The 137,175-nt window shown below is 32.2% G+C and overlaps 25 protein-coding genes and 1 non-coding gene across 29 annotated transcripts in view; 16 read left to right on the top strand and 10 right to left on the bottom strand.

Annotated features, from left to right (window-relative positions):
• The window catches only part of LOC115704634 (uncharacterized), a 6,882-nt gene extending 909 nt beyond the window's left edge, over positions 1 to 5,973 (top strand). Inside the window, exons 2-4 of the transcript XR_009688613.1 lie at positions 1 to 1,737; positions 2,098 to 2,132; positions 3,711 to 5,973. The exon at positions 1 to 1,737 is cut by the window's left edge and continues 285 nt beyond it. This is a non-coding gene — a transcript (uncharacterized LOC115704634). The remainder of the gene's footprint in view (positions 1,738 to 2,097; positions 2,133 to 3,710) is intronic.
• Positions 5,974 to 6,394: 421 nt separating this feature from the next.
• LOC115707872 (uncharacterized) lies at positions 6,395 to 7,828 on the top strand. The gene has a single exon (XM_030635959.2). It carries the CDS (start codon positions 6,610 to 6,612, stop codon positions 7,567 to 7,569), a length of 960 nt encoding a protein of 319 aa, XP_030491819.2. The 5' UTR covers positions 6,395 to 6,609; the 3' UTR covers positions 7,570 to 7,828.
• A 151-nt stretch (positions 7,829 to 7,979) lies between these two features.
• On the bottom strand, positions 7,980 to 10,656 carry LOC115707869 (putative pentatricopeptide repeat-containing protein At3g15930). Its single transcript, XM_030635956.2, has one exon. It carries the CDS (start codon positions 10,259 to 10,261, stop codon positions 8,075 to 8,077), a length of 2,187 nt encoding a protein of 728 aa, XP_030491816.2. The 5' UTR covers positions 10,262 to 10,656; the 3' UTR covers positions 7,980 to 8,074.
• Positions 10,657 to 11,372: 716 nt separating this feature from the next.
• Positions 11,373 to 15,202, bottom strand: LOC115707871 (zinc finger BED domain-containing protein DAYSLEEPER). Its single transcript, XM_030635958.2, has 2 exons — positions 14,898 to 15,202; positions 11,373 to 13,697 (listed from the first exon to the last, which is right to left on the bottom strand). The coding sequence occupies exon 2, from the start codon at positions 13,695 to 13,697 to the stop codon at positions 11,652 to 11,654; it is 2,046 nt and encodes a 681-aa protein (XP_030491818.2). The 5' UTR covers positions 14,898 to 15,202; the 3' UTR covers positions 11,373 to 11,651.
• Positions 15,203 to 16,921: 1,719 nt separating this feature from the next.
• Positions 16,922 to 20,780, top strand: LOC115707870 (PX domain-containing protein EREX). The gene is made up of 10 exons (XM_030635957.2): positions 16,922 to 17,340; positions 17,735 to 17,845; positions 18,038 to 18,136; positions 18,300 to 18,386; positions 18,545 to 18,653; positions 18,806 to 19,347; positions 19,425 to 19,589; positions 19,670 to 19,912; positions 20,054 to 20,272; positions 20,366 to 20,780. The coding sequence occupies exons 1-10, from the start codon at positions 17,077 to 17,079 to the stop codon at positions 20,621 to 20,623; spliced, it is 2,097 nt and encodes a 698-aa protein (XP_030491817.2). The 5' UTR covers positions 16,922 to 17,076; the 3' UTR covers positions 20,624 to 20,780.
• Positions 20,781 to 21,472: 692 nt separating this feature from the next.
• On the bottom strand, positions 21,473 to 24,877 carry LOC115707868 (signal recognition particle subunit SRP54 2). Its single transcript, XM_030635955.2, has 9 exons — positions 24,369 to 24,877; positions 24,064 to 24,163; positions 23,534 to 23,687; positions 23,063 to 23,213; positions 22,800 to 22,948; positions 22,598 to 22,698; positions 22,344 to 22,501; positions 22,147 to 22,261; positions 21,473 to 22,050 (listed from the first exon to the last, which is right to left on the bottom strand). The coding sequence occupies exons 1-9, from the start codon at positions 24,597 to 24,599 to the stop codon at positions 21,719 to 21,721; spliced, it is 1,491 nt and encodes a 496-aa protein (XP_030491815.1). The 5' UTR covers positions 24,600 to 24,877; the 3' UTR covers positions 21,473 to 21,718.
• A 2,259-nt stretch (positions 24,878 to 27,136) lies between these two features.
• Positions 27,137 to 27,941, top strand: LOC115707867 (uncharacterized). Its single transcript, XM_030635954.2, has 2 exons — positions 27,137 to 27,430; positions 27,563 to 27,941. The coding sequence occupies exons 1-2, from the start codon at positions 27,233 to 27,235 to the stop codon at positions 27,755 to 27,757; spliced, it is 393 nt and encodes a 130-aa protein (XP_030491814.2). The 5' UTR covers positions 27,137 to 27,232; the 3' UTR covers positions 27,758 to 27,941.
• On the bottom strand, positions 27,818 to 32,543 carry LOC115707866 (uncharacterized). 2 transcript variants are annotated; one of them, XM_030635951.2, is made up of 11 exons: positions 32,031 to 32,543; positions 31,130 to 31,198; positions 30,868 to 30,960; positions 30,389 to 30,510; positions 29,884 to 30,079; positions 29,491 to 29,666; positions 29,032 to 29,161; positions 28,745 to 28,905; positions 28,368 to 28,462; positions 28,199 to 28,295; positions 27,818 to 28,098 (listed from the first exon to the last, which is right to left on the bottom strand). In XM_030635951.2, exons 1-11 carry the CDS (start codon positions 32,337 to 32,339, stop codon positions 28,053 to 28,055), a joined length of 1,494 nt encoding a protein of 497 aa, XP_030491811.2. In that variant the 5' UTR covers positions 32,340 to 32,543; the 3' UTR covers positions 27,818 to 28,052. The 2 variants fall into 2 exon arrangements, with proteins under 2 accessions (XP_030491811.2, XP_030491813.2); XM_030635953.2 differs by having other exon boundaries at positions 28,080 to 28,098; positions 28,199 to 28,290; positions 32,031 to 32,530.
• A 1,771-nt stretch (positions 32,544 to 34,314) lies between these two features.
• On the top strand, positions 34,315 to 35,257 carry LOC133034821 (uncharacterized). Its single transcript, XM_061110236.1, has 2 exons — positions 34,315 to 34,808; positions 34,876 to 35,257. Exons 1-2 carry the CDS (start codon positions 34,315 to 34,317, stop codon positions 35,255 to 35,257), a joined length of 876 nt encoding a protein of 291 aa, XP_060966219.1.
• A 1,581-nt stretch (positions 35,258 to 36,838) lies between these two features.
• LOC133034817 (uncharacterized) lies at positions 36,839 to 38,276 on the top strand. The gene is made up of 4 exons (XM_061110232.1): positions 36,839 to 37,368; positions 37,456 to 37,699; positions 37,785 to 37,947; positions 38,035 to 38,276. Exons 1-4 carry the CDS (start codon positions 36,839 to 36,841, stop codon positions 38,274 to 38,276), a joined length of 1,179 nt encoding a protein of 392 aa, XP_060966215.1.
• Positions 38,277 to 40,031: 1,755 nt separating this feature from the next.
• On the bottom strand, positions 40,032 to 42,812 carry LOC115707865 (uncharacterized). The gene is made up of 5 exons (XM_030635950.2): positions 42,376 to 42,812; positions 41,625 to 41,754; positions 41,297 to 41,505; positions 40,865 to 41,038; positions 40,032 to 40,559 (listed from the first exon to the last, which is right to left on the bottom strand). The coding sequence occupies exons 1-5, from the start codon at positions 42,541 to 42,543 to the stop codon at positions 40,473 to 40,475; spliced, it is 768 nt and encodes a 255-aa protein (XP_030491810.2). The 5' UTR covers positions 42,544 to 42,812; the 3' UTR covers positions 40,032 to 40,472.
• A 385-nt stretch (positions 42,813 to 43,197) lies between these two features.
• Positions 43,198 to 45,145, bottom strand: LOC115704899 (protein DOG1-like 3). Its single transcript, XM_030632112.2, has 4 exons — positions 44,926 to 45,145; positions 44,582 to 44,727; positions 43,679 to 44,252; positions 43,198 to 43,586 (listed from the first exon to the last, which is right to left on the bottom strand). Coding segments are annotated over exons 1-4 (861 nt in total). The 5' UTR covers positions 44,928 to 45,145; the 3' UTR covers positions 43,198 to 43,447.
• Positions 45,146 to 46,594: 1,449 nt separating this feature from the next.
• LOC115704632 (AAA-ATPase At3g50940-like) lies at positions 46,595 to 49,209 on the bottom strand. The gene is made up of 2 exons (XM_030631834.2): positions 48,136 to 49,209; positions 46,595 to 47,660 (listed from the first exon to the last, which is right to left on the bottom strand). The coding sequence occupies exons 1-2, from the start codon at positions 49,189 to 49,191 to the stop codon at positions 47,286 to 47,288; spliced, it is 1,431 nt and encodes a 476-aa protein (XP_030487694.2). The 5' UTR covers positions 49,192 to 49,209; the 3' UTR covers positions 46,595 to 47,285.
• Positions 49,210 to 54,511: 5,302 nt separating this feature from the next.
• Positions 54,512 to 57,206, top strand: LOC115705057 (protein TOO MANY MOUTHS). Its single transcript, XM_030632297.2, has one exon. It carries the CDS (start codon positions 55,604 to 55,606, stop codon positions 57,089 to 57,091), a length of 1,488 nt encoding a protein of 495 aa, XP_030488157.2. The 5' UTR covers positions 54,512 to 55,603; the 3' UTR covers positions 57,092 to 57,206.
• Positions 57,207 to 60,482: 3,276 nt separating this feature from the next.
• On the bottom strand, positions 60,483 to 65,141 carry LOC115705255 (G-type lectin S-receptor-like serine/threonine-protein kinase CES101). Its single transcript, XM_030632536.2, has 6 exons — positions 63,646 to 65,141; positions 62,709 to 62,992; positions 62,423 to 62,633; positions 62,105 to 62,342; positions 61,860 to 62,010; positions 60,483 to 60,842 (listed from the first exon to the last, which is right to left on the bottom strand). Exons 1-6 carry the CDS (start codon positions 64,865 to 64,867, stop codon positions 60,534 to 60,536), a joined length of 2,415 nt encoding a protein of 804 aa, XP_030488396.2. The 5' UTR covers positions 64,868 to 65,141; the 3' UTR covers positions 60,483 to 60,533.
• A 1,423-nt stretch (positions 65,142 to 66,564) lies between these two features.
• On the top strand, positions 66,565 to 72,214 carry LOC133034815 (uncharacterized). Its single transcript, XM_061110224.1, has 6 exons — positions 66,565 to 66,679; positions 67,598 to 67,660; positions 69,568 to 69,649; positions 69,760 to 71,193; positions 71,284 to 71,371; positions 71,459 to 72,214. Exons 1-6 carry the CDS (start codon positions 66,565 to 66,567, stop codon positions 72,212 to 72,214), a joined length of 2,538 nt encoding a protein of 845 aa, XP_060966207.1.
• On the top strand, positions 71,976 to 73,950 carry LOC115713600 (uncharacterized). Its single transcript, XM_061118143.1, has 5 exons — positions 71,976 to 72,586; positions 72,672 to 72,890; positions 72,981 to 73,073; positions 73,153 to 73,254; positions 73,348 to 73,950. The coding sequence occupies exons 1-5, from the start codon at positions 72,302 to 72,304 to the stop codon at positions 73,852 to 73,854; spliced, it is 1,206 nt and encodes a 401-aa protein (XP_060974126.1). The 5' UTR covers positions 71,976 to 72,301; the 3' UTR covers positions 73,855 to 73,950.
• A 4,557-nt stretch (positions 73,951 to 78,507) lies between these two features.
• LOC115705301 (PTI1-like tyrosine-protein kinase At3g15890) lies at positions 78,508 to 81,887 on the top strand. Its single transcript, XM_030632605.2, has 4 exons — positions 78,508 to 79,060; positions 79,633 to 79,780; positions 80,626 to 80,888; positions 80,969 to 81,887. The coding sequence occupies exons 1-4, from the start codon at positions 79,017 to 79,019 to the stop codon at positions 81,633 to 81,635; spliced, it is 1,122 nt and encodes a 373-aa protein (XP_030488465.2). The 5' UTR covers positions 78,508 to 79,016; the 3' UTR covers positions 81,636 to 81,887.
• An 850-nt stretch (positions 81,888 to 82,737) lies between these two features.
• Positions 82,738 to 94,089, bottom strand: LOC115705238 (pre-mRNA-processing-splicing factor 8A). The gene is made up of 26 exons (XM_030632516.2): positions 93,702 to 94,089; positions 93,205 to 93,328; positions 93,020 to 93,112; positions 92,500 to 92,890; positions 91,913 to 92,393; positions 91,017 to 91,807; positions 90,812 to 90,897; positions 89,943 to 90,125; positions 89,498 to 89,812; positions 89,092 to 89,396; positions 88,553 to 89,007; positions 88,345 to 88,471; positions 87,902 to 88,143; positions 87,649 to 87,772; positions 87,375 to 87,564; positions 87,184 to 87,291; positions 86,825 to 87,078; positions 85,793 to 86,409; positions 85,609 to 85,715; positions 85,261 to 85,515; positions 84,706 to 85,179; positions 84,335 to 84,496; positions 84,015 to 84,212; positions 83,642 to 83,920; positions 83,305 to 83,547; positions 82,738 to 83,184 (listed from the first exon to the last, which is right to left on the bottom strand). The coding sequence occupies exons 1-26, from the start codon at positions 93,941 to 93,943 to the stop codon at positions 82,993 to 82,995; spliced, it is 7,038 nt and encodes a 2,345-aa protein (XP_030488376.1). The 5' UTR covers positions 93,944 to 94,089; the 3' UTR covers positions 82,738 to 82,992.
• Positions 94,090 to 98,793: 4,704 nt separating this feature from the next.
• On the top strand, positions 98,794 to 101,500 carry LOC115705326 (uncharacterized). The gene is made up of 5 exons (XM_030632637.2): positions 98,794 to 99,705; positions 99,847 to 99,946; positions 100,065 to 100,164; positions 100,818 to 100,909; positions 101,044 to 101,500. Exons 1-5 carry the CDS (start codon positions 99,450 to 99,452, stop codon positions 101,318 to 101,320), a joined length of 825 nt encoding a protein of 274 aa, XP_030488497.2. The 5' UTR covers positions 98,794 to 99,449; the 3' UTR covers positions 101,321 to 101,500.
• A 400-nt stretch (positions 101,501 to 101,900) lies between these two features.
• On the top strand, positions 101,901 to 105,570 carry LOC115705271 (protein KINASE OF THE OUTER CHLOROPLAST MEMBRANE 1). Of its 3 annotated transcripts, none has more exons than XM_030632559.2 (5): positions 101,901 to 102,085; positions 103,089 to 103,453; positions 103,557 to 103,648; positions 103,725 to 104,198; positions 104,279 to 105,570. In XM_030632559.2, exons 2-5 carry the CDS (start codon positions 103,094 to 103,096, stop codon positions 105,240 to 105,242), a joined length of 1,890 nt encoding a protein of 629 aa, XP_030488419.2. In that variant the 5' UTR covers positions 101,901 to 102,085; positions 103,089 to 103,093; the 3' UTR covers positions 105,243 to 105,570. The 3 variants fall into 3 exon arrangements, with proteins under 3 accessions (XP_030488419.2, XP_060974105.1, XP_030488421.2); XM_061118122.1 differs by having other exon boundaries at positions 102,024 to 102,100; XM_030632561.2 differs by lacking the exon at positions 101,901 to 102,085 and adding an exon at positions 102,185 to 102,443.
• A 3,390-nt stretch (positions 105,571 to 108,960) lies between these two features.
• LOC115705293 (SNF1-related protein kinase regulatory subunit gamma-like PV42a) lies at positions 108,961 to 111,253 on the top strand. The gene is made up of 3 exons (XM_030632596.2): positions 108,961 to 109,504; positions 110,301 to 110,652; positions 110,736 to 111,253. Exons 1-3 carry the CDS (start codon positions 109,008 to 109,010, stop codon positions 111,063 to 111,065), a joined length of 1,179 nt encoding a protein of 392 aa, XP_030488456.2. The 5' UTR covers positions 108,961 to 109,007; the 3' UTR covers positions 111,066 to 111,253.
• Positions 111,254 to 112,617: 1,364 nt separating this feature from the next.
• LOC115705324 (phosphatidylcholine:diacylglycerol cholinephosphotransferase 1) lies at positions 112,618 to 114,009 on the top strand. Its single transcript, XM_030632633.2, has 3 exons — positions 112,618 to 113,051; positions 113,228 to 113,365; positions 113,449 to 114,009. The coding sequence occupies exons 1-3, from the start codon at positions 112,689 to 112,691 to the stop codon at positions 113,776 to 113,778; spliced, it is 831 nt and encodes a 276-aa protein (XP_030488493.1). The 5' UTR covers positions 112,618 to 112,688; the 3' UTR covers positions 113,779 to 114,009.
• Positions 114,010 to 114,319: 310 nt separating this feature from the next.
• On the bottom strand, positions 114,320 to 116,364 carry LOC115705323 (protein POST-ILLUMINATION CHLOROPHYLL FLUORESCENCE INCREASE, chloroplastic). The gene is made up of 8 exons (XM_030632632.2): positions 116,073 to 116,364; positions 115,713 to 115,842; positions 115,536 to 115,620; positions 115,366 to 115,444; positions 115,172 to 115,285; positions 114,981 to 115,093; positions 114,734 to 114,844; positions 114,320 to 114,645 (listed from the first exon to the last, which is right to left on the bottom strand). The coding sequence occupies exons 1-8, from the start codon at positions 116,176 to 116,178 to the stop codon at positions 114,532 to 114,534; spliced, it is 852 nt and encodes a 283-aa protein (XP_030488492.2). The 5' UTR covers positions 116,179 to 116,364; the 3' UTR covers positions 114,320 to 114,531.
• Positions 116,365 to 116,496: 132 nt separating this feature from the next.
• LOC115705298 (palmitoyl-monogalactosyldiacylglycerol delta-7 desaturase, chloroplastic) lies at positions 116,497 to 118,348 on the top strand. The gene is made up of 5 exons (XM_030632600.2): positions 116,497 to 117,200; positions 117,286 to 117,426; positions 117,529 to 117,669; positions 117,746 to 117,852; positions 117,944 to 118,348. The coding sequence occupies exons 1-5, from the start codon at positions 116,652 to 116,654 to the stop codon at positions 118,140 to 118,142; spliced, it is 1,137 nt and encodes a 378-aa protein (XP_030488460.2). The 5' UTR covers positions 116,497 to 116,651; the 3' UTR covers positions 118,143 to 118,348.
• Positions 118,349 to 131,436: 13,088 nt separating this feature from the next.
• LOC115705317 (palmitoyl-monogalactosyldiacylglycerol delta-7 desaturase, chloroplastic) lies at positions 131,437 to 133,147 on the top strand. The gene is made up of 5 exons (XM_030632627.2): positions 131,437 to 131,960; positions 132,065 to 132,205; positions 132,285 to 132,425; positions 132,542 to 132,648; positions 132,743 to 133,147. The coding sequence occupies exons 1-5, from the start codon at positions 131,604 to 131,606 to the stop codon at positions 132,945 to 132,947; spliced, it is 951 nt and encodes a 316-aa protein (XP_030488487.2). The 5' UTR covers positions 131,437 to 131,603; the 3' UTR covers positions 132,948 to 133,147.
• Positions 133,148 to 137,175: the final 4,028 nt, after the last annotated feature.

The following is a 137,175-nucleotide window of genomic DNA, read 5'->3' as shown; positions in this document are numbered from 1 at the left end:
TGCAGCAGCCAGGGTTTCAAGAGAATTAAAGATGTAAATCGACTGAGAAAGGAAACGAGAACGGGCTGTCCGGCTATGATAAGGATGCGTTTAGTGGATACCAAAAGGTGGAGGATACTTGAGGTTACTCTTGAACACAACCACTTATTAGGTAGTAAGGTCTACAAGTCAATTAAGAAGATGGGTAATGGAGTTAAGAGGAATTGCCAACCGAGTAATGATGCAGATGTAAGAACAATCAAGTTGTACAAAGCACTTGTGATAGATTCCGGGGGTAATGGAACTTCTAATCCAATAGCAAGAGACCCCACCGGCATGTTTCCTGATCATCCCAATCAGTTGAACATTAGAAGAGGCGACACACAGGCCCTTTACAACTATCTCTGTCGTATGCAATTGACTAATCCAAACTTCTTCTACTTGATGGATCTCAATGAGGAAGGGCGTTTAAGGAATGTCTTCTGGATTGATGCAAGGTCTAGAGCTGCATGTGGTTATTTTAGTGATGTTATTTACTTGGACAACACATACATGTCTAGCAAATTTGAGATTCCACTCGTGGCTTTTGTTGGAATAAATCACCATGGCCAGTCAGTTTTGCTAGGCTGTGGCTTGCTAGCAGGTGAGACTACAGAGTCATATATTTGGTTGTTTAAGGCGTGGCTTACTTGTACATTAGGACATTCTCCCCAAACCATTATTACTGATAGGTGTAAAATTTTGTCAAGTGTGATTGCCGAGGTGTTTCCAAGATGTCAACACCGATTTAGTTTATCGCTGATCATGAAAAAGGTTCCAGAAAAATTGGGAGGCTTGTGCAATTATGATGCTATTAGAAAGGCATTAGTGAAAGCAGTGTATGAATCTATGAAGGTAATTGAATTTGAAGCAGCATGGGGATTTATGGTCCAGCGTTTTGGAATTGGTGATCACGAGTGGCTTCGCTCTTTATATGAAGACAGAGTTCAATGGGCTCTGGTTTATCTGAAGGATACATCGTTTGCTGGAATGGCAGCTGCACGCCCAAATGAGGCACTCAATCCATTTTTCGATAAATATGTGCACAAACAGACACCCTTAAAAGAGTTTCTTGATAAGTATGAATTGGCTCTGCAAAAAAGACACAAGGAAGAAGCCCTTGCAGATATAGAATCAAGAAGCTCAAACCCCATATTGAAAACAAGATGTTCTTTTGAGTTGCAGCTTTCAAAAGCTTACACAAGAGAAGTTTTTAAGAAGTTCCAATACGAAGTGGAAGAGATGTATTCTTGTTTCAGCACGACACAGCTGCATGTAGACGGCCCAATTGTTATATTCTTAGTGAAAGAGCGTGTTATGAGCGAGGGAAACAGAAGAGAGATAAAGGATTATGAAGTTCTGTACAACAGAACAGCAGGCGAGGTTCGATGCATCTGCAGTTGTTTCAACTTTTATGGTTATCTTTGCCGGCATTCCCTATGTGTGCTTAATTTTAATGGTGTAGAGGAGATTCCTTCTAAATACATCCTCTCAAGATGGAAAAAGGATTACAAGCGTCTCCACATTCTAGATCATGGTTCGAGTAACATCGATGTTTCTGATCGTGTTCAATGGTTTAACCAGATGTACAAGAGCGCCTTACAAATTGTAGAAGAGGGTGCAATCTCTCTTGACCATTACAAGGTTGCATTACAATCATTTGAAGAGTCATTGAAAAGGGTTCATAATGTAGATGTGAGACTTGAATAAGTGGGGTAGGTTTGAAGTTCTTTGTAGCTGAAGAATTATAGTTCATAATTTTTAATTGAGGAGTGGTTTGCTCCAATTCTCTGTGAATAAGTTTTAACTGTTCCATATGTAAGTAAACTGTGGAAGCTTTTTAGCTTTTTCCTATGAAAATAATTTGATTAGAAAATAATGATAGATGCTTTTTGGGCTAATTTGTATGTAGTAGTGTTTGTCGTTGAGGTGAGTGTGAAAAGTGAACACCATTGGTTGAAAACTTAAAAAGAAACATTGATCATTGTTGGTTGTGTTTTGACTTTTATTTTTTTGATGATATTGTTATAATTGCATTGGATAATAATAATATTTTTTGTCATTTCCAAAATAAAGTAGGAAATTCCTCTTTATGAGGTTGCTGGAGTAATGTCGTTTTGTAAAATATTGTTTCTCAAATGTCGTTTTTCTAAATGGATGTCGTTTTCTTGGTTGGTGTCGTTTTGTAAAATATTGTTTATCAAATGTCGTAATGTATGTTGTTTTCTTAATTGGTGTCGTTTTGTAAAATATTGTTTCTCAAATGTCGTTTTTTCAAAATGATGTCGTTTTTGGGATTAGTTTCTTTTTTATATATAAAAAAAAGTTCTCTTTTTATTTACCTAATAAAATAAGAAATAGACTACGATCTCAAAGTCAACACTCTTATTTGACTAAAGAAAATTAAAGAAAATTTCCCTTTGCGAAAAAAAAAAAGGAAAATAAAAGGTAAATTTTTATTGCTATTTTTATTTTCAGCAAAACAAAATAATAAAATAATTTTTTTTATTAGTGCATTTTATTGAAGTTGGAACCAAAATTTATTCAAAAATAACATTTGCTATCAACAAATTTTGATTACAATCGAAATTTTTTCACCACCAAATAATACTACTAGTACTACTTGTTGTCAAAATAAATTTGGCTATAACATAAGTAATAATACCATTACATGATCTCTTATAATTACCGTCAAAACTAATAATTTTAAACTTATTACATTTGTAATTTTTAAAATAATATAAAATAAATAGATGAAAAAAATATAAAACCAAATGAGATTTGGGAAATCAAAAGAACATAGACAGTTTCTTTTCTTTATAAAAGAGGAAAAGAAAAAAGTTTCAAGAGAAACGGCGTCGTAAGGGTGAATATGATATGTGACTGTGAGTCCATTACCTAAGCTTCTCTTTTGTGAGTCTATAATGTAAAATCTGTTGACTCTTAAATTTTGAAACACATCAAAATCAAAACTTTTTTTTTTTAATAGAAAATCAGAACTTTTTTTTTTGGATAGAAAATCAAAACTTTTTGGTATGAGAAATCTATACTTCAAATTTTATTACATTACTATCCCAACCCAACAGTCCAAGTTTAAGATTTTATTTATGCTTTCAAAGTGATCATTTGATGAGGATATATTAGGGAGTAATCTAATAAAGCCCTCGTTTCTCTGCTCACACGGCGCGTGCGCTTCACGCTTCTCCGGCACGGTCTCTTCTGAGGTAATTGCACAGACCCATCAAAAATGCTGACACCAATTTCCGGTTATGAATTTCTTTTACTTGCTAGAAAATTTGAAGAACAATAACCTTTTTCTGGCTTTTGCTCTCTTTTGCTCACTTCCTTATTTATCAATTAAGCTCAAGGAAAAGTAGATCATCTAACATTAGTACATGGGTAGTTTTCAAGTTATTGCTTTTCCCCATCATTTTGGGAAATAAGGATTAAGGAATTAGAAAATGATTAATGTTGAGGTATTGTCAAATTTTTTTGATTGCATTGAATATGTATATAATTAATGCTGGAAAAGTTGGGAAACTGGTGAAAATGATAAAAGCTTATTAGAATCATAGCTATGAATGCATCTTCAATTGCAAACATAGAATTTTTGTCTTTGAATTGGGATGTAGGTGGTAATTGAGATATGCTTATTTATGATTAGTGAATACCATAGAAATGAGATTAAGTAGGTGCAATGTTATGTCCTGTGTTGGAAATCTTAATGGATTGTTTCTTAGTTTTTCACTTTTTGTTGTTGTTGGCTTATTAGTTTTTCAGTTTCTCTGTTTATAAATGGAAGAAGTTTCTCTCAACACTGAGCCAGTTGGCGATGATGATGGCGATGAGTTGGAGACCGAGGCAGATTGTGCAATGACTGAATATGTCAGTCAAGGTGGCATACTCCAAGGGGGGAATCCCTTGCCTCCTTCGGTTGGAATGGAGTTCGATTCTTATGATGATGTATATTACTTTTATAATTGTTATGCCAAAGATCAAGGATTTGGTGTTAGAGTAAGTAATACATGGTATAGAAAGAGTAAAGAAAGATACAGAGGAAAACTTAGCTGCAGCAGTGCAGGTTTCAAAAAGAAAAGTGACGCTAACCGCCCAAGACCAGAAACAAGAACTGGTTGCCCAGCAATGATAAAATTCAGACTAATGGACACTAAAAGATGGAGAATTATTGAAGTGGAACTAGAGCATAACCACCTGATTAGCCCTGCTAGTGGGAAATTCTACAAATCCCACAAGAACATAGGCGTTGGAACCAAAAGAGCGTTGCAATTAGATGGCCCCGATGAAACTCAGAAAGTCAAGCTATTCAGAACTGTGATAGTTGATGCTGAGGTGAATGGGAACACAGAAGTCGAGGAAGAAGAATCTGGTAGGAGTATTGATTACTCCAATCAGTTGAAACTTGAGGCAGGAGATTCCCAAGCAGTTCAAAATTTCTTTTCTCGTTCACAGTTGGTAGATCCACATTTCTTTTATGTTGTGGATCTCAATGAGAAAGGATGCTTGAGGAACTTGTTTTGGGCTAATGCAAGGACTAGGGTCACTTACAATTATTTTGGAGATGTAGTGTGTATTGACACTACATGTTTGACAGACAAATATGAAGTACCTCTGGTTTCGTTTGTTGGAGTAAATCACCATGGACAATCTGTTTTGTTAGGTTGTGGTTTACTTGCAGGTGAAACAATTGAATCATACACATGGTTGTTCAGGGCGTGGCTTACATGTATGTCTGGACGCCCTCCACAAGTCATAATTTCCGATCAAAATGACACATTGCAAACTGTTGTTGCTGATGTTTTCCCAAGAGCCACTCAATGTCTTTGCTTATCGAGAATAATGCAAATGGTACCAGAAAAATTGGGAAGCTTGTTTGAGTACAATGCGATTAATGCAGCATTGAATAAAGCAGTATACTACTCTCAGAAGCCTGAAGAATTCGAGGCAGCGTGGGAGGACATGGTACAGCGTCATGGAATTAGAGATCAGAAATGGCTTCAATCATTATATGAAGACAGGAAACGCTGGGTTCCTGTATTTTTGAAAGATGTATTTTTGGCAGGTATGTTTCCACTACAACCAAATGAGGTTGTCTTATCATTTTTCGAAGAATATCTGAACAGAAATACTCCAATAAAAGAGTTCTTAGATAAGTATGATCTAGCTCTGCAGAAACACTATCAGCTTGAATCATTGGCAGATTTGGATTCAAAGAATCCAAACTCAAAAACAAGATGTTATTTCGAGTTGCAGCTCTCAAGATTGTACACGAACAACATACTGCGAAGGTTCGAAAGGGAAGTGGAAGGAATGTATTCATGTTTTTGCTCGAAACAGTCAAACTCTGATGGGCCAATCATGACATATATAGTAAAAGAGCAAACTGAAGTAAATGGAAATGTGAGGGAGGCTAGAGATTACGAGGTTCTATTCAATCCCCCGGAGATGGAGGTCATATGCGTCTGTGGCATGTTTAACTTAAGAGGGTATCTGTGCAGGCACGCCCTTTCAGTCCTCAGCCAAAATGGCATGGAGGAGATTCCAGCGCAGTACATACTTTCGCGGTGGAGAAAAGATCTGAAGCGAAAGTATGTTGTTAGTAACATCAGTTTCAGCAGTGACATTGGCATTGATGTTAATAACCCAGTTCACAGATATGATCATCTGTACAAATGCATTGTTCAAGTTGTGGATGAAGGCAGAAAATCACAAGACCGGTACAAAGTTTCGGTTCAGGCATTGGAAGAGATTTTGAACAAGCTTCGTCTTGCAGAACAAGATCATCTGGTGTAACTTATTTTTATGTATAAAAATTGGATCTTTTCATCTTTTTGTAGCTTAGAATTAGAATACATGATTTTTCTTGTACCATTTTTGTCTTTCTATAACAAAAATAAATCTTGCAACTTTCATACTCATTCAAGATTATTTCCTTTTCCATTTTCTTCCAATTCTATGAATGAGTAATGCTAAAAAATCATATTACAATCAATGATTATGGAAGCATTTCTGTATAACTATAAAATGATTGATTTCCATTTTTATTGTTTTTGTGGCAGAATTTGTAAAATTATGACCTTTTTTTTCAAAATATTTTATGAGAATAATTCAAAAAAAAAAAAAAAAAAACTATAAAATATAAGAAAACTAATATAAGGTAACCAGTTTTGTTTTTCTCATATTTTTTTTTTTAAAAAAAATCCCATAAAACAAAAAAAATAAATTTGCGCACGGTATAAAAACTAATAATAATTTGTAATTTTCACATTATAATACTAACTCTAAATTTACAGAGCCGATTGGGCTTGGGCTGGGTTCATAATTGGGCTAGCATAATAGGCCCAAACTAGTTTTATTGCAAATATACCCTTACATTCTTAATTTATTTACAATAGGACCTCTCCAAACCGCGAATTGAGCTTTGGCGCCAGTTCCTTTGATGTAGTTACGAATTGGCGCCGACCCACTTCGCACTGGTAATATTCAAATCCCTAAGCCCACTGTTTGTTTCCCGAGAAAATTTCAGTAGAAAAGAAAATATCGCTAATCCTAGAAGATAGATAGAGTAGAGAGATGAAGTTCAAGGCGTTTTTGACTGAGAATGGTGTTTGCCTACTGGAAAAGAGGTTTTTACCAGCTCTTGACAAGATGGGGAAGATTTTCCATCTCTACCTCACCAGAGACCACGCTATATTCCTCCATAATCTTCTCAATGGCGACGGAATTCAATCCATCGCTCAATTCCGTAAAGAAGCTCTCTTCGACGATTACCGTATCTCCAGCCAGAACGAGGACAGAATCGCCTTCTCCATTGACGTTTCGCTCCTCCACCGAGCTCTTCGTAGTAGTGTCAGCATCTGTACAGAGTTCGGAACTGGTCCAACGGCGAATCGCCTCCAGATTAAACTCGTAAAGAAACTACCAGTGAATTCGACCCAGCCGATGCCATTCCTCACATTTGAAACCAAGGGATTCAAATCGGCGGTGATTCAAGATGTTCCGATCTCGAAACCTTTGTCTAGAGCTCAACTTCTCGAGCTTCAAACGGCTCTCGACATGGCACAGGATTTGCCTCAGACTCTTGTTCAGGTACCTGATATGAATCAGTTGCAGAGTTTCGTGGATCGAATGAAGCACTTAGGGGAATTGCTTAATGTCTCCATCACCAAATATGGGGATTTACATGTACAGATTTCAAGGACACTAATCACGCTGGGAGCTGAGTTTCGGAAATTGTTTGTTATAGGAGCTCAGGCAGAGGCTCCAGCTGAGGATCGAAATCTGAGTGCTCAAACTCGATCCTCTAGAGCTATTGAAAGAGGAGACGGTCAATCAGTTCAAGTTAGTGTGAAACATTTTGCTAAAAGCCTTTGCTACCACTTGGCCAAACCAGATTGTGCTTTCTATGGTATTGCTCCTCAAGGTGCTTGCTTGACAGTGATCTTCCAGTTCTTCATTCCTGGTTCACGTCAAATGGACAAGTCAATCAGCTTGCATTGCAGACTTCCTGTGCTTGACCCAGGTACCACTTGATGCTTCTTCGGATTTTGGACCATTTGTGGTTAACCATCAGTGTAAGACAACTACTACTGCTATTAGATATTATAATTGTCAGTATATATATTGGCTCTGTTCTTGTGATGTATTAGATTTCTAGTATTACCCTTATAAATGTAATATTTACCGAAAAAAAAAACCCTTATAAATATAATTGCTTTCTTGATTAGTGGTTTGTGTAACAAGAATGCTCTAATGAGTTATATAATCTGATTATGGTAGAATTTTGTTTATGCTTTCTTTCTAAAGCTAAGCTCTATGCCTAGCCTTACAATATTTGAGGACTATAAAACTGTAGTAATTTACTATATGTTGAGTTCCTAGTCTTGGGTTTTGTTTATGCATGTTTGAAGCTGTAGAAAGATTTAGTAAAAGCATATCAGATATTTTTATAATCATGCTCGAAACCATGAATTGTTATTGCATTTTCTAGAATATACAGTCAGTCAAGAATCCTTGGTAGTGCAGTTTTATTATACTTCTACCAATAATCTTTACACGAACATGACCCATGCCTGAAATGGTGGAACCGGGTTCGGTCTCTAACAACTACTTCTCTATTATACACCTTAGATACCAACTTTGCCATTCCATGACAATCCACACACATTCTTAGGTTCTTCACAACTCTTATTGTCACCCCTGGCTTAGAACTAATAAGGCCAAATGCAATAGCCAACTTCTCACTATGGCGGTACACTGCACTCTCTTTCTCCTCTTCTCCCATATCCAGAAATACCTCTGATGTATCAGGTGAATACCCAACAGATTTTAAATCTGTTGTAATTTTCTCCAAGTGTGAATATATTTCTTCAGATTGAGGATGTGACAGGTCTCCAGCTACAAATTCATGAACCGTACCATTCATCTCTATCAAACTGCATCCCGGGGTCTTCTTGATTCCCCTACTACTCATCATCTCTCTTGTCTCACGCAAACGCTCCCATTTATTACAAGTTGCGTAAATATTGCACAAGAGATTGTAAACAGCACTGTTTTCAGGCTCCAATTCGAGAATCTTTTTAGCTGCAATTTCAGCTAGTTTTGCGTCTTTATGAACTCTACAAGCACCAAGAAGAGCTCCCCAGACAATCGAATTTGGCTTCACCGGCATGTTAAGTATGGTCTCATATGCTTCTTTTAGATGCCCTGCTCGGCCAAGAAGATCCACCATACATCCATAATGTGACACATTTGGTTGAATTCCATGTTGACTGATCATACTAGCAAAAAACTTTCTTCCTTTATCCACCATGCCGGTATGAGTACAGGCGCAGAGAACACCAATGCAGGTCACCTCATCTGGTGTAATTGAAGCTTTCAGCATCTGAGAGAACATATCGAGAGCTTCCTCACCATGTCCATTAACAGCAAGGCCAACAATCACAGCAGTCCAGGTAAATTTGTCTCTTTGAGGCAATTCATTAAAAACCATTAGTGCCTTTTCCACATTGCCACACTTAAAGTACATATCTATTAGTGCATTTCCAACAAAGGTATCTTTCTTGATCTTGTTCTTGTCTATATAAGTTTTAATCCATTCTCCTAATTCAAAAGCACCTAGATGAGCACAAGCCGTTAGGATGCTAACTACGGTGAACTCGTCCGGTCTTATCTTTGAAGTCTGCATCTCACGAAAAAGCTCCAACGCCTCTTTAAACCGGTTCACTCGTAAGTATCCATCAATTATGGCTGTCCAAGAGACATAATCTCTTTCAGACATGCCATCAAAGTACTTCCGAGCTAAATCAATTTGCCCCGAGTTCGCAAACCCTTTGACAATTGTAGTCCAAGAAATCACATCTCTAGTCTTCATGCTCTCAAAAATCTCAAGTGAGGTACTCATTTCTCCACAAGCTGCATACATATCCATCAAAGCATTTTCCAAAACTAAATTAGGTACAATTCCACTCTCTTTAAGATATCTATGAACCTGTTTTCCATTATCCAAATCTTTCAATTTGGAGCAAGCTGAAAGCACCAAAGAAAAGGTAACAGAAGTGGGCAACACTCCTTTTCCCATCATTTCCTCAAAAAGCTTCATTGATTCATCAAATCTTCTCACTCTATTATACCCAGATATCATTGCATTCCAAGTAACAGCATCCATCTCATAACACATGTCAAAAACCCCACGAGCCATATCAACCAGACCACTCGAAGAGTACATATTCACCAAAGCATTTTGAACATAAAGATTCGAATCAAGCCCAAATTTAAGCACATGACCATGCAACTCTTTCCCACAAGCCAATGCAATATCACGAGTAAATCCCTTAAACAAAAAGGGAAAAGTATAATGGTCAGGCTTGCAATTCCTTTCCAACATAGCTACATACATGTACACTCCATCTCTAGGACAATGCATCCTCATCCTAGCATTGGAATAGCCTTTGATCATGGTGTTCCAAAAGAAGACACTTGGTTCAGGAATTACATCGAACACTTGACGTGCATATACCATGTTGTCGTTTTGTTGAGCACAAGAGGTGGCAATGATTTTATTCTGTACAAAGGGAAGTGATGTAATGCCCAGTTTGATTGTTTGGGCGTGGATTTGTCTGAGTTGTTCAATGGATTTGCAATTCTCGAATAGGTTTATAACTGGTACTGGTAGATTCTCTAAAGAAGGTAAGTGGGTTAAAGCTTGGGATGCCATGGAAATCATTATACTGATTCCCAAAAAGAGTGGTGTTTTTTTTACTTATTTACTTTCTTCAGAATGAGACGTTGAGAATAAGGTTATGCAAATAGCATTAAACGACTTATTTATCCCAACATATATTAAAACGACATGTTGTTCGGTTAAACGACTTGTAGTTTATGTTAACAAACGGCAACAAATATTTGAATGAAATCGAATAATCCAAAAATCTTTTTAACTTGCTTTTTATCTCCATAGTCTCGAAAATTCACCGAAAAAATATACTTTGCTAATTTATGAGTATATATTTGCAAATTTATCAAGTATGAGAGAGAAATTATTAGACATCAGACAAATAATTACAATTAACATACAGTAGAACTCAGAAACAAATTTGTGAAAACTGCAATCCTTTCAATATGAATTAGTTTCTATGTAACATACTATAAAGCCATTAAAACTGCAAGGTAGAAACTTTACTTTTATTATCTCAATTCCTTTTTAATTTTAAATTATAAATATTTAATTTTTAACCGTAATAATACTTATAATTTAAAAACTTCTATAAGTACTAATGTGTCAAGTTAACCACATAACAATTCCTAATCACTTTAAATTATTAAATTATTATTTTTTTAAAAAAATCATTTAAATATGAGAATAAGTAAATGAAACGTAAATAAATATAATTTAGATGTTAATTATTAAAAATTAAATTTAATTATTATAATCACAAATTACTCTTATTATTATTTGAAACTAAGTGAAATAAGTAAGAATACAAGCTAAAAATGTCATTTACAAAATAAATTCATTATACTCTAATAATTGAGGTTAATCCTAAAATACTTCTTTATATGTGAATCACAAATTACCCACAAAACACAGAAAAAATTCAACCATTTATATAAATTTAGGCCTAACTTGTCAAAAGTCATTTACCATTAAATTATTTGTCAGATTTATGTATAATCATTACAGATAAAAATAAGATGCACTTGTTATTCATCTCGAACAAATAAAAACAATGGTTAACTATTTTCCTTCTATTTCTATTTTTTTTTCCTCTAACACAATGTTTTATTATTAGTGTCCACAAAATCCAAATTTTTAACAGTAAAGAGTAAGGAGACACTTTATGAAGTAAATAATTTGTATAAGCCAACCAAGCCAGAATATGGAAAAATTAGCCAGGGCAAGAAGTCCCAAAGTTCAAAGAATCCAAGAATAGGACAATTTCCCTATTGCAAGCATCAAAAAACTATGAACATTCTATAATAGATGAAAATTAAGACAGCATAAAAAGCAATGACTTGAACCACTTATTGGTCCATTTAAGAAAGAAAAAAAAAATCCAATGAGGGTATCATTATCTACCATACCTACAGGGAGAAAATGAAACCTAAATCTAAACCTAAAATTCCATTTTCACAATTGCATTAGTAACCTCAAAAGTTGGTGAGGGTGTTTGTGTTGATGACCCGAATTGGAGCCAATCCTTGGCACAAATAAGGGCCTCAACTGTCACTGGATGCAACGTACTCCGGTACTTGTCCATTCTCTTTATTTGGGTGTCAAAAACACATTCAGGAGCAACACTAGATACTGGTATTGACAAAATATCAGAAGCCATCCTAGATAGAGTAGGGTATTTTAATCTGTTCTGATTCCACCAACTCAGAACATCGAACTCTTGTACCCGAGGTAGAAGAGACTCTTCTAGATACTGATCTAATTCTGACTTCATTTGATGGCTACTTGTAATCTCAGAGATGTAGATTTCAAAATCCGAAAGCCCATCCCCAGTAGAAATATAAGGACCTTCATGATCATGACAAATATCATGAGGTGGCTCTGATTTGATCATGCTATCATCTACTTCTTCCATCATCACTTCTGGTAAAGCTAACATTTGTGTCATATATTCGATAAAGAGTTCATGGATGCCATCATCGACAATTCTAATCCATGTCTCAGCATTCTCACCGTAAATCTTGGAGAATGTAAACTCCACAAGTTTCATTTTGAACCTTGGATCCATAACCACAGCAACTGCTAAAACCAGGCAACAATTACTCCAATATTTATCAAACTTCTCATGTAAAGGTCTGGTCAAGTAGCTGATAAAAGGATCATCACACATGGAAGCTTGAAATAAATCCATCTGAATTTTTGAGGCTTCAGGAAAAAAGACATTTGCAGTAGGGTATGTTGGGGCAGTTAAAATATTAGCCGCGTCATACAAATATTTCAGGTACATGCAGAGAATTTCTACCTGTCTCCATTCATCTATTGAAGGAGTTATCTTGTAGTCAGGGTCCGAGGTATCTAAGCAAGCAAATACTTCTTGTAATTCACAAGCTGCCACCAGCATATGATATGTAGTGTTCCATTTAGTTTGGTCATCGATTACAAGGTCCTTCATGCTAGGAACTTGGAGTTGTTGCTTCAGCTCTAAAAACTTGTCTTCGTGAGTTTCCGAAGTTTTGACGTACTTTACATTTTCACGTATTTTACAAATAACTTCTCTCATGATCCCCAAAGCATCTTGGGCGATGTTACTAAGAACACGAGCAAAGCAATTTCCAACCAATAATTGACCATTGAGCAGGATATGGTTCTTGACAGAAAGAAAGCCTCTTAGATTATCAAATGCAGTTTCATTCACAAAGGATTGGTCAAGAGTCAAGGTAAACAACCGACCTTCTAAATGCCAATCTGACAGGCAAGACACGACAGCTTGACTAAAAGACTCCGGAGAATCAGGAGATGGTACCATTATAACATTTAGAATGCGGCGGTGTAAATTCCAGTCACCATCAATGAAGTGGCCTGTCACGAAAACATACCCCAGGTCTTGATTTGAAACCCATAAATCCAAGGCAAGGCTGACTCTTCCAGGGATTCTATTCACAAGATTCAAAAGGCTTTGCTTCTCTTTCAGGTACATATCCACACAATCACCTTGAACAGTATTGAAGCTTGGCATTTTGAACTGGGGTTGAAGAGTCCGAATGAATTCAATAAAAGCAGGTTGTTCTACCATATGGAGTGGATATTCATGCAGAACTATCATCTTGGCAATCTCATGACAACAGCGGTCTTGGTCAAAAATGAAGGTTGGGAAAACAGGGCTTGTCCTATAACGTCTCTTTGGGGGTTCAGTAACAACAGATCTTGGGCCAGGTGTACCAGTCATTAGTTGATTTTTCTGACGAGTTACTGGACAGATCCCCAAGGCAATATGACGTTTAAGATGGCTGGTTCCTGCCAGCTTCGAGCCAGTAATGTAAGCAAAAGACTTTTCGCACTGTTTACAATAGGCCCTAATGTGTTCAGCATCAACTTTTTTGACCACAAAGTGCTCCCAAACAATAGATTTCTTCCTTCTACGCTTATTAGGCAATATATCAGAGCCTAGAAGCTCATTGTTATCAGTGGGTACTAAAAGGGCATCCATCTACATTGAGAAAAATATTATATTTAGTGACAGAACAGAACGAACATAATACACTAAATGAAACAGAATATGGCAAATGCTTAGACAAATGATGAAATACAACACAGGTCAGTTGCAGCACCGAATATTCAATACAATGTAGACATTAAAATCTATACCTGCAAACCACCCCTCACACCCCCGCTAAAAAACAGCAATCAGGTAGCTAAGATGGTTAAGTTGCTCAATATGAGTGCCTCCAACTTAATTGCAAAGCAATCATATGATAGAGCACAATCTATGACTCTAGCAGAAGGTCCACAAAATGTCACATACAACAAGAAAACTCTTTGTAGAGAAACACTTCTCTTATTCCAATACTATCTGATGGCATTAAAATAAAAATAGAAGCAAGACAAACTTCTAGAGTTCTTCAATATGTATTACATAAACTAGAGGGAAAGCAAATCAATTGAAGCTTTCGTGTTTAACAAATAACTAAACAAAATGCTAATCAACAGTAACTACCTTGAGATACGAAAGAAAATAAAGGAAACAAAAGCAAAAAAATTATCAACCACGAAAGAAAATCTTTCAAAGTGGCAGTTCGATTAGACAAAAATCATAACTGGAATAAGATATGTGGAGTAAACAGAAGCTTGCAAAAAGACACACTCCATTCAAATTTAGCTTCACTGTTAACTTTAGCTACAATTTGCAACATATGTAATGTATAATTTGCATATCATGATGGCCCCACTTGTACGCATAATTATATCTCAGCAGAGCCCTTTAGATAGGATTTAAACATTAAGTCTCGACCCAAAACTGTTCTATCCAAGAAACCCAAACAACTAAACATTACTTGCACCTTAAGCTACATTTGAATACTGTATAAATAATGCCTGATATAATTCTGAGACAAACAAACTAAAACCCCCAACTTAAAAATAAATTAATTAAACTTCTAATCCATGTCTTCACGAGATATGACCCCTAATCCCAATATGTGTTTATAACCTAAATTTCTTTTTCAATAAGAACAGTGTACGGAAAGTGAGTGCGCCCAGCTTATATATACAATCATACATACATACACATATATATTTACAGGAAAAAATCTACGACAGAGAAGAAAACAAATCGAGCATACATATGAAAGGCTAAAACTAAAATAAATAATAAAAAATAAAATCGAAAAATAAAATAAAGAACTTTCACCTGTATCGAAGTGGTGGAGATCAGGAAACGCGCAAAAAGCAAAAAAGGAGGGCTTTTAATTTTATATTGAAGCTATTCAAAAATTTGAATGTACAGAGAGAGAGGTTGAAGACGAAGTTGATGGGCTTCTTCAGCGCCCAAGGTTTAGAGCTTTGGAGGCAAAAACCCTAATGGACCAAAAATTAGGGCTCTGAGATTTTTAGGCCTTTTTGGAGGGAATAAGAATAAAACAATAATAAAAAATAAAAAAAAAATGGAATTGTAATATATTAGTCGTTTTGACTTTTATATACGAAATTTCTTGACGGTCAAGAATCAAGTACACCGACATCCATGGGTATAGACGTAATCACCTCTTACTTCAATCATTCTCCACCGTTGATCATCTTTTGTTTCGCGCAAAACAAATTTATAATAATGGAAATAATTAAAAATATATACTTTCCTTAAGTATAACTTTCAAAAATTCTTCAAAATAAAGAGTGAATTAAAAAGTATAGATTTTATAGTCGATTTGGTTTTCAAAAGTTTATTATGATTTTATTTAAAAAAAAAGTTCATTATTAAATTTTTAGGTACATTTACTAATTGGAATAAAAATAAATAAAAGAAATAAATGAATTTATTAAAAGAAAAATTTTATTTACACTCCAAAAATTTCTAAAAACACTTTATTTTAATAATTTTTATTTTATGTAATTTTTTTTTTTTTTGAGGAAAATGTAAAATTTATATCTTTAATTGTTAAGTTTTTTTTTTTTTTTTTTTTAATTTTTTTCTTCTAATTCATATTCTTAAAAAAATATACCTATCAAATAAATAAATTACATTTTAAATATTATGACAAAAAAATTAAAATAAAAAATTATATGAAATTTTCTTAAAGTAAATATAGACATGAGTTAAAAAAGACATATATGAAAATAAAATTAAAATAAATATTGAAATTAATATAAAATAATGTGAAAAAAATTTTAAAAAAACATTAAGAGTAATTTTTAAAAATTATTTAAGTTTATATATATATTTTTTTTAATAATGAGGTATATTTATAATTTTATGAGTTACAAATATAACTCTCCTATTAAAATATAAAATAATTAGAATTAATATTTTATTATTATTTATTAAACTAATTGAAAATATTGTTAAAAAAAAATACTTGTAGAAATCAAAATTATATTTATTGAATAATAATTAATATGTAATATTTTAATTTTTATGTTGTAATAATTTTGTATATTAAAATTTTTATTGTAAATTTTATTTTTCTATTAGGGGATTCTCCGCCCGTCCTCTCCTCCATTAGGGGATTCTTCACCCATGCTCGATAGGGAATAAACGGGGATGACGATTAAAATTCTTAACGGGGATGGGGACGGGAAGTACTCCCTGCCAATTCTCCACTCCGTGTGCATCCTTATTTTACTGGCGTATAAAATAAAATAGTCATGCGTGCAATACACTGTTTGAACATAATTTTCGGCGTGTTAAACTTTCTCGAATTTCTTAAAATTTTAGAGCATGTCTTAAATAATTATATTTTTTTTTTGACAAAGTGATTTAAATCACTCATGAATTTACGACGCCCACGTCCGCCACCGGCGCTGGAATCTCCTCGAACCAGGATAGCTCATCGTCTAACCGCAAAGCATGCTTTGCCAACCATGGGCCGCTAAAATCTTAGAGCGAGCCCCATGGGACAAAACTGCCCCCGGAAAATTAGACAATAAAACTATAACATCTTCAAACAACGCTCCTAACTCAATAAATACTGAAGTTCCACCTGAAAAAAATATCAAAAAACAGCATAAAACTTTACTTAGAAAACTATTCAAATTGAAGAGAATCAACCAACCACTAAGATTAAGCAACTAGATATCCCTATTAAATAATTATAATTTAAATGACCATAAAAAAAATTTAATAAAAAATTATTTAGAATACTAAAAGAGCCTACTTTTTAGCGGATGCACTATAAAATTTTCCATATTTATTTATTGATTAATAATCATAATCCTATTCACAATCATATTCATAATAATGATTTTTTTCTTGAAAATAATTAATTGAATTTAAGAAGCAAAGCCCTTACTTAATAAATTGAAAAAGTAGCAATTATTTTCGTAAACTGAATTTTGAAAACTGAAATGTTTGAGCAACTCCGAAGAAGAAGAAGATGAATCTCTACGCCCACGACCTCTCTCTTCTCGATTTCAATTATGGCTTCTCCGATTCCATCGACGATTCCTTCTCTCTTCGTCGAACTATGCTTAATTCATCCTTCGCTCATCGCGATGAAGATTTCTACTACGATCACCGCCGCACTATGAAATTGCATGATGCTGCCACCCGCAATTCTACTGCTCCTCCCACCCACCGCCACGATGGCACTTCGCCGCTTCCTTTGGGTATGGATTGGAGTCCTCCTCCTCGTAAATGGGTACTCTTCCAAATTTCCTCAAATTGATGAATAATGATTTGGTATTTAATTTGAGCTTTGTTATGTGTTTTTATGTTAATTTGATTAGCACAGTTTCAGTTTGCCTAAGGTCTTTTTAGATTTTAGGATTAAAAGAAGTTCTCACTTTGATTAGAAAAAAAAAAAACAATTACAGCTTATTTAAAACTGGAATGATTAAAAAAGTTCTCATTTTGATTAGGAGAAAACAACAACAGCTTACTTAAAACTGGAATAATTTACATACTAATTTATTAACACTATTAGCAAAAGATAAAACTTAGACATTGCATATGCCTTTTGTTTCTTTTTTTATTGTTTGGTAATTTGAGCTTATAGATGAATGTAAGCTGAAATTCATAGCTTCTGAATGTAGGAAGGACGGGACTCTGTTTGGCCACATGATCCTCATTCAGGATGGAGCTATTGTTGTGTAATTCCTTCTTGGACTTCTATGCCCAAATCAAGAGGTTCAGACCCTGTAGTGGTATATTTTTCTTTCAGCTTAAATTTTTTGAACTGTCTTACTTTTCTTCTTTCCAAATTAAGCTCTTTTCTGATTGGATTTGAAGTGTTAAGCTTCATTGAACATGAACTTTCAATGTTTGCTGAGTAAATATATATGATGAAAGTGAATTGGCAGTATTATTATTTTTATATTAACATTCATTGGCAACAGTTTTATAGGGTTCAAGTTGGTATACAATCACCAGAAGGTGTCACCACAGTAAGAGGGATATTACGAAGATATAATGATTTCTTAAAGCTTTTTACTGAAGTAAGTAGATGGACTTTCTTGTGCCACTGAAATTGGCATTTCCTAAGTTACTGCTTCCCTTAGTCATATGCAAAATTGATGAACTTAGGATGCCCCAGATGATTTGTTTTTACTAAATCTGTATGCTTTAGCTATCAATCTGACATTTTACCGTCTTGTGTAGCTTAAAAAGGCATTTCCCTCAAAGAAGATACCTCTGGCTCCTCCAAAGAAGCTTCTACCGATAAAAAGCCAGGAACATTTGGAACAGGTACTTTAGATATTTCTCTCATTAGTGTATTGGTATTTTGGTGCTAAATGATACTATGTAATTCAACTATAAACTTTAATGCAACCTTCAACAGACAAAAGTATTATCAGACAAATATATACGTCTTCTTATTCTCAAAATGAATTCATTTCTTACAGCGAAGGTGTTCTTTGGAGGATTGGATGGAAAAGTTGTTATCAGACATTGATTTATCAAGAAGTTTCCAAATAGCAACCTTTCTTGAGCTTGAAGCTGCTGTGAGGTCTTGTAGGTGTTTCTTTGATACGTCTTGACATTATCTTTCTTCCTTTCAATCTTGAGCAACTATATGCTGTAATATTATTACCAATAGAAGGATTTTTATGTATAGATTATTTTTCATGGTTCTTATATGTTTTTTCTTTTTTTCAATGCTTCAGCATTTAATGATATTGATAAGCAAAGTTCAGACGGAGATTCTTCTACTAGTGGTGCGGTTCCACCATTCTTGTCACAAGAGAACTCAGATATGGCATCAAATTATGGTGATGAGATGTCTTCTGAGAAATCTGAACTTAGAATGACGCCTGAAGGGGAAGGAAGAGTTGTAGCCACAGATCAAATAAGCGAGAGTATTACTAATGTTAAACTTCTTCGCCTCAATGGAACTGAGTTTATTCCAGAGCCAGTGGATTCCAGAGCTAGTGGCCATTCTCAGAGACTGTCAACAGAGAGTATAGGAAGTGATTCAATTAGTGATGCTGACCTTCCTGGAGATCCAAGAAATGCATATACTTCAATAGATGCAGATTTACGAATTCCTAGAGATGTAGTTGCTACCTTTCCAGTAAATGAGAGAAATAAATTGAACAGGGTCCTAATAACATTACAGCAGAGACTAGCCACAGCAAAAGCAGACATGGAAGATCTTATAGCGAGATTGAATCAAGAATCTGCCGTAAGACAGTATCTTACAACAAAGGTATGTTTTTGTTAGAATACCTTATCAATCCGAGTTAGTCTTTACGATACTGATAGCATTGAAATATTAATTCGAAGGTCAAGGATTTGGAAGTGGAACTCGAGACTACAAAGCAGACTTGTATTGAAAATATACAACATACTGTTTTCTCTGAAAAGGAAAAGTTTACTCAGATGCAGTGGGATGTGGAAGAACTTCAGAGTAAGTGCATGAAGTTGGAGTTACAACTCAAGTCAGAAGAGGTTTGTTCCCACTATTACCTTTTATCGAGTTTCCTTATCCATTATTGAGTTCTTCAAACAAATAACAAATAAAATTGCAGGAAGGGAAAACACGTGCAGAGTCAACAAAGGAGTTAATCATGGATGAGAATAAGATGTTATCACAGGAGTTGGATGCTGTTAAAGAGCAGCTTCATAATTTTCGGAAACATCATGAAGGCCTTGAGTCGAAATCAAAGGCAGAATTAAAGCTGCTTGTGAAAGAGGTGAAATCTCTTAGAAAGTCTCAGTCAGAACTGAAGGAAGAACTTAGTAAACAAATGAAAGAAAAATTGAAATTAGAGGTAAGGTGTAGTAAATTCCGTTTTGATAATTTCAATAGTTAATATATCTGATGTCGGGGGATCCTGAAAGCATATTAGAATTAAAATCAAACTCAAATTTGTCTGTTTCTGCAATGTGAAACTGATGCTTTTATGTTTCAGAGGGTTGTTGAAAAGGAAAAGAAAAAGGCAGAACTTGCAGATGCAGCTAATGAGAAACTGCTTCACGAATGCGAAATTCTTCGTAGTAGGCTTGATGAATGTAGTGTTAGTTTCCTTGTTGAAGAGGAAGATAAGTTAGTTTTGGACACTTCATTACCTTCTGACACTATGGATTTACTAACAACATCCGACAATCGAATCGGTCTTCTTCTTGCTGAGGTACTGATCTAAATAATGTGCTTTGCTTTCACTTTGAAAAACTAGTGATTAACTTTTTAATCCCAACCATTATTAACATTCCATTAACTGCAGGCACAGCTTCTGGCCCAGGACATGGAAAATCTCGATGAGTCGCATACCGATAAAGTCAACGACAATGTCAACACTTTGAGGAAAAGTGAAGATAAGTTGAGGCAGATTCTAACAGATACACTAGTTGACAATGCCATATTAAGGAAGCAAGTCAACTCAGTTATACGATGTGCCCTGAGAACAAGTTCCAAAGATAATGACAATGAAGAGGATACCACTTCGAGGAGATCCGTTCTTAGCAAATTTTTAGAAAACTAACTATTGCAAATATCAATATGTAAATTCAGTCGTATGTTCATATAAATAAATAAACAAATAATTTCCCACATAATTTTGGTGGTTGTCTTAGTATTATGAATATTGGATGCTCGGAATGTGCATTGTATAATATAATTATTATTTTTTTCTTAATAAACTACACATGTAAACATATATATATTTTATAAATAAAAAGGGTATCATGTGGTAGATTCCTTCCTCACTCTTTCGGTCATTTTGACAATTTTAGGGATCACGTGTCAGTTATAGAAGTCTTATACCTCAATTACTTTAATTGGGTCATCGGTAGTCACTTAAGTTCTCATCACATAGATGGCACCACCGATCAAGTTTTTCTTGAATCCCTTTTTAGAGGGGCTTGGCTGGGTTTAGAATCTTTGACCCAAGCAGAAGAGGATATAAACATGTATTTAAAAAAAGAATTATGGCTAAAAAGTATTCAAACGTTAATTTTTGTAGATAAGTTTTACAAGGTTAAAACTAAAATGCCTCAACTTTGTGAAAGTATTAAAGACTGCAAATGTAAATTCAGTGGACATGTACATTTAAATCAATATATTCCCACATAATTTTAGTACTTAAAATAGTAATGAATATCTTTTTTTTTTTTTTTTTTTGATATTAGTGAAAAGTAATTCGAATTTGAGATTTGCAAGAACATAGTAACTAAGGCCATATTAGATGCTCGGAATGTGCACTGTACAATATAATTTTTTTCTTCATATTCATTTTTTTTCAAAAAAAAAAAAACAAATATATTATCTTATTTTAAGTATTGCCTGGTCTAAAGCCTAAACTGTGTAATAAAACACTCTCAACAAACAAATAAAACACAACAGAAGTATAAAATTGAAAGGGTTAAATGCAAATTCTCTAATTATTTGCTCCAAAAAAGAAGAAAAAATTAATACCCTTGTAAATTTTTAGGCTAATTACGTACAAAAAAGAAAACTTTAAAGGGTTTGATGCTTGTCTTTCACATCACCACAAAATGGCTGAGTAATGAAAAGAATGTAAGCATGCAGCCGTGTAGTTGGTAGTATGAGTTTAGTAAATAGAGCTTTACATCTTTTACTACTCCCCTCCTCCTCCTCCGAACATCCCCATCATGTCTTTGTTACCGCCCATTTGCTTCATTAAGCTCTGCAACCCACCCATGCCGCCGATCTGCTTCAGCATCTGAGGTGGGAGTACCTTGCTCATGTGCTGTGCATTCATATTCCTGGATAGAGCACTCATTTCACCCTTCTTAGGAATCTTAAGCCCCTTCATTTTGCTCCATACCTTTGCAAGGCGTTTGTACTCTTCCATCATCTCCATTACTTCTCTAACGGGGCGACCAGAGCCTCTAGCTATCCGCATCATTCGGGACTCATTCATAAGCTTAGGGTTTGTACTATCCAACTCTGCAACATAATATTACCAGTAAGGTATCAGACTCAGAACAATGAATTTGATAATATATAGATTGAAGAATTATTTTCCAATTACTGTTAACTTGCCTTCGTTGGTCATTGAATCCATCATTGTCATGTACCGCTTAATTTTTGCCTGGCTCTCCTTTTCCCGTCCTTTTGGCATTAATTCGGAACTAAACCCTGGAAGCATTGAGAAGACCTGCATGAACCAGCCTCTCCAGATTAAAATCAAATCTAAATATCATGTGAAGGATTTCAGGCAGATAAAGTCATGTTGTGACCTGGCCAATTGGACCCATTTTCATTAAGTTCTGGAACTGCTCATACATAATCCTCAATGTGAAATTTCCTTCTGAAAGTTTTTGTAGGAGCTCGGGCTGCTGATCCATTGGTACTACTTCATGAATCTTGTCCATAAATCCAGACCAGTCTCCCATTCCTGGCCATAGAAGTTATTTTAATATCTATAAGTTATCTTATTTAAAATATAAGTTCAGTTCAAAAAAGAAAGAAAAGGGGGGAATGAGGAGCACACCTAAGAGTCGGCTGACAAATGGTTTGACATCAAAAACTTCAAACTCATCCATATGTTCTCCGGTTCCAATAAATATAACAGGACTCTTTGTTGCAGCAACACTGCAAATATGCAAAACCAAAGTAAATTGTCGAAGTTAACAAAGAGCCGGGCTGTAAACAAAAATTGAATGAAAAGAATGAGACATTGCAATGGAACTTACGCACTAAGAGCACCACCTCCCTTTGCATGGCCATCCATTTTGGTGACAATTACAGCTCCAACTGAAACACTTTGTCTAAACGCTTGAGCTTGATCAAAAGCTGCCTGACCAATACTGCTGTCCATAACAAATACAACAAGGTCTGGGTTCTGTAGCATTAAAGGAAACATAATAAAAATAAATATATTTATTAGAACTTTTTTTTTTCCCAGTTATTGAAATCTGAAAAAAAGAGGAATGAATTTCCAAAAAAAAAAACTTACTGTAGCTTCAGAAACTTGGCGCATTTCTTCAAAAAGAGCAGCTTCTTGCTTGTGACGTCCACTAGTATCAACAATTATAAGATCACAGTTTTCTTTCTTAAATCTTTCCACACCTTCAACTGCAATTTTTACAGGGTCTGACTCCATATAGCTGTATCAAAAGAAAGAAAGAAAAAACCATAATTACTTATAATGCTGAAGACCTCACTACAGAAGTAAGCCCTTTGTCTGAAGTGCTAAATAGAAAAGCAAAGGAAAACAACCAAGGAGGAGGAGGAAGTGTTTTTTGTCAATTTAAGGGCTCAAGCTAAGACATGATTTATTTACAGCAGTATCAAATTTGAAAGGGAACAAAAATTAGAAGAAAAAGTGTACATTTTTTAATATTAAGGCTCAAGCCAAAATAATAATAATAATAATAAAGTCAGTATAAAATGTATATACTCACAAGTCACAATAAACGAAAATTACCTTCCATAAAATGGAATCTTAGCTTTAGTAGCATTCTGCTTCAGCTGATCAAAAGCACCAGCTCGGAAAGTATCAGCACACACCAGAGCAGGCTTCCAACCTTTTTTCTGGTGGTAGTATGCATACTTTGTACATGTGGTAGTTTTTCCAGACCCTGATTTTATTTTTTGATAAAAGAAATTTAAATAACGAGCAATGTAACAAAGCATAATACTATTTGTTAGACTGTCTTTTTTGCGGGGTAAGATTAATATATAACTTCAATTGCAAGATTGTGAAATTTGTCAAACTAACAATGTAAAATAACCTCACTTAACTTATTCTACGTGACCAATGGTTGCATAGTGTAAATCTATGATCTTTTATGGTCGCAAAGTGTAATTCATCTTCGTTCTATGACCATGCTAATAATTTTTTTTGTGAAGTTAATTTGCTAATAAAAAAATTTCATTTACAAAACACTCATATTGCTGAAATTGTTCATCATACAATCAGTCAGCATAAAAAAAGTAATGGATTATGAAACATACCTTGCAAACCAACGAACATTACAATGCTCGGTTTTCCTTTTTTAAGAGTGAAAGAAGGTTTTCCAGGATCCAACATTTTGCACAATTCATTAAATATAGCCTACAACAAAACTTTCATTAATGCACAAAAATCACAATGGGATTTCATACTAGATGTAAAGAGACCCTGAAGAATTATAATTAAAAATCAAAAGTTCAAAAAAGAAAAAAAACCATTGAAAGATTACTTGTTTTCATTTCCAATAAAAGTTCAAGCAAACCGAAATTGAGATTATATAATCAGAAATAGTAAAATAAAAACATACTTGCTGGATAATTTTGCGCTTGTTGTGACCAGCAGCGAGGTCATCCAAATTGACAATCTTCTTGATATTGCTTTGCATATCACGGACGAGCTTGAATTGAACATCGGACTGTAGCAGAGCGCGACTGATCTCATTGAGACATTCATTGAGGACCTTCTCATCGATCACAGTGGCATTGCTCATCTGCTGAAGAGCGCGGGATATGCTCCCGCCTAACTGTGCTAAAACCATCTTGGGTAATCGGATTCGGAGAAGACGAAGAAAATATGGGTAGAGGTTTTCCTGGAGATTGAATTACAAATCTTTCTTCGATTTAGAAATTAGGGTTCGGGATAGGGTTTGGGAAAAGGGGGGAAATTGAGAGAATCTGAGATTGGAGATGAAGAAATCGTCTTTCTTTATTTACTCATCAAATCATCATCATCATCGTTATGCTCATGAATGAATTCAAGTCCTTTCAGGTCTTCCTATGAATATGATGCTATCTATTATTTATTTATTTATATATGTATATATATTTTGAGAAAAATATATATTTTTTTATTAAACCATCTTAACGATTATTACACTTTCATAATTTATAAAACTAAAATCTTCTAAATTATTAAACTCTTAATAAATTAAGGTGTTATTTATTTTTGGCTAATTAGTAATTTTTCCTTCCCGAACTTTAACATGTACTAAATCATGTCCCTTGAACTTTTTTAGCCGTTAAAAATTCTCCCTGAACTATCAAGATTGTTAAATTTAAGGACTTTTATCTAATTTTAGTAAAAAAAATTCTAATGGATGAAAGTTCAGGGGTCATGATTTAACACATATAAAAGTTTGAGGGGCATGATTTGGTAGATATCAAAGTCTGAGGAGCATGATTTAGTACCTGATACAATAAAATTGAATGAAATTAGACAAAAGTCCTTAAATTTAACAATCTCAATAGTTCAGGGGGAATTTTTAACAGCCAAAAAAGTTTAGGGGCATGATTTGGTATATGTCAAAATTCGAGGGAAAAAATTGCTAATTAGCCTTTATTTTTTATAATTAACTCATAATACGTACTGCTTATGTATTATGGTAGTCTAAAGTACAAATAAAACTATAATTTAGAGAGTTTAACCACAAAAAGATTATTTTTGAATAAGTAAATTGTATATTTTTTTTAATGCAAATTATGTAACATTTCAGTTATAACTTCGATTTATAAGTTTAAAACGTTTTAATATTTTTTTTTTATATAGAATTAAAGATAATTAGAGAAATTCAATTAATGAGTAATTTTATTTGTAAATTGTTCTAACAAAATGTAAAGAAACATTACAAAAATTATTGAAAAGACTTCCATAGTCATGAACAAATAAATCAAATTCTGAAGGCATATGCAAATTATTCTCAATAGCTTAAACATAAACTAAACTATCAATTTTCAGCATAACCCGATCCCATTGATGTCTATTTATTTAACTTAATGTCTCTTTAATACTAATGATATTAGCTATTTTTGCATCTTTCCTATGGTGAAAGCTTTCAGGACTTGGCCACCATTATCACATGCTAAGCAACCCATTCTAAACCAACCATCATGAAAGAACTCTACAATGTGTTTGACTTGGGGTAATTTTAGGATGGGTGACCTCCTCGGAAGTTTTCCCAAGAAGTGTGCGAGTGAGGACAAAGCACATTGGAAGCACTCGTATTGGTCTGTAGGGTCAGTCGTCATTCCATGAAGCAGCCAGAGTGACGTACTCGTGTATGCCATCATTCTGTGGGTGTAAGAGCCCAATGGAAGCTTGAAGTGTAGACGTTACAATATATCATATAATTTATATGACTATTTAAAAAAATATAAGTTCAAACTAATATGTTTTTTATGATAGTTGATTTAAACTTTGAATTCAATCTATATATATATTTTCATTATTACAATTAATTAAAATATAACAATTGAATGTAAAAATAAAAAAAATTAAAAAAAAAATATTAACGGTCGGTTTGGACAGGTTAACCCGATCAAACTGACTAATTTCATTGGGCGGATTATTATTTCTTTTTTCTTAATTGGACGGGTTGCACTTAAATTTTTGTAACCCGATCTTTACATTAAGTTGAATAAAATGTAAACCGACCAAATAGACCGACGTACACCCCTAGCATGCACTACCAAAAGATCACAATTTTTTCCAACGTCATATTCTTTGACATTCTCAGTATGGACGTGGCTGCACACGACACCTAGCATTCTCAAACGGTCTATGCTTGTACTCACTTGGTGAATTGGGCCTCACTCAATTGGCCCAAAGTCATTAACTGTTGTATCTTACCCTGTCAAATGGCCTAGTTGATACCAAAAAATCCTACTGGGTCGGGGTATGCTCATACTCGATTCTGTCCTATAAATAGAACATTACCCTTTTATGCAAAATGTTGAAAATTAAATTCTTGACTCTTGAGAAAAGAACTGAGAATTAAAGTTCTTCAATTAGGGTAAAAAATATTTGTAGCTCAATAACATTGATTCGTAGATTAGAATTTATTAACACTCGAACCACGTAAAAAAATTTAATCTCTTCTTCTTTAATTTAAAATCATAGAAAATTATGATATTAAAAATTTAATATAAAAAAATTGAAACTTTGTAGGTAAATACTAGTACATTATTTTTAATTAAACTTTATAGACCAATTTTGTGTTAAAATTTTAGCCAAAAAAATTTGTAATAATAAATTAAAATATATATTAGTTTTTTCTAGATGAAAAAAAAAGATGGTTTCGAATTCCAAAGTTTTAAAGGCAGAGAAGAGAAAGAAGTCAACTTTGGACAAGCCAAGCCAAGCCAACAACAACAAAGAGATAATAAAAGAGAAAGAATGGCATTGTCAGTAGCAGCATCAGCCACCGCTTCAGTCACGGCCTCCAAACTCTATGGCTCCACCTCCCACTACTCTCGGCGGCTAAGCCCACCAAACAAAGCCATGGCTTCCACCACCACCATAACCAAAGCCTCTTTCTTCGTCACAGCTCTAAAACAAGACAAAGATACCAATGACAGAGCTTTTACCTCGAAGGTCTCTCTCTCTCTCTCTCTCTCTCTCTCTCTCTCTCTCTGTCTCTCTGTCTCTCTCTCTCTTCTGTAACAAGCTTTTTTAAGAAAACCCAGATGAGATAAGATGAGATAATGATAATGGTTTGTTTTACAGGTGCAGGATTTGGCTTATTTGGGGAAATTGGCAACTGGGTCTATCGTAGGTGCTGGTGTAATCAAGTATGGAAGCATAGTTTTCCCAGAAATAACCAAACCCAATCTCACCCAAGCTCTTTTCATCATACTTTCTCCTGTTATTATAGCTGTTTTGCTTCTAATCAATCAAAGTCGCAAAGACAAACCAAGCTAGAAACTTTTTCTCTTTAATGAGCTCATTCTGTAATGTGTATTGGAGTAAGAAAACACTATGTTTCTATTCAAAATTTGAATGCATATATATCAAATTATCAAATGATGGCTATTTAGTATAGTTCGCTTGTTGGGTTTCTAAGATTTACAAGTTACAAAGACAAATATAAATATAAAAAAAAATATCTGCCACTGCAGTCCTCAGAGTCCCCTTAATTGAGACCAGAAAAAGATCAGCATCCTTTAAGGTTGGGAGAGCCGTTGTCTGTTTGAATTCACTGAATTAAGACCCCACTCTAGAGGTTGTCTTTCAGCCATTTTAGAGCTCCATTTGCAACAGAGCTGCCAAATAAGAAATCCAAGGGATATGAGACTATGTATAGATTTTTTTTTTATGGGGGTACAAATATGAAGGTAATTGTGAAAGGAGAGAACTTATTACCCGGCAAAATCCTTTAGTTTCTGCAAAATGTCATCCTGATCTCCTGATTCTTCTTTTTTCTCTTCGCTGCTCTCGGCTTGACTTTCTGTACTCTTAGCTACAGAAACAAGACATAATATAAAATCCACAAAAACCCCAAGTACAGAATTACCACAATCATGTTACTTACTACTAGCTGGCCGAGGTTGAGGGCGAGTTCTTGGTCGGCTGGTGTTGGTATTTTTCAGTAAAGCTAGTTCTTCAAGCAATTCACGCTCCTTGGAACTGTAAATACAGGAAAGCAAATATTAAAGAGAAATATCCTTGGAACTGTAAATCAACTCTTCCATCTTCACTTGTGTGATATCATTTTCCAAAATTTATTTCTCTTTTGAGTGAATTTCTAGCTATAACCTCTGGTAGTTGTCTTCAAGACAATAACCCAGTTCAAGTATTGCAAGGTTAAAATATACACCCTTTCAACTTCATCACATTCACTCTAAACCTTGAGCAGAAGAATTAAAAGAGAATCCATAACAAGAGAGAAAAGGAAAGCTTATGATATACCTAATACGATTTGGAATGGAGACCTTAATTGTAAACAGATGATCACCACGTATTGATGGTCTGTTTAATTTTGGTGCACCTTTCTTTGACAAAACGAGAGTATCCCCGGGTTGGGTACCTGGTGGAATTTGAAGTTCAGTCATTCCTTCAACCGTCTTTACCTGATAAAACGCCATAAAACCGTCAACAGGTTGCACACAAAGAACCAATGACACATAACACTTAGCATTGCTACCTGTTTCTTCTACTTGTATAAAATGGCCTAGAATAAAAATACAATACCATACCTTAACAACAGTCCCCAAGATGGCATCAAGATAACTGATGGATATTGTCGAATTGAGGTTTATCCCATCTCTTTGAATTCCTGCAATCTCTGCCACATCAAGATATACAAAAAGATCTCCAGGAGGGCCCCTGATGTAACAACAAAGTTAAAATTTTAGCTTCTGAACCATGTAACAAAGTGACATCATTTGTATCATAAAGTGCACAACCTATTGATGTTAAGTAGTTCAGAAATCCTATAAGAGGAGAAAATTTATGTTTTCTTCTGGATAATAGGATCTTAGAGAGATAAGAGGAGAGATGATACTTCAGAGGCCAAATTTAGAATCAATATCATGAGTAAGAAATTGTCATCTATATTGATTATTAAACCAGTGGACACTCAACACAAGGAAAAGTGGACATTTCTTCTTTGATCTTCCACATAACATTTATTATTAGAAAAGTTAACTTCATACCCTTTTGGTCCAACATCACCCTCTCCAGCAACTCTCAGAATACTGCCCGTACTAACACCAGGTGGAATTTTAACTTTAATGTTTTTCTTCTCTCGAATGCGTCCTTCGCCTGAACATTTTCGACAGTATTCCGAAATGACTTCACCATCTCCACTACAAGTTGGACATACAGAAACCTATATAGTTTGCAGGAGGGGAAAAAAGCTAAGATTGTTAAATTAATGGTAAAATTGGATGTGACTGAGCAAGTATCAACAAATAAAATAGCAATCCATCCAACCAGGTGGGCTCCAAAATTACACTACACTACAAAATTATTCAGCACAGGTCAACTAAACTCGATATCGTGCAGAAACATGTCCAGATATATGGAAAAACATAGTGACGCATTACCTGGGAAAACATTCCAAAAGGTGTTTGCTCAGTTCTCATAACTTGACCCCTCCCACCACAAGTCGAACATATCCTATTTTTGGAGCCTAATTTTGCTCCAGTTCCAGTGCAAGCTGCACATGTTTCCAGATGAGAAAGTTCAAATTCTTTCTCTGCTCCAAATATAGCCTCCGAAAATTCTAAAGTGATATCATATCTGCACATATATTTGAATAAAGTGAATATAGTTTGATACACAAGGGTGATTAAATTCATGTAAGAATGAGAGAGACAATTGACGACACTAATCTTTTTCAATTGTATTAATCATGACCTATTCTTTCACACGTACGAGTTGCTATTAGTATAACAATCCAAACCAACATTCTCACAATAGTAGAAGATACTAACAGATGAAACTTAAAATTAATTTCTCATGACTATTCATACAAAATAAATGTTATTATTCCCTTCATTACACAAGTAGTAGTAAGAAGAACCAATTTGTATTTTAAAGAGTACTCACCGTATATCTTGACCCTTAGTAACAGTACTACGACGGCGTGTTCCAAATCCACCTTGGTCCATACCAGAGAATCCACCCATACTCGGTCCAAAAAATGTCTCGAATAAATCAAATGGATTAGTCTGACCAACATGTGAGAAAAAGAAAACAGAATAAGCTTAGTTGTAGGATTCTATACTCAAGCTAATCATGAGGGTGACTACACAGTTCAATAGTTGCTGGTACACCTATTGTTTCAGTCTTTAACATAAAAGAAATTAAAAAAAGTTATACTCACTTAAGTAAGAAAGAGCTTTCAATGAAAGAAATATGTAATTGAACCACCAAAACTAAGAAGAAAGTTTCAATTCTTCCCATTAGGTGCACAATTAGAGTGAGTAAGATTTGCTCAAAGATATATGTCTACTAACTGTCACTAGTCTGATACAAGGCTACTAAATAACATGCCCATATGTCCATCCAACAAGAACATGAAATACCGTATAAGCACTTGATCCTCCTCCTACTGTGCTCTTAACCCCAGCTTCTCCATATTGATCATACAAAGCTCGCTTTTTATCATCTGATAGCACCTGATAGCGTTGTACTTCAGAATTCAAAAGACAATATCATAAATGTGAAAAGAAAAGAAAAATGTGGGAGGAGGTGAAGTGAGTAGATACCAATGCCATTAATCTCTTTGATACAAAGATATTCCTTTTATAGAAAAAACAAAACAAACCAAAAAGTGAGATTGCACACCTCATATGCAGTACTGATTTCTTTAAACTTCTCAGTTGCTCCAGGTTGCTTGTTGACATCAGGATGGTACTTAAAAAATAAAGAGAACGAGTGGAAGATCAGATTGACATTATGTATTCTTCATATACTATTAGTTATTAAAGCACATAATAGAAGTGAACTGGAATTCCTAATGTAAGGTTCCATTTGGTACAGTATTAGATTGTAAAGTATTAAATTGCGTTGTACATCACATTTTTGTATAATATTATGTTAAATTTTGATTTATATCAAAATCATTATAGTTTATATACCAAACATATTACTATGATATATAAGACAATTCAATATAATACTACCAAAGGGACCTTAAGTGTATTGTGTATTATCTAAAATGAAATCATAAAAGATACACAAGGTGTTGAATGAACTTCACCTATATGAATTGATTAGGGGGTCAATATATAAACTTTTGAAAGGTTAATGAAACTTAAATGGCAATTACCTAAGTTACATTTCATTACTAGACAAATAAATAGATTACTGATCTTAAAGATTACTAACTTCAATAAGGAGGAAAACACTTTAAGATATAAAAAAGGTATGACAAAAAAATGAAATCCCAATCAAACACACCCTACGAAATGCGCCATTCAACATGTAAAAAGCGAGCCAAAATTCATATAATAAAGTTGTATGCAATCTATTACAGATCATAAAAGTTATGTTCTTTTTTACTGCAACAATCAAATTCAACAATAAAATTTGATTGTTATCCACTGATTTACTTGGTTATAAAGAAAGAAAACGACACTAAATTAAAAGAACCCATGGCAAAAAAAACAAAAAAGATATTGGATAAATGTTGTTGATAATTTATTAATTTCTAAAATGTAAAAAACACCCAAATGAACATCAGTACCTGTCGAGCTAACTTTCGATAAGCAGCCTTAATTTCCTTACCGGAGGCAGATTTGGGAACACCGAGAGTGGCATAATAGTCCCCAGAAGCAGTAATCACGGACCCAAATCCGCGTTTACCACAGACCCTTCTCGTATAAAGCTTCGAATGAAGGGAAATTAAGCTTTTGTGGGACAAGAACGAAGATGAGGAAGAAGAAGAAGAAGAAGAGAGAGAAGTTGTTGATGAAATAACAAGGTGGGGACGGTCGGAGACAAAGGTGAGTGAAGAAGAAGGAAGGAGTGAGAAAGAGACGGCGGCAGCGGCCATTGAAGCGCCTGGGAATGCCGCTGGTCTCAAAGTGTTGGACAAAAGTTGTAAGAGAGTGAGAAGAAGAAAGAGTTGTTGAAAGGTTTCATTTCATATTAGATTGAGCTTTGGGCTTTGGGGAAAGAGAAGAAGAGAAGAGAAAAAGGTTATTGGCCTTTTACGGATTGGAAGAAAAGAAGAGAAAGATGTATGTGTTGTTGTGTGGTGCGACTTTATACAACACGTAACTTTTTCTTTTCATTTTAATTCAATTTTACTTTTTGCCTAATTTGTAATAACTTCACCTAATAAAAAAAAAAATAAATAAGAGACTACACAAAACAAAAAATCTTCTATTTTTTTTTTTTTTGAGTGTAGCTTAATGGTATTTCACAATCATTTAATAGTTTAATAGCTTCAAGGTCTTAGGTTCGAACCCATGACCTTTCCATTTTCCCCATCCTTCCTTCACCACTAAGCTAATCTTAGTGGCTTAAAAAAAAATATCTTCTATTCAAACAAGTTCACCATCCACATTAAATGTACATGCATAGCTAATCTATTGAATAGATAAATTAAAAACACATAAAAAATAAGTTAATTAGTAATTTTTCTCCTGAACTTTAACATGTAGTAAATTATGTCCCTTAAACTTTTTTAGCCGTTAAAAATTCTCCCGAGCTATTGAGATTGTTAAATTTAAGGAGTTTTGTCTAATTTCATTCAATTTTACAATTTCAGGGATTGTTTATGTACTAAATCATGTTTCTCAGACTTTGATATCTACCAAATCATGTCCCTCAAACTTTGATATATACTAAATCATGCCCATTGAACTTTCATCCATGTTAGAATTTTTTTACTAAAATTAGACAAAAGTACTTAAATTTAACAATCTCAATAGTTCGGAAAGAATTTTTAACGGTTAAAAAAGTTCAGGGGGCACGATTTAGTACATGTCAAAGTTCAGAAAGAAAAATTACTAATTAGCCAAAAAAAAATAATAATATTCATGCCATCAAATATTAACTGTTGGTTCCATAAAAAATTACTATTCGTGACATAAAAACTATTACTATTATGCTACTAGAATTATTATACCAAACAGTCTCTAATAGTAAGGGAATTATTCTTTAGTTTATTTAATTTATTAAATTTTAAAAATAAAGAACTTAATTAAATAAGGAAGAAAAAAAAAGAGAACTTATCCTACCAATTTTTTAAGAAATGCTATTAAGGGAATGAATTTTATTTATTTTTATTTTATTTTTTAATATTAAATTAAAATGACAGTTTTATCATTTAAAATATGTCATATATTCTAGTTTAACTCAAAAAAGTAATTTAGTTAATTTAAACATTTTAATTACGTTTCTACAAGATAAATCTCTATCATTCTATTTCCAAACAATTTTAGTAAACAACATATTATAAATATTAATTGCAATTATTCTTTATTTATTTTGTTATACTAATTTTTTTTAAAAAAATTCTAAATATTATGGTGATTTTTTTTATTTAAAGAATTTTATGACTTTGATGTAGGGGTGTGCATAAATTGATCCAATCCAATGAGAACCGACCGATCCAATTACAACCGACCGCCAAACATTGGATATCCAATTGTGATCGGATCGGATTGGATGTTATTTTTAAATATCCAATTGGATCGGATCGGATGGTGGATGAGGTGTCTAAAAATCCAATACATCCAACATCCAATCGAACTAATTAGTATTTTCATTTAGTTTGGATGAGTAATTAGATTTTATATTGTTATACGTCAAATTTATATGTATATATGAAAATTAGCATTAAAGTTTTACTCTTTTCTTCTTGGATTGGATGGATCCAGTCTGATCCAATACATACTGGATCTAAAATACTGGATGGATCCAATCCGATCCAAAAAATACTAGGTTTAAAATATTGGATAAACCCAAATTAAATAAATAAATATAAATTCCTTACGAACAGAACCTTCGATTTCGATGCTATGCGCCATACGTTGGCCTCTCTTTGGCAGCCTGGTAAGGGAGTTTATATTAAAGAGTTAGACACTAATAGATATCTCTTTCAATTCTACCATGAAATTGATGTTCAAACCGTTATTGATGGGAGTCCATGGACGTTCAACCGAATGCCGCTTGTGTTTCATCGACTGAAAAGAGGAGAGGACCCTAGGGTGGTTTCGCTGCATGAGATTGATATGTGGGTTCAGCTTCATGATCTAAAATATGGGTTTATGTCGGAATGGGTGGTTAAACATGCTGGGAATTACATAGGAACTTTTATCAAATCGGATGCGAAAAATTTTATTGGTGTTTGGCGTGACTATCTGAGGGTGCGGGTTACTGTTGACATCAACAAACCTTTGAAGAGACGTATGAAGTTGATCAAACAAGATGGCTCTTGGCTTTGGACTACATTTAAGTACGAACATGTTCCTACATTCTGCTTTGTATGTGGTTTCATTGGCCATTCGGAAAGGTTTGTCATTAGGAGATTCTCTCCTCAGTTCGACCCAAATGTCAAACCTTATGGTGAATGGATGAAGGCTGTTACAAGGAAGAAGAACTACCTTATCGGAGCACAATGGCTACGTTCAGGGCGTGAGGAGGAGGACGGTGGCCTCTGCAGGTGGTGGACGATCGCCAAGCATGGCTGGGGTGCAAGAATCTTTTGACCCTACAATCGTGCGATCTGATGGAACTAATTTTGGAAGTAATGGGGGAGCTAATTCTGGAAGTAATGGGGGAGCAATTCGGGTAGTAAATCAAGGTGATAATTTAGGAAAGAATATTATGGCTAGTAATGAGGATCAAGGCAATAAAGATGATCATGATCATGTGGACATTCCTATTGAAGATCCTATCCTAATATTGGACAATAAAAGGAGGCGTACGGTTAAGGAAATTTTGAGGGAGGTCATGACGTGAAGATGATACTATGGGCGGCATGGAAGCATTGCATGGCAGCCCAAAAACGATTTACAGTGGGCCGTGGTGCACAGCTACCGCCATTATGAGTATACTAGCTTGGAATTGCCATGGGCTCGGGAACCCATGGGCTAGTCAATTCTTGAAGGATCTTGTTATCCAAAAGGGCCCAAAGTTATTTTTCTTTGTGAAACTTTGTCTAAGTCTCAAGGTTTGGAGAGGGTTCGTGTGGCTCGGGTTTTGAGGGAGTTTTTTCGATTGATGCTCGAGGAAAGAGTGGGGGAGTGGCTATGTTGTGGCGAGATAAAGTAGTGATGTTAAGTTATTAGGCTATGGGGGGAATTACATTGATGTTGAAATTCTAGAGAGCGATGGGAGAAAATGGAGACTTACGGGCCTTTATGGAGAACCAAATCGAAGTCTTAGGAGGAATACTTGGAATCAAATTCGGTCTCTCAAAGATAACTATTCTCTGCCTTGGTGTGTTATTGGGGACCTTAACAATGTTACGTCACTGATAAGAGGGGTGGTCTTCCATATCCCAATTGGCTTATCAAGGTTTTGGAAACATGTTAGAAGAGTGCGATTTAGTTGATATGGAGCTAGGTGGATATCCCTACACTTGGGAGAAGGGGCTGGGGTACAAGTGCTTGACGAGGTTCTGGATTGATAGGCTTTAGTCTCTCAAACTTGGCTTGATTCTTTTCCACTTGCGAAGTTGGTTAACCTTGAAGTATCAACGTCGGATCATTGCCCGATTCAACTTACATTGGATGTTGTTCAGAAGAAAGAGATTCACAAGCGGTTCAGATTTGAGAACTTATGGCTCCGTGAACCTGTTTACGCGGTTAATTCGAGACACTTGGGAAGCCTGGCTTCGCGGGTAGCTCCGTCATGGATAAAATCCATAGTTGTGGTGAGAACTTTGGTGTGGGGAAAAGACTATGTAGGCAACTTCAAAGCTCGCATTCGTGATTGTAAAAATGAGATTAAAAAATGGAAGAATGGTAGTGATGAAGTTTTCGGTCCAAAGGCGGATAAAAATGCAGAAAGTAGGCTGCAAGAAGTGTTGATTCAAGGAGATTTTTTTGGCGCCAACGATCGAAACAAGCTATGGCTTAAGGAGGGAGATCGAATTCTAAATACTTTCATGCTATGGCTACTTCAAGAAGGAGAAACAACTCGATTCACAAGCTGAAAAATGATAATGGCGTGTGGATTGATTGGGAGAACAATTTGGAAGGCCTTATGATTGATTACTTTAGAAATTTATTTTCTTCTACATTGCTGGCACCTTGGGAAGTCACGGATGCAATTCAACATGTTGTCACGGTGGAGCAAAACTCTTTATTATTGGAGCCGATTACAGATGAAGAAGTTCGCAGAGCCCTTTTTCAAATGCATCCTGATAAATCACCCGACTCCGACGGCATGACTCGGTTTTTTCCAAAAATGCCGGGATGTGGTGGGTGGTGATGTCATTTCGCAAGTACGCTTAGCCTTGGGTCGGTTCTTTTTCTCCTTTGCTTAATGAAACTAATATTGTTCTTATTCCAAAGAAGAAACAACCTCGAAACTATGATGGACCTCCGTCCTATCTCACTCGTAATGTGGTGTACAAAGTCATATCTAAAGTCCTTGCTAATGTCGAAGAATGTTTTACCTTGTGTTATTTCTGAGACTCAGAGTGCTTTTATCCAAGGAAGATTAATCTCAGATAATATCATGATTTCTTTTGAGATAATGCATTATCTTAAAAGGAAACGAATGGGTAAAAAAGGTAACATGGCTCTCAAATTAGATATGAGTAAAGCTTATGATAGGGTGGAGTGGGCTTTTCTTGAACTCATGATGCTTAAAATGGGGTTCTCTAGTCAAATTGTGGCATTGATTATGTTTTGCGTATCCTCTGTTACTTACAAGATTACTCATGGGGGTAAAGTTTTTGGGTCCATTGTTCCTAGTAGAGGGATTAGGCAGGGTGATCCACTCTCTCCCTACCTATTTTTGATCCGTGCAGTTTCTCTCCGTCTCGTTAACATGTTTGTGCGTAAACATTGGCTAACAGGGTGTCGTGTTGCTCGAAACGCTCCTGTTATTTCTCATATGCTGTTCGCAGATGATAGTTATATTTTTTGTACAAATTAGTGAGCGGGAGGTTGATAGTGTACTTCGGCTTCTAGATATTTATGAGCGAGCTTCGGTCGAAAAATCAACTTCAACAAGTCATCAGTCTTTTTTAGTAATAATGTGGCTTCTGTTGATCGGGATCATCTTTGTCAACTTCTTGGTATGGCCCCTGCTTCTGATCATAGTACTTATTTGGGTCTACCTTGTACTATGGGGAGAAGTAAAAATGCCATCTTGGGTTTTCTAAAAGAGAAGATGATTAAGAAAATTCAGAGTTGGGAAACTAAGTTTCTTTCTAAAGGCCGGAAAGAGGTTTTATCAAGTCCGTGGCTCAATCTCTTCCAAGTTACGCTATGAGTGTATTTCTTCTCACAAAAGAAATATGTTCTAGTCTCAGGGGTTAATGGCTAAATTTTGGTGGCAATCACAAGGGAAGGGTTCGGCTAAAGGAGTAAGTTGGCTTAGTTGGCGTAAGCTTTGTTGTCACAAAGATGTTGGTGGACTTGGTTTTCGGAATCTCAGGGACTATAATCTGGCCTTTCTTGGGAAACAAGGGTGGCGTTTGCTTACTAATGACAATTTTTAGTAGCAAGAGTTTATAAGGCGAGATATTTCCCAAAAGGTAATCTCTTAACTGGCCGAGTTAGGACCTAATCCCGGCTTTATTTGGCGTAGCATTTTGGAGGCAAAAGATATTGTTCAGGCGGGTGCTTTACGAGCCATCTCTGATGGAAAAACAACATCAATCTTGAAAGATCCATGGCTCCCAAATGTTGACAACAAATTCGTAACATCTTACCACCCAAGCTTCGAGGGTAGATCGGTTGATAGTACGCGTTTCAAATGTCTTCAAGAGAATGGGATACGACTTGATCCGAGACATGTTTAATCAACATGATCGCGATTTAATCCTCTCCATTCCTTTGAGTAACTCTCGTGGGAGTGATTGCCGGTATTGGGCTAAGGAAACCAAATGGAATTTATTCGATCCGAAGCGCCTACAAGCTTTTGCAAGCTATCAATGGAGATTGGCCGAGTTCGTGAGGTGAGGCTCATCGGAAACAACCGGGACCTTACATGTCCCCGCCAAGGTTCGGCATTTGATTTGGAGCATGCGCAGTCGTCTTCTTCCTACCAAATTGCAAACGCTCTCGAATAGACATGTTCCGCCGACCTCACTTGTCCCATGTGCAAACCGGAACCGAGACAGCCTTCTCATGTTCTTCTCGGTGCAATTTCGCACGTTCCTCGCCGGAACTTGGCCTCGGGCCGATGCCGCTTGGACCGGCAACGCCGACTTGTAATTTGGTTTTGTGATTTATCGTCCGCATTGCGAAGGCCGTTGTTGAGGAAGCCGGCTATGATCATCGGCGACTTTGGATGGCTCGTAATGATCTTTTATGGAATAACAAATCGACTCATCGCTTTGGAGGTAATTCGATCGCAAAAACTAATCTTGACAATTGGCAAAATGCTCAATCAAATGGTACCATACCTTTACTACATGTTAATTTTAGTAAGGGTATTTGAGCATTGGACAAAACCTATTTCAACAAAGTTCAAGATCAATGTCGATGGGGCTATCTTTGCGGTACCAACGGTTTGGCGAGTATGGGCTTTCTTCTTCGAGATTCCAATGGCAAGCTAATTGAAGCTTTTTCAAGTAGCAAATTTGGTGCGGTTTCTCCTGAGATTGCTGAGATTATGGGAGTCAAGGAGGCTTTGAGTTGGATCAAAACGAAAGCTTTAACGGAGGTGGAAATCGAAACTGACTCTCTAGTTGTTGTTCAAGCCATTAATAGTCAGATTCAAATGCCATCTCGCCGCTTCTTGTTCAGGATTGTCGGGTGCTACTTTCTGAATTACATAATGTTTTTCTTTCATTTGTAAAACGATCTGCAAATCGGGCTGCTCATTGCATTGCAAGACAGTCTTGTTTTACGTCAGACCGTATGTTTAATGAGGCTACCGCCTCATCTGATTTACTTTCTATTGTAAGAGAAGAGTGCTTTTCAAGTTAATAAAAATTCTCCACTTTCTCTCAAAAAAAAAAAAAAATAAATAAATAAATATATATGAAATACATCCAATGGATAGAACCGATCCAATCCAACATCCAATGGATGTTGGATCGATTGGATGATGAAATTAATTGGATCGGATCGGATGGTAAAATCTAACATCCAATATATGATTGGATCGGATCTGGATAGGCCTAAAAATATTGGATGTGATCCAATGAACACCCCTACTTTGATGAGTTCTTTATTTAGTATAAAGAGAGATTTTTTTTTTGACAAATGAAGAGTATTTTATTTTAACAACTACTGAACAAGAACAATACACACTGTACATGTTGTGTTTCAACTCCAACCTATCCAAGTATCAAGGAAATAATTCACATTGGAATAGTGCCATTCCACTCCATTGTATTTTTCTTTTTTCAAGGTTATAATTCTGCTTTATGTGGATATATTGACTAATATGCAAACGCCCAATTGATCATAATTACAAAATAATAATAATAATAATAATAATAAATCTTCTCTAATGTACCAAAATCTTCTACAATTTTGCAAAAACAGGCGTTGTAAGTAGCTCACTATAAATGACGATGGTGAAAATAAACATCATTGTCGCCAAATTTAGCTAAAATTCCAACGTCATTCTTTTTCTATTATTAAGTATTAGTAAAAACCCTCTCAATGAAATTTGTATATATAAAAATAAATAACAATAATAACATAATAAGATAAGATACAGCACATCTCACCAAATATAATAGGAAAGAAGAATCTACTCATGCAATTTTGAAACTGGTCGACAATTCTGGCTGATTACTATAACATTCCAGACGAGAGAGTGAAAGGTGGTGGTGGTGGGAATTGAAATATTGGATGATTGAGTGAGCCTTCAGGCGTCGGCCCCGGGATTTTTTGGTTAAAAGACTTAAAAGACAGCATCAATCTACATTCGCTACACACTTAACAGACACAATATCAAAGGAGGACTGACGAGGCATGCAGTCAGCCAGGGCAGCATTCATTCTACGCACGAAAACGCTAAGGACTTGGAGATTTCTTAATTAGAAGACATCAGGATGGAATCGTCCGGGAATGGAGTTGCTCTGCTGAGCTTGCTTTAAGTGCATTGTCAGGGCGTAGTTGTTCACCTGCACCACCATAAAAAAAAAAAGAGATTCATTTAGTTAGCTAATATGACCATCAAAGTCTCAAAAGATAATTTAGTACGAAAGAAAGGTTCAATTTTTATAATTGCCCATGTGGCGTGACTGAGTGATATACGAGTTACTGAGTTCGACATATTATGGAACAAAATAAATTCCATACCTTTATCACTGCGATAAAATAGTAAAACCAAATTGATGGTTCACTAACTATTTGGTTCCGGTCTCAACAGGACAAGAATAGTTGTAGTTGAGTAAAAATAGAAGAAGTTTTGAGTTTTGATTCTGACCTCGAGAGTTCTCAACTGCTCTTGATACTGAGAGACCAACTGCTTCAACTGCTGCAATTCTTGATTTTTGTCTTCATAATGTTTTTGGCGTTCATGTTGGATAGCCACGGCATGTTTCAGAATTGTATTCTCCCTTACAAGTCCATCAAGTTGTTCCTTCAGCAACATATTTTCCTGCACTTACAGAAAGCCATAATTTAGCAAGGATAAAATTTGTGAATGACAATGCTTATAACCCAATATTAGTATAATGTAGTAAATGATTCCTAACTAGACTTTGACATAATACTCACAGTTTGATACATAGGTTTCCACCATTGAACATCACCCTTAAGTTTTTCAACCTACCCCTCAAGGAAACTTCTTGCACATCCTATATAAATCTAACAGCTACAAAAGAAAATGTGCAGGAACAACAAACAAGATTTTCACCTTTTGAAATGTTTGAGCCGCCTCAGCACCAGCACGGGCACTAATGGATTTCTCCAAAATCTCAAGTACCCTAGAAGCACGATCTCTCGCATCATCAGGGCTGGTGGCGTTCATCATTTCACTGACAAACAAGCTAACCCATTCTGCACCGTCCACAGGAAGTTGGGCTGACACAGCTTCAGAAACAGCAACATTTTCACCATTGGCACCTGCACAACTTTGCATAAATAAGTGAGATACTTAACAATTCAGCACCACAATTAAAACAGAAGCAAAATAAAAAAACATTAAATAACTCAATGCACGAAAGGAAAATAAAAATCATCACCTTTCTCCACAGTTGCATCTGGTATCTCAGCAGAATCTGGGTTCTTTTCTGATCGTAGGCAAAGATCGCGCAGGCTCTGGATAGCAGCATCTAAGTCATTGCCACACTCTTCCAAGGCTCTCTCAAGAAGCTGAAAGGCAAATTAAGCATTTATGAATCTCCATAAGAATTATATCTACAACACAAATTAATTTGAATGCTAAGGAGAAGCCATTTCCCAGCACCCAATATATATTTATATATTACATTTATGTATAAAAATAATAACGTGAACAGAAAGAAAAGAATAATTTCTTTCGTTCACAATAATCAATCCTAATGAACCAAAAAGCAAAGAAAATATTCAATCATTCAAATTAACTTTGAAGTAAGAATACATCCCCAAATTTTACCAAGGTTGCCATGAAAATGAAGCCATACATATTCAACAGCAAATGACAAAAAAGAAAACTAGAATTCAACGACACTTCAGATTCAACACTCATCCTTATGGTACCATTTCATCATGAAAAAAACAAATACAGCAAGTAAGTCAATCACTGAATTGATCTGGTAAAATCTATATATAATTGTATATCTACAAATATAGGTCAATGATATACTGTTCCCCAAAAAAGGACAATGATAAACTGCAAAAGATCTTCAGTTATTTTCATCTCATCAACTTCCTCAACAGCCAAACAGATTCAAAGTAAAAAAAAATACAGATTTATATACAAAACCACACAAACTTCCACATTAAATCATATACCTGAGCGTCCATGTTAGGAAAGACGGCCTGTAGTTGATCAAGGAGCGAAGGAGCCGAGAAGCGAATGGGAGAGGTTGAAGAAGAGCAACGAAGCCTCTTAGAAAGAGGAGGCGATGGAGGAAGATCTTCGAAGAAGGATCTCTTACTTCCGCACACAGCAGCAGACATCGTTCAATCTCCGACAAACTTTTTGGTCCTTCTTCTCCTCCTTCCTCTCTTTCTTGCTCTTCTTACCTTTTCCAATCCCAATCGCCAAGAACACCGATCCGATTAACAAGAACAATATAATTAGGGTTAGGGTTTTCGAAGACAAAGATGATGAAGAGGGTAAGGTAAGGTTTTCGTTCAGGGTTTGGGTTTTCTTTGGGGTTAGGTCTCCTTTACCCTTTTTTTTTTTAAAAAAAAAAGTCTGAAAGTAAAGTAATGGTTGCTGTTTCGTGCTTTTTATATTTGAACGGTGATGAGATGAGGTAGATGGTGGATGGCAGTGCACTCCACGCGCTTTATAACCACGTAGACGTTTTGTATCTGACAGGTCAAAGTGCCACGTCACTCCCACAAGAAACTTGTGTGGACCGTATGGATAAATTATTTTTTTAATTAATAATTTTTCCAATCAAAAAGAAAATAATGATAGGTTTATGATTAAAAAAATTCAATTTGGTATCTGAAAACTTTTATTAAAAAAATTGATTGGCATTGTGAATTTGAAAAAGCTGAATTTGCAAGAAAAAAATTGTCATTAGTTCTCTGTTTTACGTTTTTTTAAGTAAATTTTCAAAATTGAATTTGGATCCATATAGAATAAAAATTAATAAAATAACGGTAAAATTGTATGCACTTGACTATTTCCATCTAATAATATTAGCAAAGAATTAATCACTAGATAATGTGATATTCATTACAATCCAAAGAACAGATTTCACTTTTTTTTTAAGGAAAACATCATAAATCAGTTACAAAAAATACCCTTTTTTTATCACATAACTATTAGAACAACACAATGTTGTTCCTTCTTCTAGATTTCTGATAATTCAATTAGGTAAGAGATGACTTTGGCTTGGTCTCATGATCAAGAGGCCTTGAGAGGCAGCCTATGGTTCAGTGCAAACTGGTGAATCATATCTTGAATTTCCTCAAATGCTACTAAGAACTCAGCTGCATCAATGGGACTCAATACCTTCTTTAGTACCAACTCTAATGCCTTGAACCTATTACAAACATAAACATATATGAAATGAAAATCTATGTTGATGATATATATATTTATAGTTTTCAGTGAGAGTAGTAGTAAGTTAATAACCTGAGTTTTTGGGCTTTGATGATAACACGTTCAATATTCTTGAACACAGATTGAACACAAGTCAAGGCACTACCATCACCACCTGGTTTAATGTTCATTGGACCAAAGGGAAGGTGAAGAATACAAGTGGCTTGAATCTCAGCCATCTCTTCATCGATTATGGTCTCTTCAATTCGAATGTCATTAATGAGTTGTGACAAGAGTTTTTCAGCACCAGGAGAATCAGAACCACAGAATGAGGTTGCTGATGGTGATGGAGACGATGATGATGGTTGTAAAGATGTTGATGAACGGACAAGAACAAGTACAAGGTCTAAAATGGAAGAGGGTCTCCAATCTCCTAGCCATGACATAGCAGCCAGTTCATATGTTGGAGCCCATTTGGGCATGAGGATTTGGGAGATGTCCTTGAGTCGATTCGGGACCATGGCTCGGTTGTAATGGGAATGGAAGCTATTGAGTTGCTCATCTATAAGTTCCTCAAGTTCCCACCTTGCCTTTAACTGCTTTTCTAGTCTTGCAGCTCTGCTCTTTTGCTCTTGCCTCCATTGACCATACTTCTCCCAAGAGACCTCTTCACTTAGTAGTCACATTTACAAATTTACAGTCAACAACATTACATATATAAGTGGTCTATTAATTCATTCATATACAAAGCCAATATGCATTATAAAATTGGGTTCTTTCACAAATTCTACTATGGCTACAATTGTATAAAATTTGATTCAGCACTATACAAACTCAATTGGGTTCTTTACCAAATACTTTTCTCTTACCAAAACCTGATAAATTATGTCTCTATGCAAATGGGTTTGTAATAATTTTTCTGAAAATGAAATCAAAAGCCACAATATTCATCATTCTTTAACAATTTTCAATTAATGGGTATTCTTAGGGTTTTACCTTGTTTGGTTGGATCTCTCTTGTACAGGTTAATACAGTCGAGTATCTCTACTAAGCAATCACTCTCATCATCACCATCTTCCTCTGTACTTAACTTCAACCCATCTTCTTTTCTTTGTCCATAGTCATTCTCTTCAAAGTGCTTCCTGAAAAGGTTTCGACTTTTTCATCATTAAAAATAAAAATCGAAGCAAACTTGTGGAGAAAAGAAAAGAAAAGAAAGTATAATTGTTTTTCCGAGAAAGAAAAGAAAAGATGAGAATCTTTAAGACCCTTTGGAAAAAAATACCACCTTTCCTCATAATTGATTTTCTAAGAGTTTAGAAATGGATGAGATAGCTTACATTGTACTGATTCTTTTTGGTTCCTTGCTATGGCAGCTTTGAATTTGAAGTTGAAGGCATTCTTTAATGATTTTCCCGTCGTCTTCCTTCGAAGCCGGGAAAATTGATCAGCTTGTGTTAGTGGAAAAGAATTATGTCAGAAATAAACGTTGTCGAGTTAGTATACAAGTTAAACGGTAAGGTCAATGTGGTCATTTCGGTAAACGTCAGGACGTGGGCTGATCTAATGGACCAGTTAAGTTATTGGGCTTTAAGTCTTACTTTGTAGAGGAAATTACACTCTATACCTTTTTCATATTGTTCTTTATTATTTTTACCTTCTTTTTTAAAATCTATCATTTTTACCTCTTTTTTTAAACATTGTACCAATTTTGCCCTTGTCACTTTAAAATACTCTCTATGTGATTCTCTTATGTAAGGGTATTTTGGGTACAATACATATAAAAAGAGGTATGTTTCAAATAAATATAAAATTAGAGGTAAATTTGATTAATTGATGAATAAAAGAGGCATTTTTCAACTTACCCCTACTTTGTATGAGTTGGCCCACTTTTAAGAATTGGGCTCATTGAACAAGAAGAAGGAAATCGATAGAAGTTGATAAAATAAGGAGAAATACCTCCTTTTTTTTATCAATTAATCAAAAATATCTTTATATTATTAAAATTTAGAATTATCCAATATACTTTCACTTCACTTAAGTTTAGCACATAATTTATATTAACCTAAAAGGTATAATAAAAACATTATAAAAGTTGGTACATCTTAAAAAATATAAAAATAAAGGTAAAATTTTAAACAAACAAAATAAAATGTATAATGTAATTTCCTCATAAAATCAGGTAAAATAATTTGAGCCTACGATTACTTGTCGATAAGTTTAATTTTTTAAACATAATTTGTTGGATATTAATTTTAAGCAGTTTTAAATTAGCGGGGTACTAGTAAGTTGTTACTAGCCAGAGGGTAATACTTTTTGCTAGTTATACTAACTACTTGGAAATTTATTTGGTTTCTAATTTTTTAGTAATGTTGAGCTAGTGAAATGAGTTGTGTGATAAATTCTAAGTTTATATATTAATTTTTATGTTGAAAATTGTCATTTTAATATAATTTTACTTTTTTAGTTTGGCATTGCTATATTTTTATTTTTCAATTTTACTAGCTTTAGCAACAATTTTTAATAACGGGAAGGTATTTTTCAATGTGTTGGGGGTCTTATTTGAAGACGTTATAGCTTTATTGTCTAAATTTCTTGGAGCAGTTTTGTCCCATATGGTTCGTGTTAAGAATTTAGCAGCTCATGGTTTGACAAAGTATGCTTTTCAATTAGACGATGAGCTATCCTGATTCGAGAAGGGTCCTGTGCTGATTGAAGATTTTCGCATTATAATTTCATGAGTGATTCTAATACTATGTCCAAAAAAAATACCTAACACCATACTCATGTGCGTGTTGTGAGTGGTTAGTAATTTTCTAGATTATGTATCAAATAAAAATATATGGGTACCAATATTAAATTTTACTAATTAATAATAAATGTATACTACTTATTTGTTAACCAAGTAAAGATTTTTTGTTCTTAAATCTATAGCTATCAGAGGTCATTGTCTTTTTTCTCTCGTTAGGTCCGCCGACTTTTCTTGGGTTTAGGTGCGGCTTGGTCGAGGCTGTGTTTTTCTACTACAATTAAATTTTTGCTATAGCAATTAATCTTGTTTTTGTGACATAGTTTTTAGTGTTTTGGTCTTGTCTTTATGAGATAGTTTTGAGTGTTTGTCTTGTCTCTGTCACATGGTTTTGTTTTGTTCTGTTTTATTGTTGGTTCTTTTTTATTCTTCTATGGGTTGCCATCAAATCATTGTTAGTGGTTGGTAATAACAAGTGTTCTACGACTTGAAGGGGTTGGTATAGTAGTGTAGTTACGTACTTTACACAAAAGTTGAGTGCTCAAACTACGAGGTTGAATGAACTGTAACAATTACTACTATTGTACCTTTGGAACAATAGAATATAAGTGTTCTTGAAGTTAATTATGATGCTGCAATCTTTTTTATTTGATTTTAGTTTAATTTTTTTCAAACGATCTGAGAATTAGATGATTGATTATTTATCTAGTTTCTTTAATTTTAATCTTAATCGTGTCTTTAATGGAAAAATATCCTAATTAGATTGTAAGCTATTATTTCAGTTGATTGTCATTAATAAAATTCCATGATTACTTACAACATATGTAATTGGATAAATCAATTTAATATATTACTTAAACAATAAAAAATCAAAAGAAAAATAGAAAGGTTCATAGGATATCAAATAATATTAAATTGACAAAAAACATAGATAAATCAACTTGAGGATGATTAATTATTGGATGATGATGATGTTGGTTTGGAGTTGAGTGTGAGAAGTAGTCGTTGAAGAGCTTGATCAACATCATCATGATGAGTACGCATGAGCTCCTCGGCAACCTCAGCTGGAGTAACATTCACATGGTTGATCTTGTTTTGGATTTGTTGGAAAAGATAATGATTTTGAATGTGAAGATAGTTTAGAGCAAGAGTCTTGAATGCAGAGTAAGTACAGTAAGACATGTTAATGTGCATGTCCATGCGGCCTGGTCTCAACAATGCAGGATCAAGTCTCTCCTTGTGGTTCGTTGTGAATACTATTATTCTCTCATCCCCACAGTTCGACCACAATCCATCGATAAAGTTCAGCAATCCAGATAGAGTTAGCTGTAATAATACATACATACCCACAACAAATTATACTTGGTTAGGCAAAATGAGATATTTTTTAAAATCAACAAAAAAATGTGTAATTTTAAAAGGGTAAAATATTTTTTGAGTCATTAGGCAGAGACATAGCTCTTCTATGCCTAAGGTTGGGATTGTGAAATTTGATGTAAATTTGGCACAATCTTTAACACACTACTAAATTTCAAAAGAAAAATGTTAAGAGGGTACGTATACCAAACACTACAGAAAGTGGCAAATAATTATATGTGCATCTTAATATATGAATGTCACATTTTTATTTAATGAACCATATATAAAAAATTACTAAAACAATTATAGTATGCCACTTTAGTATGGTGTTTGTACACTACCAAATGACAATTCTCTTTTCAAAATAAAACTATATAAATATTTTAAGAGAAATACTAACAAAATATCAATTTTGAATTTAGCACATATAATTGATACATACCTCATTCTTATCATTGTAATTCCTGGAGTAGTAATTAGTAGGTTGCATGCATAATCGTTGGTCTGAATTAGTAATAGTAGTAGTACTACAATCAATGTCCTCAACAACCAAAATAGATCTATTACTTGTGGAGAGCAAGAGGTTCCTAAGATTAGAATCTTTACGAATGGTAGAAAGTTGCAAATCATAAATATCAAACTTTAAATAATTAGCCATAGCAGCAATCAAACTTGATTTTCCAGTACCAGGAGGCCCATAAAGCAAGTACCCACGTTTCCAAGCCTTACCAACACTCTTGTAGAATTCTTTTCTATCCAAAAACCTCTCCAAATCAAGAATTAATTCCTCCTTAACTCCCTCATCCATAGCCAATGTTTGAAAAGTAGATGGATGGTCAAAATCAATACCAAGCCATGGATTCCCGTCTGTGTAATGGTAATCATCATGTAATTTATAAAAAAGTTGCACAACTTTTCTTTCTTCATTTATGGCTTTGGCTTTTTCTAATACGTACGAAAGGTACCCTCCAACTCCAACCACATTCTCTAAATACTTCTTTTTAAAACTAAGCTTAAATGTTCTATTCATAATTGCTTTACTAGAACCGTTTTTAAGTGGACTAGTTGAAGTTGTTGCTATAAATTCCCACACCACCACAATTGATCCATTGAACACATCTCTTATTTTTTCACCATTTTCCAAAGTGAGTGACATCATGTTCTTTTCTGATCCCTTTGTAGTACGCTTGAAGTTGGTGTTCATGAAAACTTTGAGGTTTTGACACGATGAGGGTGTGATTATTGTGCTTAAATATGTGGCTGAGGCATTGTATATTTCATTACCCAAATAATCATCAAATTCATCGATGCTTAAGGTTGTCACCCCAAACCCAATATTCACCAAACTATTCACTATCCAAAGTATTCTCTCCCTCACTTGTTTGGGTATAAATTGCTCACTTATGCGTTTGATCTCATACAAAACTGTTTGAACTACTATTATAATCGTAGTAATGCTGGTCAATAAAGACCATACATCCTTCGTTGACCGAACCATGATCGATATATGAAACCCTAGACAAAGAAACTCAAAGGTATATATTGTGTGATGATTTTCAAAGCTAGGTTAACTATTTGTAGGATGTTGCGTATTAAATTAATTATTAGATTTTATTATGATGTTTTTTGTGACTTAAAAAAATTGATTTTATCCTCGCTAATATACAAATATCCTAGACATTTAATTGTTTAATTTCATTTTATTTAAAAATAATAAAGTTTGATATTATTATTTAGAAGAAAAATAACTCAAAATAGAGCTCTATATATATTCTCTTCTTAATTTTTCTTATTTTTTTAAAAAATTTATTCAGTATATAAATAGTAATTAATTAATTAAAAAAATCTATAATTATTTTTTAATGTTAGTTATCTATACTGAACTCTACCTTTATAAATATCTAATATAACAAAACCCATTCAACTTCTTTCTCAATTTTTCCATTTATTTTCTTATTTTTCTAATTTTATTATTATTTAAAATAACGTATCATTATTGATTTATAAGAATCTACAACAACTTTTATTTTATTTTATATAAAAAATGTGGCCAATGGCCATTTAACATAGTTCTTTTTTTATAACCAAAGGAGAATTCTCTTTTTTTTTTATAACCAAAGGAGAATTCTATTAAAAGGCAAAAAATTTAAAAAGAAAAACAAAAGCTCAATACAAAATAGTCAAAAGAAAGGAGACCATATGAGAAAACAGAAATGAAGTTGTATCCGAAACAACTACACAACAGCAAACCCATTTAAGAGAGATGATGCCTCCGCCACATGAAGATGAAAAGAGAATGACACTGGATCACTTGAAGAATAGTAACAACTTTTTAGTCACAACAAAAAATTTTTGTGACTAAATGTGACTTTTAGTCACAACAAAATATTACTTGTGATTAAAACATAATATTTAGATACAAGTTGTCACTAATTTATTTTTAGTCACAACAAGTATTGTGACTAAAAGTACATTCAGTTACAATAAATTGTAATTTTTGTGACTAATACATTTAGTCAGGGAACTTTTAGTCACAACATAGTAATACTAATTTATAATTAGTTACAATTTTTCACTTTTAGCCACAAATATTGTTGTGACTAAAAGTAAGATTTTTTGTAGTGACCGCTCCAAGACACATACAAATGTGGTCCTCATTGATACCCGAATCAATTAAAATCACATTTTAGTTATATATGTAATTGGATTTTGGGAAAGGAATTCACTCCAAACTCAAAATGTTTAATCCTTCCTAAAATGGGAGAATTTAAGAAAAAGATAAAAAAATATATATACATATAATCATATTTTCTTAAACTAGGCGGCAACTACGTGCAAGGCACGTTTTATGTTTTTTTTGTTTTGGTTTTTTTAGTTATTTTTTCTATTTAAAATATTTGGTAATAAAATTAATGGTATAGTGTATTGTAGTAATTACTTTTGAATGATTTCATATATATTTATTTTATGATTAGTTTTTCATCGATCATGTAAGATACTTTTTGGGCTTCTTCATTAACAAATCGACTCCGCATGATTAAACAAATTGGCTTGAAACTAAAATTTAGAAATATTTGATTAGTTAAGATAACATAATTAATTAAGGATCTTTAATTTATTTTAATAAAAGTGGAAATTTGATTTACCTAATTATTTTTTTTTACCACTTATAATTCATATATATTTTTTTAGATTCTTTTTATTTCATATGTTTTTGTTACATCTTTTGGTGGTTTTTCACTTGTATTGCGTCGGCCGTTAATATATTTGATTTTTTTAAAATTATAAAATTTTAAAATTAAATAAGGAATGTGCATAGAGGATAAATATTATTACTATATTAAAAGTAAATTGCCTATTTTTTCTTTAGAAGATGTGTAGGGGTTCAATTCATTAAAATTGTTTATTTTGTACTCAGATTTTGCTAGTTTTTATTTTAATTTTTTGTAAGTTTTTCTATTTTTGTTGTAGAGGTAATTATCCATTGATATGGATAGTCTTTATATTTAAAGTGGCCATGTACTTTAGTAACATGTATATTAATCACTACTACAAAGTTAGCTTTTAGTGACATTTTATAGTGACTCGCACAAAAGTGCATGTCACTAAATATTTAAAACTCTTTTTAGTGACGTGCATTATTTGACAGTAAAAATTTAATATTTGAGACCCACATTGTGTGTCACTAAAACTGTTCAAATATTTTAAATTAATTTTTATTTTTTATTTTTTTAAAAATAATAAAAAAAACCTATAGCTTCACCCAATGCGTGAGTGGAAAAACTTTTCCACTCACACAAAAAGTGTCACTAAAAACAATTAAAAAAAAATAAAAAATAAATAAAAGGACAGGCGTGATGTTGGGCATTAATTATCATTTACTTTTTATCTTTATTAAATAAATAAGATTATAATATTAAAAATATATTAAATAACAAAACCCTACATTTTTGACTCAAAAGAAAAGAAAAAAAAAACCTAACTTATTATCTCCTCTGTCTGCCGCCTCCTTCTCTTTCTCTTTATCTTTCTTTCTTATTTTTTTGCTGGAAGTATTTCAGAGTTGTTGTCCAAATGCAACAATATACTCAAACCACCATTTTTCATAACAAGCCATAAAATCGAGTTCCCCACTCCAAAATATACCTACACCTGCCTCTTTCTCTCCTTTTCTCTAGAATAATCTCAGATTGATTTCTCTTTTTGTCATGTAAAAATGGCTGTGCTAATAGAGACACACCTCGATGATGAGTTTTGACCATTGATTCAAGATTTACGCCCCCTTAAATCCCAGATCTACCTCCTTTATTTTTTTCTCTGTCATGTTTCCCTTTCTTGGTGGTGGTGGGATTAGGTGAAGAATGGTCGATCGGCGCTAGAAGTGGTGGTGACGAGTTGGGATGGTGGCGTTGGGTGAAGAACGGTTGATCATCGATCTGCCTCTCCTCGATATATATATTTTTACTTCAGGTTGTATTGTTCTTCTTTTTGTTTTATTGTTTTTGTTTTCTGTCTTTCACTATCCTTTGCCTTGTCATTTATCTTTACATGTGATGAAAGCAGCGACCAGAATTTTGGCTCTTAGTTGTGGTGGTGGGTTCAGTTTCGATGAGCTGTAAAGAAGCCTACAAAGTTTGCATTATTTTAATTTTTTAGAAATTCTATATTGGTTTGTTGAGTTTGATTCTATGTATATTTACTCCAAAATTTCTGTAATGAGAATTTTTGTCCAGCATTATTATTTTTATTTCTCAAACAGAATCAAATTAATTAGAATTTTTGTTAGAATTTTAGTATGTTAGAAATTATGTATTGGTTTGATTTTGTATTTTCTCTTATGTTATCAAATTAATCAGAATTTTTTTTTCTGAATTAGTATTCTTATTTCTCCTCTTTAGCAACAAAAAAAAAATATTTTACAAAATGAAAATATTATTATAACATTATTATTGTTATATTAAATTGTATTTGTATATAATTAATATAAATTATTATTTATAATATATAAAATTTGAATTAAATTAAATTAAATTAATTTTTTTTAGAAAAATATTTAATATAGTGGCACTTTTTGTGTGTCACTATATGTCCAAAATATTAATAAAAAAGAAAAAAAAAAGATATAGTGACACTTCATGTGTGTTGCTGTTACCTTTTCAGTCTGATAAAACCTGACTCTATATACATATAGTGACATGCAAAAAATGAATGCAAAAGGTTTTAGCGACACGTTTGAAGTGTCACTAAAAATTGTCTTTCCAGTCACCCTCATTAGTGACGCGCGTTGAAGTGTCACTATACACTTTTAGAGTTACTCAATGTGTGTCACTAAAACCCAATTTTCTAGTAGTGAATGATGTACATATTTAATGTTTTTTTCAAAGTATGGATAAGATTTAAAAATTGTAACTTATATTTTATTTTCCTGTAGTAAAGCATGTATATAATTTTAGTTAAATTTAGTAAATGAAATAAATAATATTTTATATTTTATAAGTATTAAAATAATTAATTTATCTTTTTATCAATAAGAGTTAACTTTTGATATTTTTTACGCTTGTATTTGTATATATGTACCGATAGCTAATATTGCGATGACTTGTAAATAACAAAATAAAATTATATGACAAATAATTATAAAATAAAAAAATGTTTCTTAAATAAATATATTTTATTTATATATTTGGGTATCCAATCTTTTGTTTTATCTTTCTATAACTTTCAAAGAAAATTAGTATATATTAATTATTTTTTATATAAATTTAAGAATAAGTTTTTGCATATATTTTTCGCTTATTACTTTTAAAAATTAAAATTGTTATCTTTAATTTTTATTTTGAATAAGAATAATATTTTACATATATTTTTTAAAAAAATAATAAATAAATAAATAAAAGTTGATAAATTTAAATATTTTTTAATTTATTTTATTTTTCCAATTGCAAGAATAAAATACAAAGCACTATCTTCCTCCTCATTTAATACACTTAATTATTATTAATTATTTCATTTATTTATGAGCAAAATATAATAATAACAATAATAATAATAAGAAATAGGAAAATTTTATAATGCGCCCTTTTAAAGGAATATACTGATAGATCTCTATCTGTTTTAGTATTGAAAATAATTTTTAGTCAAATTTTTTCTCATGATCATGTAAATTATAGTTACTAAAGACATTTGGCAAAAATTTAAGAAATTTAGAAAAGTTTAACACATCAAAAACTACGTTCAAAAAGTGTTTTACATTCGTGATTATTTTATTTTATACATGTGTAAAATAGATTGTTTAAATATTATTTTTAATATTATAAATTATTTCAAATTTTTGAAAATTTTGTAGGATATCTTAAATAGCTATAACGTACATGAATATAAAAAAAGTTAGACTAAAAAATTCTTCTCAGTACCGAAATAAATAGAAAACATATCAGTACATTCCTTTTAATAGAGTCCATTCTAGAGTTACCTAACAAAAATATCCCATTCTAGAATTACCTAACAAAAATATCCCAGTAATTTTAAATGAAAGATTTGATAACCTACCTATTCCAATCATTCTTCCTCCCTCACTTCGTCGTTCCTTCCTTAATCTCCTATCACGCCAAGATTTTTTCTCTCTCTCTCTCTCTCTCTCAAACAGAATATCAAATTACTGATTTACAATTTTACTACATTTTTTCTCTTTTTTTGCTAAAATCTTAGCCTAAAAAGGTATACAAAGAACATCTTCAGCAATCATTTATATTATATATTATTAAAAACAGGTATTATTTCAATCATTTTGTATATTTTAATGGTTCAGATTAGAATTATGGGTTTTGTTCTACTATTAATTATATATATTTTAGATAACTATTAATTTTATATATACTCATCATATTATAAAGTTACTTTAAAAAAATGGGGATAAAGTCGAATGCAGCAAAATGTTCGGCAGTGGTAGTAGATTAGGTGATGGTGAAATTTAAATATATGTAATAATTATATAAAATAGGTTTTATGTGGGTTGTCGATATGTTTTTCTCATTTTGTAGAAGAGGAACAACACCTGAGAAAATTAAAAGGAAAACTACTCATCTTCTTCCTCTTAAATTCTTAATTTTAAAAGAACTTCCTTTCAATCTCCCACTACATCTATTAAGTTCATTCTCATAACACTATTGGTATCAAATTTACAACTATTGAATGATAATTGCATGGAAAAGTAAGGGAGTGACAACGGAACAGATTATTGGGCTCTCGGTAGAGGAGACAGGGGCAGTTGTAGTTTCCTATCAACAATAAAAAAATTTCTCTGAAATGGTGGCAGTACACTATTGAGAAGATGATGGTCTTTTTTTCTCATTTATGACTTGTGCGAAATGTGAATGGGTGTCTTGTGAATAGTTATCTTGGTCAATGAATAATTAAATAGAATGGGTTTACTTAACGAAAGGGTGTCTGTTAAAGTTATTTGTTTTTTTAAGTACACAACAAACTGTTAAGTGCACAGTTAAATAGACATTTTATATATTAGGTAAGAAATATAATAAATTACTATATTAGAAAGTATAGCATTATAATTTTAGTAATTAATTTACATTCTATATTTTCAATTTCACATCAAACAATATAGAAGAGAATTACTTTCCTATCCATCATTTCTATCATTTCTTTTCCCCTAATTTCCATCCATCCTACCAAACATAGCCTAAGATGGAGTATAGTATAAAATATAAATCCCGTGAACACATTAATGCACATGAACATTAATTGCAACTCTTCCTCCATTTCTCGTGAACTAATTTATTACTTACAATTCTCTTCACCAACCATATAAATATATATATATATACACACACCTCAATTCATTGTCTCCTCACTCTCACTCACTCACTCTTTCACTTTCTCTTCCAAAATCAATAATGGCTCAAATTTTCTCAACATCCAAACAAACGTATCTCTCCCTCTTTCTCTTTCTCCTTTCATTTCTTCCACTTTCAAAACCATTCACAGTCATAATGTCCGACTCAGGTGTACCATCTGCCTTAATAGACGGACCCCAAACCGGGTTTTCCATGAACACCAACGACGGAGCCCGAACCGACCCGAAAGAGCAAGAAGCAGTTTACGACATCATGAGAGCTACCGGCAACGACTGGGCCACTGAAATACCCGACGTCTGCCGTGGCCGGTGGCACGGCATTGAGTGCATGCCTGACAAAGACAATGTCTTTCACGTCGTTTCCTTGTCTTTCGGAGCCTTATCGGATGATACGGCCTTTCCGACCTGTGACCCGACCCGATCATATATCTCGAATTCCATTACTAAACTTCCACACCTTCGAACCCTTTTCTTCTACCGTTGTTTGACCAATAATCCTCAACCCATTCCCTCGTTTTTGGGTCAATTGGGTTCAACTCTTCAGACCTTGGTGCTCAGAGAAAACGGGCACGTTGGTCAAATCCCAATTGAATTGGGTAACTTGACCCGGTTAAGAGTTCTTGATCTTCATAAAAACAACTTAAACGGGTCGCTTCCGGGTTCTATAAATCGGGTCACGGGTTTATGGTCGTTAGATTTGAGTGGGAATAGATTAACCGGTTTGATACCCAATTTTAGTTTCCCTCTTTTGAGTATAATCGATTTGAGCCAAAATCTTCTAGTGGGTTCGATTCCATTAGGAATAACAACTTGTCATTCGTTGATTAAGATCGATTTTAGCCGAAATCGATTAACGGGTTCAATACCCGATTCGATAAATAGCTTGAAAGAACTTACTCTTTTAGATTTAAGCTACAATCTTCTCTCGGGTCGACCCGTACCCGACTCACTCAAGAGTTTAGATTCTCTCCAAGCTTTGATCCTAAAAGGCAATTCAATGGAATCAGAAACGATTCCCGGAAATGCGTTTGAAGGAATGAAGAGTTTAACTGTGTTGATTCTATCAAACATGAATTTGGGTGGTCAAATCCCAGTTTCAATTGGTCACTTACCAAATCTTCGAGTACTTCATCTTGATGGGAACCATTTCAACGGTTCGATTCCAAAGAGTTTTAAAGAGCTTAAAAGTATAAGTGAGCTGAGATTAAATGACAATTGGCTAAGTGGGGAAGTTCCATTTGGGAGAGAAATGGTTTGGAGAATGAGAAAAAAGCTAAGGCTTTATAACAACACAGGGCTCTGTTTTAGTGGGAATAATGGTGTGAATGATGATTATTTGGATTCATCTTTTAATTCTGGTATTGGTCTTTGTGATATGCCTAAACCTGGTTCGGGTAGAACGGTTCAACATATGTTTACTACTCAGATTGACTCAACTGATGTGTCGCATAGTACAGTAACAGTTCATAGAGTCTCTGTTCATGCCCTGTTGATTCAGATAGTTATTATTGCGTTTCTAATTTTGTAACTGTAAACACAAACAGACTGTACAGTGTAGTGTTTTTTTTTTTTTTTACTTTAAATGTTTCACAACAATGTTAAAATATTATGGTAAGGAGAAAATGATTGGGATTTATCAAAAATTAATTTAGTTTTTATTTATTTATTTTTTTCTTCTCTATATTTTAAAAGTATAGTAATGTGTAGCAGCAGCAGACCTATAATTTAAAATAAGAGAGCATAATTTTTTAAAGTATAGTTATATGTTATAACTAACTAAAATGTATATAAATTATGTTCTTGATTTTTTTTTTTTAAGAGGGACTGTCCTATCTTGTTTCTATGTGAGTTATGTAAGTATCAATGATGGTGAAACAAGCTAAGGAAATTTATAGAAATATAATACATTAAATTTTAATTTTTAAAAATATGGAAAGAAAAAAAAAACTACCAAAATATTACAGTTAATTTTAAATTTTAATGGGTGTATGTGTATCAGTTTCTTAAAAATAATATGGGAAATAATTCTATAAACATATAAAGAATACACAATTTTAAAAATAACGTATTTTTCAAAATTATGCATGATTTTTTTTTTCTTATAAAAGGAAAAAATATATATTTAATATATGGTTATTTAATAAGTTTTACCACTCACTCTGAATTTTTTTGTACTTTAAAAATGGGAAATTTACATGGTATACTAACTTTTATTAATTTATTATAAAAATACTGTCAGACGGTATTTTTTACTTTTTTAGTGTATTTTTTTAAAAGTTTCATACTGCAGTATACTGTGTTAAGTTTTCACTGGTGTTCTACTAGTGTTTTGTAGTTGTTTTACTGTTGTTTTGAGTTGTTCTGCTTTGTGTTTTACTGGTGTTTTATAAAAACACAGTATTTTTTAAAACTTTTCCGTGTGACAGTATTTTTGTAAAAGTTAACTCAAATTACAGTATTTTGTAAATTTCCCTTAAAAATTAGTAAAAATCTAAATGGCCTTATTGCAATTTCCCTGCATAAGATTTCGAGACCGAACTAATTGGGTCAAGTTTTTACGGGCTAGTTAGATGGTCTTCTATAAATTGGGCTGTTTTAGGAAATTTTTAAGATTTCTTGGGCTTTTATTCAAAAACGATTGGGTTTCGAAAGCCCACTATCTTGTAGGGATATTTAAAGTAGTAACTTGTTTAGTACTACACAAACATGAGTAACTCATCATTACACTATTTATTGTGTAGTTAACAAAGTGGAAGGACCAAAAAGATGAAAGAAAAAAGAAGTGGAAATGACAAGTCTATGTCCTTGTATAACATAATAGCAAAGTTTTTATTTGCTTAGAAAACAAGTCTCACAATCGAAGACCAAAACTAGTAGTAGTATACAACTAAAAATATAATAAGCAATACAAAACAAAGGATTACATTACAAAATTGGTTTAAAAATTAAAAAAAATAAATAAAAGCATATCCATTCACATATAATTTTGTAGTATTGATCTGACATCAATCATTTGTTGGCCTACGTACCAAACCAAATAAACTATACTGATGTTTCTATTTCAACCACTAGTTTATGGTATTGGAAATTATAATTATATAATTATATAAATAAGCCCCTAATCTATAATCATTTGTTATATGTGAATAAATGTGATACATAAATCATGAGAAGATTGTAAGAAACAAATATTTGATATTGTACACTTTTTCACATTAGATTTGTTATTATTATCAACTAAAAGACTCTAACGTGATTTGAAGCACTGAAAAAGGTTCATGCTCAAGTTCTCAACACTAATTTATATATATAATTAAACTAATAATTATGAGATCTGTCTCTCCTCTCCTCTCCTCTTATTTATGTTTTCCTTTAAATAAGTTAAATGAAATATTTTATATGGATTAAATATGTAGATGTTGGTCCCATTGAAAGAGAAGACAAATTTTAAAAAACATGTATGTATATTATGTGTGTATATACATATATAGTGTTTGTTGATTCAATTGTATGTATATATTCAAATATGCCCACCATATAATAGTTGGGATCACGTGGAGAGAGATATAAATACAGCAAGACCAAGGCTTTATATTCTTCCTATATACTAATTGTTGAGTCTCCATCTTATACAATAAAATACAAGAATAATATATATATTTTTGGTGGGAGATTCTTGGGTTCTGTCATTGTATTTAATCATCGAAAATTCAAAATTGTTCTAGACTTTGTGTCAAAAAAAAAATTAATCTTGAATTGAGTTACTAGTGTGCAATATGACAAGAAATAAGAAAACAATCACTGTATTAATTTTGACAAAAAAGTTGTCAATTACTACTTTAAGGTGTAACTACTCAAGACATTGAAATTTAGAAGTTTTTTTAATCAATCATCATTATTATTATTATTATTTAAAAAAGAAAAAAAAACATGATGATACGAGTTTATATTATAGTAACTAAAAAAAGAGAGAGGCCAATCAGAAGAAAAAAGGGGCTACAATGGCTTCGAAAATTAGTGGGAAAAGTATCATTCAAATTAAAAAAAAAAATTTAAAACTAACAATTGGTCACCTTTTTACATTTAACAATATAATCATAAATATAAGTCTTTAAAATTAATAATTAATTATGTCACATACATACATTGATGGAATTATATAAGAAATTATGTATCACTATACTAAACTTCATGCTTAGGTTTATGAAGAGGAAACATTACTTTCTTTTTTAAGAAAAATGTTTCTTTATTAACTGAAATCATCTCCAACTAACGATCAATAACAAGATATATTTTGTGTTTGGTGATCGTTTTTGAGTATTTCCAGCGATGTAAGATTATATAATCATATCTTATAATATATTTTTCTTTATCATTTTTATGAAATATATTTGTTTGTTGGGGAACAAGAAAAAAAAAATAAATTAAGTGATTTTGTCAAATTTTAGTGGTTAATTTTTCTGTTTCTTTTTTAAATAATTTTTAAATTATATTTTAAAATATAAAATAAATAATTTCCAATATCTGACCAAGTACATGATTTAATTTTCATTTTTTTTAAGAAAAAGGGACTAAAATACTGAATATTTTCAAAAAAATTATAGTTTTATATAATTTTTTTCTGTTTGGTTTTCTTAATATTTTTAAAATGTCTACTTTTATACCTAATACTTTTTTTTTTTATCATTACTTTTTTGGTAGTAAATATATACAATGTTATTAAAATATGCTCTTTTATACCTAATCTTATAACATGTTAGACTTTAAGTATTGACACAGAATAATACATAATTTTGAAACAATTTACTAACAAAGAAAAAGTAAAAATAGATGCATAAATATTAAATACTTATACTAGAGAAATGTGTTAATTTCATGGGTAATATTAAAGCTTTACTCAACCAGCAGCAACAGAAGTATTTTTGTTTCAAAAGCTCAGCCAAGCAAGGGATATTTATTTATTTATTTATTTACCTAGCTTCGACAACTGACAAAGTTAAGTCGTTTAAGCTACAATTGTCAATTTTTTGTGAGCCAACTTCTAAATCTTCCATAAGTAAATAATTAATGAAAAAGACTGGCTGTTTTGGGGAAGGTAGTAGAGTAGTATCACTATGTATCATGGAAACAACATCTGGCATAGTTGGTCTGTCTTCTGGGCGCTCTTGTACACACAACAACCCAATATGAATGCCAATCAATACTTCACTCAGCTTATATTTTGCTAGTGATGAATCTACTAACTCAACAACTCTACCTTCACTCCACAACTGCCACGCCTGAAAAAATAACAACTCCACCCAAAGTATCATATATAGTGTTAAGTGTTACATGGTAATTATTACTACCATAAATTTTAATATAATATAAATTAGGACTGACAATTTTGAGTAAATTTGACCCGAACCCGAACAATCCGTCCGAAACCAAACCGGTCAACCCGCATTTTTAAAAAGAAAAAAAATATATATATATATATATGTTTGGACGGGTTGGGTTTAACCCGGTACCCTTCGGGCGGGTTCGCAAGTTGAGTTTTTTAAGAGTACCGAGTTTCGGGTTGAACCCGAACCCACCCGCCAACTCGCATATTTAATATATTATATATATTTTTTCATTACATTTTATAAATATATATTAATTAAAAATAAAAACTCTAAAATTGTTATATTATATATGTTTAATTTAATAAATAAAAAAAATAAAAGAAATAATTATTTGGATAAAAAATTATTTTTTTTAAAGAATTGACCGGGTCAACCCGGCCAACCCACCAACCCACCAACCCGTACCCTATCTGGGTCCGAATTCGGTTTCATTTTTTTAACCCGAAACCCGTGAACTTGAAACCGCCGAACTCGAAATCCAATAAACCCGCCCGATGTTCCGCCTTAATATAAATCATATTTTTAATACATAATAAAGGACACGTATTAGCTTATATTATAATATTTACAAAAGGTTTGGAGTTAACCCTTGTCTCAACCCTAATCTTAGACTTCGGATTCAGACTCGGTCTCCAAACTTGACACGGACTCAAATCAAGACTCAAACTCGAATCCCAGATTGGGACCTGAACCCCAAACTCACCAGATTATGGACCAAAACCTAGATCCGGACTAAGACCGAGGTTCGAGTCCAGAGTTCGAGTTTAAGTCTAGGTCTGGAGTCGAGTTTATTATATCTTAATATACCATTGTATTAAATAATACCTAATACAATCCAATAAAATACTTAAGAGTAAACAAGAACTTAAAGTAATAGCTTAGAAACTAACAAGGACAAGCTTTACTTACATATCCAATAAGATTGAGGGGTTTCTCTGTATGATACCGACTGTTGTTCTTCTTTCCACTTATAATCTCTAATAGTATCACTCCAAAGCTGAATACATCTGTTTTTACTGATACAATGCCTTTAATGGCGTACTCAGGGGACATGTAGCCACTGAAATAATTCCAAATAAAAATAAAAATAAGGATGAGATAATAATTAAGAGTAAAGGAGAAAAATAAAAAAATAATAATAGAAGACTACTTACTATGTTCCAACAACTCTGTTTGTGTTTTCTTCTGATACATTCAATCCAAATATCCGAGCCATGCCAAAATCAGATATTTTTGGATTCATCTCTTTATCAAGTAATATATTGCTTGGTTTTAAATCTCTGTGAATCACTTTTAACCTTGAATATTTATGAAGATATACTAGTCCTTGAGCAATACCCCCAATAATGCTGAACCGTTTTTCCCAACTCAATAAACTCCTTCTCCTTTCATCTAAACAAACAAAAAAGTTTAATTTTTTTTTCTTTTCTCATATGACCCAAAATAAAATCTTTACAGAAGAAGAAAATTACCAAATAGAAACAAGTCTAAACTTTTGTTGGGCATGTACTCATAGATGAGACTTCTCTCCTCTCCTTCAATACAAAATCCCAAAAGCCTGACAAGATTAGTGTGTTGGAGTTTGGCAATGAGTAAAACTTCATTCTTGAATTCAACTAGCCCTTGTCTTGAACTTTTTGAAAGTCTTTTTACTGCTACTTCTTGTCCATCTACTAATTTACCCTGCAAAGTTTACATCAGAAAAAACTCAAATGATTGAATTATTATTTATCTAAGAGTAAATCTCGTTTTTTTAACCTTATAAACAGGTCCAAAGCCACCCCCTCCTAGCTTATTTGATGCAGAGAAACCATTTGTGGCTGAGGAAATTATTTCAAAGCTTAATAACTGCAATTCATTGCCATCTTTACTATGACGTTCTCCAACTTTGCCAAGTTCTTGCAATAACAAATCCTGTTCCATTCTTTGCCTATTCCTTTTGGCCTTACATTTTCTCAACACAATATACAATGAAGATATCAACAATGGGAAAGTAGCTGTTCCTCCTGTTAGACCCGTTACCCATATCCACCACATATCCACTGCATACCAATCAAAACTAACATTAATAATGTATTTTATTTGCAACCATGATATGTAACATATATTTATAAAAATAAAATCTTTAATACAGTGTTTCTGCATATTCCTATCTGTATCGTGTACATTATAGTTTATTGTGGACATTGTTCTGTATAAATGGTCAAGAACATGAGTTACTCCACTCATCACCTTTTGAGATGGAATCTCATGATTCTCAACATGGTATCTTTTGCGGTCAAGTGATCCTATCCTCACTTATACAGATAGTAATCATCTCTACTCTGATACGGTTCAAGATTGGTGAGCAAAAAATAGCCACTATCTAAGGAGGAATATTGTAGACATTGTTCCACATGTAATAAATGGTAAAGTATTGAGCTATATCTAAGAATTGATTTTGAGATAGAATCTCATGTTTCTCAACATAGTTATTTAGTAACGCCTATAAATTTTTACAATATTAAAAATAAAGTTTAAATTATATTTTATATAAATTATATGGAATTTTGTAGATATTTACAAGCAATATTATATAGTTGTAACATAGGTGTTGAAAAAAAATTCATATAGATGAGAAATTTCGGTCATTATTAATTACTAGTGCATGCATGCATATGAAGAAAGAAAAGAGAGATTTGAGGTACAACATTACCTGTGGATTCAAGGAGACGAATCTCTCTGAAACCAACCAAATTGCTATTAGTAAAACTGGAATCTTTGGACCAAATCTCACAACCAGTACCAATGTCATCATTTGTAGAAGCATAAGCAACACAAGAACAATTCTGTAAGCAAATATCCCAACAATCTAAGATTGTGAGATTATCTTTTTCATTGAACTTGAATCCAGTTTGAGACATGGCTCCTAATTTTGACACAAACTTATTACTATTATCCATATCAAATCTGTTTCTACAGGAAGGTAGCTTCAGCTCCACGCAACCAAATCTCAAAGGAGAAGAAGAAGAAGAAGAAGAAGAAGAAGAAGAAGAAGAAGAAGAACTCAAACATGAAACTTGTGTAAACATGGCATTCATTCCATATCCCTCGATTTCACCATTTGGGGTCAAACTAAGTCTTGGGAAAATAGTGATTTCCTTACTAACTGAGTAATTAAAGTAAGTCTCTTCCTCATTCGATACATAGCTAAATTTATACTTGTAATGGTTACAAAACTCTCCTTTAAACGAATCAAAACACCCTTCTGATTCTTCTCTCCATGGCCCACTAGTCCAATATTTACTCCCTCTCCACCACATGATCATTTGATCTGACCCAATGGAGTGATCTACAGCAAGAGTGAATGAACCCATAGCAGGAAAATCATCAGTTCTCCAAGAAGTCAGAGTCCGATTGGTCCCTCTTCTCTTATCAAATCCAAGCTTCATTTTAGGCAAAAGGGTATCAGTAGGGTAATCAAAGCTTTGCCACAACGGCTCTGTTATATCATCACTTCGTAGAACAAAGTTGCCTGAATCGAGCAGAGTGGCTGTGGCGTTAATCGGAGATTGAACAGAGTAGAGAGTAATAATGGGGTGTCCTGCTTTGTGGGAAATCATCAAGTTTCCATTTTGATCGATTCTTAGTGTTCCTGACTCGTCTGGAATTGGGTTGTTTCGGTTTGCGATCCATACTGGTTTTTCGTTATGTCCATTGTTGTTGTACCATATTCCCAAGTATGAAAGATTTGATTTTGAAGAAGAGCCGAGTTGGAAGAATCCTAACCTGAAAATACCAGAAGCTGAGAACAACTGCATCCCATGTTTGAGTTGTTGACCCTGTTCTATAGTGTCTGTTTGGGAATAACAAAACCCAATGAAGATTATACAGAATGAGAACAAGTAAATTAATGGGTTTGTTTCTCTTCTCACCATTGATGAAAAAGTTGAGAGCTTGAGAAATAGTTTCAGAAGTCTGAAATCTGAATTGAACCTTTGAACGCTAAAATTATCATAGCAACTTTTTCTAAAAAAATTATTTAGAGAAAATAGAAATATCAATTAATAGCAAAATCATAGTCTGATTTGCCTACTAATGGCAATTTCCATTTTTCTCTAATAAAAGAAAAAAAAAAAAGTTTACAATAAAATATAATTTGGACATGAAAATAATATATTAATAATTTAGACATAATCATCGGCATTTCAAAAGAATTATTCACTTTTTTAAATGTTTTCCATTTGTGTTATTTTTATTTATTAAACATTTTTTTTTTAATTCATTTGTAGTTTTTCTTCTTCCTCTTCCCTTGTCTGGTTTGCTGGACCAAACAAGACCATAATTGACTTCTTCTTGTCTATCATTTAGCTCATATCCAATGATTGCACTACTTTAGTGTACTTTTTTCAACAATTTAGTACTAAATTTATTATTTTTTATGCAACAATTTTAATAATTTAATACCAAATATAACAATTAATAAAAGTATTTTGCTTTAAAATCTCACATTTTATATTATTTATATTAATTAATAATTATAATTAATTTATAATATAATTATAATATCGTTAACATAATTATATTTTAAAATAAATTAAAAGAATGGTTAAAATATATATTGAAAAAATTAATATATTTTTAAAGTATACTTTTTTACCATATTTAAATATTTATATATAATTAATTTTATTTCCTTAATTATTTACATTTATTAATTTTATTAATTTTTTTTTCTTATTTTAGTATAATTTTATTTACATGAATTGTTTTCTCATTTGGATTTGTTATTTATTTGTTAATTTAAATTTATTTTGAAGTATGTTTTATACAATGAATATAAAATAAAGAAATATATATTTTCTAATTTTATATACATAATTATTTCGAAGATCAATATAAAAAAAATTTCAAGAGGTGCCTTTTGAAGTTTGTTTTATACAATGAATTTTACACGTAATATGAATTTTAAATTTGTTTGTACTTAAATATGAAAACTTTAAATTTGGCTATTTTTTTATTTCTAAACTATTTTTTGCTATTTATTATGTTATGTATATGTGAATTTACTTTTTAAAATTCATATTTAATCTTTAGATAAATTGTTCACCAAATATCTTTCATCAATAGTTTTAATTATATAAAGATAAAATTTATAATAAGAGTTTTTAAATTTTTTACTAGCGAAACTCACAAAAAATTCTTTATTAAAATTTTAATTTATAATTTATATTTTGAACCGGTTATTTTAAAATTTTAAGTGATGTATGGGTGATTACAAACTGTACACAAACATACAGCTTAAGATATTTTATAAATATAAATGGCCAATCAATGATGAGTAAGCTCATTATTACACTATATTGAAAAAAAGTGTAAACAAGTCTCTATACTCTATCCATCCATGCATATACAACATATATAATATTTTTTTGATAAATTATACAACATATATAATAGAAAAGTCACTACAAGAAAAGCAACTTTTGCCGGCGCAGTTGACCAATTGCGCCGGCAAAAGTTGTCGGCATTAATGAGATGCTGAATTTGGGATTGGATTCAGCTATACCTTTTACCGGCGCAATGAAATGCGCCGGTAAAAGATGAATACTGAACCGCCAAATGGCGCAAACACATGTCCAATTCTGTAAGGCTTTTACCGGCGCACAATGGCGCCGGTAAAAGTTTCCCAAATTTTGGTGGGAATGTTAACCGCCCTCGTGAAAATTTGGGGGGAAATAAAACTCGTGGTAGGTGGGGTTACTTTTACCGGCGCATTACTGCGCCGGTAAAAGTGTTAAGCCAAACGGTGCGTTTGGTTTTAGGGTTATATGACCACTTTTACCGGCGCAATTCAATGCGCCGGTAAAAGTGTTCATATATCCCCTTCGACGAGCAGAGCCCATTTCTGCATTTTTTTTTCAGAAAATTTTTTTTTTCTCTCAAAAAATTTCTCCTTCATCTCCTTCATCCCTCTCTTTCAATCTCACTCATTCTCACTCAATCTCACTTCTCTATCAATCTCACTCAAAATCCCACTCATTTCTCTAAAAAAATTTGTTTTTTTTTTTGGAAAAAAATCCCCACCGCCGGCAGCCACTCACCACCGTCCGTCGGGCACCACCACCGGCCGCAGTAGCCTCCACCGCACACCCCGAAGCCCCACCTCCTGGTATTTTTTAATTTTAATTTTTTTTTGAAAAGTTTATGTAAATGTGTATGTGTATGTGTAAATGTGTTTATTAGTGTATATATGTGTATATATATGTATTTCTGTATGTGTATGTATGTATGTGTATGTGTATGTGGATGTGGATGTATATATGTGTATGTATGTATGTGTATATGGGTGTATGTATATATATGTATATGTGTATGTGGGTGTATATATGTATATATGTATGTATGTATATGTGTATGTATGTGGGTGTATGTATATATATATATGTATATGTGTATATATATTTATGTGAGAGTATATGTAAATATGTGAGAGTATATAGGTGTTTATGTGTGTATATGTATATGTGTATGTGTTTATGTGTGTGTGTGTATGTATGTGTATGTGTATATATATTTAAGTTTAAGTATAAGTGTATGTATATATATTTATGTGTGTATATGTATGTTGATATTTTAATTATTGAGTTTTATTTTTATGAAATTAGGTCCCGTTGACCGGCCCGAAGCACCGCCTCCTGCTTGTTGTTGTCATTTTTGGACTGCTTCAGGTTTGTTTTTTTTTTCTTTATATTAGTAATTAATTTAATAGTTTTGTTATAAGTTAGTATGCCTATACATGTTAGTGAAGTAGGTTCTGTGATAAAATACTCGGTCGATCGGTGGTGTGATTTATTGTTTTTCATATGTTGTTATCGAAAGTTTGTTTGTGCTATATTGATAGGTTTTGAAAATTTTGGGTTTACGCTTTTTAAGCCGTTATGCTGCCCAAATTTTGGTAGATAGTTATGTAATGTAATTTTTAATTTAAATAAATTAAATAAAAATTTGTAAAATAATGTATATCATAAAATGTCAAAAGTATTCCAAAAAATGTATTTGAAATTTTTAAACTTTATAATATTCAATTTAAATAAATAAAATAGAAAAATATAAATTAGTATATATTAAAAAATATAATAAGTAATCAAAATATTTGTTTTAGTAATCTTTAATTTAAATTAATATATATTATAAAATATAATAGGTAATCAAAATTTCTTTTTTATTTTAAAAAATTTGTAATCTTTAATTTAAATAAATAATATTAAAAAATTAGTAGGTAAAATGTAAAATTAATTAATTGTTTAAAAAAAAATTAAGAATAACTAGCTAAAGTAATTGTTGATAAAATAAAATAAATAAAGTAAAACATAAAATTGAAATTGGAACATGTAATTTAAAAATTTAGTGAAGTAATTTTATTTAAAAAAAAATATTTTCAATTTAAATAATAAATAATTAGAAAAATATTTAATTAAAAAATGTAATGTATAAGTTAAAATGTAATAAAGTGGTATTAAATGTTTTTAAAAAGTTAGTAATTTTAATGTAAATAATAAATGATAAAAAAATATTAATAAAAGTAAAAAATAATGTAATATATAATTTACTATATATTAAAATTTTTAAAAAGTTAGTAACTTTAATTTAAATAATAAATGACAGTGAAAAAAAAAATAAATTAAAAAATGTAATATATAAATTAGTATATATTATAATCTATAATAGGTAATCAATTATTTATTATTTTAAAAAAAATTTAATCTTAAATTTAAATGAATAAATGTGAAAATTATAAATTACTACTTATTGTTTAATTTTAAAAAGTAAGTAAGTGATATTATTAACTTTAAAAAGGTTGTAATTTTTAAGTTAAAAAAAGAATAGAAAATTATGAAATAACTTTTATAATAAAAATTAAAATTTAATAAAGTGATATTTTTAAAATTTTAAAACTTTTATACTTATAATCTAAAAATAAAATAAAATAAAATTTTAAAGTAATTATATTTAGAATTTAATCAAGTTATCATAAAGTAAGTGTAACTATAAAGTAACTATAAATGAGCATAAGATATTAAAATAGCATAAAATTAAATTGTTTTTATCTTTTCTTCATCTCTTTGGTTATACACCAAAGATAGGATAGAACAATTGTATTTGTATTATCACATAGTGATAATTTAATTTTTTTCAATTTTACACATGCACGAAATACCTTAGACCCGTTTGGAGAGGCTGAGTCAGTAAGGACTCTTAAATACGCTTCGCCAAATTATCCAGATCGTTTGTCCGCATGGATAGTTTGGGCTTGTTTTATACTTATAGTATGATCTATTGCTTATTTGATTATTTCATTAGTAGATATTTTGGTACAACGTCTTCTTACACGTTCTTGTAAGTCGGCAAACTTAATTACTACAAGTTTGCTAACTTATAAGAACTGTGGGGAGGTGCTTCTTAGAAATTTTTACAAAAATGAAATAATCTTAAGAGCGTAGATTGCACTATATGTATATTACAAACTGAATGGGATAGGTTCTTTACCCTTTTAGTAATGGAGTGAGAAGGTGGATTAGGACACTTGCACATTTTTTTGTTTGTTTTTAAATTGTTTTTGTTAAATACTTCGTAGTGGAAGATGCCTGCCAACCGAAGTTGGATGAAGGCGCACCGCGCTCTGCGAGTTTCGAAGTGGCGTTGACGAGTTCGTTGCGGTAGCAACGAACCACGTGAACGCTGACGGATTAGCTCGATGCCCATGCATGCGGTGTTTGAATGTGAATTTTCACACACCTGCAACTATAAGGGTTCATTTATTTCTCAGCGGGATCCAACCTTCGTACAACCCCTGGTATTTCCACGGGAGACTTTCTCTCGGCCCGCAGCTTGAACTTCCCGAAAATGACGAAGAGGAAATGGCGGATGTGTTGGCGGACATGTTAAGAGGGGACCACGGGTTTGACGAATCCGCTAACACTACCGATTCTTTCAATGAACCCCCTATCAACGACAACAACAAGTTCGATGACTTGTTTAAGGAGATGGAGGCTGAGTTATATCCAGGTTGCAAAAAATCAGCCCTTAATGCACTGGTAAAGCTTATGCACTGCAAGGTTTTGAATAGGTGGAGCAACCACTCTTTCGATATGTTGCTGTCCATCTTGATTGATCTATTTCCAGAGGGGACAAAATTACCGAAGTCGCATTATGAGTCGAAGATGCGATTGCGCAATCTAGGTTTGGGTTACGACTCAATAGATGTGTGCAAGTATAATTGTGCTATTTTCTGGAAGGAGAATGAGAAGAAGGAGTTTTGCCCTGTATGTGGCGAATCACGATGGGTGAAAAGAAAGGGTAAGGGGAAAAAAGTTCCTCACAAAGTTATGCGTTACTTCCCACTCACACCTAGGCTGAAACGATTATATTGCTCAAGACACACTGCGGAGGATATGCGGTGGCATTACTCGCAGAGACCAAAAGAAGACGGTGTGCTTAGGCATCCTGCGGATGCTGAAGAATGGAAGCAGTTTGACCGCCTTCATCCGTCTTTTGCTGTTGAACCTAGAAATGTCAGACTGGGATTGGCGACTGACGGTTTTAATCCATTTGGCAACATGAGCAACTCTTACAGCCTGTGGCCAGTTATTTGTGTCCCCTATAATTTGCCACCGTGGAAGTGTATGAGTTCTGAATCGTTGTTGTTGACCTTATTAATTCCAGGTCCATCATCTCCTGGGAAAGACATAGATGTATTCATGAGACCGTTAATTGATGAACTGAAACAGTTGTGGGAGACGGGTGTTGAAACCCGAGATGCCTACAACGGAACTGTGTTTTCAATGCGTGCGGCAGTGTTGTGGACAATAAATGACTTTCCTGCTTATGCTCTAATGTCTGGTTGGAGCACAAAAGGGTATATGGCGTGTCCCACTTGCAATGAACATACTCTTCTAAGTATCGACGGGAAGTCAAAGGATACCGACAAGGCGAGAATGGATTTGCAAGACTTGCAAATACGACGAGAGTTGTGGTTGTATGAAGACCGAAACGGGAAGTGGAAGAAGCCTCCAGCTAGTTACAACCGTCCTGACCGGAACAATGACATTGTCCAAAACATGCCAACTCGACAATTTTCTGTATTCAAGCATGTTGGTCGACCCATCGGTATGAGGACAGTCGACACCTTACCCATGCAAAGCAAGCGTAAGGCGGAGTGGTACATTTTGAACAATTGCACAGAGGTTGAACCGTATATCAAGTAAGTATAAATTCCATAAACACAAACACACAATAGTCGACTTCATCTAAAAAATTCTTAACTTACTAATAACTGGATTACATTATATAGTGAGCACAAGGAGTTGCTTCAAGCAAGGGGTGTAGGCAATATTGAGACAGTGCAAGAGACTGAGTTCCCTGAATGGTTCAAAACTCAAGTAAGCCTTGTTGCCTCTCAATACTGTTAATCTTGTTCTCAATAACTGTTCAACTTTTCTTAACTTAATATTTTCCCTGATATGTAGATTAATGAACTACGGTTGACCAACCAGGGTGCAGTGTCAGATGAGTTGTATGCTATCGCTAACCCAGCGAATACAGCAATTTATTTTTATCCAGGGTGCATAGTGAACGGTATTAAATTTTTGGTCAAGGAAAGGGATGATAACCGCAAAACACAGAATAGCGGTGTCATGGTCCCCGGTGAAGATGGCCAAAATTTTTACGGCACACTTGAAAAAATTATGGAGTTCACTTATTTGAAAGATTGCAGTGTTCTCTTATTTTTTTGTAAGTGGTTTGACACTAACGGGAGTAGAATGGATAGTGACGGTGTTATTACTAGCATCTGCGTCAACCGACAGTGGTACCAAAATGAACCGTTCATACTTGCATCTCAAGCAAAATTGATCTACTACATTCCTGATTTAAAGAACGGTAAAGACTGGCTGATTGTAAATGAGTACATACCGCGCAATGTTTGGGACTTCCCGGACACGGATGGGGAGACACCCTTTGTACAGGAAAACAATTCAACTGAAACCGAGTTCGTTGTTCAACTTCCACAGTTGGATGATGTTGACTATGTTCGCCATGATGTCGACCCAACTGAAGTTGCAAACATCCATCGTGTGAATTCACAGCCTCAACAATTAGATGATTTCATTGTCGATGATGACAACGAGGGTCTAAATACCGAAGAAGACAACTCCTTAGAATTAGAGAGTGACAGTGATGATAATGCTGTATATGTAACTGATGATGAGGATGATGAATTGTAATTGACATAGTGTTTTAAATAAAATAAAAATTACAACCCTTCTTCTTTAATATGTTCGCAATATGTTAGTTTATTTTAAATAAACAATATGTGTTGTATATGTAGTATGTCTACACCAGGTGGCAGCAGTTCGAAAAAGAAAGGCGTCAGAGGTAAATACAAGGGCAAGAATGTTGAGGAGGAGCTCTCCAAAACACAATCTGCCAAGTTACCGATTGAGGTGCACGCAGAGACTGGCACCCCCGTAGGCAAGAACGGAAAAAAATTCAACAATATGGCCAAATGGATGACTCGGATGTCTATCCCCATTAATAAATTCAAATGGGAAGATGTCAGTAGAGCTGACATCAACGCACTGTGGGATAGACTTGAGGTATGCCTTACTAATTTTTTTAATTTCTAAATTACTATACTCTTATTAAATTGTAATTAATGTATTAATGTGTAACTTTTTGCAGACCAAGTTTATCCTCCCACGAGATAACCCTACATTCGTAGACTACGGTGAGTACGAGATGTCAAAGGGTTTACGTGACTGGAGGGCAGACTGCAAGAAGAAGTGGATACAAAACATTGAGGAGCTTGGACAGGAGAGGGCCGACATGTCACCTCCTGAGGGAGTAACTCAAGAGGTGTGGAGTGACTGCATCGCTTATTGGAGCACAGACAAACAAAAGGTACATTTTTTAAAATTTTAAATTTTGGTAATGTTTAATTTATATAGTCAATAATAAATAATTAATTGTTATAAAAATTATTAATTTCAGGCGAGAGCAGCGAAAAATAAAGAAAGTCGGGGTAAGATGAAATTTTTAGGAGGCTGGGGCTCCAAGCCCATTGTTTCACATGTTGTCGAAGGGGTAAGTTTATATTTAACTATCATTCATTTAACTTTCTCTATTAAAATAACAGTACTAATATATTTTCTCTTGAAAATAGGCTAACCCCGACACAGGAGAACTGCCAACTGCGGTGGAAACTTTTCAAAAGTTTCACCATAAAGGCAACGATTGGCGCAACGAGTTCGCGCAACAAGCTTACGTAAGTTTACGTTTTAATTCAATTTTCATTTATTTCTTTCAATTTATTTTGTGTTAAAATTAACCATTTAACTTACTTGTTTAATTGTTTTAGGAGCAAATGGTTGAAATAGCGGCAACTCAACCAGCGCCCACTGCAGATGAGCCCGAAGAGCCTGCTGTCGATCCTACACAGTACCCCCGAGACTTACCTGTTATGACGCAAGTACTCGGGGAACGATCTCGGCATCTTAGAGGCTTTGGTCATCTCCCCAGACTGAAGGGAGTTGGGGCCAAAAGAGCACCTGCCACGCATCCTTCAGCCCAACCGACTGTTACAATGGAACAGTACGAGGCTTTACAGAAAAAAGTGGAGGAAGCGGAGCAGACAACTCAACATACGAGGCAAGAAGATGAGACACAACAACTCTACCTCAGACGATTCCAAGATCAGTTTGAGTATCTTTCTCGAGCTGTGCCGGGTTTCAACTTGCCTCCCATGGATCTTCCACCATTGCCCACTCCCAGTGCCGGATCATCGAGTCGCTTCTGGCATGTTGGATCGTCATCGCAGCCTCCCGAGACTCAGAGAAACAACGATGACGACATTACCCGCCTATAGAACTGTACTTTTTTTATTATCCAGTTCGAACATTTAACATTTTGTTTATATACTGATTTTAGTAGTAATTAATGTTGGTTTATCTTGTAATGTAAATTATGTTGGTTTATTTTGTTAATATAATATTATAATTATTTAAAAAAATATAATTAATTATATTTAATTAATTAATATTAAAATTAATTAAATATAATTAATTAAATTTTTTTAAAAATAAAATTTAATACTTTTGCCGGCGCAATAGTGCGCCGGTAAAAAGTGACAAAAACAATTGGCGCCAACAGCCAGATTGGCGCCAATAGTTTTGCCGGCGCACTACATGCGCCGGTAAAACTATTGGCGCCAATCTGACTGTTGGCGCCAATTGTTTTGCCGGCACACTATTGCGCCGACAAAAGCTTATCATAGCAGGTTCATGGCGGATAAGGCCATTTTTTAACACCGGCGCTTATTTATTGCCGGCGTTATTCCTCGCCGGTAAAAGGACGTTTTACCGGCGCAGTTAATGTACGCGCCGGTAAAAAGTCCTTTACCGACCAAGCTTCCCAGATAGGCTTTGCCGGCGCACAACTGCGCCGGCAAAGCTTTACCGGCGCAGTCAGTGTACTTTTGCCGGCGCAACAATGCGCCGGTAAAAGCTGGATTTCTTGTAGTGAGTATATATATACTTAGAAGACAAGTCTCGTAATTGAAGACCAAAACTAGGTCTAGTAGTAATTAGTAAACTACTACTTATTCTATACAATTAAACATTAAAAAGCAATGCAAAACAATGCATGGATATTACATAATTACAAAATTGGTTTAGAAAAATAATTAAAATAAATAAATAAAGCATATATATATATATAATGATCATGAGTGACATCAATCATTTGTTGGCCTACCAATCAACCAAATAAACTATATATATTTATATATATAGTCATGATGTTCCTATTTTCAACCACTGCTTTATAATGATATTCGAAATTATATATCATGGTCATTGTATACTATGTATTAGTGTTGTAATATATATGAGCCCCCATTCTATAGATATATACAACAATTAATCTTTCATATATTAGGTGAATATATTATAAATGTGATAAATAAAATACTCTAACGTGATTTAAAGTGGAAAAGGTTCGTAGTACATATGCTAATTTATATAATTAAACTTATTATAATTATATGTATAATTATGAAATCTGTCTCTCTCTCTCTCTCCTCTTATTTATTTATTTAATGAAATATTTATATATATGGATTAAATATGTAAATGTTGGTCCCATTGAAAGAGAAGACACATAATGTATGTATATATATGCATGTATTATGTGTATACATAGTTTGTTGATTCAATCAATAAATATATATATAAATATTCCATCCCTACCATGTATAATTGTATATAGTTGGGATCACGTGGAGAGAGATATAAACTAACACAGCCAGACCAATTAGGCTTTATTCTCCCCACTAATTGTTCCCATTCCTATACAATAAAATAAAATAAAATACACAATAAATATTCACAACTAGTCACTCTATATATATATATATACTAGGTGATTGTTACGTAACAAGTCACGTAGTGTTAGTTTTATTTAATATTTTAGTTTTTTATTTTAATTAATAATTAAAATAGTATAATTATTTGAACAATTTGTTTTATAAAAATAAAATATGTGTTAGTATATTTAGTAAGTAAAACATAGTTGTGTTATAATAATGTATGTTATTAATAGTAAAATGTACATTAATCTTCTAATTGAAAAAAGTTCTATTATCTCATTTCATATCTAATAATAGCTACACAACTATATATTTATAGACTTTCACATTCTTTGCAAATTACTAATAAGCACCAATAATATTTTCATATTCTAATATTTTTCAACCTTCTCCTCTTGGTGGTAAAATTAAAAATAAAACTAAAAATAAGCACAAACATATAAGGTAAATACTAATTACAGCCCATTTCATCTTTTTTTTTAATTATTTTTTTAAGCCCAAGCCCAAAAATCTCTAAGCCAACACAATCAATCTTCTTTTATATTATCTTTTCTAGATATTTTATCTATATTTTTCTTTTTTAAAAAATAAATAAAAAAATTATTAATATTCTCCCAAGATAGGTTTGTTAGAGAGATATGTGGCTAAGATGATTTTTTTAATTTAAAAAGAGATTATTAATATTTAAAAGATTGTTTATTTAAAAGATTGTTTAATTTTTTGGTTTAATTATTGGGTTTATTTTTTAACGGGAGATCATAAATTTAACAGAATATTCTTTTATTTTTAAGTATATTCTGTTAAACCAAGAATGTTAAACCAAGAAATGCCGTTAGATAGGCACTTTTAATATATAAAGATATATATATATATTATCTTATTGTTTTATTACGTCATTGTTTTAAACATACGACAACTTAATTTGTTTAATTTTAGTGGTAGATTCTTGGGTTCTGTCATTGTATTTAATCAAAATTGTTTTAGAATTGAGTTATACCGTAATATGCCAACAATCATTGTATTTTATACTACTCATGAAATTGAAATTTTAGAAGGTTTTTTTTAATGCAAAAAGTTAATCAATCTATATGTCTTTATTATTACTATGTTTTTTTTTCAAAAAAATTGATGTATATGTTTCTATGATATGAATTTATTATATGTTTGTATGAGTTTATCAATCTAATATTTATTTATTAAATTATAATAATATTATATTTAAGTTTTATTATTATTTTAACTTATTTATAATTTACAAATATATATATTATTATTTATAAAAAAAATTAGGGTTATTTCAGACTTATTGTGTGTCATGTCTTTAAAACTAGTATATTTGTGTTTATCTGTCGTGTCTTTCGTACTTCTCGTATCATATTGTGCTGAAATATATATTTGTTGTGTCGTATCGTGCCAATTAATTATAGTATCATGTCGTGTCATAGTTTATACTTTTTTCATGCCTAATCATACTATTGTCTTCCAGAATCGTCTCGGTTTCATATAGTACCAAAAAAATCCAATTTGAATTTACAATATTATATCACATACATATACGTTGATGGAATTTAAAACTATCAACTGGTCACTTTTTTACATATAACAATATTATCATAATTAATATATTATAAAGTTTTTAAAATTAATAACTAATTATACATATACATTAATGGAATTAAATAAGAAAGTTATGTAACAATACTAAACTTTAGCAAAAAAAAAAAAAATACTAAACTTGATGCTTAAGTTTATAGAGAGAAAATCATTACTTAAATGTTGTTGTGGGACATGGTACTTTTTGTAAGTTTTTATATTTTCAATAACAGTACTTGTTCATATTAAAGCCTATTATTTTATTGTTATTGTTATTTTAATTCAATCAACTACATTCTGCTACACTTTTATTACTTGTTCAGTTCCCATAAAATTAATTTATGACAATAATAATATCTGCCTTTTTCAATACTAAAATAATACACATAAACACAAATTTATGATATTTATATAAAAAAAATTGGGGCACGTAACTTTTTTTAAAAAATACTATCATATTAAAAAATATCACAATAGAACAGAGAAAATTAGTAAGACCATGTAAACATAAAAATAATAAGTGTAATTTGTAGTATAAATATTTAAATTTAATTTTTAGTTGTAAATAAATACTTTAGTTTAATTTTTTATAGAATACTTAAGTTATATTACTGTAACTCTGTAAGTATCCGATTGTTAAGTGTTAACTAAATTAATACGTGACAATCCTTGATTGGTTTAAGTTATAAATTTTAATTTTTTTTTAAAAAAAATTAATTTAAATATAATAAAAAAATAACATGTGAATAATTACTTAATATTTAATGGTTAAGTACTTATAGAGTTACAAAAATATAACTTATATATTATTATTATCAAAAATTAAACTTAAGTATTTATAATGTAAATTATCAAAAATAATAATAATAATAATAAAGAAATTAAGTTGTAAGAGTAAATTCCCATATAATAATAATAATAATATTTTAAATTATGATGCTATTGTTTGGTTAAATGGCAACATGCCTTATTTGACTAAAAGAATCAATTTACAATTAATAATGACAATGATATATTTGAAAAATGAATTAAAATATAACAAGCATTAGACACCTCTTTTCCTACACAACTTTTCAAAGGATGGTTTATTTAAGTTTATATTTTTGTTCATAGCTGTAAACAGTATTAGTTTTTACTCATTTTTATCGTTTAAATAACTATTATATATATAAAATTTAAATATCATTAAAAAATATTAATAAATTAAAAATTATATAAATTATTTTAATTTTCAAAATAACTTATCTTTTTGAAAACTATTAAAATTTGTAAATTAAGAATTATATAACATAACTTTTAAATTAAAAAAGTCATTTTTTATTCAACACACTCAGAAAAGACATTTTAATTCACAAAAAAAATTATACAAATTAGGACAAAAAAAAAACAAATCTTATTGAAAAAAAGAAACAAAATTAAAGTTTGGCTTTCTTTAGAAAAATATTGCAATGAAAAAAAAAAACATCAAGCTACCTTATAAAATGAATTATATTAAATTAATTAACAATTTAAAAACGAAATCTTTATCAATATATGAATAAGGTGATGTTAAGAAATGGGTGTGGGGTTGATTACATTTAAATTTAATTGTAATTTGGCCCCATTTCTAATCTCATCACTGTATTTTTTTGAAAAAAAAAAATTGGTCACAGCTGTACCACCAACAAAAAAAAAGGAAGGTGCTTTACTTGGGAAGTTTTGTTATAGAGAAGAGACTTTGGCTAAAGAAGACAATTTTTTTTTTCTCTCTGCAAAATCCCATCTGGGTAGTGTTCCAAAACCACAACATTCGCTAAAGACACTACCTTTTCTCGTAAAAGAGCAAAATACCCATTCATACAGTGCTCAGAGAAATGCCCTTACACCCTCTTCATCATCATCATCCTTATTCCATACTGTTGTTGAGCTTTGTGTTTTATCTGTGTGGACTCTTAACTTAAGCTTCATCTTTACTCAGAAGAGCAAAGCAAGCTTCTTGAAAAGTATAAACAGTGAGTGATTTAGTTTAAAGGGTCTCTTTCTGATTGACCAAAGAAAGTGGGTTTTGATTGGTGGTGGGATTTTGAGACATGGCTTTCTCCCCACTCTTCTGCTGTGGAAAGGGTTTAGATCGGTGAGATATTCTTTTGTTTATTTTCAAAGCTGAGAAAATTGTTATTTGGGTTTTGATTGTTTTCTGTTTTATATTATTATTTTCACACATATATTAATTGTAAAATCTGGGTTCAGAAATTGATTTTTTTCTGGTCATGGGTTTTTTTGCTAAAGAAAATCTCTGGACTGACCCATGAGAATTGATTGATTTGTTTTTTATTTGGTTATTCAACAAAGTTTAGTTATTTATGTGATGATTGAAGCTAGAGTTTTAGATGGTTTAACAGTATAGATTTTGCTGTTTTGATTTTGGACACTTAGAAATGGGAAATAAAATAGAATAATAAACGTTTTGAAAGATACACATCATTGAATTGAGTTTGTTTTGATTTCAATGTCATTCATTATTTTTGTGAACTTGGTCTTCAAGTTCTTACATTTCTTTTTATCATTCTATAACGGCCACTTCTTCTTTACTCCAATTGTATCAACAAAAGGAAAGGGTAGAGTTTTAAGTGATGTTGATTGTCTTTACATTTTTGTATTACTTTATATATTTATGCTTGTTTTGATGGAAAGTTTTATGTACAGTAATGAACGAAAGAAGAAGCAACCAACATGGAGAGTCTTTTCCTTAAAGGAACTACATGCTGCTACAAACAATTTCAATTATGACAACAAATTGGGAGAAGGTGGATTTGGCAGTGTTTACTGGGGTCAGCTTTGGGATGGATCACAAGTAATGATAAATTCATATTTCAGTTTATACGTTCATTGATAATTCTAGTCCATTTATTATACATCAACTTTACTGAATCAGTTGGTATAATTCTTGCTTTAGTTTTAGCTTTTATGTTCTTTTGGCTTTTAAAAAACCACTTGATATTCTCGGACTGTTTAAAAATGGCGTGTTCGGTCAGTTATCTTAAACCGAACATGCTATACATTTTAATTATATTGCTAGTTTATGATTAAATGTGCTCAAGAAACTAGTAGTTGGGTTATAGAAGCAGCTAGTTTTATTAGATAATACATATTTATACTTTGAAACTTTTATGATACATATGGTGTAGCATCCAAGTAGCGCTAAGGATAGTTTTTTTTTTCTTTTCGAAACTAGGTCCCTCGCCTAACTCTTCAATATTTGAGATCCAGAAAACTAGGTGAATTGCTATATGTAGGTGCCAATGAAAGATTCGATCTTAGACCGTGTGGGAGTGAACCTCGTGCTTAACCATTTCAAGACGAGAGAATAAATGAAAAGTTGGTATTAGAGTTTCGAAGTATATTGTTTGTTATTAAAATTGGAAGTAAAGGCAGCAGAGTACAAGCCAACAAGGATAATGTAAAATTTGGAAATTAAAAACTAGGTAGTTAATTTCAGGGAATGATTGAACAAGAAGAAAGATAATTTATTGAGTATTGATGAAAAGAAAACATCTGATTATATCATGTTGGTGTTCCTAATAACAGTACTAGCTGTCAGCAGTTGCCTTACCTTCTTTTCTTGTTCTTTGACAGCCTGTATTTGGTTTGTGTTTTATTTGGATTATAGAGAATTCTAACTAGATTTGGTGCAAACAGATTGCAGTGAAAAGGTTGAAAGTGTGGAGTAACAAAGCAGACATGGAATTTGCTGTTGAGGTTGAGATCCTGGCACGAGTTCGGCACAAGAATTTGCTGAGTTTAAGAGGATATTGTGCAGAAGGACAAGAGCGTTTAATTATATATGACTACATGCCCAATTTGAGCTTACTTTCTCATCTTCATGGACAACACTCAGCTGAATGCCTACTTGATTGGAACCGAAGGATAAATATCGCAATTGGGTCTGCAGAGGGAATTGCGTAAGTACTCAACTCACATTTTTTAGATTATGCTGCATTACTTGTAGTACCGGTATTAACATCTTAGTTAATTTTTTCAGCTATCTTCACCACCACTCTACTCCACATATAATACACCGAGATGTCAAAGCTAGTAATGTTCTGCTAGACTCGAACTTCGTTGCCCAAGTTGCTGATTTTGGATTCGCAAAGCTAATCCCAGATGGTGCAACTCATGTCACCACAAGAGTTAAGGGTACCCTTGGCTACCTTGCACCAGAATATGCTATGTTAGGAAAGGCATCAGAGAGTTGTGATGTATACAGCTTTGGCATTCTTCTTTTAGAGCTTGCTAGTGGCAAGAAGCCCATTGAGAAAGTGAATGTAACACAAAAGAGAACGATTGTTGATTGGGCGCTGCCAATCGCTTGCGAGGGGAAATTCACCGAGTTAGTGGATCCAAAGCTGAATGGAAAGTACGTGGAAGATGAGCTGAAAAGGGTCATCTTAGTTGCACTACTTTGCGCACATACTCAGCCCGAGAGAAGACCTACTATGCTTGAGGTGTTGGAGTTACTAAAGGGAGAATCGAAAGAGAAAATAGCTAAACTAGAAAATGATGAACTTTTCAAGAACCCCATTCCTGCAGATAAAAAAGAAAGCTCCACTGGAACTGCGGAAGAGACCTCGGATGCAATTGTGGAGGAAAAGAGGGTTAAAGATGAATTGAAAGTGGAAACTGAGCCTGCAATTGTTGAACAAATTTGATGAAAAACATTTAGGTGCATAATTTGGATATTTGATGTTTTGCTTTTTTGGCTTTTTTTCAATGGGGTTAGGTGGCAAGGCTTTACTGGGATTTTACATGGTAGTTGCTCTTGCTTTTGGGAAGCATTTTTAGTGGAAAAAAAAAATGAGTGCTGTGAATTTGTGTTTGTGTGCTTGTTCTTTCATTTTTCTTATTTGTTCCATCTTGAATATATATATGAATGAAATGAATTGAACTGTATTATTATTTCCTGTGGTTCAATTGTCAAAGGAAGCTGAAATCACTTAACACAAACATACAATGTTATTTTCTAGTCGAGTTGTTTAATTTGAATATAGTTTGTTTTGTTGTGTCGGTGCCGTTAAGAACTTTATGAGGTCTGAGCTTTTAATTTATAGTAGTTTAAAGGAAATGAATGAATATTTTGTTACCAAAAAAAAATCAGAACAATATTTGTAGAGGACCACAGTGGTAGGGTATGACAATAATAAAATTAATAATCAATCTGATACGGTCTAAACAATAAACTAAATAGGTCAGTTTAGCTTTAACTTGAAACTGTATAATTGGTATATGTCGGTGGTGCGGTTAAAAAAAATGTAAAAATCCAGTTCTTTACAGAAAGATTAATAAAACTTAGGCTAATTAGTAATTTTTCTCGCTGAACTTTGACATGTAGTAAATTGTGCCCCTGAACTTTTTTGGCCGTTAAAAATTCCACTCGAACTATTGAGATTGTTAAATTTAAGGACTTTTGTCTAATTTTATTCAATTTTACTGTTTCAATAATTATTTATGTACTAAAACATACTCTCCAGACTTTAATATCTACCAAATCATACCCCTCAAACTTTGATATGTACTAAATCACGCTCCTTGAACTTTCATCCATGTTAGAATTTTTTACTAAAATTAGACAAAAATCCTTAAATTTAACAATCTTAATAGTTCAAAGGAAATTTTTAACGACTAAAAAAGTTTAGGGGCACAATTTAGTACATGTCAAAATTCAGGGGAAAAAATTACTAATTAGCTAAAACTTATGATCCACTTTACTAAGCAAATTTTCAATTTCATGTTAAGTTTTGATGATGCCATTAATTTTATTGTGCAAGACGATGTACCATACTGCAAGGCGTAAAATTGGCTTCTAGAGCATTGTATATTTACAAAATTTGAAGGCTTTCGTAAGTATTGTACAAACTTTACAAATAGGCCAAAAACGTCATAATAGCTACAACAAAAATGTACCAACACTTGTGAAATGAGCTTTTCAAATCTGATGTTACAGAAACGGTTACGAGTCTATCCCGAAACGAAATTAGATTCAGCATAAAGCTTAATCTTGTAAAAAAATCATGAGAATGTATCCTCACGATCTCCCTCAGCTATATCACCCTCCTCTAAGTTGCTGAATTCCAAGAAATGAGTTGGTCTGTGGTCCTCGTGATAGTACTCCCTCGGCGTACCAAGCTTGACGCCAAACTTCATGCTGGGGGTATGCTTAACACCCATAAAGTTGTAATTCCATGGACCAGTATCTGGCACCTGAAAGCAAAAGGCCACAATAATAAAGATATAAGCATTTATTTTCTTCAACTTTAAGTAAAAACCACAAATACAATAGTAAACTAAGTGTTAGAAAGAGACAGAGTGGAGAAGCTTTACCATATAGAAACCGAGGAAGCGGTCACTGAGAAGCATCTGGACTTTCTCGTAGTGAGTTGGGAGGTACCCGTGAGGATTGCTTCCGGTGTCCTTGTTGATCCGTCCCCACTCGTATCCAGATGGAGTAAGCTTGTAGGCAGTCAAGGAACAGGAACCAGGCGTGAAACTGCATGTTAAAATGATGCACTTCTCCCCGTCCCACTGCTTGTTGTTCTCAAGGACCTTAGCATGGGAGGTAAGATCCTACACAATAAAAACAAGTGAATGTTAACTTCCTATAATTCTAAACCACATGCTACAAGAAGAAGGAACTTAAAAGACGGAAGAAGTTAAGAACCTGTGGGGATAGCTGAGGAAGCTCGTTTGGCTGCGTGTGCATCCATCCCAAAGGTTCCAAATCAGTTAGGAAATCATGCTCTGGGAGCATAGAGGGAAGGTGAACTTGCTGGTGAGTACCCCACTGTGGAGGCATGGCAATGCAACGAATTTCCTTGACCTGGGGGTTGTCAGGTGGGCTTACACCATACAAGTATCCAGCAATTTGAGTACGCAAATCTGCTATGCAAATAAATTTCTTCAATATGTTCTTTGGCATAATGTAAGTATACCCCGTTTCCTGAAAACATCATCACAGCTCCAAATGTTAGCAAATAGACGAAAAAAGAATTTGCAGATGATTACTTTGTAACGCTTAGAGAAGACCTCTCTACCTTTATATCCTCTGAATTCACATAAATGTGATTGACACGGAGATAAAGATTTGTAGCTGATATTGCCCTCACACGCCAGTCAGTTTTAGAGCCAAAAGCAGATTGTTCGTAGGGACTTGTAGTAGTTACTATGAGCTCATCACCATGAACATTTGTTGTCCTTGTTGTCACTGCGGTCAGTTGACTTGCTTCTTTTGCCTGTTAAACCAAATTAGCAACCAAAAAGAATCAGTAATGTAAATTAAAACAAATCTACTCTACAGCTACTTCGAGAAAGTTCCAAAAATAAAAACAAACGGAAAAGACAAAAGACCGCTTACTTGTTTTTCAATCTCTGCTATCTGTTGTCTTTGTTGGGAAGGTGGAGTAATTTCAGCACCAAGTATGATATCACGAATCTCAGACTGTGTAAGGGCTGAAGTATTCACATTGTTCTTCTTGGCGTAGTCTGATAGTATGAGATCCCTTAAAGCAACCTCAACCTGTGCCACACAATAAATCAGTACAGCTTTAAAATTGCAACTAAAATCTAAGTGAGCACAAATTACATTACTACAGATGTTAAACACCGAAAATCTACATTCTCAAAAAGACAATTCTAGCAAAGTGTCTGCTCTGTGAGTATTAAGATAATGGATCGACTTAAAAATAATAACCCCGAAAAAGGAAAAGAAAAATGTTCTAAAAATACCTTCATCCATTGATCATCAGTGAGAGAAGGCCATATGTGGTGTGCCTCTGTAACAATTGTTTTGTCAGGCTTCAGCAACATCTTTGCCTTCTCATTGTTCACGTGAAGTGCTCTTAAAATCAAAATGAGTCTGGAGAATGCAGTGTAAGATGAAATACTCTTCAACCAATCATCATAGATGTTAAAAAGAACCATCTGTGGTTCAGTTGCCTTCAAGATAAGATCCCCAAATTTCTCAATCTTCAAGCAAGCTTGGAATGGAAGCTGCAGTTCACTTCCTTTTATAACAATGTTTGGAAAATCAAGCAAATGAACCTCTAAAGGATCAAGCATTCCTTTACGAGTCACAATAATTTGCTTCGGCTGCTCCTCAACTGGCAAAGAACGTACAAGAGCAGCAACTTCTTCAGCAGTTTTCCACTTGGCCAGCTGGCCTAGACGTTTTTGACCCGCCCATACACTAGTGTGGATGACCTGAAACAAACAATGCCATGAGATCAAACACAGAACCTTTATTAAGAGTACAATATCATTACCACAAGATAAAAGACAAACCTTCAAGAATAGCTGCCCAGTCCTTGGATTAAATATAAAAATAGCACCATTAATGGGTTTTGTTGTCAGATTTCCTTCAAATGTCTTGTGAATTGTGACACGGTACACATTTGTATCATCCACAAACCATATGATCTGATTGCTAAAGATCTCACCGTAGTTTTGTGAGGACAAGTACGGTTCTGTAGGCTCTGAAGAATACAATTGCAATCCTTTCCTTATACGCTCCCTCAACACATATAAAGCAGGGTTTGACTGCATAAGAAACAGAATAAGCTCAACGTGAATTCTAATCACGAACTCCAAAACAAGCTTACAAAAGTACTAAGGATTATAAGTCTGAATTACCTTCATGATTTTGTTCATTGCTTGCTGGATGAGTGGTTTCGAACCAGGGAACCAGTTACCAAATGCAGAGTGCAGATTATATGCCAAGTCAAGACCAATCATCACACCTGAAAGATTCAACTATGATCATTAGCTGAACAAATAGACAAAGATGAAGGAAAAACAAGAAGAGGAAGAACCATACCAGTAGGTGAAGGATAAATAGACATGTTGTCAGTTGTGTAATCCATGAACTTGGCCCTTGTGTAACGCTCAATATCATGAGAATCATAATCTCCCCAGCGAAGTTGTACATCAATCCAGTATTTATTGCTGGCCTTCTGATCAAAAACATCTTTTGGCTCAGCAACAAGACTAGGTTTTGACATTGGCCATCTGTGGGCTGCAAAGAGAAGAATGTCAGCACAAGAACTGTTCATTTTGTAACTCTTCCTAGGATGAATAGTCTCCTTTTGCACAGTTTCAATTTCCAAGGCATCCAGCTCCTGATCTAAAACCTGACAAAGATCCATGACAACACTCTCATGAATCTTCTGCCACAAGTGAGCACGGAATATCTGAATCAATGATATCTTCAAAGTGGGAATCTTCCCATGCATGAAAATTCCAGTCAAATCCAACTGCACTTGAAAACCAACGTAAACATTGGCTCGATTTATAGTGGGCGACCACCAAAGAGTAAATCTACGGTTTGGAATTTGGTTGAGACCAGATCTCTGTGCATTAGTCAACTTTTTGTACTTCATGGACTCCTCAAAACCAGAAGCCTTCTCCCAAAAGAGACCTTCCCATGTTGGAAAACTGTATTTGCAAAACACAATTTAGTTGTACATTCTATATATAAAACTTGATTGCATAATTACAAGTTTAAGGAATGAATCTATCTTTTATCAGTTTTAGAATTTACAACAAATCTATTACAAAAAAGCTAAGAATATAATAATTACTCATCCTTCAGTTTCCTTTCAATTAGTACTTTACAACTAATAGCTAATATCTTAAATATCCAGAGTATTTTTTATTTTTGTTTTTATAATCCTTTGGCTATACTGTCAGCAAAATATTATTCATTTTTTTTCACGCTCAAAACCAACAAAATTTAGGATATTAAGTAAGTGTAGCATATCCTCTGAACAATTTTTTATGTCAACAAGAATTAAGAAAGTGATCACAGGAACGGGAAATCATTTAGACAACTGTGAGATGATAAACTTACTATGTTCCTTTGAACAACGTGTGCTCCAGAATTCCCTCCACACCTCCAAGAGCTTGAATAACATCTGTTCTGTAGTTGTTCAAGTTCCATAGTTTACCATCGTGCCTCTGATGTGTCCACCAGAAAGGATTTTGCTTCAGTACTTGGTACTGCTTGAAATCTGTTCGAACCCTCCAACCTTTATCATATGCCAGTGTGTGTCTGTCCTTCTGAAACAGTGTATTTATTCGAGGAATTCCTCTATCCCAAGAATCCTGTCAATTAAATTCAATGGAGTCAGTAGTTTATACATGTGCTCAAAACCTACATGATAATTTCCTATGTTATTCCAAACAAAACAGCAAAATCAAAACACCCACCTCCAAATCTTCAAGGGTTAGACGTCTATTTTGTGCCTGAGCTTCTTGCCTCTTCAATGCATATTCTGCCCAAACACGCTGTGAATCTATGAACTCACTTTCCCAGGGCTGTCAAGAAACCGTAAGGTGAGGACACAACAGAAAATAAGAGCAAGGCATATAGTGATAGTGGCATATGAAATCAAACTTACTTGAATGTAACGGTAGAGATTAGGAATCAGCTGGTCCTCTTCATGACTCATTCCACTCCTAAAATGGGTCACCCCAACATCAGTCTGTTGGCTGTATCTGAGGTCACTCTGTGGAATCAATATGTGACCCATACTCAACATGCCAAGTCCTCCAATTTCTTTTGGTGTGTAGAAGATCACAGGGGGAAATCTGAATGAAAAAAAAAAATTTCAGTTTAGGTATAAATACTTTAAATATTTACTAAACAAAGTAATGCGAAAGGAAAGCACATACCTGCTAGGCATTTTTGAGTTCAACCCAATCTTGATACGTGTCTGAATCTTATTCTCACATTTGACAAGCAGATCCAACAACTCTTGTGTATGCACAGTTGCTTCACGGAAGTAAGTCATCAGACCTATCAATGGAAAAGTGGAAGCCAATAAACAAAGAAAACGCTAGAGTAAGACTGAGAGTGTAGTCGTATAATATAAAATAAAGGTTAAGCAAAGTAGATAAAAGAAATATTTTATAATAATAACAATACCAATAAGGGCAGTATTCCATTTATTGACAATTTTTGTAAATGTTGTCGACCCTGAAGACATAAGAATCTGTCTGACACGATTCTCAAACACCTTCATGTGTTCATCATCAACTCGTAAGAATGCAACTGCTGTTCGTTCTTTAGTCTGTTCATTCTGCAAATTCCAAACTCCATCTCTTGTATTGCTGAATGCTTCCTGAGTCATTCTTATTTTAGGAAGAATCCTTATTTCAAACCCACACCTGGAGATTCAAGAAAACAAATCATACAACTCTTCTGTTCATAGCATACTGAATGCAAGTCAAACTAGGTGGAGATGTACTGGTCTCAGGCCATATTATAGTATTGAAAGAACAAAGACATGACACATGCAAAAAAATAAAAAAAATATACAACTAGATAAAAAATAATAAAATCCAGCTGAAGCAAGTGAGATGTTGTACATGCTGAAGAGAAGGTTTGGATTGTCCTTGCTGTAAACAGAAACAAAACTGTTCTCCCATTCCAAAGTTGTGATACTTCGAGGAAGACGATTCTTCATGTCCCAGAACACACTCCTCCCCAGATTGACTGAACAAATATAAATAAAATTAGTTACAGAATCAAACGAGAGGAGAATCTAACAAGCCAACTAAAAAATGAAACCCTTACCATCATGCTTCATTAGCCTCATTCTGGCATCTCTTGGCCAACACTTCTTATTATTATATCCTACCATATTTTCATTGTTGGGATCTGGATGTTCAGTAAGATATCTCTGAATAAGGTCCCGAGCCTCCTCATGAGTAAAGCGGAACAATATATGCACCCTGTCTATGTATCGAGAATATAACCGAATAGGATGCCTTGTTTCAACTTTAGTGTCCCAGTAGGTGATGAACTCATTGGGCATCTGGGGTGGACCAGCAATTTCACTGGCACGAGTCAAACCCAAAAGCAACAGATCCAGCACGAGTCCATAATATTGGACAACAAAAGATGCAAATTGAAGGCCACGTATCAGGCCATAAGAATTTGTATGACTCATGTCCTTGTAAGACAATACCACATTATTTTTAGCAGTGACATAATCAGCAATATTGTGATCAAGAACCAATCGTAGAAGCCTGCAATAGTTTGTTACATAACATGTCAATTCAAAATTTGTGATACCGCCAAATGTATACAGAGAAATTTTGAAGCACATTTACCTATTCAACATAGTCAAGTCAATCTTCTCAAAGAATTTCTCAAACTTTGTCTGAAGCATCACCACGCACTGCCCATCACCTGTGTCCCATACATCTTGCAAGTTGTTGATGCCTTGACACCATTTGTAAACCAGAAGCGGGGGAGGCTCTGAATCTGCAGGCTTAATCCAGTTCGGGAAGAGGTGGCGCTTATCACCTTCATACCATAAATACTGGTCAAGATATGCATCTGTAATCTTTTCAAGTGGCTCGATCTCATACACTGGAATAAGATAACTGTATAAATCCATGAACTCAATTCCAACCTGCCAATTAAACCAATTAGTCCAAATCTATATACTACAACAGTCAGGAATCTCGAGGTCAAAACCAAACTGTTCATTATTAAAGTAAAAAGAAACCCTACTTCTTTGAAGGCACGTTGAGTAAGCAAATGACGCTTAATTCGTGATAATGCTTCATGTGGGTTGTCATATGCTTGTTCAATGAGACCAAGTTCTTCTCTTTGAAGTTGGTTTAATCTAACAGCCACACTATACGATTCCTTTAACCTCTCCAGAGCAAGAATAAGTAGCTTTGTGTCATGCTTGTACGACAATGGAGGGAATGGAATGGGAGTGAACTTTCTTGATTCCAACCAATGCACAGTTGTAGTATAAATGGCAACAGCTTCTTCGGGTGTGACATAAGGACCATCCTTCAAATAATTGTGTTGCCGTTCCTACAGTTGGTTGAAAATTAAAAAAAGAATGTGAGAAGATAAAGTACATTGGTGTTTTTTGCTAAAATTAGCAAAAATAATGCAGCACACTAGTAGAAACGCCACTCTGTATTAATTGAAAATTAAATACCTGCTCAGCCTTTAGCCAAAGGCGAGTCAATCTTCCTAGATTCTTTCTGCAGACTGTCTTATCAACTGTTGCACCTCTTCTTATACGTTCACGATTGTAATGAGCAACGTTTGTCCACCAGTCTGCCTTTGACTTCACATAACGAAGAATCATATTCTCAATTGGAACCGGCAAACCAGGAACCTACAAGTTATTGTAGTTAGAAATATGAAGGGCACACAAAAGAAATGTAACTTATTTATTAATATTAGAGTAATTTGCGGCAAAACCCCCTCAACTATCAATTTACTTGCAAAAAACCATCCAACCTCATATTTTGGTGGGAAAACCCTCCAAAGTACTGTTTCGTTTACATTTTTAAGGTGTCGTCTATTCAGCCTCGTTAAGTCCTAATTTTGCCCACGTGGCAATGACAGGTCAATAAAAAATTATCCTACGTGGCCATATTTTACAAAATAAAAATTAAAATAAAAACAAAAAATTTAAGAGTAATTTGCGGCAAAACTCCCTCAACTATCAATTTACTTGCAAAAAACCATCCAACCTTAAAGTTTTTTGGATGGTTTTTTGCAAGTAAATTGATAGTTGGGGGAGTTTTGCCGCAAATTACTCTAAAAGTTTTATTTTTATTTTGTAAAATATGGCCACATAGGATAATTTTTTAGTGACTTGTCATTGCCACGTGGGCAAAATTAGGAGCTGGACAGACGGCACCTTAAAATGTAAACGGAACAGTACTTTGGGGGGTTTTCCCACCAAAATATAAGGTTGGATGGTTTTTTGCAAGTAAAATGATAGTTGAGGGGGTTTTGCCGCAAATTACTCTTAATATTAACATTATATATAATAAATGAAGCCAAATTTATTACCTTCCAAGGAATATTTGCCTTCCAACAACGCCAAGCCTCACTCAGATGTTGCAATATAGTTCTCGCTTTATTTTGTTTTATTCCCTCTGTCAATATTGAATAAAATTTATAACACAAACACATAACTCAAAAGAAAAGCAATGTACAAAACAGCCATAGAACACTGTTGCAAGTCAAAATCAAAATAAATTTAAGAGAGACTAACCTGGCATGGCATCAAGAACATCATGCATGACAGCAGCTCGAAGCTCCAAATCAAAATGACTTTCGACACGCTGCTTAGTTACAGTTTTAGCCACCCCCTTTGAGTGACGCCCTTCAAATTGTCGTGCAAGTAAATTCCCTAACCACCGTTCCAAAAGAGGTACTATACCACGAAGGAAAAACAGCCACACCCTCCACATTGGTGCCCAAAATCCACATCCAGGCCCTTTCCCCACTGGCCCAGTATTGAACCGGTAGTATATTAAGTGCTTTAAGTCTTTGCACATTCTAATTTGTCGCATCAACCTGTACTTGTACCGGTACATACCAGTTAACTGACCAACATGAGAAAATGTGTACTGCAGGCCATCAGCCAATTGGAAGGCGTCAACGTTACCCAACCGAAACTGAATATTAGCATCAACTACAAGCTTTGTCAACCGTAGAATTTCACGACAAAGATGGAAAGCATTGCCAAATCGTGACTTCTTACGTTCTTTGGTTGTCAGAGTTTTGACAGGCTTTAGATTGAAATTATAATCAAGATGAAGATAATTCAAGTTTTTCCTGTGTATCAAAAGATTCAGCATGTTATACCCTTGCTTACAAACTTGAAGACCTGCTTCAGCCCAGTCAAGTTCGGTGGTTTGGAAAAACTTTGTAGCTTGCAGAGAGCGAAACAAATGCTTCTTCTTTTGGGCCTTGGGTGGTCTATGATGCAACTCATTCAACACAAAACATTTTAACAACTTTTGGTAACTGACCCGTACTTTAACTGGATATGATGGGGGGCTGAAATGCAAATACATTTAGAGTAAATACGATCAGACTAACTTTAGATAAATGCATTTAAGCAGCTTGAAAAGGAAAAAAATATAATAAAGAAACTCTTCTTACCAATGCTCTTTATACCACTCTGATACAAGAGGTATATCTTCTGCCCGACGCGTCCTACCAGATCTCATGTTAAAAGGTCGTGGAGCAAAAAGAAGGGAAACGCCTGCAGCTGTGGTGTCAGTATAAAGCTGAGTATCTTTCAGTAAGGGCTCCACCCCTTCTGGCAAAATAAGATCATCTTCATCCTCATCATCGTACACTTTCTTTTCTCGCTTGTTAGTGCTGGGTATTGGGTGTATCAAAGGATCATAGTAAAATGCAGGTAAATCAGGATCCTCAGTTTTTATGTACATAACCATGGGAGTGTGATAAACCCCAAGCTTTACCTTCCTGGGCCTGTTGTTATATAGGTGAGGGAATGCAATTCTGTACTCTGTCCTGAGAGGTGACCGGATAATGAGTTTGTTAATGTCATTGAACTCATTCCAGTCTTCATCACCTTTTTCCATATCACGGTACAAGGGCTCAAATTTTGGGCCACCTGAATAAGTGCAAACCAATAATGTTAAAAAACTGCCACAATTATCCAGAATTTCCAGGGCCTAAACCAAATATATTTCAATAATAAGAAAAATCTGAACACTAACCAGGTATGCACATATTCAATGCTTTGGCTGTGAAGAAAGACTCCATGTCAAACAAGTAGAAATAATTGCGGTCAATTAGATCTGAAAGTAGTTGTCCTGCAAGCCGATGAAGAGTTGCCATGATTGGAAGAGAAAGATGCCACTTCCTATAGCTAGGACCATTTATGAGTTTTGTTTTAACAAGAGGCCTATGGTCGTAAAACCAAGTATATACAGCAGAATCTTCTTCTTCATCTAGTTCTAGCTGAATTGGCTCAAGAGGATCTACATCCAGTAAATTATCTGCATAATCTAGAGGAGGCTCCTCATCATCAAATGGTGGAAACCGCATTCTCTTGAAATGCCTACGGTCTCTTTTCTCCCTTCTCATCATGATCCACATTGAACCCCACTGCCAAGAAGTAAACAAGACATGCATTGGTGATTGATTAACATAAAAATTAACTCAAATAGTGAAGTACACGGAATACCCAACACAACATAGGAAAAAACAGAAGAAAATTAAAAAGAAACACCAAACCTGAGCCAGATATATGGGTTCAACAACCCATGGAATTTCATTCACAAACGTGATTGCCCCAGTTATATGGTACAAAACTTTCACATCTCTGACCTGTAATCACACAATTCATTAAAACAAGCCATGAGCAGACTGGCGTAACCAAAACTTTGAACGTACAACATTAAGTTATACAGAATGTATACCTGCTCCCAAGGCATTGGCATATTTTCAAGGAGCTTATAAACTGCGTGAGGAATAAATTTGAGTGCTCCAAGATATACTCGCTTATCATGACGATATTTTTTGGACGACATGTCCCCATGATCTCTGTGAATTACACAAGTTCATCTTTAAATTTGATACTATAAAATATGACAAAGATTTCAAAACGGAGGAACCAAATTCTACAGCAAACAACATAGTTTAAAAATGAAATTTTAGGCTATTCCAATGAAGTTCCGACTACGATTTCACCGAGAAATCATCAAAAATTCAAATTTGAGGAATATAAAAAACCCATCAAAATCCTCAACTTGACATTTCTACTTCATTTCGTAAGCTAATTGAAGTTGAAACGAAACACACGACCAGACAGCTCACCGACCTAATGATTTCCTTAAACTAAGTATTTCTACTTCAATTCTTAACCTAATCGAAGTTCAAAAGAGAAAAGACACAAGACCAAAAGAAGCTCACTCACCTAATGATCTTCCTAACGTGCTCGGGAGGCATATCCTCCTTCTGCGTCTCAACGAATCCAAACTTCCTCTTATCGCTATATCGTTTAGAATTAAGCTGCTGCCATTTCCTGGCTTTCTCTTCGAGCTTAGCCTCAGCTTCTGCCGGAGATGGCAAGACCGTATAAGAGGGTTGGGCAGCGGGAGGCGGCGGAATGGCCGAGCCTCCCGTGCCCGGCGGCACAATCTGGCCGCTGTTCCACATGGTGAAAGATACTACAAGAGACTCTCTATGCAGTGCTTTGCGAAGAGTGGTTTGTAGCTTCTAGGGTTTTGGGGGTTTCTCTCAGTCAGTGCCGAGAGAGAGAAAGAGAGAGAGAGTAGTGTGGAGATCAGAAAGACGAGATTGGGTTCTGAGGCTTTTTGGTTTATATTTGTTAGAAATGAAATGGCGGTGGCACGTGATGTGATCACGTGATCAACTCCTTGGGCTGTCTGCCCCAAAGGCCCAATCTATAGTTATACCGTCTCTTACAAAGAAAATGATGGAAATGACCTTTTTATTTATAAATAAAGATTATTACACAAAATACCTACAATTATATTTTTTGACATTCTTAGGGATTAGTTTTTATCTTTTTACGAATTCTTTTATTATATTTTTACAGATGCTAAGAAAATTATCGTGTAAAAAACACACAGAAAACGTGAAAACAACATAATTTTAGACTTACAATAATTAAAATGTTTCTTAAAATTGAGCATAGAGTACTATTATATAAAATTTTGTAAAATTTAAATCTAAATTCTCATTTAATAAAATTTAATGAAATAGAGTGGCGATCTGTAATTTTTGCAAAAATAGAATATTGACATTGGTGAGTCGACTATTGACTGTAATTTTCTTTATCATATGAAAAGATTTTTCTTTTTACAAAAAAAAAAGAAAAAAAAAGTTATAACACGACTACTTACTGTTTTTATTTATTTACAAAATTTTAGTGTACTCATTTTATCTTGCTGTCTAAAAGTGAGAAAAAGGAAAAATAAGTGGATCGACAATGATCTTCACTGGCCCATTGCCTAACAATTATCCAATTGAATAACAATAACAAAAGTATTTGGCATGAGTATGTACCCAATTCTAAGTGATTAGTTAGTTATATTTTCTAAAATTTATTATATAAAATTTCATACTTAATTATATTAATATTAGTAATAACATTGATATTAGAGTATTTGGCACCACTAATGCTTAGTTCCTTCTTAAATATCATACCGCTATTATTGTAATTAAATATCAAATCTCATATAATTTAAAAAAATAAATTTTAAAAAATATTATTAATCAATCGCATATATGATCGGTATTTAATAGCAATACTTTAATTATAACAAAGTGAAGTGTTGGACACAACTACTGTGCTATTTAGAAAATTCTCAATTGAATAATTGTAGTGAGTTCACTGAAATTGAGAGGGTGAGAGCAATATCCACTAATCTCATCTGTGTCAAAGATTCAAAGCAGTGGCAGGCAATGTCCGAGTCATATGGCCGGAGACGTCAAAAAAAATCCAATTAACTCAATTCACATCCACTCCCTAAAACCAAGCACAGTTAATTTTTACTGTATATGTCATCTTCATTATTTTTATTTGGTGAATAATTCATTTTAGGGAAAAAAAAAAAGAAGAAAAGCATAACTGACTATACTGAGCACGAACATGGTCTATGTAATATAAGGACCCATTTTGAATAGGCTTTTTATCCAACTTTTAGGCTGGAAAATTGCCTCAATTAATAGTGATAGCATAAAAGAGAAGAATAAAAAGAAAGATATAGCCATTACCCTTATAAAGTTGTGCACTTGTTATAAATAATAGGTGTGTGATTTTGCATAAAACCATTTAAGATTTTGATATGTATATTAATAGAGCGATGTTGGCAAGGTTCAATCTGAGCATGAATTTATGCAAATACAGGGGGATTATAAGCATATCCATATCAGATTGAGCCGTGCCAATATCACTTTCCAAAAATTAATTATGTATATTTATACTTTATTATAATATATTCATCCCCATATATATTTATATATTTGTATTACTAACTATGTAAATTATAATATATATGAGTTTCTGGTTCAAGCAAAGGTTTGGCTCTTTGCATGGTTTGGAGTTTGGAGTTTGGAGTTACGTAGGCAACTTTATGATATGATAAAACTCCGGTTAAGTACCGTTTCTTCTTTCTACTCTCTAATCCATATTTACTTTGTGTTTTTATATATACTTAATAGATGTTTAGCAAATTATAAAAAGACAAAACTTAAATAGACATTTATACATAGCTTTGGTTAGAAGCTCACGATCCTTTGATTTTGAAATTTTATATATTATTATTATTAATTATGAAAATAGTAATTCAAATTCAGGCCACAATATTAAAAAAATTGGAAATTTCAAAAATACATTTTATTTATAACTTTTTGTTTAATATTTTTATTTACAAAAATATACTTGAAAAGTTTAAAATTACAAAAATACATTTTATTTAGCAAAAAGTAAAAAAAACAAAACAAATTAAAATGAACGAGAAATCAACATCACAACAACTATGAATCAACTATATAAAACAACTAGAAAAATACAACTGTATTACAACTACATAAACTATAAAAAAAATAATTTAATATTTTTACTAAAGAAATATTTTTGTAAATAAAAAAATTTAAAGTGTAAAAATGAATTTTTTTTGGTGTTGACGTATTTTTATAATTCTTTTCAAATTTTTAATCTATTGTGTAAAATTTTCTTAAGAAAAACTCCTAGCTAGAATTGCATATTAATAATAATTATAATTTTTATACATATACACAAAAAAATTACAAATTAAATTTTGACATAATCAATTCTCATAGGCATAGGTTTTGGCTGGACTTTTGAAAAATACTTCCGAAACTCAAAAAATACTTCTAGTTCTAAAAACCTCTTTAAAGAGAAGCTATTTTTAGTAGCTTTTTCCAGATAATAGCTTAATAGTTTTAACACTTTTTCTCGCAAAGAAAAAGTCCTAAAGTCTAAATTCTCTTCCCTAAACCACTTGGGGCTAGCTCAAGTGGGTGTGTGAGTGTTGGAAGTCCTGGGTTCGAGTCCCAGGTAAAAACATGTTGTAATATATAAACGCTTAAATCAAAAAAAAAAAAAATATTCTCTTCCCTAATATCAAAACAATATATATCAATTTTTTAATTAATTAACATCTCTTCAAATATTAGTAAGCATAGTCATATTGTTAAATATTGCATGGATAAAGAAATTTTTTTATTTATTTATTTATTTATTTGTATTTATGTTCGAAAATTGAAACAAACTTAAAAAATAGTCAAATGAAACTAATTTTTTTTTTAATATTGTCATTTAAATTAAAGCCAGTAATTACAATAAAACAATAAGTAGCTTTTGATAACATCTAATATATATTTTACAAAAAGATAAAAAGATATTAATTAGTATTAATAATTGGAGTAATGATTTGTGACGAGTAATTTTTAATAAGTAAGATTTATTTTAAATAAAAATAATTAGTTGAAATCACATTATGTGATTTATGTATGTACATATTATTGGTCTAACAATTAATAAAATTACATATTCTATAAATATTAACAAATTATAACCTAAAACACAATTTAGATAACTTAATACACTGACAAACACAACTATCAATACTCGAATGAGAGCAAGTTTCCTTTGTAGCTTTGATAACTATGTTTGAATCACTTTCTATTATTATGAATTGACACTATTTAGTTGTTGTAGTTTCAACAACAAGCAAGCAGGGTAGTCGTTACTTATCTAATGAGAGGATTAGAAAATTGTAGCCGCCTACTAGCTGCTATTAGGGGTGCACATTGGGTGGGTTTTATCGAATTTTGGGTGTATAGAATTAGTAACCCGAACCCATCCATTTGTGTCATTGGGTTTTTGGATTTCGAGTGCGAGTGGGTTGTGTTTGAGTTGAACTAGGTTCGGGTGGGTTTTGACTGGGTTTGGGATGGGCTAAACTTTTTTATTTTTGAAAAATGTCATTTTTTATACATTTTTTCATAAAAAAAAAAAAAAAACTGAAAAACTAAAAAGAAAGAAAATAAAAGAAGAAGAAGAAAATAAAAATGATATATCATTGTTTAGAATTAGGGTTTTTTTTTTTTTTAAAAAAAAAAAAGTTTATGTGTTTAGAAAATGTATAACTTTTTTTTTTTAAATATTATATATATCCGGGTTTTGGGTGGGTTCGGGTGTAACCCTATTTTTATTAGATTTCAAATTAATGAAACCCGAACTCAGCCCAGTAGTTAATCGAGTGTAATTTGGACCAGGCTTCTAATTTTTGAAACTTGTTTTTTTTTTAGATTTTTTGAGTTTCGGGCTGGGTAGATTTATCGGGTGGGTGAGTTTTCGAGTATAAATGTGATGCCCTAGCCTGTGACGCCCTAGTCGCTACTTATCCAAACAACGTTTGTTTAAATAATATTAACTTGTTAGACAACCCTAAAAATTGCCAAAAATATAAGCATTTTTTTTTATGAAAAATTATTCTTTTTACAAAACAAAATAATAGAAAAAATGTTGACATGGACGTTATTCAATAATAGCACACTTGATTTTGTTTTTATTTTTATTTTTTTTGTAAAAAATTAAATATGTTCTATGCGCATTTTATTAAATATAATTTTATTTAGGCGGTATTTGATAATATTTTTATTTTTAAATTTTTTAATTACAAAAATAAAAGTAAAATTTTTATTTTTAAAAAACAAAATGTGTTTTGTGTTTACTTTTGTTTTTTTAATTTTAAAAATAAAAAATAAAAGTGTGTTTTGTAAATTTTATTTTTATTTGTTAATTTTATTTAAGCCAGGTTCGTGGCGATGATCGGGGCCAGGTTCGGGTCAGGGGTTGGGGTTTGGGTTTGTTGCTAGGATCTGGGTCCAAGTTTGGGTCCAAATTTGGAGCTGTGATCCGAGTCGAGGGTTTGGGCTAGGGTGGGCTGTAGGTCTGGGTCTGAGTCCGGGTCTAAATCTAAGATTTAGGTTCGAGTGGGATTTTGGGTTCAAAAGTGTAGGTTGAGGCTAAGTCTAAAACATTATTTAAAAAAAAAATTATAAGTATTTTTTTCAATTTAAAAATTAAAAAAGTGAAAACAAATTTATTAAAAAAATATTAACTAGAGCACCCTTAATTTTTTGTTTGAAGAGAGCACCCTTAGTTTTGAAAATGAATGGTTTTTTAATTATTTTTTTCTAATAAAAATGGAATCATAGCAAGAAAAGGAAATCACGAATTCCATGTTGACTCGTAAATTACTCGAATACGGCCCAAGAGTAAAATCTACCCGTTGACGAAATATAATAAGCCCAATCACAATCATTTGGAGGATATAACACGCGCTGATCGAACGGCCAAAAAATAAGAACATCACGATCTTAGCGCGAGTAGAGGTAATGGCGAGTACAAAATACCAGGCCAAAATTCTCCCAGAACCACAACGGTCTCTCCGATTTCAAAGCTCCTAAAACGAACCCACGCTTTCCCATACTCCTTTTTTCCATTGTCATCTTCCCCAAGCTTCAGTATTCTTCTGCAACTACTGCTTCATCAGTTCACTCAAATCGTTTCAAAACCACCAAAAATCAGTAAACCTCTGACTGAGTCCTCTGCGTTTTGTTTTTTTCCTTGGGGAGAGAAGAATTTTGAACCCTGAAGGTTATTATGCGAAGCAATAGAGGTGAAGAAGCCAGGCACATCAATGGCGGTGGTAGTAGCATTGTTAAAAGTAAAACTAGAGGTCCTGCTAGTACTTTGAAGGTTTTGATAGAGAGGCGGTGTTTGGCTCCTCTGACATTAAACGAAGACGTTAACGGTCACGATGATCGTAATGTGAAGAGCTCTTGCAGCTCGTACCGCAAGCTTCCTCAGCTTCAGTATCTCAAACTCTCCGTTTTGAAGCTCGATGGAACTGTGTTTGGTGATACTTTTCATTCCTTTACAACCTCTATTTTTCGAAGAAATAAGAAAAAATCGTGACGATTTAAATAATATTTTGGATATATATTTTGAATTAAAATGCAAATTTAAACTATGATTCATGTGAAATTTGATCTCACAGATGTGTTTGTTGTGAAAAATGCTACGGTAGCAGAGCTTAAAAAAGGGGTAGAAGAAGTTTTTAGTACATCGCCTAAAGAAGGTCAAGACAAGATTTCCTGGTAAGTAAAATCCATCAAATGAATATTAATGGTTAATTAGGTTTAAATAACTAAAATGGATCATTGAAAATAATTTCTGTGCCTATTACTTTGTTACTATTTATTGTTAATATTATAGGTCACTAGTCTGGGGACATTTCTGCTTAAGCTATCAAGGTCGGAAACTAGTTAATGACAAAGCACCAGTTCGGCATTATGGGATTAAAGAAGGTGATCAGGTAGCTATAGCTTGGTTTTCATTATAATAATCTCAAAGTTTTCATTATAATAAATTAAATATGACTTAAGTTACTATGAGATTACAATGCATATATATGGTTGCTAAGTTTCAAAAATGACATAATCATACTCAAATAATAAGGCACATCATCTGATTTGTACTCATCAATTGATATAGAGACATAACTTTGATTTCATAGGCTAATTAGTAAATTTTTTCCCTTAATTTTGACATGTACTAAATCGTGTCTCCTGAATTTTTTTGGCCGTTAAAAATTCCCCCGAATTATTGAGATGAGATTGTTAAAGTTAAAGGACTTTTGTCTAATTTTAGTAAAAAAAACAATCATTGAAACAATAAAATTGAATGAAATTAGACAAAATTCTTTAAATTTAACAATCTCAATAGTTCAGAGGAATTTTTAACGGTCAAAAAAGTTTAGGGGGCATGATTTACTAGTTTAAGGGAAAAAATTACTAATTAGTCTTCATTTTATTATTCATCGTCCATGTACAGAGTAACAGAGGTGAGTCTGAGATTTCTCTTGATTGTATTATTGGGGATGTTGGGTTCTTTATGGTTATGGATATGGTGGGTCTACAGGTCAGAAAAAGTTTTTCTCATGTTATGATTTTCATGGTGTTGTTTTAGCTTCAATTCGTCAGGCACATGACCATCAATTATACACCATTAAAGAAAATTAGACCAAAGAAAGAAAGTATTGCTTGGAAAAAAAAATCTCAGTAAGAAGTCTCCTTTATTGCTTCTTTATCTCCTTAATTCACTTTTCTATTTGATTATAATACTGTGGGCTATATATGCTTTTGCATGAATAGTGTTACAACAAGACTAAGAAACTTTTTTGACACTATTACAGATTGTCGTCTGGATCAAACGACATGAAGCTTTGTATTAAGGGCCAGGAAAATGATCAAGATAACAATTTGATGCATCCCATTAAAGAAGAAGAAGAAGATCAAGAAAATGCTGCTCCTCAGTTTAAGATGGCTCATTTCTTAAGAGGTTTACTTTCATATTCCAAGTTGTGGGGTTTTTCGAGAACGAGATCATCATCATCATCATCATCATCAGCAGACTGTAGTAGTAGGACCAACCGTCCTACCAGATTCTCTCTGCATTTTCTCAAAACGTAGTAGAATGTTTAGGATTTTAAGGTCACTACAAGTTGGAGAAGTTGAAACAAAAATAGCTTCATCTCTTATTCAACAACGCTCTGAACTTTAGTCTTGTCTTTGGTCCCCTCGAAGAATTTGTACATTACGTTATTTAGTCTTTTAAAAAGGAAAGAAAAAAAGCACTTTCAATTGGTCCAATTGGATTATTCTTTCTTTTTCATTTTTTGCAATCGATTAGGGACTATTTGTTTCTTGAAAGAAAGTCCAAGTAGCATAATGTTATTAGGACAAATGATAATCCATAATTAATTGTCTTAAACTCTTAAATTGTCCTTTCAAAGGAAAAGAAGAGAAAAAACTCTTAAAATGTTGTATTTTTCCTCAATTATTTATGAAAGAAGAAAAAAGTATAGCTTAAAGAAACAATAAAATAGACTAACCATTACCAAGGACAAATTAGAAAAACCCCATTAAGTCCCTCCAAAATTATCGATAACTCCTAAAAATATTGTTATTATTATTTAATTAAAAAAAAAGAGTAACCTTGACCGGGTGCTCAAAGGTATATAAATCTGACACGTTGCACCAAACAAGAACTATTATAGACACGTGTCATTCTGAGAACGTTCTACGTTGGAGTACTGGTGGCGTGGTGTTCAGATAAGTTAGGGTGCACCGAAATCCCGTACTCCCTTGCGTAAGGTCCTCCATTTTCGGTTGCACAACTAAAAGAAAAACTTTGAATTTCTGGATCGTTATTTGAACTTCGTCTACGGAATCGAGGTATTCTCTTCTCTGGTTAGTATGCTTTTATGTGTTTGGTTACTGAGAAACTGAGAAGATTAGTTAATTTTACTTTCTTTTTCCATTTTTGTGTTAGTTTTCACTGTCTTTAACAACACTGTAATATGTATTTGTGAAGTCAATTAATTGTAAATCTCAATGAGCACAAAACGATTTGAGTATATTTATATGTGTATATGAGTTACTTATTTTCTGAGCAACCAAACGGGTTTGACTTTTTTTTTGTTACTTGCGATTTACCTTTTAGTTCAAAAATGTTATGGAGTTTGATATATGTTATTACCAGACTCAGATTATCGATTATCTTGTTGTTCCGTTAGCCCTAATTTGTGAAGAGGTGTGATTTTTAGGTGTTTGCCATTATTTATTTTTTTTTCTGGGCAGAAGAAATGTTTTGATTGTGGCAATTGATTTGTATAATCTCATCAATATATTGGATTCATTTAAACTTTTTTCTTTTTACTTTTAATTATTGTGCTGTTTGTTATGAAGCCGATTTGTCATTAGGAGCGTTATTAGTTTCTTAATCAACGGTATGGGTGGCTAGTGTTTGCTTAGCCTGTAGCTTATATGATATCAACAACATGAAGTGGTTGTTTTAGAGTCAGTATTTTCGTTTTTCATTTATTGAACTTGATGGATTTGTGCATTTCTTTTTATTGTTTTCGTAGTTTCTTTTTTCAGGTAAATGCTTTTACCGATTTTAGGGAATTGTAATAATCTCTTCGTAAGAACTGATACGGTTCTCTGATTCTATGTTAAATTGCCCATTCCCTAACTTGATCCTACCATTTCTATTGAGTTGACTCCGTTTGAGGTTCCTCAGGTCTATGTAGGTTAGAATTAAGGCCTCTCTTCTACATGACACAGATAATGTCTTTATATAATTTAACCTGGAGAATATTTTCATTAAGTTTATAATTTGATTTGTATTATTGTGAATTGGATACTTACTTTTTCTTATTGTTACCATTACAAATAGAATAAATGGCTGAACAGAAGGGAAAGGTGGTAGCATCTTTTGAGTATGAGCTCTTTGAAGGAGATCCTGATCACCTCAGAACTGTTGTGGCTACGCCTACTCCAGCTGGTCCATGGATTGATCCTTCCTCATTGAAACTTAAGTACAGAGTTGGCCGAGGCCCTTTTGGTGATGTTTCATTAGCTACTCATCACCAGTCATCACTGGACTTTGATGAATTTCATGAACTGGCTGTAAAGGTGTTACACCCATTTGACAAGGACCACACACAGAAGTTTCTGGATAAGTTTGAGGAGCTATTTTATAAGTGCAGAGAGTTCCGCAGTGTTTGTTGGTTGCACGGTATTTCAATTATTGATGGGAAGGTGAAGTTGTGAAACTAAGTTTTGAGTTCTGTTTTAATTATGTTTCTATTTTTTCATATCATGAACATGGATTTTTGTTTCTAAGCCATAATTTTATTGGCAGATTTGCATTGCTATGAAAGTTTATGAGGGATCGGTGGGTGATAGAGTAGCTCGGGTAAAGGGTGGCAAGCTTCAGATTTCCAGCGCTTTAAGGTTGTATACTATACTATTCTTTATGAAGTTTACCATGTCTCTAGAGTACATGGCCTTAGAATTCTATTGCTTACAGGTACGGAATAGGGCTAGCAAAAGGAATTTTAGAACTGCATTCAATAGGGACTCTAGTATTGAACCTAAAGCCTTCGAATATTCTTCTAAATGAAAATGATGAGGCCATTTTGGGAGATTTTGGGATCCCGTATCTACTTCTTGGAATCCCATTATCTAGTCCTGATATGGTTCTTAGACTTGGAACTCCAAACTACATGGCCCCAGAACAGTGGGAACCAGAAGTGAGAGGTCCTATATCTTTTGAGACAGATTCATGGGGATTTGGCTGTTGCTTTGTTGAGATGTTGACTGGCGTTCCACCGTGGTTTGGAAAGTCATACAAAGAAATATACTATTCTGTTGTGATCAAGCAAGAAAAGCCACAGATTCCAAGTGGTTTGCCTCTTGCTCTTGGGAATGTCATCAGTGGGTGTTTTGAGTATGATCTTCGCAATCGACCTTTGATAGCTGATATATTAAATGCGTTGGAAAGGTATTCGACTATTCAAGCCTTAATGTTTTTCTATTTGTGTTCACATGGATTGTTGACTATTATTCCAACTGAATTTGCAGCTCACGGAATGCTATCGACAGTGAAGAAGAATGGTTTGGTTCCCGAACCAGTTCACTTATAGGTCGATCAAGTTCTGGTGACACTGCATGGTATGTCTCAAAAGATCATCTTCTAGTTGGTGATACCGTTCGCTCAAGGAAGCCACTGAATTCCTGTAGACCTCAGACCATGGATGTCCCTGAAGGCACTGTTGTTAGTCTAGACAGCAACTCTGACAGAGATGATTTTGTTCTGGTGAAGATCACTGGAGTTCGGAACCCTGTTAGAGTACTCATCTCAACAATTGAGAGGGTAACATCTGGCCTTTCCAGGGGTGATTGGGTGCGCTTGAAGGAATCCCCTGGCAAACACTCTTCTGTTGGAATTCTTCATTCTATACAGCGAGATGGAAGTGTTACAGCTGGATTTATTGGTTTAGAGATTCTCTGGAAAGGGCATTTATCTGATCTCGAAATAGCAAGTGGCTACTTCGTTGGACAGTTTGTGAGGCTAAAGGAAAATATCCGTGCTCCCCGATTTGAATGGCCTCGTAAGAGTGGAGGAGCCTTTGCAACTGGCAGGATCTCACAAGTCCTTCCGAACGGTTGCCTCGTTGTAATGTTTCCCGGGAGGTTTGTGTTTGGACTTGGAGATAAACATAATAGCTTCTTAGCAGACCCAGCTGAAGTTGAACTAGTGTCCTTTGATACTTGTCCTGGGTTAGTACAGAAGTATCAACATATTGAGGATTTTCACTGGGCTGTGAGGCCACTAGCAATTGCTTTTGGTTTGTTTGCAGCCATGAAATTTAGCTTATTCCTCGGACGAGGTGTGAGCTTAAAACTGAGGAAGGAGCGGAAAAAGCCGACTAGATCCAATGATAGTCATCAGGATGGCCAATCTTCCAGCACTGCAGCTTGGCTTCCACCTCCAGTTGCAAATATTCTCTTCAAAGAAGGTGTCACTCCAGCTACGGCCAGGTAATTACCAAAGATTTCAACCCTTTGGCATTGACTTCAAGGTAATGTATTTACTTATGTTGTAATGCCAAAAGAATAAGAAAATGTTAGCGTGTATATAATTAACTTTCACTGTTTATAACCGTACATTTGCAAATACACATTATATATATGTATATGATGTGTTACAATTGCAAAGCTGATTCACCTGGCATTGTATATATAAAAAAAGAACATTTTCTTTTAGATCAGCTGTTGCAAAGCTGTTGTTTGGTCTTGGCTAGGCAATTTGTTAAGTAAGATTTTTACTTAACAAGTATAATATTTAAGTTGATGAAGTTAGGATGATCAAATTGTTGTTTCCTTGCATTCTAAGTATTTACATTGACATCTTTTTTTCTCTTCTCATTTCCCATGCAATTATTTGTCTTACTTGGCAGCTATTATCATCTTTTGTTTTTGCTAAAGGCAGCTATTATCTTGATTCTTGTGTGGTGCCTATTTTCATCATTACCATCTAGCTTTTTTTTTTTTTTAAACTCTTTTTTTGCTGATTGCTACAATAATTGTAAAATGTGACAAAACTACATATGGTAGAACTATTAAATGGTATTTAATTTACATCTTAATTTCATTAAATTTGCGAAGGTTTTTTTCCTTACCATTTTTTTCGAAACATATGATATAGGATAGAAAATAAATTGTTAATATATATAATTACACTAGTCGGAGGCACACGTGCTCCGCACGTGTATTCAACACGATTTTTTATTTTGAGGGGACTCATTTATTATAAAAATATGAAAAATTTTATTTGCATCCCACAATTTAACTACAAGAAATGTCATTTTTGTCAGAACATTTTTGTGCTGGCAAAAGTTTAGTATTACGCTGGTAAAATAAAATTTACTCAGATGCATTGGCAAAAGAGATTGGCAAATCAACGTTGGTATTAGAATTTTTACCAGCACAAAATGAAAAGCGCTGGCAAAAATAACATTTCCCAGTGTGTAAATACACTGAAAAAGTCAGATTTTAGTCACTACAAATATGCACTGGTAAAACTTTGACTTTTTTGTCAGTATAGTTTGCGAGCGCATTAGCGAATTGTGCTGGTAAAAGTGACATTTCTTATAATGTATAATAAGTATATAAAAAATAAACTTAAAATAATTTTTAAAAATTACTCTTAATATTTTTTTGATTTATTTTTCTCACATTATATTGTGTTAATTTTTGTATTTATTTTAAAAAAAGTCATAATTATTTTTCAAATTTATATAATTTTTTTTATATTTTTCTAATAGAATTTCATATAACTTTTTATTATAATATTTAATTTTTTTTGATAGATTTATTTTTTAACAATTTGAATTAAAGGAATTTTGATTAAAAAAAAACTACTATAAATACAGATATAAATTTTATTTAAAATAAAAATTATTAAAATATAGTGCATTTATAAATTTTTTAAAGTGTAAATAAAATTTCTCTAAAGATATTTGTGCTCACTGCCCACATTAAACAAAAATTATAATCACTTATACTAAATTAATTTTGTGGAGCTTTCTTACTATTTTACTTTACAATTATGAAATTAGAAAATACATATATTTTTTAAGTGTGATATTTTTTTAGTAAAGGTTATGGCTCTCACACATCAATAAATGGGTTTATAAATCTATTATTTTAATAATCTAAAGTGACAGAGAGAAAAATAATTATCACATATATATATGTATTTATATAACTAAAATTGTGTTTTTTTATTATTTTTTATTTAATAAAATAATAAGTAAATTATTTCCATTAATTGAAATAATTTTTTAAATTTTTTGTATAAAATAATATACTTTTAAGTTATTTTGTAATAAATTATTATTCATTAATTAAATGTGGGATATAAAAAGATTTCAAAAATAATTTTTTTTAAAAAAAAGATTACAATATGTATGGTTGTTTGACTTAGATTTTTTTTTTGAGTTATAAAAGAACAATTTATTATTTTTTGTAGTTTAATATTTAATAAAAGTTAATTAAGTTTACTTAGTGGAACCCAAAAACATTCTTTTTTTTTTATAAAGGTTATAGATAGAAAAAAAAAAAAAAGAAGGAGAATTTGGTAATTTACTTTGGGAAGCCCAAAGCCACATTCTCCTTTTTATATAGTTATAGATTACTATGCAGAATATTACGTGACAATTTTATGCATATATTTTTAAAATTATTAAGTTCTTTGTTTATATACACTATTCCTTTTTTCTATATTTATAATTGTAATTTATAAATCATCATAGTGTTATAGATAAATTTGCCGTATTGTATTTACTTTTAATTATTGTAAGAAGAAAAAGAATGTTGTCATTGTGTATACATATTTTAATATATATATAATTTAAAATTTATGATATAATTGTTTGCTTATTTAAATAATATATACACATATTATTTAGGATAATTAAAATTTGTGTCTGAACTTTAATATGTATTAAATCGATTTTTGTTTAATTTCATTTAATTTACTAATTTGGTGTACTAAATTATATTTTTCAGACTTTAATATTTATCAAATCATATCTTTCGAATGTTGATGTGTTAAATTATGCACTCTCAATTTTTATGTATGGTAGATTATTATTCTTATTAAAATTAGACAAAAAATTTTAAATTTAACAATTTTAATAATTCCACGTGAATTTTTTTTAATAAACCTATTATTTTTTTATTATTATAACGGGAACTCATGCCTTGCATGAGCTTTTAACTAAAGAGCAGTTTTCCACGGAAGTGTGAGAATGAGTGAAAGGATTATCATGAAAGAGAAAGAGGGATATTTGCGTTCTCAAATTTCTTTTGTTTTGTTGTGTGGTCTTCTGATTTGTGTTTGTATGCTTAGAAGAAAGAAACAGAGCATTTTAGATGGTTAAATTTTAACTTATCTTATAGAAACTGTTTTTTTTTTGGCTTTAATATCGTACATTACAATATTACATTGTCCAAACTGCCCCCGAGACCTTTTAGCACATTGCCCTGAATTTGGTAATCGACCACCATTACTGAGCGCTGTCCGATAACAATTAATTAGCATAGAACTTAACATTTGACCAATGACCACACCAATAATAATGGATATTTCAACATTTCATTTTCAGTTTTAGTCGACGGAAAAATAAAGAAATTGCAGTATTCTTCATCGATGATTTTTTATTTTACTGCAAATAAGATATGACCCTATTAAAAATTTAAAAATGACTATATATTACAGAAACCAGTCAATGTACCTTTTGTAGTTATATTTTCACTAATGTTTTGGCCTTTCACTAATGTTGATTTGCTTCTTTCATATAAAATTTATCAACCATATATATATCCTTGTCCCATATGCTGATTTTAGAGCACACATTATAAGCTTTTTTATACCGTATAACCACATTAATTACGTTTTCTCTTAAAATTTGGTCATATATTTTATGAGACTTTCCTATATTATGAGCTAATCTTTTTTATACGTATATGAGCTAAAAATTAATAACAGATATCTTCGATCTCCCGAATAACAAAAAGCAAAATAAGGAATGAAACATCCACACGTAAACAAAAACAATATGACACGTGGCAAGTATACAACATACGTACGTGTAGCATGCAAACCACTCATCTCTTGCCACTTGACACGTGTAACCTCATGCACACTCACTCACTCAAAATCCATCGCATGTATATATTGTGTCTATCATGTTATCCAATTTCACAAAAACCAAACCGAATAATTAAATATTAATTAGCAAATATGCAAGAAGCAAATTACAGCAGTAGTACCGCCATGGGTTCTAAGCTGAAGTACTCATCGGAAGCTCAAGGGCTAAGAGACAAGAAAGTCAAGGATTTGATGGTTGACAATAAGAGGAGGCTAGTTGAGGTGCCTTACACGGCTTCACTGGCTCACACCATGAGCGCACTTGTAGCCAATAAGGTGGTGGCTGTCCCTGTGGCGGCGCCGCCTGGCCACTGGATCGGAGCCGGCGGCTCGATGATATTGGAAGCCGACAAGCAAACTGGTGCTGTGAGGAAACATTACATTGGGATGGTGACTATGCTTGATATCTTAGCTCATATTGCTGATGCTGATAATGATGATGATGATGTTGAAATGATGATCAACGGTGGTGATCATCACTCCGATTGTTATAATAATAAGCTTGATAAGAAAATGTCTGTGGAGGTCTCATCTATCATTGGACATTGTCTTGAGGGGCTCAGTCTCTGGACGTTAAACCCAAACACCAGGTATATATATATAATTAAATATAGTATATATATAACTAAGAAGAGCATTGCTATTAATTTGTGTTAGGTGCACAAATCAAATTGTGTGAGATTTGGTATATTTTAACACATTAAGCGCTCGTTTCAGCGTTCCAAACGAAACGTGCCATAAGGTGTGATTAATTAGCATTTCTATATAGATATGAAATTACACTAACATGATCCAACATTAAGTAGATATGGTAAGAACACTATGTTTTTTTGGGGTACTTGGGCACCTTAAAATATCTTTTAGCATATGGGTTAAGGTGCCAAGCACAGCAAATGTGCAATTTAATATAAGGTTTAATATATTTTAATTTAATATATAATATAAAAAATTGTGAATTAAGGTGCGTAGCGATATATAGCAATGTTTTATATTTTTAAAATTTCTGTATTTGCTTAACTTAAAGTTAAATGTCTAACAGTTTCTGATTTGTTCAATTAATTTAAATATACTAATTATAAAATGACATTTGGATAGGACTTACTTAATGATGTTAGGTATTATTACTATTAAAATTTAAATTTAAATACTTATGTTACAAATTATTTGGAATTTAATGTGCTAAAGTCGTGCATTAGAAATATGAGATTCTTAATAAGATAATTATAATTACGATAGTGTCAGAATGCAAAAATTGGTATTGGGTCGCTGCACTACTAATTATATATAGTGAAATACTCGATCAAAAAGTCTCATATATTTATATATGAGACCAATGACATTATATATATGTAACACCCCTTTTATGTATGTGTATAAAATTAACAGCATACTTGACTGTATGGAAGTATTCAGTAAAGGAATCCACCGAGCAATGGTACCACAAGACAGCCAAATGAACAACATATCAGGTGTAGAGCTTGTAGAGTCAGCCTCATCCTACAAAATGCTCACTCAAATGGACCTCTTAGTCTTTTTGAAACAACACGACTTCGAACTCAACACAATCACATCAAAATCAATCACTGAATTGGGTGCAATAACTGACACTATTTTTGCAATATCTGATCGTACCAAAGTTATTGATGCCATCAAGTCTATGCGTATGGGTTTACTCAATGCTGTTCCCATAATTCAATCCCAAGATACCCTTGAAGAAGATCCCAAACAACTAATAAATGTATGTCACTTTGTCACTTGAAATTATTAACTCTGTTTTCATATCATATTATATATGTTATAATGTGTTATTATTAATTGCAGGGGAGAGGTAGAAAGATTATAGGGACATTTTCGGCAACTGATTTAAGGGGGTGTCACTTGTCTTCAATGCAAACATGGTTGCCACTAACTGCTCTAGAATTCACAGAGGCAATCTCCACAAGCCCTTTGTTTCAGTCGAATAATTCAGCAGAGCCCCCAAAAAGGGAAATTGTGGCTTGTGGGATTGAATCCACTCTTGCCCAAGTTATCGAAAAGGCGGTAACTAACTATGTTCACCGAGTTTGGGTGGTTGATTCCAATGGTTTACTTCGTGGCCTTGTTTCTCTTACTGATATGATCAGGGTGTTGAGGCTCTCCCTCCTATCCTAGTTTAGACTTGTTTTGTTCAATTAAGGTTTTTTTTTTATGCAAGTTTGTTCGATGAAGTTAAAAAAGGATTAATAGTTCAAATATTGTGCTCATAACTCTTTTGTTCAGTATAAGACAGGGTTGTACCAATAACTAGTTTATTGGCTTTTGGGATTTGATTATGAGAGACAAAAAATGGTTGAATAGAATCGTTTTTTCTTGTTTTTGTAACAGAGGAAATAACACTACGTACACTTTGACTAACCAAGTCTATGAATGAATTCAATATCTATAGAGAAGTCCGAGTTGTCGATTAAACTTAAACCATTTCATACTTAAACAAAAACTGGTATATACCTCAGAACTGAGAGTGGGGCACATCAATAGAGAATGATAGCTTGTTAGTTATTTATTGGTCAAATTTACTATTTCAATTCAATTTTACATAATCAAAGATGACAAAAAAATCATTACTTCCGACAAATATGTAAGATATCTAAGGTTTTGCATTGAGCTACAAATATATTGTTGGATGATGGTGTGAGAAAGTCAACTTTCACGTGTTTTGCTTACTACATCACACGTGATGTGATGTGATTATTTTTTATATCACATAATTGGAATTGGAATTCCCATTAAAAGAAAATTTAATTTGATTAGATTTTTTTTATCCCAATTAATGGAAAATCAAAACACCACATACATACATTATCGTTGAGAAAAATAAAAAAATAAAAAGACAAACATATATTATCTTATAATATAAATGGATTTATTATTTTTCTAAAAATTAATCTATATATGAATTATTTTTTTAAAAAAATATTAGAGTTAAAAAAATATATGTTTTTAGTGCGCCTTCTAAAAAATATACAAAAACAAATATATCAAATTATTTATTATTAGTATATTGTAATATTGAATTTTATAAATTATTTTAATTTTATTATGTCTACTACACTCATGAATCATAGTATTTCATATTAATACTAATAAAAAAAGTTGAAAATAGTTCACTTAATTGGTATATATGGTTAAAGCAATAAATAAATCTCTTAGTTTTCCTATTAATATTAACAAGAATAAAAAAAATGTTAAATTAATAATGATTGTTAGATAATTAATTTTCTATAACTAAGTGTGTTTATATAATATTTATTAAAATAATATAATTGAGGTGTAATAAATATTTTCATAATAATAATATGTTGTTTTTCAATTTATTTTTTGCTAAAAAAATTCGTTTTGCACATCAAAATATCTAATTTGTATAAATACGAAGAAGTGAAGTGTACCCTACACATTAACTACATCAACTCTACGTATGTGGCTGAAATTGAGAAATAGTAAAGGAAATTGGTGTCTTATTAAATGCAGAATCTTCTTCCAACGTGTCAGACCCTATGAGTTTCAAACTATACTACTCGTGACACCAGATTATTCTGACTCACTCAACATAACATAACATAGGGTGTGGACCCCACCCACTTTCATGTTATCATATTTCCAACACCACCCACTTTTTCTTCGTAAACTCCGTCCCAACCCCATTTTCACACTATTTATATCATTCTCACCCTTTCTTTCCCAAACCCAACCTTTTCTCTTTTTTTCATATAAATATATAAACTCACATTTCACTCCATGAACGGCGTCGTATCGAACCCCTCTGCCGTTACACTCCTTACCCTGAACAACAGACGGCCTCGGCCCAGATCCGACGACGACGACGACATGGGAATGGCCAAGAAAGGACAGGTGGTCCTCAATGCCAAGCCACATTTCATGACCTGGACAACCGATGACTTACTCCACGTGGCCAAATTCCATTGGCTGCCGTGTATTTTCGCTGCGGGACTCTTGTTCTTTATGGCCGTGGAATACACGCTCCGAATGATACCCTCTTCATCGCCGCCTTTCGATCTGGGATTCGTCGCTACTCGCCCACTTCATCGGTTGCTTTCTTCGTCGCCTCACCTCAATACTGTCTTAGCTGCCCTCAATACGGTACCGTTTTTCCTGTTATAACGACATTTTGGATTATTGCTTTTTTTATTATTATTATTATTTTTTAATTTTATTCGAGTAAGTTTGGTTTCGATCTTGATGAGTTCGTTTCTGATTTAAAGATTGTTATTTTTCTTAGGAATGAAAATGAAGTGTTTGGAGTTTATGAATTGTAGGTGTTTGTAGGAATGCAAACGACATATATTCTATGGTCGTTTTTGGTAGAAGGGCGTCCCAGAGCTACAATCTCAACTCTCTTCATGTTCACATGCCGAGGCATTTTGGGTTACTCAACTCAGCTTCCATTACCTCAGGTAATTTTCCCTAATTATTTTTCTTATAAAAATTATTAATTTAATTGAATTTTAATACCCATTATTAGTATTAATCAAAGCAGGGATTTTTGGGATCTGGGGTTGATTTTCCGGTGGGGAATGTGTCGTTTTTCCTGTTCTATTCCGGCCACGTGGCTGGATCGGTGATTGCATCTCTTGACATGAGACGGATGAAGAGGTGGGAATTGGCGCGTACGTTCGACGCTCTCAATGTGCTCCAAGCTGTAAGGTTGCTCGGAACCAGGGGTCATTACACTATTGACTTGGCCGTCGGAGTCGGCGCCGGTATGCTCTTTGATTCACTCGCCGGTAAATATGTAGAAAGCAAGAGAAAATTGTCAACAACAACAACTACTACTACTAGTAATGGCAAAGAAGCTTCCTTTACTTGAAGGATAAGGAATTTAGAGTTTTTGTTTAATCAGATGACAAGAACAGTAGTCATGAAAAATAGAAAAAAGAGAAAAAAAATTTGTACAAAGAATTAGGCAAAAAAGCTTTAAGCTTTTAGTTTGTTCCACCTGTTCTTATTTGTTGTTATTTCTTGTTGTAGAGACCTTCATTTGATTTGATTTTGATTATAAGTTTTGGTTATCTGCTATAATATTTTATCTTTTATTTGATATTTTAATAGAAGAAAATAGGAATTAACTTCTTGTGTGATTCATACTTTTCATCTTTTATGTTTGATTTTTAATGTACTTGTGGGGTCTTCGAATGGAATCCTCCACAGTCACAATTTAGACAGCTTGTATTGATCAAGAAATGATATTTACATAAATTTCAACTGATCTGTCACTTTCATTTGTGATCATGAGGAAATTTACAAATTTCCCTTATCACCATTTTGAATCACTACCACTAATCAGAAATTGGATCTTCCAAGTTTTATGTATGTCTTATCAAAATAATGATGAAAAAGAAGAAGAAAGATTAATTATACAAGTAATAATTTATTAGTAGATACGTATGAGATGATAAATATCATTAATCTTTCTTTCTCCTATACATATATGGTCAATGTAGAGACCAATACAAGAATTGGTAGCAATAGTATAATGACAACTATTAGCAGCTACACACTGCTTAGTACAAGGTATGGGAATGTCTGTGTATGAATTCAGCAGGGAAAAAGCAGCAACATACTACTCTGAGTCTGAATCAATAGGGCAACCATCATCTACATTGGCAAGAGGGTCATATGTTGGGGAACTAGGATCTGTGCATCCCATTACGAGATTAAGCTCGCAACGATCGCCCTGCAATCACTTATCGATGTGAAAAATAAGCTTGAATTGGGACAAACGAAACACTGAGATGTTGAAAATGGTTAAGAGTTTTTCTTACCCCTTCAGCTGACAAATTCCCAATCATAGCACATCTTGTTACTACTATGCTTGTATCTGGAAAAATTGCTCTGTCACATGCACCATCTTTGCTCAACTCCTCTGCTAGACCCTGTCATTATTACATAGATCATCACCCAGTTAAACTCCTCTTCATCAATTTTTTTAGACACAAAATCAAGCAACTGAATTTCCAATAAAGGTTTGGTTTACCAACTTCGCAACTGCACTATCTACAGCATCATTACCTCATTAAAGAATTCAATTGGCTTGTTTCGCCAAGATTTGGGAACCTGAAATTGGAGTCTGTAAGGACCATCCCAATCAACTCCATTTGTGAATGAAAAGATCAAGTTTTTAGCTGCAAAAAGATGGAAAATCAGTAGTTGGAATCAAATTTCGATATCTAAGGTAAGCAAACTTGTTGAAGAGTAGTCACCGTGCTTGGGAACACATATTTGGATACTGTATAATGGGGAATCAGCTTTTCCTCTAAGTTTCTTTTGCATTGCCCTGGGCTCCCCACCACACATAATAGGCTGGTTAAAACCTCCTGCAAATTAACCACTTCAGTAATGCCAAAATAAAAATAAGTCATTTAAGTGAAATGATAAATTTTCAAGTCTCTCTAACCATTAAAAGCAACCCCGAATTCTTCGTTTGGAACAAGCTTAGTTGCATCTGGATTGTAGAAGACCTTTACTCTTTCTCCCTATTAAGGTTTTTTAAATGTTATCAATAAGAGAATGATGACTGAAAAAAACACAAACATATTTCTATGAAATTAACAGAAGATGGCATACAGCAGTGGGAGGAAGACCATTCATTGTCTTCCAATATACAGGGGCCTTTCCAAGTTCAAACATAGCCCAGCTTGGCAAAGTGAACCTACAAATGAATGAAACATATGAACTATAAGACCATGTGGTCCATTTCTCAATGTCAAAACATTGATAGGAAGAGAGATTTGGAAGTCATACTCTTTGATTTCCTCCACAGGACTTGTGGATACAGCTGCAGCAGCATACACTTTCCCATTAAATCTGAGAACTTTCTTCTTATTCTTCTCAGGGAGACTTCTTGAAAGTGAAGACCCCATAAAATTGCTAGCTGCATCAATACATGTCCTATGCTAAGCTAAGTTCATGAAATCAACTAAACCAATTTTATGTAATTATTGCAAAAACCAGTTCATAATTGCATCTAATCAATATTGTCCAATGAATAGTAACCATGTTCATCTCTTTAACTTACACAAATCAAAAACATTAATGGAATTATCCTCAATTGAACAAAAAACATAAAAATCTGGTTAGAGGGTATTAAGGACGGTGGCATACCTAGTGGGTTGGGAACAAGTTGACTGCCTTTATTGGCAGATAAAGAACTCACAGCCGAAAAGGTTTGGGCGGAAGTTGCAAAGATTGACCCATTTGATGTAGCCATGAATCCCACTCACTCCAGAAATGAAAGGCAAAGAACAGTGAAGAAAGAAATATGGGGTTAAACCTCTCCACTAGGTACTACTAGATTGTTGTACTGTTTAAAGAGAAGAAAGAGCAACAACCATAGAAACAAAAAGTTAGGCAGAAATATCTATCTTATATTCATTACCAAACAAAAATCTTAAATGGGGTATTATCTTAAGGATAAAAAATATCTGGATCATATTACTGAACCCAACTATAAAAGGACAAGAAACCAACTTTCTCATCTAAAATCTCAACCTTTTGTCTCTTTCTTATATATTATCATTACCCAATTCAACAATTTATGGAATTTAAACAAACCTACAAAAACCACAAACTTTTTTCCCGCAATTTGACAAGAAACCCACCAAGAATTCAAGCTTATATTATATATCACACACAATATTATACAATTTCACACAAAAAGAATTAAACAAACCTTCTCCATTCATGGCTATGCTTACTTCTCCACCGTCCAAACCCAAAGCCCATACTTTTATTTCTCTCCACCGTTTAAGTCACCAGCCTAGAGGGAATGTAGCCCCTTTCAGGCCATTGCCAAAGGCTTCAACTTTTCCAAAGCCTGAAATTTTTTTGGGAAATACAAACCTTTTAAGGCATTTTCATGTAAGAAGTAATGACAGAAGAATTGGGTTAGTTACTAATGCAGCATTAAGTGAGAGTGCAGAGCCAGTAAATGGGAAGAGAATTATGTTGTCAGATGTGGTGGTGAAGAGGCCAAGAAGAGTTTTTTCTGGGAGGAAATGGAATTCTATGGATATGGGCACTGCTGGTGTTGTTTTGGCAATGCATTTGCTTAGTCTTTTTGCTCCGTTTCATTGTAATTGGGCTGCCTTTTGGGTGGCACTTTCACTTTACATTGTGACTGGTTTATTTGGTATCACTCTCTCTTTTCATAGAAATCTCTCTCACCGCAGTTTTAAGCTACCCAAATGGCTTGAGTACTTGTGTGCTTATTGTGGAGCTCTAGCTCTTCAGGTCAGTTTTAACTTAACCTTTTTGACTATCATTTTTGGAAGAATGAAAAAAGATCTGATTTTGATGAGTTATTTGTTTGAGATAGGGGAATCCAATTGATTGGGTGAGCACACATAGGTATCACCATCAGTTTTGTGATTCTGAGAGAGACCCACATAGCCCAATTGAAGGTTTCTGGTTTAGTCACATGAGTTGGCTATTTGATACCAATTCTGTAGCTCAAAGGGTATTAATTATATGCATTATTTTCTCTTTTCTTCTACTTCAGTTCATATCTCTACATGTTGTTCAAATAACATAATTCTAATCTGTTGATTGAATTTTGCAGTGTGGGGGTCCAAACAATGTTTCAGATTTAGAAAAGCAGACATTCTATAAGTTCCTTAAGAATACTTACATTGTTCACCCAATTGCAATGGCAACTCTACTATATGCACTTGGAGGATTTCCTTTCCTTGTGTGGGGAATGGTAACAATTCAATTTCACTTTTTCTTTTGGAGGATTAATTTTGAAGATGTAAAATGTAAATGTTGTATCACTGCAGGGTGTGAGGGTCATATGGGTGTACCATATTACTTGGCTAGTTAACTCTGCTTGCCATGTTTGGGGAAAACAAGCATGGAAGACTCATGATTTGTCCAGAAACAATTGGTAAACACTTAAAGACTCATTTTTTTTTTGCAACAAAGAAAGAAATTTGTTCATAGTAATTAATGTTTTATAAGATTGGTTCATAATGTAGGTGGGTGGCATTGTTAGCATTTGGAGAAGGTTGGCACAACAATCACCATGCATTTGAGTACTCAGCAAGGCATGGGTTAGAATGGTGGCAAATTGACATGACTTGGTATGTGGTGAAGCTTCTCCAGGTCATTGGATTGGCTACTGAAGTCAAACTACCCAATGAAACTCATAAGCAAAGAATGGCTCTAAATAACTAATTTTATACAACAGTCAAAAATTGAATAATATATATACACAAATGATTAACTATGTAACAGTTTGAGAGTTAGCTTATCTCTCTCCACAATTCAGAGCTTTGTTCTCGATTTTCATCTGTACTCATAAGAGAAATCATTGTGCACTGTACAAAGTAATTGATTGTGGTCCATACATGGATATGAAATACTAAAGATTTGCAGAAAAACTGGTTGAGAAGCACTTTTTCTGTAACCAAATTTTAAAAGAAAAACATATTTTTTACTCTCTAAACTAAGTTATGAATATTCAAGGTGAATATTGATGTTGCATTGTTTGACGAAGAGGGAAGACATAGTTTTGATGGGGTTATTTGGGATCACAAGGGTTGGGTCGTGGCTAGGATTATAAGATTGCGGATTGGGCAAGTTCTTCCAAAGATTGTTAAAATCATGACTCTTAAGGAAGTGTTATCATAGTTGAAGCGCGATTTTTAGGGTATTAATATTGTCGAATCTCATTGTTTGGTATTAGTACAAGCGGTTAGAAATTTGAATGTTTTGTCATTCATTTTGGGTGGTGTCATTGAAGATTGTAAACAACTTTTTTATTCTTTTAGTAATATTTCTTTACGTTTTGTCAAAAGGTATGTTAATTAGTGTGCTTATCTTATGACTAGACCAGCTTGTTTATACGTTATCGTATTTTTTCGAAGTATAATCTCTTCTTTGATGTTGTTGATAATATTGAGGCCAAATTAATTTAGGAAATTTACCATTCAAGAAAACTAAAAAATTGATTTAATTAAATTATGAAGTATGTACTGATGTCAACTAATTGTAAGAAAATCTTCATTAAAGAAATTATTGGAATTCTAATTTTTTCAATTTTATTTTTCCAAAAAGATCCTAAATTATTCATTATATTTTATATATGTTGAAGACACATTATCTTTACAAAAGATTGTAAAAATCTTAAAATAATAAAACAAATTAATACAAAATAAATTTTTTCCCTGAGAAAATATAAATTAGTTTGATTTAAAATTCTACATACTCTTCTAGTTAATTAATGACAAAAAATTAATTGCAAAAAAGATATATTTGTAATGAGATTATGAGAAAAGACCTATATGACTTATTTAAATAAGTAATAATTAATTCCATAGAATTAAGTTTAATTAAATACAAAAAAAAAAAAAATTAAATAATTAAAACCATCAAAAATTCAAAAAAAGTCTGTACATTTTTTTTCTTTAAAAAATATAATGTTTTTCATCAGGTTCAAAAATATCTAATAACCAAGATATTATTATTAAGTCCAAATAAAAATAAAATTTATCTTTTTTACGATAGATTTTTATAAATTTTACATGATTATATATGTATTATATATCCTAATCCTATTCGAACTATATATCTGAAAACCTATAAATAAACACCAAAGCTTAAGTACATACTTTTAAAAAATACTGCATATAATTATTATTATTTTGGTTCTCTTATATTTAAGTTATTTTCTTCCGTACTGTTACAAAGTTCAACATCTCAACATGAATCCTCCCTACGAGTCTACTGAAAACAAAGTAAGTCATAAACTTATATTTACTTTTCTAAAAATTAAATTAAAAGAATAGAAAATTTTGAGAACAACAAAACTTTAACATTATTTTTTTAATTTTATTTAAGAAATCTTATTCTTTTTATCTGTTGGATTTTTTTTAATTTTTTTTTTTTATCTTTCTCTATGTTACTAAGGTTTTCTTTCTTTTTTTTTTTATCGCTTATTAAAATTAAACTATGTTTTTTATATCTTAATTTTCTTAAAATTAGCGTTGGAATTAAACTTATTATATATATATAATGATTACTAAAATATGATGAGACTAAATAAATTCAAAAGATAAGTGAGTAATAACAAATTATCTAAGTAAGAAAAATTAAATGTTTAATAAGTATTTTCTTATAATTTAATATTATTAGATTTATTATGAAAAATTTGTGATTATATGCTTAAAATAGCTTTATTCACTAAAAATATGTTACTCTATTTTACAGAAAGAAAATGATATTTACTTTGAAGAAGACGAATTACTGGGTATCAATAACAACGAGGTATTTCTTATTATAATTCCACCTAATTTCAATTTGTATTTTTTTCCTCTCTCTCCAACTATTATTTTTTAAGTAATTATTAAGAATAATTATTTTTAACACTTTTGAAACCCACTCAATATATATTATCACTTGAAAATTAACTAAATTATACCAATGTTAGACTCTTTGATTTTGTTAATTATTTTATAGCATTATTATAATATTGTATATTTTTCATGCAGAATGAAGATCCTAATAATGAGCCTTCAAATAATTTGATGATGATGAGGTACCTATATATATATATAAAAATCTAAAATAATATATAGTATTAGTTAAAATTGTGAGCATTTATTATACATTTATGCTACTTATTTATTAACTTTGAATATATTTAGATTTGATAATGTTTGATTTTTTTTATTTTCGTATAAATTAACAGCACCATGCCAGCCCAAACAAATCAAGTAGAGATTAATCTTTATGAGGAAAAATCATCGGAAAAAAAGAGGCACGTAACTAAACATATTATTATTATTATTATTATTATTATTATTATTATTATTATTATTATTATTTAATGTCTAGACTCGAAATATTTATGTACTATTTTTGTGGTTGCAGGAGAGGCAAAGGCTATTGCACTTGTAAAAAGACCCAATGCTTAGCAGGGTAAGTAATAATAATAATAATAATTAGTGTATTTATTTTTAGATATGTAGACATATGTATAGATACTATTTATGTTTAACATAATTTGTATTTTTTTTAATAAATAAATTTTAATGTATTTTTTTTTTCTTGAAGGTATTGTGATTGTTTTTTAAACGGCAATTACTGTGGGAATTTTTGCACATGTGATACGTGTAAAAATAAAATAGAAACCCATAATGAGGTGGAGGGGGCTCTCAAAAAATTTAAAGCTCGAAATCCACATGCATTTGATTCAAAGGTTATTATTTACTATACTTTAATTATTTGACTCTAAACATATTTTTTATTGAAAGAATTTCTACTTTCTTCATTAACTTTATACTTATTAAAACTCACTTGTGTGTCTTTATTTGGATAAAAAAGCAGAACAATAGAGGATGCAACTGCAAAAAATCAAAGTGCCTACAAAATTATTGTTCTTGTTATGGGGTAAGCAAATATCAAATATTTGTATTGTTTATATTATGACATAATTCATATTTTAATGAAATATAATTCCTTTTAATTTCTTCTGATTGATTATAATTTAATTTTTGTTTTTTAATTTGATTTTTAAGATGGAAAATGGTTGTTTCGAAGGATGCAATTGCGCTAATTGTGAGAATACTTTTGGCAAAAAATCATCACCAACAATGGAAGGTTAGCCATGCAATTATTAATCACTAAATATATACATTTATTTCCATTCAAAAATATATATATCTTTTATATTAAATGTGGCTATCTAACAAAAATTTTTGGCTTAACATTTTTTTTTAAAATTTTTCCTTTAAATAAGTTAACGTTAAAACTAGTACCATGAAATAAATTAAAAAAGTATTTTTTATTTAAAAAAATAAAATTAAATATTTAAATTTAATTTATTTATTAAAATATGACTTAGATAATTATTAAAAAGTATCAATAGATTATTATATAATTATTTTTTAATTAGTTATATAAATCTTAATTTAAATTTAAATAAGACGTTAATTTAATTAATTAATAATACTTAATAATAAATTTATTAGTTATATTGGTTAAAATATCTAAACTTATTTATTTATTTTATAAAATTAGTTAGATATATATTTTTTATAAATAAATTTAAAACTAAATTAAATTTTATATATTTATAAAATATTATTAAATTGTATTAGATTTAATTTTTATTATTATTATTTAAATTAATAATTAAGTAATAATATAATTGTAATGTATTGTATATTACTAATACTTAATATTTATATATATTTACATTGTTATATATGTAAAATAAATATGAATTATAATTATTGAAACTTAAAAAATAAAAATAAAAAATACATTGATACACTTATTTAGTGGAGAATGAATTTCCTTTGTAAGTTATTTATTTCAAGATTTATAAATATTAAATACTTAATGAAAATGTTTTGCCATATATATTATAGGTGACTCAACTCCAACCCCAGCCCCAATCCCAGCCCCAGCTCCAACCCCGACAACATCGTCAGGGCCTATAATCTATGAAATGGAAAATGGCTTTATTGGAGTAAACTATCCAAACGGACCAGCCCCAGGCCCAACAACATCTAACTCCATTCTCTCAAATCATTTTAAAAAATGAGTTGTGTTATAGGGTGTCACAACAAAAAATGAGTCTGTATTATTTTAGTGTTTTTTAAACGATATGCTTAGTGTTTTTGTGTCGTTTAACAATCTCAATAGTTTAAAGGAGATTTTTAACGACCAGATAAATTTAGGAGCATAATTTAGAACATATATCAAAGCACTACTAATTTTTTATTATTTAGTTTTTATGTAAAGTTATTTATGAGTTTGTTTTATATAAATTTTAATTAAATAATATTTCAATTATTATTTTAAAATTAATATGACATCTCACATCTTATACAACAATTAGTACACAGGTAGTATCGGAAATAGAAAAAATATTTTTGATATTATTTGTAGTTTTTGTGATTGAGTTGTAGTAATATAAATATATGTACACATTTTCTTAACATTCCATTATCCCATATCGATATGAAAGTAGGAGTACCTTATTTCTTTTTGAATATAAGTAAGCTCATATTCTTTCAATCTTCCAAGTTCATTTTCCTAATTATCTCATTATATATATCAATTAAACCCAAATTTGAAATTTAATAATCTTTTTAAAGAAATCACCAAAATTGAATTTACTTACAATTGCTAAACCATCTTCTTGAAGGTATTGTGATTGTTTTTTACTTGGAAACTACTGTATCTTTGTACGTGTGATAACTGTAAAAACAAATTAAAGAAGAGGCTCCGAAAAAAATTAAAGCTAGAAAATTAATTAAAATATTTTTTGCAACATAAAAAAGAATACAAAATATTAGTAAAATATACCTAAAGTAATGACTTAATTTTTTAATTTGTATAGCTAATAACTATAAAACTAACAAACACAAAAGTTTAAAATAAAAAGTCACAACATAATATACATAACCAAGTATAGTTTATCACTTTATACTTATTATTATTTGGGTCAAAATTATACTCAACCATCCACATGAAATTATTAAGACAACTAAGAGAGCATTTTTATACAAATAGTAAGGTGATTGTTTTTTAATAGAAAATTATTGTGGAGATTCTTGTAACTTTAATAACAAATCAAGTAACAAAAAAAATGTGGAGAAAGCTCAAAAAAAAAAAAAAAAGATTAAAGCTCGCAATCGCAACCTACTTGTATTTTGTTGAAACTTTTATATTTTTAAGGAATATTTACGATATAAATACTTTATATTTTTAATTTTATACACTTATATGTCACTACTACAAACCAAGCTTTTAGAGGCACTTTTTTCAGCAAATATTAAAGAACCGACGTCATAGGGTTGGAATTTTTTGGAAGGGATTTTGACACCACCTATGGCGTCGGTTATTTCTAAAAAAAACTGACGCCTAAAGGGTTTATAACCCTAGCCCAGCCCATCATCTTCCTCATTCGACCAGCCAACCCAGAAACCCCCAAACCAGAGAACCCCAAACCCTCTCCGCCAACCACCACGAAAAACCACCCCCATTTCACCATTTTTTCACCATTTTAGCTCATTTTTGTTTCTAAATCTTCTATTTTTCATACCTAAAACTATATACCTGAAAAGATCACATTTTTCCTCATTTTTTAAGGAAAACTGAAGGTAGAGGTAGTGGTGGTGGTGGTTATACCTCCGACCACCGTTTTTAGTGGAGAAAACATTGTATTTCAACGTCTATTAAGGTATAAATCTAATTTCTACTAATTTTAGTATTGTACATTGCTTTATTTTTTATTTTATAAATATTTTTAGGTTTTTTCTATATTATTAAATATGTATTGTGTGTATATATATTGTGAATGAGAAATGTATTGTGTGTATATATATTGTGAATGAAAAATGTGATATAGGAGAGTATATATGTATGTATTTTGTGTTGTATTGAATATGTATTGTGTGTGTGTATATATTGTGAATGAGAAATGAGATAAATAGGAGAGTATTTTATATATTGTATATGTATATATTGAGTATTTTAAACAAATAATTTTGTTAAATATTGTGAATGAGAATGAGATAAGAGAGTATTAAAATAAAAGTTTAGAAATTGTTTTCTAAAAAATTAGTTTAGAAACAAAAGTTTAAAAATTAACTCTATTTTGTATCAATTTTTTTCTATTTTCAATTTTATTCATGTGTTTTTATTTTTTTAGTAGCTAGTAGATAGTTAATTACAACTACTTAGCAAGTTACTAATTTTCATTCTATTCATGTATTTTTAACTAGTTAGTAATAAATTAACTAGTTAGTAACTAAATACTCATAAATTATATAACTAGTAAGTAGCTAAATAAAAAAATTTGTAATTTTGTAGTATTTCTTTATGTTGTAGGTTGTGAGGTCAATTTGCAAGGATCTGACTTATTTGGTATTGATCGGTTTCTAGTTAGCTCGAGGTATACACTCACTAAATTTTATTATAAATTAATTATGAATGCTTAGTAGAGTTTGAATATCTTAAATATTCATCCGTAGTGAAGTAGGTTCTGTAATATATTGTAATGCGCCGGATCGATGGGTGAAATAATATGCATGTTAGATGAGTTTGAATATCTTCAATATTCATCCTTAGTGAAGTAGGTTAATGAATACATGTATCTTTAACGTCGAATGGGTGGTAAATTTTTATATTGCTAAATGTTGTTGTGATTATTTCATATTGTTTTGAATTGTGTTTTGTTGTTATTAATAGGTTTGAATTTTTCGGAAACGTTCAATTATAGTCGTTATGCTGCCGAAATTTCAGTAAAATTAGGATAATATTTGATTTTAATTTCTCTTAAACTTGGTCGTTAGGATTTTATCGGAAGTGACTTTATCGGAAGACAAGTACATAATTTTTGGTATAAGGTATGCTTTCTTTAACCTACTTTTATAAGAATATTTTTCATATATATTTAGATAATCTTTAAATGCTTAGAGTAATTTTAGAATAATATTGATGTAATACATATGATATATATTGTTGAGTGCTAAGGATAGATATAGTAAGCTATAAAAAAAATACAAAAAAGGTCTATATTGGGATTTGAACTTGTGACCAAAAGGATAGATTGATAAGTTTTTACCAATATACCAAAACACACTAGAATTAACAAATACATTATAAACATTGATTCTAATACTTAAAATAAGAATTCTATTAGTTTATGTTAAGTAAAATAGCAAAATAAAACACAAAAATACCCAAGTTCAAAAAAAAAAAAAATCGCCTCAAGCGGACAACCGGATCAAAAGTTATTAATAATGTTCAAAGTTTTAAAAAATTTCATGCAAATTTTAACCCTTTATCTACAAAAATACAATACACTACAAAAATGATACTAATATATTAAAAAAAATTATAAAAATATACTAATATACTACAAAAATACAAACACATAATATAAAATATTAATAAAAAGATAGCTAATATACAAACACTTAGAATAATGTAGATGTGTATTTATTCAACTTTTCAATTTAATTTGTATTTATGGTTATTATATATAATTTATACTTAATTTAATTATATTAATAATAAAATAATATATATATAAATTATGCTAAAATACAAAATTGGAAGCTGAAAAAAAAATTATATGAAACAACCGACGCCATAGGACCCCTATGGCGTCGGTTAGGGGTCCTATGGCGTCGGTTGTTTTTAACCCTTTAGCGTCACCCGGAACAGCGTCGGTAGCGAATTTCGCCAATACCGACGCTGAAAGCCCTTAAAAACCGCCTCTAAAGCCCAATTTTGTAGTAGTGTGTTATTATTTTTTAACGGATTAAATATTATATATTACGTTTTTGTTGCAGTCGTTACAATAAATTTTGTTAAGTGTTGAATTAGTTAAGTAAAACGTCACTTATTAGTATATTAATGATCCAACTCTTTTTTTGTTTATAAAAAAACATTAAATAATTTAAAAAGAAACAACAGAAATATTGAAAAAAAAATACAATAGAATTATCTTATTATTTATTTGTTTCATTTTTATAATAAAATAATTATTATTTAGTTTTGAAATTGTTTAATAATAAATGAGTAATTTGCGGCATAAATACTTAAGTTTAACTCATAGTTGCAAATAAATACCTAAGTTTAATTTTTGGCGGTAATAATAACTAAGTTATAATTCTAAAACTTCTGTAGGTACCTGACTGTTAAGTGTTAAGTAAATTACCACGTGGCAATTTCTAATTGGTCCAAGTCATTATATTTTTTATTATTTAAAAAAAATTAGTTTAAATATACCAATAAGAAAAGACACGTAGATAATGACTTAACATTTAATGGTTAGGTACCTACAGAGTTCCAAAAATATAACTTGAGTATTATTACTGCTAAAAATTAAACTTAAGTATTTATTTGCAACAGATAGTTAAACTTAAATATTTATGCCACAAATTACTCATAAAAAATTTATTGAAAGTGGACAATTAATCAATTGATGGGTGTTAGATTAGTTAGATTTAAAAAAATTTATTGAAATTAGAATTAAAAGCTGCAATAAAAACGTAATATATAGTATTTAATTCGTCAAAAAAAAAATTGACATATAAGTGTATGAAACTAAAAGATAAGCTATTTAAACTATCTTCTTTTAAAAAATAAAAAGATGTTGCAACTTTTTATCAATGTAATATAAGTGATTTTGTAATACTCTAAAGATTAGTAACTGAATTAGCAACCTTAACTAAATTAATTAAGTGTTAATGATAAATTATATTATTATATGATTTAATATGTAGAATTATTATGATTTATCTTTTGTAATTTTGACCCGAGAAGGGTAAAATTATAATTTTATAATATATTGTGTTTATAGACTGCATTATTATATAGTATGTGTATTCTGTCTTTCTGCGGGTGATTTCTGACAAGTCGGTACGGTAGAGTCACAATTGGGTATTTTAGGGCCGAACCGGGTTCGGGGCCCAAAATACATTTTCGGGATTTTGTTATGGCCTTAATGTGTTAAATGAGAAAATTTTAATTATGTGATATAAAAAATATTTGTTAATTAATTTGATAACGATTACTTAGTCGATATCAGTTGAGAGGACATGTTCTATAAATTTTCTCACGATTTAGAAAATTAATTTTTACAGTTTAATTTTTCATACTAGTAAATTCCTCTAATAAATACGAACGGGAATAATTGCCAATGTATACATGTATATACATGTGATACTAAAACCTTGAACCAACGAAAACATGTCATGTATATATAAGTGTATACAGTAATAATCTAATTAATTTTAACAATAATATATATTTAAGTACTTTAAATTTACAAATATAAATAAAGTTAACGAGATATTACCAAAAAAAAAAAATAGAAAGTCAAGAGTATAAAATTAAAACATAAAAAGTTTTCATTGCCAAGTTTGAAAGCATAAAAGTAAAAAAAAAAAAAATGCATTGACACTTAGAGCATGTTTGATATTGTTTTCTGTTTTTTATTTTCAAAAAATTGTTTTTAGAAATGAGAACAAAAAATAGTTTTTGAAGTTTTTAAAAACAAGTCATGTTTGGTTAGTGTTTTTTAAAAACAATATTGACCAATAGTGAATTAGTTTTTAAAACAGAAAATAACATTTTGTTGTTTTCAAAATTCTTGTTTTTTGTAACTTTGTTTTCTGAAAACTGTTTTCAAAAAACAAGGCTAAACAAGCCAAATTGTTTTTAAAAAACAATTTTTCAGTTTTTAAAAACAAAAAACAATTTTTTAGTTATGATGCTAAACATGCACTTATTCTTTAAGAGTGAAACAATGATATTTCCTTAAGTTATTTATTAGTTTGTGCATGAATGAAACACTTGAAGTGTATGAAATTTGTAAATACTTGATGAAAATAAAATGTATATGTTTTGCCATCATGATCTATAAGATAGGCAGCAATAAATTTTTTAAAATTTGTTCAAGTTGGGTGGGCATTAATTAACTAATGGTATTATTTGGATGCATGCTTTGGCTCCTTAGGCTTAGAGTGGAGGCAACTTATCACATGACTAAGCCTTAAATGATAGGCATCATAATTCAATTTACTTGCTTAGGGGGTCCTAAACTACGATTATATTTAATTATGGGAGTTGATTAAACTTTTAACTAGTGAATTAATTTCACATAATTAATTAACTTGTATACATGATTTCTACGCAAGTTCTCAAGAAAGAAATCAGGATATTCCTCATAACTATTTAATAAGTTGTGCCAATTACTATATACAGTGATACCTCTATTTAAGAATACTCTATTCAAGAATAACCTCTAATTTGTTATAAAAAAATCAAGTCCCGATTTGGGCCAATTATAAATAAGAATAACCTCTAAATTGTAATTAGTTATACATTTTCTAAGTCCCGTATTAACAAAGTATACCTCTATATAAGAATAATTACATCTTAATAAAATATATACATGTATTTTGTAAATTTATTTATATAAAATTAATAATTTTATTTTAAATTATAATACATGTATGAAATTATATTTACTCTAAAATATTTCTATTACGATATAGTATTAATGATTATTTATTGTTATTATTATTACATTGATATTTTTTGGTTTTTTAATTTTTTTTTCTAGTGTAATTCTATTTAGTTATAACCTCCCAATTAGAATATAATTTACTTGGTCCCAAGTGTATTCTTGGATAGAGGTTCTACTGTATTATATATAAAAATAAAAATAAAAATATAGTGGCATGTGTAATAAATTAGAACCCTTTAGAGATATGTTATGTAAATATTTTATGAAATTAGAAAGTCTATGTGTGTGATCTATATTATTTATGTGTAATATTATACTATAATAAATTAATGAATAAATATTATGTGCGTGATTAGTATCTATAATAATATATTATATAATGTAAAGTCTTTTTTTGGCAAGTTAGTTGACAAAATAATTTTTCCATTTATGGTAAGATTGGTGTGCATTCATATTCGATTTCTTACCTTATAAATTCGGATTGTAGTTGCCCTTTTCCTTGTTTGGAAAGTTGCACTTTCAGCTGAACTTTCCTTTGTTGAAAAACTTCTCAAAAGAGAAGGAATTCTCTTTTGGAAAGTTGTCTTTTTTAGGGAAACTTTGTTTATTGCCTTTTCCTTATTGATTTCGATTGTATCTTGATACAATCAGAATATCTAATCTGTTTTTGGCAGGAATCAAACATTAAAAGAAGATCGGACCCGATTTTAGTAAGTTTCCGTTTAAGGCGGATCCGTACAACGTCGGCATCCGAATACGATGTAGCGGAATCGTGTTTCTTTTGGAAAGTTTTTGTACAGCTGCTAATTCGAACTTGTGGTTGCCTCTTTGGTTTCTATGATCTATAAATAGAGCCTAGAGAGCAACCATTCGAATTACCTCTTCCATTATTTATTTTCTACATTTATCTTTTGAGAGAAGAGAGTCTTTCTTTGTTTTGTGAGAGCCTAGTTGTTCATCTAGGTTCTAGTTGTTCTATTTCTGTTCTTACTCTATCCTAGAAGTTGTGAAGAACTACTTGACTGAACAAGAGATTGGTCTTCGGGAGAAGACTTGATAAAGCCTTACTTCGGGAGGAAGTAAGCACTTGGTCTTCGGGAGAAGACTTGTTGAAGCCTTACTTCGGGAGGAAGTAAGCACTTGGTCTTCGGGAGAAGACTTGTTGAAGCCTTACTTCGGGAGGAAGTAAGCACTCACACTTCAAAGACGAAGGGAGTTCGGGCTTGAAGGTGTTTCAAGAAGTCAGATTCATAAAGTGGATTACAAAGGATTGCGGCAATACTTTAGAGGGAGTCTAAACTTGTTTAAGTCAATTGTCTTTGTAATTTTGATACTTTATTAATTGATTTCATTCTCTGGGCGTGGCCCCGTGGACTAGGAGTGTTCGGGAGAACACTGATACCACGTATAAATCTCTTGTGTCAAGTTATTTATTTTTCTGCAAATATTTTATATTCTGCCTGTTCAGTTTTGCTGTAGCAGAATTACTTTCTGCTGCTGCAAACGCGTACAGTTTTTATATTTTCGTATATACAACTGACATTTGCAAAAACACGGTTTTTCATATAATTTTTTACTAGCAACAAGTCCTTAGGATAGTTTGAAACGTAGATTCTTTTGGTGACTCAAATATATAATTTACGTATGAAAATTGTTTCTTAGAGATATACATTACTTCCATTAAAATAAAATAATTTGATAAAAATGAAAGTGCTAAATATGAACATTGTATACACATGTCCATTAATACCGATCGATATCTAACTTTAAAGCTACTTAGTTAACGAATGAGCCAAATGAGAATTAGTAAAAATAACATAAAAAGGAAATAATTTGAACAACATGATTTCCTAATTCTCAATAATTATATTGCATATAAATTATGTGTCATTTTTTCAAACCGACATTAATTTAATTATAATAATAATAACATTTATAAATTATAATTAATTACAAAGAAATAATTTTAAAAAACTATTATGTAAAATAAAAATAAAAATACATAATAGTAAATGTTGATATAGCATCTTTCGTGATCCGGCGTTTAATTATGATATAGTCACTCGAGATTCTTACAGAAAATTAGTAATGTCTAAATTAGGTAGTTTTGTATAGACGCTTCGAATTTAGTGTACAAGCTATTCAAAATTTATTATCTATATATTTTCTTCTTTTGGAGTTTTTATAAAAGATTGTCGTAAATTTCTTGCATTCTTAAACAATATGTTTTTTTATTTTTATTTTTCATTAAATGATTTGCTAAATCTTGTTAGAACTTAGAGCATCTTGTTTTTTTTTTCTAAATCGAGTATTTAACAGGAATGTTTTTCCTTGTTAAAGTATAATTTTATCTTTTGTCTGATTAAACAAATTAATTAAAGTTCTATATTTACTTTAAAAAGAAAAATCAAAGTCTAAGACCTATCATATCTTTTATTATTTATTTTAGTATTTCGTGTATTGGAGGTAAAACAACCCAAAACAATAATTCTAAGATACATCTATATTGAAATTTGATAATTCTACGAAACCACTATAGAAAACTTTTTTCCAACAATTTTAACAAGAACCCAATTAAGAATTGGAGCTTATATATACATATCACACACAATATTAAACATTTAACACAAAAACAAATAATGGGTTCACTCATGATGACCTCACCAAAGTTTGGCATAAACAATGAGTCAAAGCCTAAAAAGCAATTAAGAACTGGGTCAGTTTCTAAAGAAGAGCCAATAAAAGTTTTTAGTGGGAGGAAATGGAGTATTTGGGACATGGGCACTGCTGGTGTTATTTTGGGTTTGCATTTGCTTAGTCTTTTTGGGCCCTTTTATTGTAATTGGGCTGCATTTTGGGTTGCATTCACACTATACATCATTACAGGCCTTTTTGGTATTACTCTCTCTTTTCATAGGAATCTCTCTCACCATAGTTTTAAACTCCCCAAATGGCTTGAGTATTTTTTTGCTTATTGTGGAACTCAAGCTCTTCAGGTATGTAGTACTAGAACTTCAATTGCTTCTCTTATTATTATGAATAATTTTTGAGGAAAAATATTAAGACTGGATTTATTTATTTTATTTATATTTTTGAGTAGGGACATCCAATTACTTGGGTGAGGACACATAGGTACCATCATCAGTTTGTTGATTCTGAGAGAGACCCACATAGCCCAATTGAAGGTTTCTGGTATAGTCACATTGGTTGGCTATTTGATTCCAACACTGCATATCAAAAGGTATGTAATTTTCTTTGTTAAACTGTTAGATACACAAAATCGCTAATTAATTAATTTGAACATAAAATTTGATATGCAGAGTGGGAGTCCAAACATTGTTTTGGATTTAGAAAATCAGAGATTCTATAAGTTCCTTCAAAATAGTTACATTCTTCACCCGATTGCACTTGGAGTTGTGCTATATGCACTTGGAGGGTTTCCTTTCGTGGTTTGGGGAATGGTAGGAATTAATAATCTCAAATTACTTTTATGGTAATTTAATTATTAGATTTTGAAACTATATATGTACATATAAAAGTGTTTAAAAGTGAGAGACTAATAATTAAGGTGGTGCAGGGTGTGAGGGTGGTATGTAATTACCATGTGACTTGGCTGGTTAACTCTGCTTGCCATGTTTGGGGCAACCAAGCATGGAATACCGGTGATTTGTCAAGAAACAATTGGTAAGCTAAGTAATATTTTTTTTTAGAAATTAATTAAACACCTTTTACTTAATTTTTTTTTGGTAATTAATATTGGTTGATTGATGATATTCAGGTGGGTAGCATTGTTAGCTTTTGGAGAAGGTTGGCACAACAATCACCATGCTTTCGAGTACTCAGCAAGGCATGGGTTAGAGTGGTGGCAAATTGACACCACTTGGTATGTGGTGAAACTTCTTCATACCATTGGATTAGCTACTAACCTCAAACTACCTACCAAATCTCACAAGCAAAGATTAATGCACGCTCCAACAAAATAATTATATTTATATATAGAACTTAAAATATTTTCAGAATTATTAAAATCCTTTTACTATTATATTTAAAAGTTATTTGTGGCCTAATAATAATAATACTCAATGAAAATATACTTGTCAATTCCTTATATACCATGATTCTCACCATTTGTTTTTGGCAATGTGAGAATTTTGGTTGCACAATTACAAGAGTTTTTTAACCATGCAACATTTATATATAAAGTATTCAAATATATACATATGAACGAGAGAAACTAATATATATAAGGGAATAATTTGAAAAAGAAAAAGAAAAGAAAAAGAATGCAACATATATTCACTCACTATATATCAACCTGCATGTGTTTCTGAACTTTTCATGATATTTTACAAATCATCAAGTTAAATAAAAATTATCATTTGTGAAATGCTCCATATAAATTAATCACCCATATATTATTTGCTGGGCTCTATTCTTCTATTTTTATTGAACCGTTATCTTATTTTAACTTCCATATATATTAGGGCTCGTTTCGAACGCCGTATTAGGTCGTATTGTATTGTATTATATTGAATTAGATTATATATCATATTTTTATATAATACTATGTTAAACTTTAATTTATACTAAAATATTATATATTTAGGTGTCCATAAAAGTTAATACCACATATAGTTTTACATAAAAATATTACATAAAATACAATTCAATATAATACAATACAATACAATACGACCTAATACGGCGTTCTAAATGAGCCCTTATTGTAATATTATCTGTCTTAAGGCTACAATTAATCTCAAAGTTCAAAGTTTTTTTAGACACCCATATATTAATTATTTTTTATAGTAGTGTGGTGGTACTATATAAGATTAGTCAAGTAAATTTATTGATAATTACTAATTTTAACTCACTATATTTATGATTGTGTACTGTGTACCGTAGCTAGTGTGACCTATATTTTCTAGAAGCAATTCTTTGTTTTTTTTCCACCATACCATATGGGTGGGTGAACTATTTTTCTTCGGACCAGCTTTCGATAGTTTCTGTAAAAAGAGGAAAAATTATGATAAAATAATCATATCCAACTCATTAGCTTCAAGTTTAGAGGCATAAGGGTTAAATAATAATATATACCTAGCTTACAAAAAAAATATACATACATATATAGATATATATAGGTTTTGATATGAAACCCATAAACCATTGTCTATATATATCTTCATTAATTACAAAACAAACCTTTCCCATTTTTTGGACTTATATATATAGCTTGTTCTGTATAATTAGTCTTAATAGAATTGTTAATAATATTTAATAAAAGGTTCAATTTGCACACACACACACATATAATAAGTTATATATCGAGCAATGAGTCCTCACTACATAATGGCCAATATATAGTTTTTACAATGACTTAATTAATTATAGTTACATATAAATTTATAAGTGGCCTCCTTTCAAACTTTTCCTAGAATAACATTTTGTAATTTCAAGGCATTAATATATTAAGGTTAATATATATATAAAAAGTATGAAGCCTTCTTCTTGTTGATGTATAAGACAAAAGAAGAGAATATTTATAAATAAAATGTTTGTTTATATATATAAATAGGCATAATGACTATGGTACATAAGCACGGGAGCACAAAAAGCAAGATAGTTATGAAGTAGATGTTATAATATAATTAAACAAAAATAAATATGTGTTTGTGGGTGATCCATTTTCTTTGCATGGGAATAAATGATCACCTTTTAAAAAGAAAAAGTGCTTCATATATATTTCTCTAAATAATGAAATCTATACAATAAATTAAACATTTTTCAGTTCTTCCCAACACTCTCCTTACGTCATTACATGGCATGCTTTCAATATTCTTTTTATAATAACATTAGTTTATTAGTGGAGTTTTGTTTTTTAAAAAAAAATTACTTAAAATTGAAAAAATATGTAATATAAATATGAAATTTAGAAAAAAGAATTACGAAAATATGTAATAGCATAATCGTAAATAAGTTCATTTTCTGTAAATTAAACAGTTTTTTTTGTATGGATAATTTTACAATTGTAAATATTGTTTATAGACTAGATATTTTAATTTACAAGTTATTACAAATTGTTATTCTATATTATTATTTTTATCATAAGTTATGAATATATTTTCTTCTACACAATTGTGAAAAATATGTAATTTATTTCGCTTTCTTAATTTTATGCCCCCTTAAGAAAAAAGATCTTTTTATAAAGTTCTATTAATTGACAAAACTTGAAATTTGATTAGATATGCATTCCTAAAGGTGTCTATGTGCCATGATTAATTTGAATGAGTCGCTCTAACTCATTAAGGCATACACATTTCTTTCTTTTAAAAAAAATTAACACATTTCTTAAAAGTTACATATAAATAATGTAGCATTAGGATGAAGTGTTATTTTATAATGGTTAATAATAATAATAATAATAATAATAATAATAATAATAATAATATACAAATAATAATGATCTATAGACGCTATAAAAATGAGTAGCCAAAACAAATTAATATGATAAATTAAACTATATATGCAACATAGAGGTTGCTTACGTCAGTAGAATTAGAAAGCATGCTCTTTTCATGTAACCAAATCGAGGTAATTAAGTTTAAACAAAGTCACATGCTTTGTCCAATTATTAATTTAATTATTATACTTTTAACCCTATATATATATATTAATCCACATTAAGACTCTTCGTGCACACTCTATAGTACAGTTTAAGAATATAATCATTACCAATTAGGGACACATATATGCAACTCCCCAAAAAATAAAAACGTTTTGATTAATTAATTAATTATATTTTGTTGGTACATTTCATGCTTGATCATGATCCATGAGATATAAATAAGAGCATTGTTATTAGGCATCAGTGGTGCTTAGCACCTTCTCGACATGTCGCGTTGCGATTGGCTAGCGATATTCCATAAAAACTATAATATTAAAACTCTATGAGACTCAATACTTAATTAAATCAATAACAATATTAACACATAAGAGAGTGCTAAGCACCCCGGTACTCTTTTAGCATTTACAAATGAATAGATCAATGAAAGATTGTATATAAGGGTGTGTGTGGGTAGTTGGGATACAAATTAATAATGAACTTTTCAGGTGGAGTAATTAGTGCCTTATTTCCAAGTTGATAGGGAAAATGAAAGAAAAAAGAAAAAGGAAGTAATTATCAAAACAAAAATAATAAATGTTATTCTTAGTGTATACCCCATATTTAGGGGCATATTAATAAGTGGTAACTCATGACTATTCTTTTCATATGGTGTACTGTAGTAGTTGTACAAGTACCTTGGGAACTAAAAATTAGAAAATTAAATATTTGGAGAGAGAGAAAGAAAGAAAGAAAAGTCATGGCCTATAATTTTGTGCTTCCATTCATACCCTGAGTAGTCTGACTGTGAGACAGAGTAAGCAGTTCCCCATCACCAACCAACCAGCCAACCCTTTTCAAAAGTCCCTTATCATCATCCTCTTTTCTTTACAAACAGACAAAGTTTGAGTAACACCCATTTCGCCACGTGGCAGCTTAATCACATACACAGCTGTTAATCACAGCCTTGTGAGCCGGGGGATCATGCTCATGGGTGGGTCTGCATGACTCTGCTCCTGCACCCTCACCACACCCTGCTCAGCTCACTCTTTTCTTTTCCACACACACATACCTCAATGCACCAAAACAGTCACTACACAAAACAAATAATATTTGTGAGAACATTTTTCTCGAAATGTAAACAACATAAATAAACTAATGTAAATGTCAAAAAGTACCCACAATTTTAATAATTTTGTTTTTAATAAAATATAAATAGTGAAATTTTGAATAACTTAAATGTAATAGATATGTGAGATGCTTTTAACAAGTTCTGAATAATTTATTATATATATATACCAATAATAGAAAAATACTAAGAACAAAAGTGATGCTCCAAACAATTTTATAGGTATATTTTTTTCTTTGAATGAGATGGGTTTAACTGGAAACTGACATTTTTACCGGCTGCAGGCAGTTGTCGACAGAAGAGAGTGTGGACGAGCTCTTCTTTTCTCTCTCTCTAACAACGCTGTGGCAGCAGAGAGAGACAGCACGCGAGGTGACTGGTTAAGGGAACAACAGGTCATGACCACCTCCCCTCACTGGCTCAGCCCGTGGCCGTAGTTTGTAGGCTGGTCCGGTTGATGCCCCACATTCACCTCGATAAA

This window comes from Cannabis sativa, chromosome 1 (genome assembly GCF_029168945.1).
Source record: "Cannabis sativa cultivar Pink pepper isolate KNU-18-1 chromosome 1, ASM2916894v1, whole genome shotgun sequence".
Lineage (NCBI taxonomy): Eukaryota > Viridiplantae > Streptophyta > Magnoliopsida > Rosales > Cannabaceae > Cannabis > Cannabis sativa.
Note: the sequence above shows the minus strand (reverse complement) of the source record. Positions and strands in the feature narration are given on the sequence as shown.

Coding starts and splice junctions, on each gene's coding strand:
- LOC115707872 (XM_030635959.2), top strand. CDS start 6,610: ATGAAGTTCAAGGCGTTTTTGACTGAGAATGGTGTTTGCCTACTGGAA.
- LOC115707869 (XM_030635956.2), bottom strand. CDS start 10,261: ATGATTTCCATGGCATCCCAAGCTTTAACCCACTTACCTTCTTTAGAG.
- LOC115707871 (XM_030635958.2), bottom strand. CDS start 13,697: ATGGATGCCCTTTTAGTACCCACTGATAACAATGAGCTTCTAGGCTCT.
- LOC115707870 (XM_030635957.2), top strand. CDS start 17,077: ATGAATCTCTACGCCCACGACCTCTCTCTTCTCGATTTCAATTATGGC. Junction 17,846..18,037: donor GAGGTTCAGACCCTGTAGTG/GTATATTTTTCT, acceptor CATTGGCAACAG/TTTTATAGGGTTCAAGTTGG. Junction 19,913..20,053: donor AAGAAAAATTGAAATTAGAG/GTAAGGTGTAGT, acceptor TTTATGTTTCAG/AGGGTTGTTGAAAAGGAAAA.
- LOC115707868 (XM_030635955.2), bottom strand. CDS start 24,599: ATGGTTTTAGCACAGTTAGGCGGGAGCATATCCCGCGCTCTTCAGCAG. Junction 22,502..22,597: donor ATTTGTCAGCCGACTCTTAG/GTGTGCTCCTCA, acceptor TTCTATGGCCAG/GAATGGGAGACTGGTCTGGA. Junction 22,051..22,146: donor GGATTCAATGACCAACGAAG/GCAAGTTAACAG, acceptor ATTATGTTGCAG/AGTTGGATAGTACAAACCCT.
- LOC115707867 (XM_030635954.2), top strand. CDS start 27,233: ATGGCATTGTCAGTAGCAGCATCAGCCACCGCTTCAGTCACGGCCTCC. Junction 27,431..27,562: donor ACAGAGCTTTTACCTCGAAG/GTCTCTCTCTCT, acceptor TTTGTTTTACAG/GTGCAGGATTTGGCTTATTT.
- LOC115707866 (XM_030635951.2), bottom strand. CDS start 32,339: ATGGCCGCTGCCGCCGTCTCTTTCTCACTCCTTCCTTCTTCTTCACTC. Junction 30,511..30,867: donor GAGGATCAAGTGCTTATACG/GTATTTCATGTT, acceptor CATGTTGGTCAG/ACTAATCCATTTGATTTATT. Junction 28,099..28,198: donor AAACTAAAGGATTTTGCCGG/GTAATAAGTTCT, acceptor CTTATTTGGCAG/CTCTGTTGCAAATGGAGCTC.
- LOC133034821 (XM_061110236.1), top strand. CDS start 34,315: ATGCGCCATACGTTGGCCTCTCTTTGGCAGCCTGGTAAGGGAGTTTAT. Junction 34,809..34,875: donor TTCATTGGCCATTCGGAAAG/GTTTGTCATTAG, acceptor GAATGGATGAAG/GCTGTTACAAGGAAGAAGAA.
- LOC133034817 (XM_061110232.1), top strand. CDS start 36,839: ATGGACCTCCGTCCTATCTCACTCGTAATGTGGTGTACAAAGTCATAT. Junction 37,700..37,784: donor TTTCTAAAGGCCGGAAAGAG/GTTTTATCAAGT, acceptor TTCTAGTCTCAG/GGGTTAATGGCTAAATTTTG. Junction 37,948..38,034: donor TCTTGGGAAACAAGGGTGGC/GTTTGCTTACTA, acceptor TGGCCGAGTTAG/GACCTAATCCCGGCTTTATT.
- LOC115707865 (XM_030635950.2), bottom strand. CDS start 42,543: ATGTCTGCTGCTGTGTGCGGAAGTAAGAGATCCTTCTTCGAAGATCTT. Junction 41,755..42,375: donor TTCCTAACATGGACGCTCAG/GTATATGATTTA, acceptor TTTGCCTTTCAG/CTTCTTGAGAGAGCCTTGGA. Junction 40,560..40,864: donor AGCAGTTGAGAACTCTCGAG/GTCAGAATCAAA, acceptor ATGGTGGTGCAG/GTGAACAACTACGCCCTGAC.
- LOC115704899 (XM_030632112.2), bottom strand. Junction 44,253..44,581: donor GAGAGATCCAACCAAACAAG/GTAAAACCCTAA, acceptor TACTAAGTGAAG/AGGTCTCTTGGGAGAAGTAT. Junction 43,587..43,678: donor ATCAAAGCCCAAAAACTCAG/GTTATTAACTTA, acceptor TGTTTGTAATAG/GTTCAAGGCATTAGAGTTGG.
- LOC115704632 (XM_030631834.2), bottom strand. CDS start 49,191: ATGGTTCGGTCAACGAAGGATGTATGGTCTTTATTGACCAGCATTACT. Junction 47,661..48,135: donor ATTACAATGATAAGAATGAG/GTATGTATCAAT, acceptor GTATTATTACAG/CTAACTCTATCTGGATTGCT.
- LOC115705057 (XM_030632297.2), top strand. CDS start 55,604: ATGGCTCAAATTTTCTCAACATCCAAACAAACGTATCTCTCCCTCTTT.
- LOC115705255 (XM_030632536.2), bottom strand. CDS start 64,867: ATGGTGAGAAGAGAAACAAACCCATTAATTTACTTGTTCTCATTCTGT. Junction 62,634..62,708: donor GCTTTGGACCTGTTTATAAG/GTTAAAAAAACG, acceptor TAAACTTTGCAG/GGTAAATTAGTAGATGGACA. Junction 62,343..62,422: donor TTTAGACTTGTTTCTATTTG/GTAATTTTCTTC, acceptor TTGTTTGTTTAG/ATGAAAGGAGAAGGAGTTTA.
- LOC133034815 (XM_061110224.1), top strand. CDS start 66,565: ATGTCCAATTCTGTAAGGCTTTTACCGGCGCACAATGGCGCCGGTAAA. Junction 67,661..69,567: donor TCATTTTTGGACTGCTTCAG/GTTTGTTTTTTT, acceptor AATACTTCGTAG/TGGAAGATGCCTGCCAACCG. Junction 71,194..71,283: donor GAGGTTGAACCGTATATCAA/GTAAGTATAAAT, acceptor TACATTATATAG/TGAGCACAAGGAGTTGCTTC.
- LOC115713600 (XM_061118143.1), top strand. CDS start 72,302: ATGTGTTGTATATGTAGTATGTCTACACCAGGTGGCAGCAGTTCGAAA. Junction 72,891..72,980: donor GGAGCACAGACAAACAAAAG/GTACATTTTTTA, acceptor TATTAATTTCAG/GCGAGAGCAGCGAAAAATAA. Junction 73,074..73,152: donor TTTCACATGTTGTCGAAGGG/GTAAGTTTATAT, acceptor TCTTGAAAATAG/GCTAACCCCGACACAGGAGA.
- LOC115705301 (XM_030632605.2), top strand. CDS start 79,017: ATGGCTTTCTCCCCACTCTTCTGCTGTGGAAAGGGTTTAGATCG. Junction 79,781..80,625: donor AGCTTTGGGATGGATCACAA/GTAATGATAAAT, acceptor TGGTGCAAACAG/ATTGCAGTGAAAAGGTTGAA. Junction 80,889..80,968: donor GGGTCTGCAGAGGGAATTGC/GTAAGTACTCAA, acceptor TAATTTTTTCAG/CTATCTTCACCACCACTCTA.
- LOC115705238 (XM_030632516.2), bottom strand. CDS start 93,943: ATGTGGAACAGCGGCCAGATTGTGCCGCCGGGCACGGGAGGCTCGGCC. Junction 90,126..90,811: donor AGGCAAATATTCCTTGGAAG/GTAATAAATTTG, acceptor AATAACTTGTAG/GTTCCTGGTTTGCCGGTTCC. Junction 87,565..87,648: donor AACTCAAAAATGCCTAGCAG/GTATGTGCTTTC, acceptor TTTTTCATTCAG/ATTTCCCCCTGTGATCTTCT.
- LOC115705326 (XM_030632637.2), top strand. CDS start 99,450: ATGCGAAGCAATAGAGGTGAAGAAGCCAGGCACATCAATGGCGGTGGT. Junction 99,706..99,846: donor GCTCGATGGAACTGTGTTTG/GTGATACTTTTC, acceptor TTGATCTCACAG/ATGTGTTTGTTGTGAAAAAT. Junction 99,947..100,064: donor GGTCAAGACAAGATTTCCTG/GTAAGTAAAATC, acceptor TTAATATTATAG/GTCACTAGTCTGGGGACATT.
- LOC115705271 (XM_030632559.2), top strand. CDS start 103,094: ATGGCTGAACAGAAGGGAAAGGTGGTAGCATCTTTTGAGTATGAGCTC. Junction 103,454..103,556: donor TTTCAATTATTGATGGGAAG/GTGAAGTTGTGA, acceptor TTTTATTGGCAG/ATTTGCATTGCTATGAAAGT. Junction 103,649..103,724: donor CAGATTTCCAGCGCTTTAAG/GTTGTATACTAT, acceptor TATTGCTTACAG/GTACGGAATAGGGCTAGCAA.
- LOC115705293 (XM_030632596.2), top strand. CDS start 109,008: ATGCAAGAAGCAAATTACAGCAGTAGTACCGCCATGGGTTCTAAGCTG. Junction 109,505..110,300: donor ACGTTAAACCCAAACACCAG/GTATATATATAT, acceptor TAAAATTAACAG/CATACTTGACTGTATGGAAG. Junction 110,653..110,735: donor ATCCCAAACAACTAATAAAT/GTATGTCACTTT, acceptor TATTAATTGCAG/GGGAGAGGTAGAAAGATTAT.
- LOC115705324 (XM_030632633.2), top strand. CDS start 112,689: ATGAACGGCGTCGTATCGAACCCCTCTGCCGTTACACTCCTTACCCTG. Junction 113,052..113,227: donor TCTTAGCTGCCCTCAATACG/GTACCGTTTTTC, acceptor TATGAATTGTAG/GTGTTTGTAGGAATGCAAAC. Junction 113,366..113,448: donor CTCAGCTTCCATTACCTCAG/GTAATTTTCCCT, acceptor TAATCAAAGCAG/GGATTTTTGGGATCTGGGGT.
- LOC115705323 (XM_030632632.2), bottom strand. CDS start 116,178: ATGGCTACATCAAATGGGTCAATCTTTGCAACTTCCGCCCAAACCTTT. Junction 115,843..116,072: donor ACTTGTTCCCAACCCACTAG/GTATGCCACCGT, acceptor GTATTGATGCAG/CTAGCAATTTTATGGGGTCT. Junction 115,286..115,365: donor ATTCGGGGTTGCTTTTAATG/GTTAGAGAGACT, acceptor GTTAATTTGCAG/GAGGTTTTAACCAGCCTATT.
- LOC115705298 (XM_030632600.2), top strand. CDS start 116,652: ATGGCTATGCTTACTTCTCCACCGTCCAAACCCAAAGCCCATACTTTT. Junction 117,201..117,285: donor GTGGAGCTCTAGCTCTTCAG/GTCAGTTTTAAC, acceptor TGTTTGAGATAG/GGGAATCCAATTGATTGGGT. Junction 117,670..117,745: donor CTTTCCTTGTGTGGGGAATG/GTAACAATTCAA, acceptor GTATCACTGCAG/GGTGTGAGGGTCATATGGGT.
- LOC115705317 (XM_030632627.2), top strand. CDS start 131,604: ATGGGTTCACTCATGATGACCTCACCAAAGTTTGGCATAAACAATGAG. Junction 131,961..132,064: donor GTGGAACTCAAGCTCTTCAG/GTATGTAGTACT, acceptor ATTTTTGAGTAG/GGACATCCAATTACTTGGGT. Junction 132,649..132,742: donor GATTTGTCAAGAAACAATTG/GTAAGCTAAGTA, acceptor GATGATATTCAG/GTGGGTAGCATTGTTAGCTT.